Below are 107,523 nucleotides of genomic sequence, written 5' to 3'. Positions count from 1 at the left end.
TTTTTATTCAAGTAGATTTTCTCCCTTTTTGCTTTGGTTAAGTAATTGGAGACACTCGAGTTATCAAACTCCTTGTGATTGATGATTGTTATCTTTGCTAGTTGATTTGTATTCCAATAACTCTAGTCTTTTCTTAGGAATTGACTAGGACCTGAGGAATCAAATTGATTCATCCACTTAAATTACCTTCATAGTTAGAGGTTAATAAGGTGGGAGCAAAAATCCAATTCTCATCACATCTGATAAGGATAACTATGATAGGACTTCAATTTCTCATACCTTGCCAAGAGATTTTATTAATTATTAATTTATTTTTCTTGTCATTTAAATTACTTGTTTCCTATTTTCAAAAACCCAAAAATATATCTCTTTACACAACCAATAATAAATTATACCTCCCTGCAATTCCTTGAGAAGACGACCCGAGGTTTCAATACTTCGGTTATCAATTTTATTGGGTTTGCTTAAGTGACAAACAAATTTTTGTATGAAAGGATTATTGCTTGGTTTAGAAACTATACTTGTAACGAGAATTTATTGTGAATTATAAACCATCAATCTTCAGTTCATCAATCACCAGCCCAATCAGCATCGGAGTAAGCCTGAAGAGACAAAGAGAAATGGGCAGAAAAATAAAGGCCATGAAATAGAGTACCTTTGATGTAGCGAAGAATGCGAAGAACTGCCGCATAGTAAGTAGTACGAGGAGCTGACAAAAACTGGCTAAGTACATGAACCGGATAGGCGATATATGGTCGGGTGACAGTCAAGTAGACGAGACCCCAACTAACTGTCGATAGATAGTCGGATTATCCAAACAGTGCCATCCATAGGGTAAATCGAACATTAGGCTCAAGAGGAGTAGACTCAGTGCGACTATCTATAATCCCAGAGCGAGCAAGAAGATCTGAAGCATACTTAGCTTGAGATAGATAGATGCCATCATCGGTGGAGATGACCTCGAGACCAAGAAAATAGTTGAGAGAACCAATATCTTTCATCTCAAAGGTACGGTGAAGTGAGGCCTTAAGATCAGAGATACCATCAACATCATCTCCAATAATGATCATGTCATCAACATACAAAAGTAGAAGAACAACTCAATGGTCGCTTTTACAAATGAAGAGAGCATTCTCATGAGGGCTAGAAGTAAAACCAAGACAGCATATGGTAGTGCTGAACTTGTCAAACCATTCACGAGGAGCTTGCTTAAGTCCATAAAGTGCCTTGCGAAGGAGACAAACCTTACTAGCAGGATAAGGATATCCTGGAGATGGTTTCATATAGACTCTCTTTTTCAAATCCCCATTAAGAAATGCATTCTTCACATCCATCTGACTGAGAGATCATTTTTTAACCGCGGCAATGGTAAGAAGAGCTCTAACAGACGTAAGATGAGCGACAGGAGTAAAAGTCTCTTTATAATCAATACCATACTCTTGCGTACAACCTTGAGCAACCAGGCGAGCCTTATAACGGTCAATAGAGCTATCAGAGCGAGTCTTGATCTTGTATACCCATCTACTGCCCACAATTTTCTGATCAAAAGGAGGATCAACCAAATTCCAAGTGTGTGCTTTTTCAAGTGCCTATATTTCTTTTTGCATTGCTTGTTGCCAATTTGAATTTGTGGAGGCTTTTCTGAATAACTTAGGTTTATATTGATGAAGGATAGTAAAAAAACAATGATAATCAAAAAGATGAGGAAGAGAATTTCTTATCCTAGAAAAAGTAACTTTTACGGGCTCTATTATTGAAAATAACAAAAACATTTTTGAATGCTCAAATTTTTATATCTAACGCGAATTTTCAAAAACTATAGAGTTTAAGTAAAAATTGTCCTTGGAGATCGTCTTCATTATCACCACTCTAATATCAATCTTTTAGCATCATCCAAATACTTTTTCATTTAATTCGTATCCTCAGTTACCACGGTCAATATAACCTTTTCCTTCTGCTCTTTACCATCAACACTATCACACTCTATAGAACCACATCACGTGCACTCACAAAACATTAATTGAACCACGAATCTTAACGCTTTTTAATTTACATATGGCGCTAGAGTACGTGCTGGACTCCATTATGGAAAAGGGGTGTGCTTAACATGTTTGTGGTGTTAGGAGGGAACAACTCGGACCCTGCGAGTTGACACCACTCACACAGACAGTCCGATTTCATTCACCATGTGATTTCAGCTCTCAGTTCACCAAAATAATTTCTATTTGTACTCAAAACGGAGGGTCCGAGTTCTTTTCAAAATCAAAGCATGGAACTCGGACCATGCGACTTGTACTACATTGCATATTAAAAAACCACGTTAAGGTAATACGGAGGGTCCGATTTAGAGCACCCCAAATTTTTATTTCTCATTAGCATACAAATCGGACCGTGCGATTTGATAAGCAAAATTTATAAACAAAGAAAACGCACGGTCCGAGTTCTTCTCTGTGACACTGACAAAAAGCTGTCCCACATATACGTCTAGTCCCCCATGCTTCCATATCCAAGAAAAGCACACGTATAGGTTCCATTTCGATAAAATTGAGCCCGAATCTTAACAAGTCCACTTTAAAACTTGAATTCAAATTTAAGATGAGTAAAAATGGTAGTTTATTTATTAATAATTATATTATTATATAGTATTATAATTAGATTTATGTATTTAATTGTTTTAAATAATAAATTTAAAATTAATTATTTTTCTTTATATAATAATAGAGATAATACATAGTTTGATTCCTAAAATTTGAGTGCAGCTCAAAACAATCCACAACTTTTAAAAATAACCAAATTAATACTTGAATTTATATATAGAGAATATCTTTTAATTTTAATTAAACGGCCGTTAACGTAGTATAAAAATAGAGCGTTAAATCTTAATTATAAAATGACATAGTTAAGACTTTAATATAGTCAAATATGGGTGAGTACGAGTCGGTTTGGTTCGAGTTTATGGTAAAATAAGAATAGAATCGATTAAAATATAATTTGTTCGGTTTGGTTCGGATTTGCATTTTTTTGTACATGTATCCGAACCAAACCAAACCGATTAAGAACGGATTGGTTCGGTTCGGATAATTGGGTACCCAATGACTTTGAAATTTATAAAAAAAACCAAATTTTTATCTTAAAAATCCAACAAGTACAATAAACATGTAATATTAATAGAAATAATCCAAACATGTTAAACACTAAATACATTAAAAACTAAACTCATTAAAATCTAAACATATTAATAATGAATAATCATTGTCTAATAGAAAAGCTATATATATTTTTTTATTTTTTTATTTAATTAATATATGATCGGGTTCGCGGGTTGGTTCGGATTCCACACCCCAAAACCAATACCCAAACCAATCACTAACAAAAGCTATCGATTTGGTTCGGATTAGACCCGATTACCCGTTGATTTCAGAACCAATTTAATTGGTTCAATTCGGATTCGAACGGATAATCGGGTACCCACTACCCATGCTCACCCCTATAGTCAAATAGATGTTCTAAATTAGTTAATTGAACTATTTTGGATTTTGATTAATATTTGTCTTATTAATTAATAGAAATTTGATTAAAATAATCTTATAAAGGCATAGAAATTTCCTAATTAAGATTTTCTTTTGGTTTACAAAATACTCGACTACTAATAAAATAATAGTTTAATTATTATATTAATCTTTATAATTTTATTAAAATTTTAATTAAATTTTTATATTTTTTAATTAGATTTATGTATTATTTTTAATTTTATAATTAGTCTATTTTTATATCAAACCATAAAATTAACAAAAAAAATATTCAAAAAAATATGATCAAATATCTAACTAAATTTTTTATTATGAATACATTTAATTTATAAAAAAATATTTAATTAATTTTAATATTTTTTATACTAAACAAGATTTAATTATAAAATTAAAAATAATATAAAAATTTAATTAAAAAATATAAAAATCTAATTAAAAATTTAATAAAATTATAAGAATTAGCATCTTAGTTAGTCTCTTTCAAATAATAAATAAGAGTAATATATATTCTAAACTACATGATAAATTTATTATTATTAAAAAATTTTAAATTTTTTATTTAATAAACATAAAATAAATACATTAAATATTTAATTTTTTATATTTCTAATAAAAATTTTAATATATGTTTGTAGAGCGAGGAATAGATAAATCAAATAAAAAATTATAAATTATACAACGTATACATCAAAATTAATTATTAAAATTAATTATTAATATAAAATATAGGGCAAGTTACTTAAATAAATAGAATAGAGAAAATATTTACCTAAATGTGCAAAACTGGTTCTTGTTACCTGCATGTGCAAAAAGTCATTTCTATGTAATCCGTGGCAACCCACCACGGTTTCAAAACGTGCATAAACCGTGGCAGGTCCCAGCGGATTATGGCCAAAAGATATAGAGTGTAAACCGTGGTAGGTCACCACGGTTTAGTAAGGAGAGATGGCGTGCATAAACCGTGGAGAGTCACCACGGTTTATGAAGAAACTTATTTGCACATAAAACCTTGTGGGTCACCACGGTTTATGTGTGGTAAATAATGGCCAGAAAACCTTGTTAATTTTATGTCCAATAGAAAATGAATTTATTAGCACAATAAATTTATGAGCAGAATCTTAAATTATGTCTTATCAACAACAGCTTTTTATAATAGAAAGAGTACAATAGAAAAAAAAATCAGATAATACTAAGAAAATGATTTTTATAGTGCTTAAAAAATTGATGTCTATTTACTAAAAAATAAAAAAGTAATATTTAATTTAAAATGATGAAATTTAATAAATTTAAAATATTTAAAATTTTTTATGTAAAATAAATTAGAAAAAAATTAGACTCCAATAATAAATACCATGAAATTTTTGGATTTTTTTCTATTATAAAATAAAAAAATATTTTTAAAAATAAATTACACTAACATTAATGTTTGAAATCTGTGTTTTTATTTTTTATTTTAAATTTTTATGAAGTTTTCAAAATCTTAGGCAAACTTATAAAAACTACTCAAAAGTTCGTTTAAGCTTAAGGTGACCTCTCTCATTATATTCATCTTTATTTTTTCATTTATAAAATAAAGATTCATTACACTATAACATATTAATGAGTACAATAAAATAATTACTTGTTAATATTGGTATATTAATATTCATTAACATGCTTATTGATTAAATCTTTTATATAGATTTAATAAATTCACATATAAGTGTATATTGATACATTAGTATTTGTTAAATTTAAAATAAAAAATATTTATTATATTATAAGAATATTAATGAGTACTCTAAAAATTATTAATAAGTAATTATTTTATTATGTTCATTAATATTTTTTATAGTATAATAAATATTTAAATATAGTGTAAAATGAAAAATAGGGATAAACATAATGAAAAAATAATTGATAATACATGTAAAAATTTTATAGTATATATTAGTCAATAATACATAAAGAAAACGAAAAAATTTTATTATAAATATTCAATAGAAATAGATTATTTTTTTTTTTATAAAATGTACTATATAGTGTGTATTTATTAGGCTGCCTTTGTTTTCAACAACAAAATAGGATAAGACACTGAAAATAGGATAGGACAAGACACTGATGGACAGAGACACAAAATTTTATGTTATTGTAATTCTGCTTGGTGATAAACTAGAACAAATTATGAAAATCTAATTTATTCTCATTTTTTTCATTAAAAAAATTTGAGATGAAAAATATAATAATAAAAAATATAATTATAAAAAATTAACAAGAATAATAAAAAAAATAAAAAATAAGTTGTGTCTCTTGGACATAAAATTAACAAGGTTTTCTGGCCATTATTTACCACACATAAACCGTGGTGACCCACAAGGTTTTATGTGCAAACAAGTTTCTTCATAAACCGTGGTGACTTTCCACGGTTTATGCACGCCATCTCTCCTTAGTAAACCGTGGTGACCTACCACGGTTTACACTCTATATCTTTTGGCCATAATCCGCTGGGACCTGCCACGGTTTATGCACGTTTTGAAACAGTAGTGGGTTGCCACGGATTACATAGAAATGACTTTTTGCACATGCAGGTAACAAGAACCAGTTTTGCACATTTGGATAAATATTTTCTCTATTCTATTTATTTAAGTAACTTGCCCTAATATATATATATATATATATATATATATATAATATAAATATACATTAAAAATAAATTAAATAACATATATACAAATATATTAATAACTGATTTTTTGAATAATTACAAAAGAAATTTACCGGAATAAAATAGTAATTAAAACGATGGGAGGTTGAGGGTACAGAAGAGGAGGAGGCAGCAGCAACGAAGGGAGAGGAAAGAGGGTGGGAGTTTGGTGTAAGAGAAGATGTGAGGTCGGAGCAAGCAGAGAAGAGTGTATCTGTGCCCTCGATCTATGGCTATAAACTTGTTTGATAATGATAACATGAGCAATTTAGCATTTCTTTTGGTCCATCCAATTTCTCTTTTTAGGCCCCACACAGTATGTGAAGTGCGATGCTTTCTCTTGCTCTTGTTCAGTAAGCAGCTCCAACTGCAGGTATGGCGACCCTTTTACCCACCGTGCTTCTGAGACCACCGTCTCTCTCAGTCGCCCCCAGGTCAAACCATCTTCTTGCTCCCAATGGCCTCCAGAAAGGCTCCTTTTCGCACAATACAGTCATCCCCTTCGCCATCAAGGGAAAAGGCCAAGGCCTCCGCCTCCTCCAAAGGCAAATGGGTGCCTCTCATGGTGATGGAATTCGCAAAAGCAGAGAAATTTCAGCAAAATCAGCTGGCACTGAATCTGGCGGCACTTCCTCTTCCACACTTACCCAAAGTGTCAGTCAGCTTCTCATTTTTATTTGAACCACTACAAACAGGAAAGAGGCAATCATTCCTTATTTTGTTGTTGATCAATGATCAGGTAGTTGGGCTCTTCCATTTGATTGTGTCCCTGGGGCTTATTCTTGCAATGGACAAGTATTTGAAGAAAGCGTTCGTAGCTGCTGCCATTAAGTTCCCCAGCGCATTGTTCGGGATGTTCTGTATATTCTCGCTTCTGATTGTTCTTGACTCCACCCTGCCTTCTGCGGCTACTGCCTTGATGAACTTCTTTGAGCCTGCCTTCATGTTCATACAGAGATATCTCCCTTTGTTCTATGTTCCATCTTTGGTTGTCCTGCCTCTTTCTGTCAGAGATATTCCGCCTGCTTCTGGCATCAAAATTTGCCTCATTATAGGTCCCTTTTTTCTCTCAACAACTGCTCATCATTCATATTTCTTTATGCACCTTGTTGACTCTCATTTGCAGTTGGAGGATGGCTAGCTACGGTTTGTGTTGCCGGTTTCACGGCTATAGCAGTGAGAAAAGCAGTGAAGACACAAATGGTAGATGCCGAGCCTATGGGAAAACCCTCCCCATTTTCTACCTTTGAAGTGTGGATATGGTCTGGGGTTCTCCTTGCTTCGTTCCTCGGTGCATTGTTCTACCCAACAGCATTGGGGACAGCTGCCAGAACGTCCCTTCCATTCTTGCTTGCTGCAACTGTCTTAGGCTACATGGTTGGCTCTGGGTAAATAAACGAAAGCTTGCACACTTGCACTTTCTCTTTTCACTACAACTACTCTTATTCTTGTTTATTTATTTTTTACAGGTTACCATCGACTGTGAAGATGGTCTTCCATCCAATAATTTGCTGTGCACTATCAGCTGATCTCGTAGCATATGCTTTTGGCTATCTATCCAAGTCTGGGTTTGAACCTGTTCTTGGTACAACTTCGAGACAGTCTTTTGATTGCTGTAGAACTGTTTAATTACTACTATGTTCTACAAGTCTGTCTATCTTTGGCTTCTAACTTCAATTAGGAAAATAGATTCAGTGCAAAGTTACTAACATGCGTAGGGGGCATAACAAGCCTCAAGTTCATAACAAATCTATGTTCTAGAGTTTTGTAACTCACATCCAAAGAGTTTGCTAATCATTACTAAGCTTTCCAGCAGAGTTGAAATGCTTTTTCATAAATCAAAAGGTACCGGTAAAATTTAGGACATAGTTGGTCTGATAGTAAAATTCTAAGGGTTTGATGATGGAAGGCATTGATTTCGATGAAGTATATGTTTTTGACAGAACAGAAAGAAAATTGGAACCATGGAAATGTTTATACTTCAGAATAATCCCCATACTGGTATCATCACACAAGTATTATATTAGACACTTCATGGACTCCCATTTATGATTTATCCTTCTGATTGCTTTTTTGAAAAAAAATAAAATATTTGCTTTCAAGCTCATAAATCTATTAAAGACTGTTTGCGAGTCCAGTTTGGTTATTGAGGAAGGATCTTACAGTAACTCAGGTGAGAAATTGTTGCTTGGAAAACAATTTTAAATCACCTGTTTTTCTTTGGCTCTCTCATCCACAGCATGATTTTTCTCTCTGTCAATTCCTTAACTTATGCTGTTCTTTTTATTAATGGCATTTCAATATCAATAATTTTTTTTGTGTTTTTTTTTTCTCTCCTTATGTTGTTTACAGGGCATTACCTTACAAAGGCAGCCTCTGATCCTGGTGCTGGTGATATTTTAATGGGATTTTTAGGATCTGTTATTCTCTCGTTTGCTTTCTCTATGTTCAAACAAAGAAAGGTATCCATCTTGGTTTCTTAGTTCATTAGTACTATAATGCCGCAATATAAATTATATAGTAAACCAGATGAATACAATATCTTGTTATTACTGTTACTTCAATGGCTTTCCTATCTAGCGGGACAGGCATAGTTGTTGTTTTAGTGCTCGCAATTGGGTTGGATTTTCTTTCACTGTTGGACAGGTTGTGGTCTACCTTTTATCTGGGCAATATTTCATATGTTGTTATTCAGTTCTGAATAATTAAGAGATGTTAAAGAGCAGTTCAAGAAGTAAAGTATAATTATACTTGTGTAGTAATTCATTGATTTGATTATATACACTTAAAACTGTAGGTTGCGAATCATAAGCAAGATATATGGGCAACTGTATAACATGCTTTGTAACTTTTTCTGAAATCTAATAATGGCTAAACCGTTAAATAATTAACTAATGATTTGTGTACCATATTCAGCTTGTGAAAAGGCATGCAGCTGAGATTTTCACCTCTGTCATAATCTCAACAGTGTTCTCACTGTATTCTACTGCCCTTGTTGGACGTCTCGTTGGATTAGAACAATCTCTAACCGTGTCCATTCTACCCAGATGTATAACAGTGGCACTGGCACTCAGCATTGTATCTTTGTTTGAAGGTAAATGTTATATCTGCACTGCAATAGTTTATCACGTAATTAAATCTTCCTGCACTAGAACACAGTGAAAGTTAATTGAGCAAATCAGAGATTAATGATTATCCAGCAAAACTTGGTTTAGATACTGTCACACGACCTATATGAACGCACAAAGAAGGGGAAGCTCTTAAACAAACATTTGTTTGCATAATTTAACACGAATGTTGGATAACCAACCATTTTTCCTTGCATTTGAGCCAACACCAACTAATTTCTCTTTTTTCTTTCCCTCTTAAAGTATTGGTCCTCTAGTATTTCTTGTAATTCCACCTCTGAAACTTCCTTTTATGCCTGCAGGTACCAATCCATCTCTTACGGCAGCTGTGGTTGTAGTAACTGGTCTGGTTGGAGCAAATTTTGTACAAGCAACACTTGATAAACTTGGTTTTCGTGATCCAATTGCCCGAGGAATAGCAACAGCATCTAGGTACATTTCCTGAACCATTCATTACTTGTTGTCTGTTGACCAAGAATTCATTTGCATTTTTTCAATGCACTCTTCTTTTAATTACTTGAATAGTTTAATGTGAAGTAATTTCGTTTGTAAATCACTGCACTACTCTTTTTTTTCCTTTTGGGTTTGCTTTTGGAAGGGTTCCTCTTATGATTCCCCGTTTTAGTTTACCAATATTAATACTAAATTATGTATATTAATATGCAACCTACAAGCACCCGAACTATTTTCTTCTTCACATGCTCTTGAATCAAATTTCAGTGCCCATGGGCTTGGAACAGCTGCATTGTCAGCAAAGGAACCGGAGGCTCTCCCATTTTGTGCCATTGCTTATGCTCTGAATGGTATATTTGGATCCATACTCTGCTCAATTCCTGCAGTAAGACAAAGCTTGCTTGCACTTGTGGGCTGAACCCGAACATGTCAACTTCCCTTGCACATCTTATGGCTGCACGAAAAGAATTGTATAGAGCAATGAATTATGTAATATTCTCTAATGGCGAGAATCTCTTCTTGGCACGAGGGGAGGGTTGCGCTTTTTGAAGTTGTGCTTATTAGTTATTACAGCAAACGTTATTTATTTATTTTATTTAATTTCTTCCAATATATACAACTTTGAACGTCTGATATGTCGTCACTCATTAGTCACTAGTACGTCGCTTGGGTGAATTGTCATATTGAATTTGTTATGGAGTCCTAGCTTAATGGATCACCTGCCTAATTAAAATGGAATTAGACACAGCAATAATGCAATGTTTTGAACAGGAGATTTTTGTACTTTTTTCTATAATTATAGATTTGGGAAATGAAAAATAAGAAGGAAAAAGAAAACCAACAAAATCGAATGGAACACTAGCATGACTATATTTATCTTGTAAATTTTAAGAAATGGTATGGGAAATTGAAGATTGTATAGATGCTAGGCGGAGAAACAGCATGCATTGGGTCAACTTTTAGAGCATATTTAGGATTGGATGAGAGACGTGTGGTAGTAAGGTGGGGAGGAAAGTTGTGGTGGAAAAATGATGAGATATGTAGTTCCAACACGTGTTTGAATGTCATTTAGTTTAACAGAATGTGGGAGTTTAATGGGAAGGTTGGCATGAGTTGGATGCACAAGAAGGAGGACGCCATCCTGAGTTGTACGTTCCCTTCCTCCTTCATTGCCTCTACGGCAACCCCAATCCCAATCCCAACCCCAATCGTCTTATACCCTCTTCCTTCTTCCTCTCCTCTGCTCCTCCTCATTCATTCATTCCTCTCCCTCTTCCGCCTTCTTCAAGGTTTCATTCTCTTCTTCATTTCCTTCTTTATGCTTTTATTTTCATCGCCATATATTATATATATTGCTCATCTTCCCATCTCTTGATGATCCATCAACGGATTGTCGAATTTATGTGAAAATGACAAACTCCATTTAAAATTTCATGTGTGTGGATACATATGTTTGTGTACCGCCATAAATGTGTGTAAATATGTCTGCTTGACGTGGCACATTATTGCATGTAAACTAACCGCTTTCTGTGTGGAACCAGGTCCTGTGAGAAATTCGGAGGAGTCACCATCTTCAGAGTCTTCCAATAATGGAGCCACATCCAGAATCCCCAAGGGTAAATTGCTTAGCATATTTGATATTACTTGCCAAGAACAATTATATTATTAATGGGTACTAATATTGGTAATGCGTGCTCACTGTGACAATCAGGGTTATGATGAACCTGCCAATAACAAGAATTTCATTGATACGGCATCCCCTTTTGAATCTGTCAAAGATGCTGTATCCAAGTTTGGAGGAAGAGTTGATTGGAAGTCCCGCCGAACCCAGAGTTTGGAGGTAAACATATGTTTTCCTTTCCCGTCTCTGTTTCAGTTTCTCTCTCCCTTGCATGCTTTGGATGGATGTCATTAATTACTATTGGTTTTGTTGTGGCTGAACAGAGAAGCAAACTTGTAGGACAAGAAATTTCAAAGACGGAAACAGTAGAGGAATTGGAGAACACAAAGAAACTTATAGAAGAACTGAAGACTAACTTAGAGAGGATAGAAAAAGAAGAGCTTGAAGCAAAAGAAGAGGCAGATCTCTTGAGTGTTAAGATTGAGGAGATGGAGGAGGATATTGTGAGTGAAGCCAGTGTGGAAGCCAAGGCACAACTCGATGCTGAGAAGGCCAGGCATGCTGCCGCGGTTTCGGACTTGGAATTTGTCAAAAGGGAACTGGACTCACTTAATAAGGAGTACACTTGTATGGTGAGTGAAAGGGATGTGGCAGCCCGAAAGGCAGAAGATGCTGTTGCTGCATCCAAGGAGGCTGAAAAGGCGTTGGAGAATCTGACTAATGAGTTGATTGCAACAAAGGAGTCATTGAGTGCCACCCGAGCTGCACACCTGGAAGCAGAGGAAAAGAGGTCGGGCATCGCTGATGAAGAATTCCACAAGTGTAGGCTGGAACTAGAAGAGGCAGAGGAGGAGCTAGAGAAGCTCAACAAGCAAGTGTTGTCAGCACGGGTACTGAAATCCAAATTGGATGCATCTTCCTCGTTACTACTCGATTTGAAGGCTGAATTAGCAGCATATATGGGATCAAAGCTGAAAGAGCAAGGCAATCTAGAGCTGAAGAAGGAACTCGAGGAAGTCAAACTCAACATTGAGAAGGCAGCTGCTGAGGTTGACAGCTTGAGGGAGGCTTCCATGTCACTAAAATCAGAGCTGGAAGATGAGAAGTCGATCCTCTCCGGCCTCAGGCAGAGCGAGGAAATGGCAGCTACTGCAGTGACAACGCTCCAGGAGGAGCTGGAGAAGACTCGGTCCCTGATAGCTTTCCGGCGGATGAAGGAGCAAGAAGACAGAGAGATGATGATAGAGCTGCCCAAGAAGCTTCAGGAAGTGGAAAAAGAGGCTGAGGAGGCCAGAGCACTTCTTAAGGCCGCTCAGGCAGAGCTTATGGAAGCAGAACAGGAGGCTGAACAGGCCAAGGCCCTGGCAACTACATTGGAGAATAAGCTGCTGTCAACAGAGAAGGAGATCGAATCGGCCAAGGTCTCCGAGAAGTTTGCAAGAGATGCAATCAAGGCACTGGAAAAGACGGAAACAGGCAAAAGCGGGAATGAGAGCGACCCTTCCAAGGTGACCCTGACACTGGACGAATACCAGGAGCTGAGCAAGCGAACCTACAAAGCGGAGGAGCAAGCCAATGCTAGGATTGCAGCTGCTAATGCTCAAATTGAGAAGGCAAAGGAGTTGGAGTTGAGGAGCTTGGAGAAGCTGGAAGAACTTAACGAGGAGTTGTCTGTGAGAAGGGAGTCTCTCAAGATTGCCACCGAGAACGCTGATAGGGCCAAAGAAGGAAAGCTAGCTATCGAATATGAGTTGAGAACATGGATTACTGAACAGGAGGAGCAGCAGAGAAAGGCTGATGAACTTAGTCCCGATACTGATACCGAGGTTGAAGCTATTGTTGATGCTGCAACTCCTCTTCCCGACCAACATTTGTCAAGCTCCAACTGTAACGATGCCTCAGTCCTAACTGAATCAGCGCCAGGCACCGGCCCTGCCTCTGCCCCAGAAGCTCCAGCCCCTGCCCCAGATACAAAGACCAAGAAGAAGAAGAAGCTCAAGTCACTATTCCCAACAAAAGTTGTCATGTTCTTTTCTAAGAGGAAGACGCACCCAGCCAAGTGATGAGTCTCTCATCCTTCCAGTCAAACTAGTGAGCTAAGCCTTAACCTAGTCCTTATTGATGAAGGGATTCTGTATTGCCTGCGATTCATTTCTGATCAATTGTATTCATTCTTTGGTTGCAACAACAAATTAATTATCATCATTTACTGTATTTGTATATAAGGTATCGAAAAAGTTTGCTAACCATGACTGTTTCAGTCAAATAGCAGTTATGATCATAACTCATACTGTAACGAAGCATACATAACCTATACCTGCCTCATGCTAACTAGTAACTACTTCCCATTTCCCATATCCATTTGATTTAAAACTAGATTTAGACTCCTGACGTAGAATTAAAATGAATTAATTTTTATGTATGAAAAAAATCTAATAAAAAATCTTAAAATTAATATTAAATTTGATTTTTTTTTTAAGTTATTTGAAAAAGTTGTATTCAATTAGAATTATTTGTATATATTATTAGTTAACAGACATATTTGGTAAATAATAAAAATAAGCTCAAACTAATTTAAAATGATTTTATTTAATATTTATTAATTATTTTTAAAATAAATACATAATATTAAATATAATAAATATGTAATTTTAGATGTTATATATATATATATATATATTAACTTAAATAAGATAACTTTATATTATTCTTTTTTCTTAGCATTACTGATTAACTAATTGCTTATTGCTTATATTTATAAGTCAAAGGTAATTATTATTTATGCTGTTGGTATTTTGTAGCTTAGTCCCTAACCGTTAAAAAAGTATAATTAGTTAGATCGATATTATTAATATTTGTTATTCATATACAAAAAAATATATTAAAATATAAATACAATTTGAAAAAGAAATAAAATTCTATTTATATTTATAACTATAATTCTAAAATTGAAGCATAAAGCATATCAAATTATCAATTATTGCGTGAAACAACTATTTACGTCAATAGAATATAATGCAACCATTGTATACTGTCACGAAATTGCATAAAGGTTGTGCAATATCCGACAAACTAATTTTCTAGATATAAACACAGTTTTCACACTGCAACCATAGCAGGGGTACACATCACAACTAGGGTATCCGTAGAAATATTTGAAGATAGGAATGGAAATATAAACAAAATTTTTTTCGTGGAGTTGGAAATGAATAAAGATCTCCTAACATGAATTTGGAGTGGGGATGACAATTAATATTTCCTATTTTAAAAATTCTATATACATACGAAAAATTAGTTATTAAATTAGTTATTATATATTAAAAAATATATGTATTATTTAATTTATTTTTAATATGTATTTATATTTTAATATATACTTTAAATCGATAACTAATTTAATGGTTAACATTTAGTGTATACATAATATAATTATTTCTATTTCGTGAGAATTCTTTTCTTAAAGATAATTATACATAAAATAATCAATTTAAATAATATTAGTATTTAATATTAATATATAATTTTCATACAATGTTTGTTTTAATTTTAAAATTTTAATATTTAGATATATATTTATATTGCGTTATTATCTTAGATAATTCGTTTCTTAATTACATAAATTTTTTTTATCGAAAAATCACTATACTCCCCTGCGTTACCATCCCTAGTACATAATGCTCGATCGCGGACCCACAATTAAAATTTGAGACCATGGCCATGGATAGAGATGACAATCTTAATATAGGAGAGCAGGGACGGAGACGATTGTTGTCCATTTCTCATCTCCCTCTCTAAAATTAAGGCATATATCGTGTAATTGTTCAATTTTTTTGTAATTTTTTTCATTTTTCTGTGTAAATAACCTAATAATGGTTCACAATCAATAACATCCTTACCATTTAGAGTAACAATAAGTCGAAGAACACCATGTATTATGGGTAGTGAGGTTTTATATTGACTTCCAGGAGATTTTTTCTTTTAGAGGTCCCACTTTTAAGTTTTTTCTCGATTTATTCTTCCATGAATTTCGAAAGAAAAAAATTAATTCCTCGCCCCTATTCTACAGAGTAATTTTTTGTCCAATCCCCATTACTGTCTTTGATACCCACACTTAACAGAATCCCATTGTCATCCTGTCATCCAAGACACAAGTTGCAGAGTAATAGTCTATGCATATATAAGAGCATGCATATCAACATAGGTCATAGTCTAAAATTAATAATTTTGCTTTTATTTATATAGTCGAAAATTGATGTTTGGTTTAAATCCTAAAATTGATTCTAACATTTAATTGACTATGATTAACATTTCTTCAATTTCCTTTGTTTTAAGAATACATAATAATGCAATCATTATGCTAAATAAGTAAATATGATGGAATAATGATATGTTAGAAGCAAAATGATACATTTAGTTGAGGAGCACGCACCAAAGATGCGTTTCTTGTGGGAAAAGTAGTCGTCTAGGTGTATCCTTGCCTGTATCTGCGGAAGAGTTGGTCAGTTTTTGCGTTCCGAAAGGCAAAGAAGGCAGCGAGGTAGAGTGCAACGAGAGGAAGCAAAGAAATGAGGAGTATGAGATTGGCCGCTCTCCATTCTTTCCTGAGGGCGGCCAAGACACCGGCCTTACAGGAGTCACAGTTGTAGCAGAGCTGCATCTGGTCGTTGCTCCAGCGTGTGCAGTCAGCATCTGCTGCCGTGCTGATGGGGCTTATCCAGTACGTTGGATTCACAAAGGTGTAACCGCATTCTGTTGGTGGCTTACAGCACCCTGACTGCATGGGTGTCAGATGCGCATTAAAGAAGTCCTGAGGCATTCGGTAACTTTGGTTCAAGCGAGCGCACATATTGGTTTTGGAAAGGCAGGTTTTGATACGAGAGCTTCTAATCCTTCGACGAAGCCAAAGCGAGAAGTCATCCAAGTGGTATTCCAAGTATGAGCGGTTGGGTTGAACGTTGCCGTGGCCTCTAAGGGTGACCGTGTACACCAACACCACCAGGCACACCAGCAACACGATTAGCACCAGCATGGCTACCAGGTAGAATATCATCACCCTCACCTGCTGGACTCTCCACAATAATGCTCCCGCCAATCCTGCCAGACCCACCACCATCATCACAATCCCCAACATAAGCACCGCCCATTCTAGAACCTTCACACACGATTCCGCTACCTCTGTGCTCAGCCATATCCCGGCCCCAATTATTGGAATCGACAGCAGCACCGCCCCTAAGGTGATGCCTCCTATCACATTGTTGCTCAGTGCCATATCCGCAACAGCTCAGCGTACTTGATTGCTGATAATGGTCTAATCGACTGCTAATTAAATTAAACCAAAAGGAATAATGAGGCCACGTACAGGTCTCTTTTCTTCAAATTTGTTCCTAACCTTCAATACCCAAAAGCTAGCCAGCTAGTTAGAATAATGAAGAATGAGTTTGTTAAAGTTGGTTTCGAATATATTATATAAGCAATGCTTAGAAGCTAACTCAATTTATTTTTTTTAATTATTTTATTTCTCTTAAATTCTATATTCTAAATTATAATTTTTTAATTCTAGATTGTAAATTATAATTCAAAAAAATAATTAATTAATAAAAATTGATTTTCTGCAGTTTCTCATCCTTTATTTAGGACGCGTTACTTTGAGGCTTATTTTTTTGAAAGCAAAGAATACCTTGGGTTGTATGTGCACGTCATGGACAAATTAAAATCAGAAGGAAGAATCCATGTGTCCATGTGTCTTTCAAACCTCCTTTGAGGCTTTGACGCACTTGTATATTTTTCCTTTTCGAGTTTTGATATAATCATCAGCTTTGAGCTCTATAAAAATTCAAAAGGCAAATTAGAATGAGTTATAGCATTCGCTGTTAAAATGCCTCTCCGTAATAGTTTTCTAGGATACATGGTAACTAGGCCGTAATAAGTTATTTGACAGGTTATATTTTAACTTACGACAATTATTTGTTTAGCTTATTCTAACTTATAAACTCGCATTTATGAATTAGAAATATAAATCATTATAAGGTTCATGGAAAACATTAAAAATAATTAACTAATCACATAATTCATTAAATCAGAAAAGTAGAACAAGAACAAAAATTCAAGAGAACAATTTAAAAGAATTCATTTATTCTGAAAATTAAAAAAAAATTAGCAACTTATAGAGAAGTAAGAAAAAATAATAGATTTTATGGAGTAAAAAATTGCACACTCTCCAGTTATGCTTATCAATTATCATATCTTCCAAATCAATAATATTCTTGTGATGGTATCGTTTTTTAGATCTTAATTTTTAAATCCTTTTTTATTTAGTTTAGAATCTCTACAAAATTTTATAAAAACTTTTATTATCTTCAATATTCTTATAAAAAAATTAATCCAAATCTTTCATTATTTAAAATGAATTGAATTACACCTGAAATTATTAAAAAAAATAGAATCTATATCAATTCATACTTTAATTTTAAATTATATATTAAAGTGAGACTTGCGCGATGTGCAAAGAGGTAAATTAATTGTGCTATATAGTGTATTCTAATGTTAAATTTGAATGGTTTTATATTAAAAATATATTGTAGAATATTTATTTGATAATTTATATATAATTTCATATAATTATTCAACTAAAATATAATATAAATTAAAATATATTTATTATTTTTAAAATTTAAATTTATTTATTTAAAAAAAAACCATAAAATTTTTATATTAGAATTGTATAAAATTACATATTTATTCGTTAATTTTATTTTTATATTTATTTTGGTTGTCATACAAATTCATTATATTATTATGCTTTATTATTCATTAATTAGGACATACTTACCATGAATAACACAATTATTAGGTGTGTATTGTAAAGTGTGGTTGGGTGGTCTTTGATTGCAATGTTGAATGGGTGGACTAATTTAAAGTGTGAACTGTGAAATGTAGTGGTGGTATGATGTTCCTTAATTTGCAATGGTAATGTACTAATAATGTACTATTTTCTTCGTTAAGCCAAGATTATATCTCTCGTTTTCGTTTACCCGGCCATTTTAGATTGAAGTCATTCTTCATCCGGAAAATAAAGTGTAAAAACAAAAAAAAATCCAAATGCACGATAATAATGATAAACAATAATATATATCTAACACATATATACACTACAACAGAATAGAGAAAACCTAGCTAGTATGTTCCTTCTTAAAGTATAGGTAAATTTAAATCAATGAAGAACAAAAGGGGGAGAGAGATAGTAATTGGACAATGATTAAGATGCTAGCTTCAAGAAATTTGGATATGAGCGAGAGAGGTGGAGCAGCTAGATACAGATTCAACAAAGCCACAATTACTACAAGGCCTAGTCGAAGTCGTCATCTGCATCTCTTGAAAACTTGTACAACTCTTAGAATAGTGGTGCCGCCCTCTTATAATGTGTTGCGGCAGCCTCAAGGTATATTTATCATCATTTTCTTCTTCTTCTCCTCTAAAAACTATGGAATGGCCCGTTGAGTGTGACCTTGCAAACTTATGTTCTTGCTGCACCCCATTATTATTATGATAATGTTCATCACTACACGAATGATCCTCTCCTCCTGTACCCTGATGACCCCCACTACCTTGGGTGGCCATGTCTGTTATTATGTCAATGCGTATGTCAGCACCACCACTGCTACCACTGATTTCTCCTTCTCCTGATTTATGCTCCTCGAGGTTTGTGCGGCAAACAGGGCAAGTCTTGTGGGAATAAAGCCAAAGGTCAATGCATTCTTGGTGGAAAACATGGCAGCAAATAGTCAAGAGGCGAATCAAGCTGTCGTCCTCGAATTCGAGCAAGCAAATGGCACATTCTAGGCTGCGGAGGTCCTTTACGGAGGAATACACAAAGGTTGGGAACGTTTGAAGCATGGAAGGATCAAGGCCTATTGAGGAAGACCTATTTGTTGATGAAGGACGAAGCAATGAACCAGAGAAACTCTGGTGGAAGGCCCAAGAGTGGAGGACGCTTACAAGGCAGTACTTGCACAAGTACACAACGCTGAAGGCCATGAAGCATAACACTAGGATGGCTAACGTGAATGCTATTAACGCCGGTGGGGTATTGTATTCTGCTTCGGGCGTCTTGTAGCCCGCCTCCGACGATGACATTGGCAAGATGATGAGACACCAATCAACACGGCAAATGTGGCGGCCGGAGACTCGCTTATTCCGGACCTTCCATTCTTATAAATTCTTCTTTGCATCGATGAGAGGACTTCGATCCCGCGCAAACATACATACAAGGTGATGATTTTTGTTTCTTTCTTAATTTTAATTTATTTTCCAGCCTTCTTTTTATTCTTTGGCTAGAGGTGGGATTGGTGAGAAGAAAGATGTATAGCGAGAATCAAGGAGACATGTCATGGTGTACGTTATATGAGTAATATAGCTAAGCTAGATGGTGGGTTAATATCAGAGAGATGATGCTGTATGTTGAGGGATTGGTTTTTCGTCCTCAATAAGAAGGATTGGTTTCTATGGAGTCCTAATGAGTAGGAGAGGCCGGAGGGATTATATTTGAGTGCACGACAATGTAGCCTTTTGTATGCGCTCGTGTGTACATATCAAAATGTTTGGGAGCCATAATTTGAAAACTAAATACTAAAAGTCATAACTCATAATTTACTCTTTTTTATTTGTTTTTCTTTTATATATATAAAAAAGAATTATATATATATTAAGTTAAATAAAATAAATTTGTATTATTGTCTTCCTATATTATTCGTGTATATGTATAATCGAAAAACGGAAAAAGTGACTATACATAGAATCACTCGCAATTAAAACATAATAATTTAATATTTATAAATATAGTTGCATAAATCGTTTTAGCGTTAAATATGACTTGAACAACTAGAATTACTCCATTCAAGTCAACCAAAAAAAAAAAAAAAAAAACTCCATTCAGTAATCCACAGTATACACTCCTTTGTTGGTTTCAATTGGTTAGTGTAACACAATAACTGGGAATATTTGTCTTAACGCCATCTTTAGTTCTTCATGACTATGCATTACTACGTTTACATACATATACCACGCAAAAACAATCGTAATAAGTCCTAACGCGGAAACTAGAGTAGGCAAGCAATGAACAACAAAATTATACATCACAACTTAGGGAAAGAAGTAGCTTACAATTGTAAATTGACCAGAGTGCTACTACGACCGTTAGAAGTTAATATCATCAAATATATTATCATATTATGGATAGGACAAATGACTAATTTTGTTGCTCATGTAAATGTAGATGTTGTTGTTGAAGGCTAACTAATTTATAATATGCTCCACTCTTGTTCTGTATCAGACTCGAATGAGTCCCTTGCTCAACTATTTTTCCATCGTCGACAACAGAGATTTGATATGCATTTCTTATTGTGGATAGCCTATGAGCCACCACAATTGTTGTTCTGTTGTTCATCAATTTGTCTAGAGCTTGTTGTACTACACGTTCTGACTCCACATCTAGTGCGCTGGTGGCTTCATCCAGCAACAAGATTGCAGGATTCTTCAATATGGCCCTCGCAATAGCTATCCTTTGTCTCTGACCACCAGATAGTTGAGCTCCTCTTTCCCCTACTTTGGTGGAGTATCCCTCAGGAAGACTACTTATGAAGTTATGAGCATTTGCAAGCTTAGCTGCTTCAACTACTTCTGAATTGGACGCTTCTTCCTTTCCATAAAGAATATTGTCATAAATCGATGTTGCAAAAAGAACCGGTTCTTGTTGCACAAAACCAATGTGTTTCCTAACAGATTTTAAATTAAGATTCCTTATGTCTTTTCCTGCAAGATAGATAATGAATCATCATTGTAGGAACTTAGGATAATGATTTCACTAGCAATTATGATAAGTAACCAGCAGAAAGACTACTGATGAGACATTAAATTTTGTATAATTACCATCAATCATCACCCTTCCAGATGTTGGATCATAAAATCTGAGTATAAGAGAGATGACGGAGCTTTTCCCGGAACCACTGTGCCCCACCAAGGCAACAGTCTTCCCTGAAGGAACTCTCATGTTGAAATCATTAAAAACAACCACATCTGGCCTTGAAGGGTATCGGAAATGGATATTTTTTAGCTCAATTGTTCCTTCCACTGTATGCAACTCTTCTCCCACATCTCCCTTTATTCCTGTCCTTCTATCCATCACTTCAAAAACTGATGCAGCCATTTGATTTCCTTTTAGCATGTCTGGTGCCAATGCCAAAGTCTCCCCCATGGCCAGTGCGGTTACAATCAAAACCATGAACGACTTCATAACTGATTTAAAGCTAGAAAGCTCCTTCTGCATCAAAACTGATCCGTACCTGAAAAAGGTATACAATGCAAATGTCAGCATAAAGCCCACTTTTAACATATTACATGTCACATAACATCGAAGATATTTAAATAATGTACCATAAGGCAAGGCCATAAGAAGAGAAAATAAAGAACTGGGATATGCCATAGAATATGCCAGCAATTTGGCCTCGTTTGAATGAACGCTTGGATGGTTCAACAAGCTCTTGAGCATAAAGGTGGATGACTTTTTCTTCACAACAAAATGCTGCAACAGTACGCATATTACTCACAGCCTCCCCCGCCAACATGTTGGCTTTTAGATATGCTTTGCTCAGGTTTCCACCAAAGCCTTTCATAAAAAGTTTCTGAAATCATAGAAGAAATTATGGAGATCCAAGAAATGAACCAAAATCTTAATGTCAAAAAACATGGAACAAGATTAACAAACCTCACTGATGTGACCACTGACGATCAAAGGATATGTAGCCAAGACAACAAGCGTAACCCTCCAGTTCAAAATGAAGGCAATAATAAATGAAGTAACAATCAGACCAACATTCTGAAAGAGAATTGTAGATCGATCAACAACAATAGTTCTTAATAAAGTCGCATCAGCCTCTAAACGTGATGAAAGCATAGAACTTGTGTTGCTAGTATCATCAAACCAGGCAATTTCATTTTTCAAAACAGCTGCAACCAGATGAGTGAGGGAAGTTAAATGAAGTTTTAACCAATGATTGCTAAATAATATGGTTGATCTTTGCATACCTCAAGAGGAAAAATGTGTAGGACTTATATAAAGTAAAGTGATTGCAATGCATGGTTTTAACTTAAAAAATTCAACAGTTAAAGTAAAGTCATAAATCTACGTTTAAGAATTCAATTTTTTACAGATTGGGCATGTATAACAAATTTCAGACCAGTCAGAAGTGTAAAAAGAAACATTTCAGCGATAAACTTGAATGACAAGAAGAAGTTGATCACAAGTACCAGAAAACATTGTTTCTCTGACACGAAGGGTAAGCCGCTCGCCCATGATTCCGAAAGACAGATGTTCGATGGTATAAGCAGTAACGGCTAAAATTGCTGCCCCGCAGAAGAGGAAAGCTATTTTCCTAATTTCACGACGCGTTGCATTCCAGTCCATGTAGTATGCTACAAGTGCATGAGTTATTCCGAGAGCAAAAAGTGGCATCAGGGCACCAGCAATAAATGCACCCAAGGTTCCAAAAACTCCATAATACCAGTCAGGACCAACCATGGAATATAGTCTCCTTATCGAGACATGGCTTGAGTTGTTTCTAATACTACTTTCTGCTTCATTAGAACCAAAATAGCCAACAGATTCTTTATCCGAATGAAAACTACCACCAAAGCTTGTTGTACGGGAAACGCTATAAACAACAAATAATAAACTTTAGTAGGTGACCTGAGGTATTATCCTGGTGGACAGTGGAATATAGAAAAGAGTTGCATTATCTTTTATTACAATGACTTGAGAAATAGATACCCCACTTAATACTATCTGGCGTAGCGGGTTTTTAAGGTTTAATTACCTAAATTCTTATAACTGCTATGAGTTACGTAGGTACCTGGATGTTTGTCCCATGCTAGAATCCACACGAGGGTGGTGTTGCAAAGAGGCCGACTCCTGGATTTCAACAAGAGATGCATATACACCATTTGGGTTAGAAATGAGCTCCTCGTGGTTGCCAGTTTCCACAATCTTTCCTTGCTGAACAACCGCGATAATATCTGCATTCTTAATGGTAGAAAGCCTATGTGCCACTATCACGGTTGTTCTACCAACCATCACTCGATCAAGTGCCTCCTGTACACTCTTCTCTGACTCCGCATCCAGAGCGCTCGTTGCTTCATCTAATAAAAGTATTGATGGATTCTTGACAATAGCTCGAGATATTGCAATCCTTTGCTTCTGTCCACCTGATAGTTGAATCCCTCTTTCACCAACCTGCAAGATTAATTTCATTATTATATTAGAAACATCCTACTCTTAGCTTCCTCCAGCCTCTAGCCAGGTCTACATGCATGCATAGTTACCTTTGTATCTAATCCATCCGGAAGATTGTTAATGAAAGTCTGAGCATCTGATAGCGTCACAGCATGATTTATTTCAGCAAGCGTTGCATCATCTTTTCCATACAGTATGTTGTCCTTGATGCTTGTAGCAAAGAGTGCAGGTTCTTGATTAACTAGCCCAATTTGCTGTCTAAGCCATCTGAGATCAAGTCCCCTAATATCGTTCCCGTCTAGTAGTATTTGACCAGAAAGTGGTTCATAGAAGCGCTCAATCAACGATATTATAGTGCTCTTTCCGGAGCCACTTCCTCCCACAAGGGCTACAATTTTGCCAGAAGGAATCTCAAGACAGAGGTTGTTGAAGATGGGTACATCAGGACGAGAAGGATAACTGAAACATACATCCTTAAATTGGATGTTACCCTCCAATTTGCTCAATCTTTGACCAAACTTGGAGCTGGTCTTGTTCACTGTGTCTCTTTCTATCATCTCAAAGATGGGATAAGCAGCTGCCCTTGCTCGGACAAATGCAGAAATATCTGGTGCTGCCTGCCCAAGTGATCTGAAAGAGCAAAACATACATAAAAATGATCTCGATCTACCAAGGAACAAAACAAAAAGGCTGGACTTAGGCTTACAGGCTAGAGATAACAACGTTGAGCATCGTAGTGAAAGAGACGCCGCCATTGGCAATATTCTTGTGAACAACGATGCTAGTGAACCAAACAAGCAGAGCCCAGGAGAGGAAAAGGACGCAATGCATGGAGCCTAGTCCCAGACCCTTTGCCAAACCTGCTTTATAGCCATTTCTATAGGTGTTGATGAGAGCCGCTCTGTATGATCTCACTGCCCTTTCTTCTCCTGAAAATGCTTGTACTGTTCTCACATTGGCTATCACCTCTTGAGCGATCCCACCAGCCTTTACATAGGCTTTGCGAACTCTGGCAACTAGCCCAAATGTGACATATGCATAAGCACCTCCAGCAAGTGCAATTAAGGGTACAATTGCAAGTGTCACTAAACTGATCTGCCACACTTTCACAAATCCAATGGCAAACCCCGCTGCAAATCTGCTTATGTAATGCATCAAATTTCCTACCTTCTCGGATATTGCATCTTGGACAACAATAATGTCACTTGTAATGGCAGATATAACATCTCCGGTTGATGCATCTGTATCAAATAAAGTAATATCTTGATTCAGCATTGATCTTAAATAAGCCATCCTCATCTTCGCTGCCTGACGTTCTCCGGTGTGCATCCAACAAGCAACCTCTGCATATACTCAGCATCGGCACGCAAAATTAACATAATAAAAGAATTAAGCAAATAAGATCTACGTAACTTTTCAACTTCTACTAGAATTGCACTTTACTTGGGTATCAATGAAGTCATGAAATAAGTTCATACCTGTCCAAGACGCAAACAGTATTACTATACTTAGATACACAAAATCCAATGAGTACTGCAAAACCTCGCAGCAAACAAGTATTATTATTATTTTTATTTTCCATATACATACATTGATACATATAAGAAATAAGCATGTTTAGCACTAGCAAAAGACCAACAGACACTTCTAAGTGAAGTCTAACCGTTGTTTGACAAGGTCTGCAAAGTGATACCAACCAACTAACTAGCTAGCTAACCACTTCAAATGATGAAAAATTAAAGTAGATATTGAATGTAATGATGATGTATGTGATATATTCTGCTTTGGCAATCCAGAATTTGAGCTTCAAGGGGAACTGAGAGAATTGATAGTGAAGTTTGTGAATCTGAAAATGAGCATTGAAATCATGGAAGGCCTCAACTACAGAACCAGTTTTCAGCTGCTTATACCAACTAACTGCACATTAACTATAGCTAACCAACTACCTTCAACTCTGGTTAGCTTAAGTTAACTCAGCTTTTAACAAACTTTACCAGCTGGCATTGCTGAAATAACTAACTATTAATTCTGAAAATGTAACTAACATAACTACCAGCTAACTTCTGACCTTCTATAGTAACTAACATGATGTCCAAAATAGAAAACGTGAATATACACAAGGATATATTATAGTTCAGCACAAACCTTGGCAACTCGATGGGAAGTTTCTTTGGGATAAAGGTAAGCTAAGCCAGCCACATTGATCATCTTTCCAAAGAAAATAAAGAAGACAGGCACAGAGGCACCATGAACACATGCCCCAATGGATCCAATAGCCATCAAGACACAATCATAGAAGTCAGCAAACGAGAAGAGCTTGTGTAAAGGAACCCTCTGTTCCTTTCTACTCTTTCCTGCTTCCTTCTTTATCTCTTCATTTGCTGCCTCATCAATTGCCGAGGCACCAGAGAACGATTCCTCCTGCTCTGACATATAAATTGAGCGCTATAAACTTGTACAATTGCAAGAGGCTGCTGTGACAACAAATGTGACTATATCAGTTGTGCAGAAGAAGAAGATTTTCTTAAATTCATGCTACGAACGTATGTACTGAAAAAACTAACATGAGGATTATAGAAAGAATGGAGAAGAAGAGGCTGTGGTAGTGGGTAATTAGTTCATAATATAAGGTTGAATAAAAGAAGGGATCAGAGTTTAATTTTGCATATTTTGCGTAAATTTTTTCATGATATCGACAACTAAGTATTATATGCATATATACACACACACGCCAATTATGGTCGAAAATATCAACTACTTTTACCATTAGAGATATAAACTAAACATATATATGTTGAGAGTAGATTACAACTTGTGTCCATCTCCACCTATATTTGAGAGGGACACCTACATATAGATTAAAATTAAATGCCATATGTGATTGAGGATATCAATGGTAGTATATAAATGCAAAATAAACTAAGCGAACTCAATCTGAAAAAAGGTTTGATGTTTGAGCGTGGTTACGGTGCCTTCGATCTCTGATCTTCTCTGGCGAACCACAAGACACGAGGCACAAGCTAAGAGGTTATGTTTGTGTATTTGTCTTGAGGATTAGTGATGACGAGCCATTATTATTGTTGTAGCGAGCAGATTTACACCATCTCCCTCTTGCATTGAGAAAAAGGAATGAATGGAATTCGCTTTAGTAGCAGAGCATTTACATATATAAGAGAATGGATTAACCATAGCCGCTTAATTTGTCTGTACGTACGTAGTTATACTTAGTGAAGAAGAAAATCATATGGGTAAGAAAGATCGAAATTAAGTTTAGATGATTCATGCAACACTTAAGTACCATTGTCGTTTTTTGCGCGTTCTTTCTTAAATTTTAAGCAATAATTTATGACCCTGGTTCAACTTATTGCTAACGCATAATAATCACATGTCATACATTATCTGATTATCATATATTGCCTCGAATCGTCTATCATATATTAAACACAGCAGCCACATATACACTACAGAATCGCTCGATCACCATCGGTATAGAGATCATCTGATCAAATGATTTCATCGTATTAAAATTTTTCTTATGAAAATAATATAAATTTTAAAAATAATGTGACTTTTGATTTTGCAAAAACAAGGACATGTAGTGAAAACAGTGATGTGGCATCTTCTCAAAATTCTAACTTGTTTAAAACATTTGTTGGCTTTTCAATAAAAATCATATTCATCTCTCCATGTTTACTTTGAAGAAAAAACACGTAATACTTGTCTTTGTTTTTTCTGGATAGATCGAACAATCTTCAGTCCTAAATATTACATCACAAACTCATCCACACTACCCACTCATACACCCAATATTTTTAAAGATTTCTATTTACTACTTGGTTTTGCCAAAATTCAAACCCAAATGTAGCATTTTAAAAAATATGCTAATATACAGCTGCTTGTCTTGTTCAATTTATAGGTAAAAATGATAGCGATTAAATCAAATCTTTAAACTACATGAAATCGTAGTTAATAAAAAAGATTTGGAGGCCACCTAAATAAAGACACCTAAAACGTCTCTTTTTAAAGATGTTTTTATATTGTATTTTAATTGGTTTTTGTATAATTTATTCGGTGTTCCTCATCACATATTATTAAATTTTTCAAAAGATTTTCTTTCCAAAAACAATAAAAAATATTTAATTTAAACTAAAACAAAAAAGGTAATAGATTAACTATTAGATTTTTTTAAAAGATTATTTATATAAAACAATATATCACATTCATAAAAAAAAAAAAAATATATATATATATATATATATATATATATATATATATAAAACAAGCTCTTAAAATTTTTATAAATAAAAAAATAATTAATTTTTATTCGTATAATATATAAACAATTACTATATTATTATTATATTATAGATTAAAATTTACTAATTTAAATTTTTTTTTAAATATAAGCATTAGAAATAAATAAATTTTTTATAACAAGATATAATGTAACAAAATATATATAATATTAATTAGTTTTTAAAAAATTCTGAAAAGATGATTTTTTTTAATAAAGTGTTATTAAAAAATTAACACTATAAAAACTAATTTCAACCAATATGATATAATAGGTTATTAAATATATTTAATACAAAACACATTGAATATAAATTTTTATTGAGTTTAAATTTTAAATGATTTTTAATTGAATTTCGAATATTTTTATTTTAAAGAGTTAAAATATTTTAACATCATTTTTTCGTATCGTTTTAATTGAGTTTTTTATTTTTTAAATTATAAACCTTATTTATAATTAAGAGTAATGTTTTAACACCACCAATTAGTCACACATAAAAATACAAGAACAATTCTATTGTCATAATTATAATCTAACTTTATAAGCAATACAATACAATAAAACTATATATAAGTAATATAACTAAATTTTATCTACATCTATAGTCATATTTCATAAATAATATAATTAAATTATATTTATGTTTATAATTAAAATATGAATAAAAATATAAAAAATTATCAGGATGGTTAATTTTTTTCGTTCATATTTTTTTTTTGTGAAAAGTTTAATTATTCTAATAATTAATTTTTTTTAAAAAAAGATAATTGAATAACACAAAAAAGTCTTATTAAGAGTAATTTATTTATATATGATTAAAAAATAATTGAATAATTATATACGGTAAAAAATTAATATTATTAAAAAATAAAAATAAAATTTATTTTAAAATTAAAAATAAAGTTTATTTAAAAATAAAATTAAAAATCATGTTTTTTTTTCTTTTTTCCAAAATTTATCTACGAGTAATTCTATAAATATTTTATGATGAATAAAATATTAAATTCGTTCTAAAATTTATTCTAATAAAATTTATTTTTATTCTACTAAACGTTAAATAAACTATTGAAAAGAATTTTGTTTCCTCCATTAGAGAAGAATGATAAACTTCCATACTTCTATTATGTTATGGCAATAATTTGGCCTGTTATTTTTTAATGTACATAATAATAATAATAATAATAATAATAATAATAATAATAATAATAATAATAATAATAATAAAAACAAGTATATCACAATAAAAAAGGAAGCACCTCACCAAATAATTTATCATCCGAATTATATATGAATCAAATTGATAATATGAGGGCTAACACTACGAAAATTGATAACAAGGTTAGGGACTTACAAAACCTTTCTTAAGATCATAGAAAAAAAACGTTTATATTGTGTGATATATAAAACAATTTATCATATTATTATTATTATTACATTCTATATATATATATATATATATATATATATATATATATATATATGAGCAAAAAAAGTCCAACTGTTTTAAAGTAAAATTTTCTTTTAATATTTGATTAAATGTTCTTGTATTTAGTACTTTTTTTTTTGGCACTTCCTCTTAGTTAAAAATATAATCATTATAATTTTTTAGTTATTATTGTTAGGGGTGTTTACAGATGGGATATGGCTAAAATTTTGATCCAATCTGCACTAAACTCATTAGATCAAATTCGATATTCGCACTTTTTATGTTTGGATCAGATATCAAATATATCCATAAAATGAAAAATATTAAAAAAATTTATTTTTATAAAAAAAGTCAATAATTTTTTTTGTTTACTTTTGTAAACATATTTACTTCTATCTGATTAGAGTGTGGATCTGATTCGATCCAATCCGATCATCTTACAGATCAGATCATATCCTCAAGTTACAGATCAGATACGGATAAATACTGTGAATTTATATGGATATGATCTAATCTATGAACACCTCTAACTACTACTATAGGTTCATTGTTGCAAAAGAATGTTTCTTTTATTATAAACCATTATTAGATCTTAATTACCATTAAAACAACTTAATTGTCAACAAAGAGATAATACTTATTGGTCTCTGAAATTATGTTCGTATTTGAATCCATAGTTATAAAAACCGAACTGGATCGGCTGGTTCGATCGGAAAACTAGTGAACCAGACTAAACCGGATTCTAGTCTGGTTCAGTTTACTCCTTGGACCGTTTAAAGAATAAAACCGATGTGAACCAATAAGAACCGATACAAACCGGTCTAACCAAACTGGTCTGCTTGAAAAATTTTTTAAAATGTCTCCACAAGGTCTCGAACCAAGAACCTTGGAGCAAAAACAACCTCTACTTGCTACTTAACCATTGCACTTCTAAGTACTATATTTGATAAATACTAATTATATAGTATACATAAATATCTAATTTAATTTAATTTTTGTTTTTTCTATTTTTAAAATTAATTATATTTTAATTATATACCATTATTAATATAAATATAAATTTCACTAAAAATTTATTAATTTACTTGATCTATTTTATTGCTAGTATTGTGATTAAGGTTATTTGTTTTGATGTTAGTGTTAAAATCTACTGATATTATAGTTAGATGATAGGCTTTGTGAATTAATTATTTTTTTATTGTGTCAAAATAAGATACTATTGTAGAATTAAAATTTTATGATTTTTTTATATTAGTTATTTTTAGAAGTTGAGACTTGATTCTTCATAAAATGTTAGTGAAGATATGTATTTCAAATTTTAATTTTAAGTTTTTAACTATTTTATATTTTATATTTACGTGAGACCGGTTTTATCGGTTCAACCAGTTATTTATCGGTTGAACCAATAAACAGGTGAACCAGTAGCTTGACCGGTTCGATCACTGGTTCGGTTCTAACAACTATGTTTCAATCTAATTTCAAAAATTTTGATTTACTCAATTTAGTCTCCTAGCTTAATAGTTATGACTCACATTGGTTCCTAATCTTATTTTTGTCACTGTCTCACAAAATCGTTAACAACATTCTGAGATAGACTAACGACTGTTACATTATACATTCTAGCAACTGTTTGATGTGACAATTGAAATTTTTTTTACCTTATTTTTTTTTCAACTAAACACTTAAAACCCTAATATGAGTCACAGATACCTAAGTTAAAAAATCAAACTAAGTAAATTGAAACTTTAAAAATCAGATTAAAGCTCGAATATAACTTCAAAACAGAACTTTAACTTATGTAGTGATTAATTTAAATGAGAATCAAATAAATCAAAATTCAACATAATTTTTATCAATATTTTCAAATTCGAAATTTCTAAACCAAAATTAACTAGGATTTTTCTTTAAATTAAAAATTTAATGAAATAGTGATTTTAATTATCTTAACCAATGTCCTAATTAATTACTTTTATGTCTTAAAAAAACTGTATATGAAAAAAAAATAATTAATTTGTCTACTTTAATAAATAGTTATTTTACTAAAATGAAAGAAACTATTTTTTTAGAATTATTTAAGAACTAATTAATATTATATATATTTTGTTACACTACATTTAGTTATAAAAAATTTATTTATTTCTAATGCTTATATTAAAAATAAAAAGAAAATTTAAATTAGTGAATCTTAATCTATAATATAATAATAATATAGTAATTATTTTATATATTGTACGAATATAAATTAATTTTTTTTATTTATTAAAATTTTAAGAGCTTGTTATATATATATATATATATATATATATATATATATTGATGAATGTGATATATTTTTTTATGTAAATAATTTTTAAAAAAATCTAATAGTTAATTTATTACTTTTTTTGTTTTAGTCCAAATTAAATATTTTTTATTATTTTTGAAAAGAAAATCTTTTGAGGAATTTAATAATATGTAATAAGGAACACCGAATAAATTATACAGAAACCAATTAAAACACAACATAAAAACATCTTTAAAAAAAGACGTTTTAGGCGTCTTTATTTGAGTGGCCTCCAAAAAGATTTTGGTAGTCTAAAATATCATAAATCACAACAGCAGCTCATCAATTATTAGATTTTAGTTTATGAGCGCCACTACCGCACTACGTGTACATTTCTCTTTCGAACAACTTATAAAAATGAATTTCAGAAAAATAACAATCAATTTACTCCTTACGTCTCTATCTTATATTCAAATTGATCTCTAAATTTTGAAATAAATTAATTTGGTCATATTGAATGTTTTACCATCCTGCTTTTTTTTTATGAAGGATAATGTGATTTTTGACAAAAAAGAGTCAATTCGATCTTTGTTTTTGATTTTCGTGAGACAATTTAGTTTTTTTGAGTTTCGCCGTCAAACACTAAAAGAAGTTGTTGATTTGGCACGTTAAGATAGTGAGATGAACGTTAAGTATCAACATGGATGGTTAGAAAAAGACAGGAGCCGATTTGTCTCAAAACTTATATCGGTCAGGGCCTATTTGTCCCTATTTATTCGTACAAAACGACGTAGTTTTAACACCAAATTAGTGAGAAGTCTATTTGTCCTAAAAAAATTTGATTCAATATTTTTTCAAAAATTTTTATTGTTGTGATATTTAGAGCATCTCTAATGGAATATTTTTAAAGTATCACTTTTAATACTTTCAAGAAGTGAATTGATTTAGAATTGAAATCTGCATTGGAACTATCACTTTAGTGTACGCCTGTACGGTATCACCTTAACAGAGAACCAATAAAATTTTGCCACTTGTATAATTATGTTAATAAAATAATTAAAAAATATAAAGTTCTAATTGAATTGAAACTAAGCATTAAAGGGACAAATTTCACTTTCAATTTTAAATCACTATTTATGACAAATGATCTCACAAATATTTTAAATAAAATTGAAATTGAAACTGACATTGAAGATACTCTTATTATATTAGTAATTTTTCAATAAATATTTCATTATATGATATAATAAAGATAAACTAATTAATAATATTTAATACATTATTATAGATATTAAAGAAATAAAAAATAATTGAAAGGACTAAATAATAAACCTAATTATCTTTTTTATATTTCATAAATAAGTATTTCTCTCTCTTAATTATTAATTTTTTTTATTTTGACGCACTTATTTGATTTTATATTTTTTTTAATGTACAAATAATATTTTTGAAAAAAAAATTTACAAGGATACAAGGCTTAATGCCAAATAGGAATTGTTCCGAGAGTTACCTGAAACTGGGTTGCCTTAGGTCTTGTAAGTGAGGCCCAAATCTTCAACGGAGTGAGTTCCAACTTGTCCCACGTCCGGTGCCCGTCGTCCGAGTTGTTTGTCAGAAGGTGGGGGGTGGTACCTGCAAAACACTCCGATGCCTAAGTCAACAAGGATTTTAGCAGGTTTAAGTATATTGGAACTTGACTGTACCTGAGTGTGTCAGGGTATTTATAGGAGATGAGCCAATAACTACCGCTGAAATAGTTCCACTTCTTATGGTGGATAACTGCCCCTTTATCCTAGGGTTGTTGAGATCTCTCTTCTAGAAGTGGGTGAGAGATTCGAGGAAGTAATTACTTTCGTGCGTAAGCATGAGCTGTCCGTTTTCGTCGAATCCGCCCTCTATAGGAGGTCGGGTGAGTGTTAGAGGCCATCCTTGTAGTTGGGCCTTTCAACCTTATTGGGCTTGGCTTATGTTTTGGGTCAGGGTATGAACAGTGGTCCTACTTGAGTCCGGCCTCTTCGCTGTGAGTCAGATTCAAGTATAGAGTAAGTCGGAGATGTTCAGGTCGGTATCTTCCTTCAAGTCGGAAAGCGACGTGATTTCGAAGTAAAAACCAATGTGATTTCAAGTTGCCAACCGTCGCGTCCATTGGCTTTTCGCATTAACACGTGGGGGGCAGTTACATTGGTAACGGCACACTCTTTAAATGAGTGGGGCTTTTTACAGTTTTGCCCCTAGTGCCTTAAAAATACTTTCTCCCTTTTTCTCTTTCTTCTTTTTCGTCTTCCTCTGTAAACTTTCTTTCTCTCTTTCGCGCTTTCTTCGTCTTTCTTCAGCATTTGGTGCCTCAAGACGTTCGCTTCTCCTTTGTTGAAAACTCTCCTCCCTTTGTCCTTCCCCAAAGAAAGGTTAGTTTCTTACTGCTATACTTTTTATAGTGTTTCCACTGTTTTCGTGATCTCTGCTTGATGGACTAGGTGTTTGTTAAGAAATTCTATGTAGTTTTTATGTATCTTTGTTGTCGTTTCAGTGTTGTATCTATTAGGGACCTTCGCTTTTTCTTCAAAAGATTATTTCTTTGTGGCTGTGGGTTGCTCTTTTAAAGAAACTGTCTCTGTTTCGAACTTGTTTGTAATGATTCTTTTTCTTTTGTGTAATGTAGGTATGCCATCTATATGTCTCGTCCCTCTGTTTTCAAAATGTCTTCGAGGGTTCCTGAGAATTTGTTGAGATGGGTAGATGCCTCAGTTCTTTGTGAAATTCTTTTAGTAGATAGTGTTTTTGTGGATGAGTTTCGAAAGCACCATAGGCTCTATAGTTCTGGGGAGGACAAGGTGAAGTACGAGTTAGTTGCCCCTGACCCAAAAGACCGAGTCTGCTTTGGCAGAGTTGTAGATTCTGAGTCCCCTTTATTTTTATGTATAATTGTCTTTTCACTTGACTTAGGGTGACGTTTCCTTTTTCTGATTTTGAAACAGAAGTCCTTTCTTACTGTATAGTTGCTCCTTCCCAACTACACCCAAATTCTTGGGGTTTCATGAAAATCTAACAGCTTGCCAGTCGCGAGCTTGATTTTCTGATTTCTTTACGGGTATTTTTCTTTCTGTTTCATCTTACCAAGCCTTTCAGCACTGCTTCTAATAAAAATAACCAACAATGGGTTTCCTTCCGAGCTATTTAAGGTCGGAAAGTCTTTTCTACTTTTGACGAATCCTTCCATGATTTCAAGAATTTCTTTTTCAAAGTCCAAGCCGTAGAGGGTCACCATCCATTTTTTCTAAACGAGAATGATGAGCCTCGCTTCGCACTATACTAGGTAGAGGCAGTCTCTGTTGAAAAATATAATTTGGTGGATTTGGATGAAGTCAAAGAGGTTGTAGCTGAATTCTTCCGAGAGGCTTGGGGATGAGCTCCAAACCTCGACACCAAAAAATTTCTTATCGGGACCCCCGAACTATGTCTGTACCGAGCTAGGTGACCTCCTTTTTTTTTTAATTTTGTAGATAATTATTTGTTTTTTTGACTTGTTTATTGATGTCCTTTCATTTCCTTTTGTAGAAAAAATGAAAAGCAGGTCTAAAAGCATACCAGAAGCCTTACCAAGATGTTGTCAAGATGGTAGATGTAATTATGTAAACATATATTATATTAAATAATTTAGTCAAACTATTTAACGGATCAACTATATTTTTATATAAAAATATTATATTATATGTAAGTAGAGACGGATCTAAAAATTTTAATATGAAGGGGTCGAATTTTAGATTATTTTTTTCATTCTATAAAAATAATTAACATATAATTATTAGAGTTAATTTTTTAAAAGATTTATCAATATATATAATTATAAATTTTTTTCATAATTTTATTTTTAATATTACATAAAAGAAATATAACAATATCAATAGTACATTATAAAATTATAAAATACCAATAAGTTATAGCGTGTTTAGTTAAAAATTACCACATATTTTATTAATTAAAATTAATTCTTTCAAAAATTTTAAAAAATTTAAAATAAATTATAAATTATTAATTGTTTGAAAACCACTATATTTTTTCTTTTAACAACGTAAATTTAAAAGAAAAATGAGTATTTTTTACAAGAAAAAAATATCAAAGTACATAATGTGATTATTAAAATATAACTACGTAAGTCATTATTAATATAATAATATAAATATTAAATATGTTAATATAAAAAGTTAAATGATTTTTTTTTTAATAAATATAGAGATTATTATATAAAAACTAATTTGAAAGGTACAAATTTTTGAAGGTATGATATCAAATTAGTTAAGTAAAAAATATTATTGAATTAAATAATTAAGACATAAATTCATTACATAGTAAAAAATAATACATATAAAATTACTAAATTATTTAATATTTTTTATTTTTTAAACACATATCTTATATAATTTTTTAAAATTTTGGAGGGCCGAGGCCAGGCCACTACTCCCCCCTAAGTCCGTCCCTGTAAGTTAAAATGAGCCACAATCTTTAAAGTATGGATATTTTATTTAGTCATGGTATTTATATATGATACACATTTTGAATACAACACTCAATCAATATTTGTTTGATATATGTTTTTTGCGTGTTTAACTGTGTATTAATAAAAAATAAAAAAATATATTTATTTAGACATATTTAAATATCATCAAATATCAATCTGTTTAATATTATTTTTAATATGTATTCTTGAAATAAATTTAAAAATAATATATTTTATATAATTTTAAAAAATAATAAATTATTTAAAATATTAATTTATATTTTAATATTAATAATATGATATTATTATAATTTATTTAAAAATTATCTTATATATAATACCTTAAAAAAAATTAAAATTCATGTATCTATGACCCTACGATATAAGTCATAATATATTCATGTATAAATATATGTATTATTTTATATTTTTTAATATATTATATTTTATATATATTACATAAATAATTAATTTAATAATTGATTTTTGATATGCAATAAATTGGTTTTTAATTTTTTATAATAGTGTTCATCTTCTTGCTAAATCCAATTGTCAATTATTTAAGTTCGGTACAAATTTATACCAAACAAAAATTGATAAGTACGAATTTTGACGCGATAGATGGTAAAATCATGTGTAAAGTGTTTGTTTGGAAGATTCAAACAATACCTACAGATCCGACATTTGGGTCAAACATACCTGGGAGTTCGGAGACGCCGTCGGAGAAGGATATGGCCGGGGAGGGAAGAGAGAGAACAACCACATCCCATCACATCACCTCGCATTGCATCTAAGCACTTGCTTTGATCTCCGATCCCATCCCGTCCTTGCCTGTTGGAATTGGATGATTTGATCTAGTCATGGCTAATTAGTTTTAATTTGCATCCTCAAACTAATTAATAATAAAGTAGACAGAGAGAAAAGAAAGACCATTAATTTATCATTGATTTGATTGATTGATTGATTGATAGATAGATAGAAAGGCACAGGTGGAAATCAATCGCAGAATGAGCGGCAACAAGAAGCATCAAGGAACGAGTTTGGACGAGGAGCATATCGCAGAGTTGAGGGAGATATTCCGTTCGTTCGATAGGAACAACGACGGAAGCCTGACACAGCTGGAGCTGAGCTCCCTTCTGAGGTCGCTGGGGCTAAAGCCCAGCGGGGACCAGCTGGAGGCCTTCATCAACAAGGCCGACACCAACAACAACGGGCTCATCGAGTTCTCTGAGTTCGTCGCCCTCGTAGCCCCTGAAATCCTCCCGGCTAAGTCCCCCTACACAGAAGAGCAGTTGCGCCAGCTCTTCAAGATGTTCGACCGCGATGGCAATGGTTTCATCACCGCGGCCGAGCTTGCGCACTCCATGGCCCGCCTCGGCCATGCCCTCACCGCCGACGAGCTCACTGGCATGATCCGGGAGGCTGACACCGATGGTGATGGCCGCATCAATTTTCAGGAGTTCTCTCACGCTATCACTTCTGCTGCTTTTGATAATTCATGGGCCTAGCCACTCACGTTAATTTCTCCCTAGGTGTGTAAATGATTCCATCGTACCTCAGTTTATTCTTTCTAACTTCGTTCTCCCCAACTACGTACTCATTCATAAATGAATCAGCTGCTCATGACAAATGGTATTAATTAAGGGAGCTACTCAAATGAAGATGCAAAAAACATCTTTTTATGAAGATGCTTTGTATAAAAGTGTGATTTATTGATTTGGCCACACTTCAAATAAAAACAACACTTTTATAACATATCAAAATCTAACCCTACACTCCATCATCTAAGGGTCAAAAAAAAAAATCATCACATGAAGACAATTATAATATCTTCATGGGAGTACCCACCATTAATTAATTGCTCTTTTTAATAATCTACTGTATATAATCTATTTGTACGAAGCAAGCCACTCATACGGTGGCTTAAAAGGTCCTCTTTAGTCTTTATCGGACAATTATGTGGATAGAGTAGATGATCTCATGATCTGTCTGTGTTTAGGGATGGGCGTTAATTAATTAATGTATTTATTATGAGAATGGTAACGTAGAGCTATCATTGATCAAGAATTTTGATTTTTGGGAAGGGTCATCCAATAAGAAGGATTTCAATTTTTTTAAATGAACGATTTGAAAATTTATTAATTCTAATAACTGATTAATTACAAAGTGGATCATTCGGATCTTTCAATTCATAGATTTGGATATTGGACCTATGAATGGGGATATTTTCGAAACTCACAAAGAAAAAAGGAAGTGAGTTAGACAAAAAGAGAAGAGACTTGGACAAAAAAAGAAGTAACTTGGACAAAAAGAAACAAAGTAACTTAGACAAATCTTTTTTTTTTTCCATAACCTCAACCTCAGACCAATCAATCGAATATTGATTAATACGTAATCGATTGAACACTACTTGAAAACGGCTATTCTAAATGTTCCTGGAAATTCTTGCTCTCATTGGACCATTTGTATCTACATGCATTAAGATCCCAATTCATGTATCTCTCGGTTCGAGAAATCAAAATAAGAGGATCGAACCATTTCTTCTGACTCTTTTTCAAATTTGATAACTGGTGGTTGATCGTATATTTCATTATAGTTCTATGATTCATAGTATCATTTTCTATTTGATACCTTTGAATTTCATATTCGAAGGTGCGATCGAATCGATTATTTTTAATGAATGGATTCAATACATTTCTTATGTACCATAGGTGCTATATTGGATTTGAATCAGATTTCGGATCAATCTATATTGATTGACTGCCTCCATCATGTTGTTGCTAGCAAATACCACTATTTTTTGTTTTAGATCTTTCAAATCATTCCCGCAAGAGGTCCGGACCCATTTTTTTATGAGCCTTTGATAAAAAGATTCATTCTCTTCATAAAAAAAAGGAGGTAGAAACAATAAAGATTTATTTTTCGACTCATCCCTGGAGTTGAATACCCCCCTCAAGAATTGTTTTTGATCCAATCCGGAGGAATCAATAGAAAAAGCAAATCCCTTATGATACACCAGATTCGGCTCGGTTATTGATAGAGTGAATAGATCTGCCATTTTTTGAGATCTCTCTTCTGATTTAAAATCGTGGTGTAACGTATATCCCCCTGTTCCGTTCATGGAATAGATGAAATAAACCAAAAAATGAATTTTTGTTCAAGAATGAAATCTTATTGGAACTGTTTAGTTCAACCTTCGGAACCATATCTCATCCCGAATCTGATGAAATAGGATGAATTGAGACAGTATTTTGATACTGACACGGACACGGGACACGAAAAAACATAGGACACGCCGTTACGTGAATTTTAAAATCTTACATGACACGGGAACACGCATATATATAAAATATAAAGTATTTTTTAGATAAATTGTAATGATATTTTGATATTTTATTGATATTAAAATATAAATAAAAATTTTAACTATTTTTAATATCTTATTTTAATTATATCAAGTATTTAAAATATTTTTATTTTAATAAATAATAATATATACTATATCTAAATTTATTTTAAAAATATATGTTAAGAATAAGAATGGACACGCGGACACGTAACGGTATTTAGGTGTGTCCAAGCGTGTCCGGAGAAGAATTTTTTATTTTTTATTAAGACACGGTTGGACACAGCAGACACGCGTGTCGGACGAGTATCGGTGAGTATCGTGTCCAAAATGTGTCCGACTCACGGACATGATAACTCAGCGAAGTGTCCGTACTTCATAGCAGTAGACTGACAAAAATTCAAAAATATTTTATCTATCTTAGTATTTTTAATTTTATGTATGTAATATTATATTTATTATCTTTAATATTACTTAATTTTTTCAGAAATAATAAAAGAATATAAAATAAAATAATTAGTTTATTTGAATAGTTTTGACTTTTGAATGAATTAAGTTTTGGAAAATATTAGAGAATCAATCGTTTTAGTGGAAAAAAAAATAAAGTATTAATTATCTAGCATTTTTATTAAATTTTTGGACACATAAAATTAATGTTTTTTTTAGGTGAATTGTAGGTTTTATATTAGCCAAACAGTAACATGCAAATTTGACATGGACTGGACTAATATATTAGACTCTTATGATTTGAGTTCTTTTAATTTATTGCTTTGGAATGCCTTTTAAAAATATAATTATAATATTTTTTTAAATCACACCTTAAAAAAACATAAATGAACTAATTAAGAAACATAAATTAGTAATAAAATGAAAGTAAAAATTTAATTAATTCAGCAAAAAAATTGTTAAACTTATAATTTTTTTAAGTAACAAATGAAATAATAATTGTAAATGGATTGAATTAATATATAACTATAGATTATCATTAATAGTCTTATATAATTATGGCAGAAAGTGAACTGAATTGAGTTAAGTTTTGTCAAATTTAAGTTTGACTAATAAAAATTAAATTTAATTTATAATTTAACTCATTAATAATCGAGTTTATTTATTTGTAAAGTTCAAATTTGAGTCACCAAAACTTCATAAATGAACTCAAATAATATTAATATAATCAATAAATTTATATAAATAAATTATAAATCATATATATAAAAAATATCCATAGGTATATTATCTATCTATTAATTATTAATTTATGTTATCTGTCAACATTATATATAAAAAGAGTAAAGTATTATTTTTGTTTCCAACGTTTGGAGTAAGTTTTAAAGTTGTTCCTAGCATTTCAATCGTCCTATTTAAGTCCCTAACGTTTTAAAATTGGCTCAATATTATTCTGCGGTTAGGGATCCGTTAACAGAATTGACGGCAGGACAAAATTGAGATGATTTTAAAACGTTAGGAATGGGACGAAAACAATACATAGAAATAAATTTTAATTTTATTCTTCAATAATATCAATTTTTTACTGTATATAATATATAATTATTTTTTAATCACATATAAATAAATTACACTTAATCATACTACCTTCATTCTAAACAATTTTTTTTATATATTTTTATATTAACTTATAACTTTAAGTGTAAAATTATATAAAAAAAATTATTTGGAATGAAAGTAATGTGATTAAGTGTAATTTACTTAAATGTGAATATGTGATTAAAAAATAATTGAATACTATGTACGGTAAAAAATTAATATTATTGAAGGATAAAACAAAAATTTATTTCTATATATCATTTTTGTCCCTAACGTTTTCGTCCTATTTAAGTCCCTAACATTTTAAAATTGTCTTAATTTTGTCCCGCCGTCAATTCTGTTAACGGATCCCTAACGGCAGGACAACATTTAGTTAATTTTGAAATGTTAGGGATTTAAATAGGACGATTGAAACGTTAGGAACAACTTTGGGACTTACCCTAAATGTTGGAGACAAAAACGATATTTTACTCTATAAAAAAATACTATGAAATTTTATATTAAAATATTAATATATAAGTATATTGTTCTCTTCTATCGTACATAATTTAATTAAATTTGTTATATTTTAATATGTCAATTATTTAACTTTTAATAAAATAAACAAAGATATTACTATTTGAGAAAGAAATTTAAATCATGTATTTATTTTTTGCAGAAACAGTTTATGGAGATAATATTTAAAATAAATAAATACGTAATTACGAATGAATTTATAGTGATTATTTTTATATTTATAAAAAACTTAATTATGCGACGGTGGAAAAACTTAATTATTTTGTTATGAATAGTTTGATTATTCCAATCTAGAAAGTTTGATTGCCTCCGGGTGGGTGGTTGGAAAAATGATGAAAATAAGTAAATTGTTGAGATAAATGATGTGGATGTCTATTTAGGATTTATTTAGGATTTGTTTGGGTGAATTTTTTAAAAAAGATTTTTTTTAATTATTTTTTTATAAAAAATTTTATAAAAAGGTAAAAGTAATTTTATGTTTGGGTATCTCATATTCTCATGTAAAAAGATCTTTTTATCTGTTAATTATGTTTGGATATAACAATATAAAAGTATTTTTTTGTCTATTTATTACATGAAAAATATCTTTTATTTAAAGAAAAAATATCTTTTAAAAAAAGATGTAAATTACAATTTCTCAAAAAAGATATTTTTTATTTTTCTAATGTTTTTATTTTTATTACTAGAAATTTGCCAAATACGTTAAAAAGATATTTTTTCATTGAAAAAAAATCTCTTTTTATTAAAATAATGACGCACAAACAAGCGCTTAATGAACGGTTTATTCTTTTTAAGATGAGAATTCATTTTTCTCAAAATAGATTGAAATTAATAAAATTAAAAGGCAATATTCTTGTACGCCTATAAATAGGCATGAACCGATGCAAAAGAAACATACACATATAAGCAATAAAAACACTCTTTTCTCCTTTTACACTATTAATAATTTCTCTCGCTCTGTCTTTACTGCATATAAATATATAAATAATTTTATTGAGTTAATTATATTAATACTAGAGTCTTCTATTTACACATCTTATTTTATATTTAGTACATCTTCCTTATTTATTTTACAACACGTTATTAGCACGAGACTCTGATCAAATTTTAGAAAGACTCAGGTAATAAATTTTCATTATGTCGAAATTCTCTCATCGTGAATTTAATGCTCTTGATATATATCTGGAAACAACTATTTATCATGGATACTAGATGTTGAAATCCATTTTGATTCAATGGATCTTGGAGATATCATTAAGGCTGAAAATAATGCATCGCAAAAGGATAAAGTCAAAGTCATGATCTTCTTTCGTCGTCATCTTGACAAAGGATTGAAAAATAAATATCTCACATTAAAAGATCATGCAGATCTGTGGAAAAACCTTGAAGAAAGGTATAATCATCAAATGACAGTGATACTTCCTCAAGCCTGATATGAATGGACGCACTTGCGTTCACAGGATTTTAAATCCATAAATGAATATAATTCAGCAATGTTTCAAATCACCTCACGAATGAAATTATGTGGGGAAAAGATAACTGATAATGATATGTTAGAGAAAACTTTCTCAACCTTCAATGCCTCGAATGTGCTCCTGCAGCAGTATCGAGAAAAAGGATTTAAAAAATATTCTGAGTTAATTTCTTACCGTCTTGTTGCTAAACGCAACAATAAGTTGCTCTTAAAAAATCATGAAGCACGCCTAGTTGGCGCCGCCCCATTTTCTGAAGCAAATGCAGCAAATCATTACTCTAGAAGAGATAAATGACAAGGTTTTGGTAACAAAAAAAATTATGGAAGGAAGAAAAATTATATTCACAAGAAAGGATCTCACTAGAAGTGGGATAAAGAAAGAAACACTGGGTAAAATAAATCAATAGATGATAAATGTTTCCGTTGTGTTAGAAAGGGCTATTGGTCGCGTACCTGTCGTACCCCAAGACACCTAGTCTATCTTTATCAAGCATCTTTGAAAAAGGACGACAAAGGAAAGGAGACAAATTTCGTTTCAAATGATGCTAAAAATTCCACTACTCATTATGATGTATCTGATTTCTTTGAGAATCTCGAAGGAAATATTGGTAATTTGATCAATGGTGGAATAGTCTAATATGTGAGTATTCATGTAAACAAATAATTGTTAAGCATATGAATTTCAAGTATGATTTATAATAAAATATTTATGAATTTTAAAATTATTGAATGTGCCAAGATAATAATAATAATAATAAAATTTTTAGTATATATTATACTTCTTAAAAAAACAATTTCAATCAAGAATTCAATTTGAATGTGCATGTACTACTACTCATTTTATTATTATTATTATTATTTATCTTTGAAGAAAATGGCAATGATATATAATGAAGATGTATGCCTTGCGGATAGTGCAAGTTCGCAGACCATTATCAAAAGTAATATATATTTTACCCATCTTGTGCCAAAAGAAGAATATGTTAATACTATTATTGGCTTAGACAATGTGATAGAAGGCTCTGGAAGAGCTATAATTTTGTTTCTTGGAGGAAAAAAAATCATAATAACTAATGTACTATTGTCTACTAAGTCTCTAAGGAACTTATTGAGTTTTAAAAATATTCGCCAAAATGGATATCATATTAAAATTATGAATGAGGGAAACCATGAGTACTTATATATCACAACTCATGATTCAAATAAAAAGATTATATTAAAAAAGTTATCCTCATTTTCATATGGGTTATATTATACCAAAATTAGTGCAATTGAATCACATGCCATTGTAAACCAGAAGTTTACTAGCCCAAATGAATTCATAACTTAGCATGATGGATTGGATCATCCGGGAACAACAATGTGCGGAGAATTATTGAAAACTCCCATGGACATTCACTAAAGAACTAGAAGATTCTTAAATCTAGTAAATTTTGTTGTGCTGCATGCTCTCAGGGAAAATTAATTTTAAGGTCATCACCAGTAAAGATTGGATTTGTGTCCCCTGAACTCCTAAAAAGGATTCAAAACGATATATGTGGACCTATTCATCCACCATGTGGATCTTTTAGATATTTTATGGTTCTAATAGCCGCATCTTCGAGATGGTCACATGTGTGCTTATTGTCTTCTCGCAACCTGGCGTTTGCGAGATTACTTGCTCAAATTATTCAATTAAAAGCACAATTTCCAGGAAATCCAATCAAAGCAATTTGTCTTGATAATGCTAGTGAATTTACTTCCCAAACTTTTAATGCTTATTGTATGGCTAATGGAATAAGAGTTGAACATCCAATAGCTCATATTCACACACAAGGTGGGTTAGTAGAAACTTATTAAACGCCTTCAATTAATTTCTAGACCCTTGCTTATGAGAACAAATCTCCTAACCTCGACTTGGGGATAGGGCTGGCAATGGGTAGGGTAGGGTAGGGTTTGGACCTTACCCTAACCCTACCCGCGGGTTAAAAATTCTATTAAAACTCTACCCTACCCTACCCGCGGGTTGAGAATCTCTTAACCCTAACCCTACCCGCACCCTAAAGTTCTAAACCCTACCATACCCTACCCTACCCTACCCGCAGATATATCAAATTTTTTCAAAGTAAATATAAAATTCAATCATTTCAAATTTTATACATATTAATAACATAAAAAATAACAAACTAATACTCTAAATTACTAAATTAACTAACTAGTTTAGTGGTTATTCATTTATTGCAAGTCATTACATAAGAGAGGTTGTAGGTTCAACTCTCACTTCTTTCACTATATACCTAATTTTTATAAAATATGTGTTATATATTTGAGGTGCGGGTAGGGTAGGGTAGGGTACACCCGTACCCTACCCTACCCGCAGGCATACCCGGACCATACCCTACCATACCCGCTGCGGGTAGGGTAGCCTACCCTACCAGAACGGATTGGACCGGGTTGGGTACCCGCGGGTAGGGTATGAATTGCCAGCCCTACTTGGGGACATGCTATTTTACATGCTGTAACACTTATTCATTTGAGGCTAACAAGTTACCATCAGTTCCCTCCTGTGCAATTAGCTTTTGGCCAGCAGCCAAATGTTTTGCTTTTAAGAATATTCGGGTGTGCGATATGTTCTCATTGCACCACCTTCTCGCACCAAAATGGGACCCCAAAGAAAATTGGGAATATATGTTGGATATGATTCTCCTTCTATAGTGAGGTATCTTGAAACACAAACTAAAATCCTAGATAACCCTAGAAAACCCTAGATAACCCTAAAAAATCCTAGATAACCCTAAAAAGCCCTAGAAATTTCTAAAAACCCTAGAAAACCCTAAAGAAACCTAGATAGCCCTAGAAAACCCTAGAAAACTTAGAAAACCCTAGAAAACCCTAGATAACCCTAGAAAACCCTAGATAACCCTAGATAACCCTAGAAAACCCTAGAAAACCCTAAAAAATCCTATAAAACCTTAGCTAACCCAAGAAAATTCTAGATAACCCTAGAAATCCCTAGAAAATCTTAGATAACCCTAGAAAACCCTTGAAAACCCTAGAAAACCCTAGAAAGCCCTAGAAAACTATAGAAAACCCTAGATAACCCTAGAAAATTCGAGAAAATCCTTGAAAATTCTAGAAAACCCTATATAACCCTAGAAAATCCTAAATAACCCTAGAAAACCCTAGATATCCCTAGAAATTCCTAGAAAACCTTAGATAACCCTAGAAAATCCTAAAAAATCTAGAAAACCCTTAAAAACCCTAGAAAACCCTAGAAAGCCCTAGAAAACCATAGAAAACCCTAGATAACCCTAGAAAACCTAGAAACCCTTGAAAAACCTAGAAAACTCTAGATAACCCTAGAAAATCCTAGATAACCCTAGAAAACCCTAGATAACCCTAAAATTCCTAGATAAACCTAAAAAGCCTTAGAAATTTCTAAAAACCCTAGAAAACCCTAAGGAACCCTAGATACTCCTAGAAAACCCTAGAAAACTTAGAAAACACTAGAAAACCCTAGATAACCCTAGAAAACCCTAGATAACCCTAGATAATGCTAGAAAACCCTAGATAACCCTAGATAACCCTAGAAAACCCTAGAAAATACTAGATAACCCTAGAAAACCCTAGAAAACCCTAGATAACCCTAGATAACCCAAGAAAATCCTAAAAAACCCTATAAAACCTTAGCTAACCCTAGAAAATACTAGATAACCCTAGAAAATCCTAGATAACCCTAGAAAATCCTAGATAATGCTAGAAAACCCTTGAAAATCCTAGAAAACCCTAGAAAATCCTAGAAAGCCCTAGAAAACTATAGAAAACCCTAGATAACCCTAGAAAACCCTAGAAAATCCTTGATAATTCTAGAAAACCCTAGAAAATTATAGATAACCCTAGAAAACCCTAGATAACCCTAGAAATTCCTAGAAAACCTTAGATAACCCTAGAAAACCCTAAAAAACCTAAAAAACCCTTGAAAACCCTAGAAAACCCTAGAAAATCCTAGATAACCCTAGAAAACCCTAGATAACCCTAGAAATTCATAAATAACCCTAGAAAACCCTAGATAACCCTAGAAAACCCTTGATAACCCTAAAAACACTACAAAACCTTAGATAACCCGAGAAAACCCTAGATAACCCTAGAAAAACCTAGATGACGCTAGAAAGTCCTAGATAACCCTAAAAAACCCTAGAAAATCCTAGATAACCCTAGAAAACTCTAGATAACCCTAGAAATTCCTAGAAAACCTTAGATAACCCTAGAAAACCCTAAAAAACCTAGAAAACCCTTGAAAACTTTAGAAAATTCTAGAAAACTCTAGAAAGCCCTAGAAAATCATAGAAAACCCTAGATAACCCTAGAAAACCTAGATACCCTTGAAAAACCTAGAAAACCATAGATAACCCTAGAAAGTCCTAGATAATCCTAGAAATCCCTAGATAACCCTAAAAAATCCTAGATAAGCCTAAAAAGACCTAGAAATTTCTAAAAACCCTAGAAAACCCTAAAGAACCCTAGATACCCCTAGAAAACCCTAGAAAACTTAAAAAATACTAGATAACCCTAGATAATTCTAGAAAACCCTAGATAACCTTAGATAACCCTAGATAACCCTAGAAAATCCTAGATAACCCTAGAAAACCCTAGAAAACCCTAGATAACCATAAAAAACATAAGAAAACCCTATACAACCTTAGCTAACCCTAGAAAATCCTAGATAACCCTAGAAAATTCTAGATAACCCTAGAAAATCCTAGATAACCCTCGAAAACCCTTGAAAACCCTAGAAAACCCTAGAAAATCCTAGAAAGCCTGAGAAAACTATAGAAAACCCTAGCTAACCCTAGAAAACCCAAGAAAATCTTTAAAAATTCTAGAAAACCCTATATAACCCTAGAAAATCCTAGATAACCCTAGAAAACCCTAGATAACCGTAGAAATTCCTAGAAAACCTTAGATAACCCTAGAAAACCCTAAAAAACCTAGGAAACCCTTGTTAACCTTAGAAAACCCTAGAAAATCCTAGATAACACTAGAAAATCCTAGATAACCCTAAAAAATCCTGAATAACCCTAGAAAACCCTAGATAACCCTAGAAAACCCTAGATAACCCTAGAAAACCCTTGATAACCCTTAAAACACTATAAAACCTTAGATAACCCTAGAAAATCCTAGATAACCCTAGAAAAACCTAGATAACGCTAGAAAATCCTAGATAACCCTAGAAAACCCTAGATAACTCTAGAAAATTCTAGATAACCATAGAAAATCCTAGATAACACTAGAAAATCCTACATAACCCTAGAAAGCCCTAAAAATTCTTAAAAACCCGTGAAAATCCTAGAAAACCCTAAAGAACCCTAGATAACATTAGAAAACCCTAGATAACCCTAGAAAACCCTAGATAACCCTAAAGAACCATAGTTAACCCTAGAAAACCCTAGAAAACCTAGAAAGCTCTAGAAAACCCTAGATAACCCTAGAAAACCCTAGAAAACTCTAGATAACCCTAGAAAACCCTAGATAACCCTAGAAAAACCTAGATAACCCTAAAAAATCATAGAAAATCCTAGATAACCCCAAAAAACCCTAGAAAACCCTATAAAACTTTAGATAACCCTAAAAAACCCTAGATAACCCTAGAAACCCTACATAACCCTAAAAAATTCTAGATAACCCTAGAAAACCCTAAAAACCCTAGAAAACCCTAGAAAACCCTAGAAAATCCTAGAAAGACCTAGAAAACCATAGAAAATACTAGATAATCCTAGATAACATTAGAAAACCTAGAAACCCTTGAAAAACCTAGAAAACCCTAGATAACCCTAGAAAATCCTAGATAACCCTAAAAAATCCTAGATAACCCTAAAAAAATCCTAGTTAATCCTAAAAATCCTATAAAATGCCAAAGAACCCTAGATAGCCCTAGAAAACCCTAAAAAACTTAGAAAACCCTAGAAAATCCTAGATAATCCTAGAAAACTCTAGATAACCCTAGATAATGCTAGAAAACCCTAGATAACCCTAGATAACCCTAGAAAACCCTAGAAAACACTAGATAACCTTAGAGAACCCTAGAAAACCCTAGATAACCCTAGAAAATCCAAGAAATCCCTAAAAAACCCTATCAAACCTTAGCTAACCCTAGAAAACCCTAGATAACCCTAGAAATCTCTAGATAACCCTAGAAAATCCTAGATAACCCTAAAAAACCCTTGAAAACCCTAGAAACCTCTAGAGAACCCTAGAAAGCCCTAGAAAACTATAGAAAACCCTAGATAACCCTAGAAAACCTTAGAAAATCCTTGAAAATTCTAGAAAACCCTATATAACCCTAGAAAATCCTAAGTATCCCTAAAAATTTGTAGAAAGCCTTAGATAACCCTAGAAAACCCTAAAAAACCTAGAAAACCCTTGAAAACCCTAGAAAACCCTAGAAAATCCTAGAAAGCCCTGGAAAACTATAGAAAACCCTAGATAACCCTAGAAAACACTAGAAACCCTTGAAAAATCTAGAAAACCCTAGATAATCCTAGAAAATCCTAAATAAACTTAGAAAACCCTAGATAACCCTAAAAAATCCTAGAAAACCCTAAAAAGTCCGAGAAATTTCTAAAAACCATAGAAAATCCTAAAGAACCCTAGATACCCCTAGAAAACCCTAGAAAACTTAGAAAACTCTAGAAAATCCTAGATAACCCTAGAAAACCCTAGATAACCCTAGATAATCCTAGAAAATCCTAGATAACCCTAGACAACCCTAGAAAACCCTAGAAAATACTAGATAACCCTAGAAAATCCTAGAAAACCCTAGAAAATCCTAGAAAACCCTAGATAACCCTAGATAACCCAAAAAAAAATCCTAAAAAACCCTATAAAACCTTAGCTAACCCTAGAAAATCCTAGATAATCCTAGAAAATCCTAGATAACGCTAGAAAACCCTTGAAAACCCTAGAAAATCCTAGAAAATCCTAGAAAGCCCTAGAAAACTATAGAAAACCCTAGATAACCCTGGAAAATCCTAGAAAATCTTTGAAAATTTTAGAAAATCCTATATAACCCTAGAAAATCCTAGAAAAGCCTAGAAAACCCTAGAAAATCCTAGAAAGCCCTAGAAAATACTAGAAAACCCTAAAAAATCCTAGATAATCCTAGAAAGCCCTAGAAAACTATAGAAAACCCTAGATAACCCTAGAAAACCCTGGAAAATCCTAAATAACCCTAGAAAATCCTAGATAACCCTAGAAAACCCTAGATAACCCTAGAAAACCCTTGATAACCCTAAAAACACTATAAAACCTTAGATAACCCTAGAAAATCCTATATAACCCAAGAAAAACCTAGATAACGCTAGAAAATCCTAGATAACCCTAGAAAACCCTAGATAACCCTAGAAAATCCTAGATAACCCTAGAAATTCCTAGAAAACCTTAGATAACCCTAGAAAATCCTAAAATACCAAGAAAACCCTTGAAAACCCTAGAAAACCCTAGAAAGCCCTAGAAAACCATAGAAAACCCTAGATAACCCTAGATAACCCTAGAAAACCTAGAAACCCTTGAAAAACCTAAAAAACCCTAGATAACCCTAGAAAATCCTAGATAACCCTAGAAAACCCTAGATAACCCTAAAAATCCTAGATAACCCTAAAAAGCCCTAGAAATTTCTAAAAACCCTAAAGAACCCTAGATACCCCTAAAAAACTCTAGAAAACTTAGAAAACACTAGAAAACCATAGATAACCATAGAAAATCCTAGATAATCCTAGATAATCTTAGAAAATCCTAGATAACCCTAGAAAACCCTAGAAAATCCTAGAAAACACTAGATAACCCTAGAAAACCCTAGAAAACCCTAGATAACCCTAGAAAACCCAAGAAAATCCTAAAAAACCCTATAAAACCTTAGCTAACCCTAGAAAACCCTAGTTAACCCTAGAAAACGCTAGATAACTATAGAAAATCCTAGATAACCCTAGAAAACCCTTGAAAATCCTAGAAAATCCTAGAAAATCCTAAAAAGCCCTAGAAAACTATAGAAAACCCTAGCAAACCCTAGAAAACCCTAGAAAATCCTTGAAACTTTTAGAAAATCTTATATAACCCTAGAAAATCCTAGATAACCCTAGAAAACCCTAGATAACCCTAGAAATTCCTAAAAAAACCTTAGATAACCCTAGAAAACCCTAGAATCCCTTGATAACCCTAGAAAACCCTAGATAACTCTAGAAAACCCTTGATAACTCTAAAAACACTATAAAACCTTAGATAACCCTAGAAAACCCTAGATAACCCTAGAAAAACCTAGATAACGCTAGAAAACCTAGATAACCCTAGAAAATCCTAGAAAATCCTAATAACCCTAGAAAACCCTAAAAAATTCTAGAAAACCTAGAAAACCCTTGAAAACCCTAGAAAACCCTAGAAAACTTTAGAAAGCTCTAGAAAACCCTAGAAAACCTTAGAAAACTCTAGAAATCCCTAGAAAATCCTAGAAAACCCTAGATAACCCTAAAAAACCCAAGAAAACCTAAAAAACCCTTGAAAATCCTAGAAAACCCTAAATAATTCTAGAAAATCCTAGATAACCCTAGAAAACCATAGAAATTTCCAAAATACCCTAGAAAACCCTAAAAAACCCTATATAATCTTAGATAACCCTAGAAAATCCTAGATAACCCAAGAAAACCCAAGATAACCCTAGAAAATCCTAGATAACCGTAGAAAACCCTAGATAACACTAGAACATCCTAGATAACCCTAGAAAGCCCTAGAAATTTTTAAAAACCCTAGAAAATCCTAGAAAATCCTAAAGAATCCTAAATAACCCTAGAAAACCCTAGATAACCCTAGAAAACCCTAGAAAACCCTAGAAAACTCTAGATAACCCTAGATAATCCTAGAAAACCCTAGATAACCCTAGACTAGATAACCCTAAATAACCCTAGAAAAACTTAGATAACCTTAGAAAATGCTAGAAAGCCCTAAAAAATCCTAGAAAATCCTAGATAATCCTAGAAAATCCTAGATAACCCTAGAAAACCTAGATAATCCGAGAAAATCCTAAAAAACCCTAGAAAGCCCTAGAAATTTCTAAAGAACCTAGATAACCCTAGAAAACACTAGAAAACCTAGAAAACCCTAGATAACCCTAGATAACCCTAGAAAACCCTATATAATCCTAGAAAATCCTAGAAAATCCTAGATAACCCTAGAAAATCCTAGAGAATCCTAAAAATCCTATAAAACCTTAGATAACCCTAGAAAATCCTAGATAAACCTAGAAAATCATAGATAACCCTAGAAAACCCTAGAAAACCCTAAAGGATCTAAGATCACTCTAGAAAACTCTAAAAAACCTAAAAAACCCTAGAAAATCCTAGATAACCCTAGATAACACTAGAAAACCCTAGATAACCCTAGAAAACCCTAGATAACCCTATATAACCCTAGAAAACCCTATATAACACTAGAAAGCCCTAGAAAATATTAAGAAATCCTAAAAAATCCTAGATAATCCTAGAAAGGCCTTGAAAACCCTAAAAAACCCTTTAAAACCATAGATAACCCTAAAAAACCCTAGATAACCCTAGAAAAACCTAGAAAACCCTAGATAACCCTAGAAAATCCTAGATAACCCTAGAAACCTTAGATAACCCGAGAAAATCCAAAAAAAACCCTAGAAAGCCCTAGAAATTACTAAAAACTCTAGAAAACCCTAAAACACGCTAAAGAACCCTAGATAACCCTAGAAAACACTAGAAAACCTAGAAAACCCTAGATAACCCTAGATAACCCTAGATAACCCTAGAAAACCCTATATAATCCTAAAAAATCCTAAAAAATCATAAATAACCCTAGAAAACCCTAGAGAATCCTAAAAATCCTAGAAAACCTTAGATAACCCTAGAAAACCCTAGATAACCCTAGAAAAACTTAGAAAACCCTAGAAAATCCTAGAAAACCCTAATGAACCCAAGATAACCCTAGAAAACTCTAGAAAACCTAAAAAACCCTAGAAAATCCTAGAAAACACTAGAAAACTCTAGATAACACTAGAAAACCCTAGATAACCCTAGAAAATCTTAGATAACCCTATATAACCCTAGAAAACCGTAGATAACACTAGAAAGCCCTAGAAAACCTTAAAAAATCCTAAAAAACCCTAGATAATCCTAGAAAACCCTAGATAACCCTAGAAAACCCTAGATAACCCTTGAAAACCCTTGAAAACCATAAAAAACCCTTTAAAACCTTAGATAACCCTAGAAAAACCTAGATAACCCTAGAAAATCCTAGATAATCCTAGAAAACCTTAGGAAACCCTAATAAACCTAGAAAATCCAAGAAAACCCAAATAACCCTAGAAAACCCTAGAAAACCAAGAAAACCCTTGAAAACCCTAGTAAACTCTAGAAAACCCTAGAAAGTCCTAGAAAACCCTAGAAAACCCTAGATAACCCTAGAAAATTCTAAAAAACCTAGAAAATCCTAGATAATCCTAGAAAATCCTAAATAACCCTAGAAAGCCCTAGAAATTTCTAAAAACCCTAGAAAATCCTAAAGAAACCTAGATAACCCTAGAAAATCCTAGAAAACCTAGAAAACCCTAGATAACCCTAGATAACGCTAGACAACCCTAGAAAACCCTAGATAACCCTAGATAACCCTAGAAAACCCTATATAACCCTAGAAAATCCTAGAAAACCCTAGAAAACCCTAGAAAATCCTAAAAATCCTATAAAACCTTAGATAACCCTAGAAAACCATAGATAACCCTAGAAAACCCTAGATAACTCAAGAAAATCCTATATAACCCTAGAAAATCCTAGATAACCCTAGAAAACCATAAAGAACCCAAGATAACGCTAGAAACCCTAGAAAACCTAAAAAACCCTAGATAATCCTAGAAAACCCTAGATAACCCTAGAAAATACTAGATAACCCTAGATAACCCTAGAAAACCCTAGATAACCCTAGATAACCCTAGAAAATCCTAGATAACCCTAGATAACCCTAGAAAACCCTAGATAACCCTAGATAACCCTAGAAAACACTAGATAACCCTAGAAAACCTTAGAAAATCCTAGTTAACACTAGAGAACACTAGAAAACCATTAAAAATACTATGAAACCTTAGATAACCCTAGAAAATCCTACATAACCGTAAAAAATCCTAGATAACCCTAGAAAGCCCTAAAAACCCTAGAAAAATCCTAGAAAACCCAAGATAACCCTAGAAAACCCTAGAAAACCTAGAAAACCCTTGGAAACCCTAGAAAACCTAGAATACCCTAGAAAACCAAGAAAACCCTTGAAAATCCAAGAAGACCCTAGAAAACACTAGAAAATCCTAGATAAGCCTAGAAAATCCTAGATAACCCTTGAAAGCCCTAGAAATTCCTAAAAACCCTAGAAAACCCTAAAGAACCCTAGATACCGCTAGAAAACCCATGAAAACCTAGAAAATCCTATAAAACCCTATATAACCCTAGAAAACCTTAGATAATCCTATAAACACCTAGAAAACCCTAGATAACCTGAGAAAGCCCTAGAAAAATCCTAGAAAACCCTAGAAAATCCTATAAAACCCTAGATAACCCTAGAAAACCCTAGAAAACCCTAAAAATCCTATAAAACCTTAGATAACCCTAGAAAACCCTAGAAAACCCTAGATAACCCTAGAAAACCCTAGATAACCCAAGAAAATCCTACATAACCCTAGAAAACCCTAGATAACCTTAGAAAACCCTAGATAACCCTAGAAAATCCTAGATAACCCTAGAAAATCCTAGAAATTCCTATATACCCTAGAAAACCTTAAAGAACCGAAGATAACGCTAGAAAACCCTAGAAAACCTAAAAAATCCTAAATAACCCTAGAAAATCCTAAAAAACTCTAGATAACCCTAGAAAATCCTAGATAACCCTAGATAACCCTAGAAAACCTAAGATAACCCTTTAAAACCTTAGATAAACCTAAAAAACCCTAGATAACCCTAGAAAAATCTAGACAACCCTAGATAACCCTAGGAAATCTTAGATAACCCTAGAAACCCTAGATAACCCGAGAAAATCCTAAAAAACCCTAGAAAGCCCTAGAAATTCCTAAAAACTCTAGAAAACCTAGAAAACCCTAGATAACCCTAGATAACCCTAGAAAACCCTATATAATCCTAGAAAATCCTAAAAAATCCTACATAACTCTAGAAAATCCTAGAGAATCCTAAAAATCCTATAAAACCTTAGATAACCCTAGAAAACCCTAGATAACCCTAGAAAAACTTAGATAACCCTAGAAAATTCTAGAAAACCCTAAAGAACCCAAGATAACCCTAGAAAACTCTAGAAAAACTAAAAAACCCTAGAAAACCCTAGAAAACCCTAGAAAACTCTAGATAACACTAGGAAATACTAGATAACCCTAGAAAATCCTAGATAACCCTATATAACCCAAGAAAACCCTAGATAACACTAGAAAGTCCTAGAAAACCTTAAAAAATCCTAAAAAACCCTAGATAATCCTAGATAACCCTAGAAAACCCTAGATAACTCTTGAAAACCCTTGAAAACCCTAAAAAACCCTTTAAAACCTTAGATAACCCTAAAAACCCTAGATAACTCTAGAAAAACCTAGATAACCCTAGAAATCCTAGATAACCCTAGAAAATCCTAGAAAACCCCAATAAACCTAGAAAACCCAAGAAAACCCTAGATAACCCTAGAAAATCCTAGAAAACCAAGAAAACCCTTGAAAACCCTAGAAAACCCTAGAAAACCCTAGAAAGTCCGAGAAAACCCTAGATAACCCTAGAAAATCCTAAAAAACCTAGAAAACCCTAGATAATCCTAGAAAATCCTAAATAACCCTAGAAAGTCCTAGAAATTCCAAAAAACCGTAGAAAATCCTAAAGAACCCTCGATAACCCTAGAAAACCCTAGAAAACCTAGAAAACCCTAGATAACCCTAGATAACCCTAGAAAACCCTAAATAAACCTAGATAACCCTAGATAACCCTAAATAACTCTAGAATCCCTAGATAACACTAGAGAATCCTAGATAAACCTAGAAAATCCTAGAAAACCCTAAAAATCCTATAAAACCTTAGATAACCCTAGAAAACCCTTGATAACCCAAGAAAATCCTACATAACCCTAGAAAATCGTAGATAACCATAGAAAACCCTAGATAACCCTAGAAAATCCTAGATAACCCTAGAAATTCCTATATACCCTAGAAAACCCTAAAGAACCCAAGATAACGCTAGAAAACCCTAGAAAACCTAAAAAACCCTAGATAACCATAGAAAATCCTAAAAAACCCTAGATAACCCTAGAAAATCCTAGATAACCCTAGATAACCCGAGAAAACCCTAGATAACCCTAGATAACCCTAGAAAACCCTAGATAACCCTAGATAACCCTAGAAAACACTAGATAACCCTAGAAAACCCTAGTTAACACTAGAGAACACAAGAAAACCCTTAAAAATACTATAAAACCTTAGATAACCCTAGAAAAATCTAGATAACCCTAGAAAATCCTACATAACCGTAGAAAATTTTAGATAACCCTAGAAAGCCCTAAAAACCCTAGAAAACCCAAGATAAGAAAACCCTAGAAAACCTAGAAAACCCTTGGAAACTCTAGAAAACCTAGAATACCCTAGAAAACCTAGAAAACCCTTGAAAATCCTTGAAAATCCTAGATAACCCTAGATAAGCCTAGATAAGCCTAGAAAATCCTAGATAACCCTAGAAAGCCCTAGAAATTCCTAAAAATCCTAGAAAACCCTAAAGAACCCTAGATACCGCTAGAAAACCCATGAAAACCTAGAAAATCCTATAAAACCCTATATAACCCTAGAAAACCTTAGATAATCCTATAAACACCTAGAAAACCCTAGATAACCCGAGAAAGCCCTAGAAAATCCTAGAAAACCCTAAAAACCCTAAAGAACCCTAGATACCGCTAGAAAACCCATGAAAACCTAGAAAATCCTATAAAATCCTATATAACCCTAGAAAACCTTAGATAATCCTATAAACACCTAGAAAATCCTAGATAACCCTAGAAAGCCCTAGAAAATCCTAGAAAACCCTAGAAAACCCTAAATAATCCTAAAAAACTCTAGATTACCCTAGAAAACCCTAGATAACCCTAGAAAACCCTTAAAAATCCTAAAAAATCCTTTAAAACCTTAGATAACCCTAAAAAATCTTAGATAACCCTAGAAAAACCTAGATAACCCTAGAAAATCCTAGATAACCCTAATAACCCTAGAAAACTGTAGAAAATCCTAGAAAACCTAGAAAACCCTTGAAAACCCTAGAAAATCCTAGAAAGCCCTAAAAAACCCTAGAAAACCTTAGATAACCCTAGAAAATCCTAAAAAACCTAGAAACCCTTGAAAACCTTAGAAAACCCTAGATAACGCTAGAAAATCCTAGATAACCCTAGAAACCCTAGATAACCCGAGAAAATCCTAAAAAATCATAGAAAGCCCTAGAAATTCCTAAAAACCATAGAAAAACCTAGAAAACCCTAAAGAACCTAGATAACCCTAAAAAACACTAGAAAACCTAAAAAACCCTAGATAACCCTAGAAAATTTTATAAAATCCTAGAAAATCCTAGAAAACCCTAGATAACCCAAGAAAACCCTAGAGAATCCTAAAAATTCTATAAAACCTTAGATAACCCTATAAAACCCTAGATAACCCAAGAAAATCCTAGATAACCCTAGAAAATCCTAGAAATTCCTATATACCCTAAAAAGCCCTAAAGAACCCAAGATAACCCTAGAAAACTCTAGAAAACCTAAAAAACCCTATAAAACCCTAGATAACCCTAGAAAATCCTAAAAAACCCTAGATAAACCTAGATAACCCTAGAAAACCCTAGATAACCCTAGATAATCCTAGAAAATCCTAGATAAACCAAGATAACCCTAGAAAATCCCAAATAACCCTAGATAACCCTAGATAACCCTAGAAATCCTAGATAATCCTAGAAAATCCTAGAAAACCCTAGTTAACCTTAGAGAACCTAGATAACCCTTGAAAATCCTATAAAACCTTAGATAACCATTGAAAAATCTAGATAACCCAAGAAAACCCTACATAACCATAGAAAATCCTAGATAACCCTAGAAAATCCAAGAAAACCCTAAAAACCCTAGAAAACCCTAGATAACACTAGAAAACCCTAGAAAATCTAGAAAACCCTAGAAAACCTAGAAAACTAAAGAAAACCCTAGAAAATCCTAGAAAACCTAGAAAACCCTTGAAAATCGTAGAAAACCCTAGATAACCCTAGAAAACCCTAGATAACCCTAGAAAATCCTAGATAACCCTAGAAAGCCCTAGAAATTCCTAAAAACTCTAGAAAACCCTAAAGAACCCTAGATACTGCCAGAAAATCCTAGAAAACCTAGAAAATCCTAGATAACCCTAGAAAACCCTAGAAAATCCAAGATAACCCTAGAAACCCCTAAAAAACCCTAGATAACCCTAGAAAGCCCTAGATAGCCCTAGAAAACCCTAGATAATCCTAGAAAACCCTAGATAATCCATAAAAGCCCTAGAAAACCTAAAAAAACCTAGAAAATCCTAGATAAACCTAGAAAACCCTAGAAAACCCTAGATAAACCTAGATAACCCTAGAAAACCCTAGATAACCCTAGAAAACCCTAGATAACCCTAGATAACCCTAGAAAACCCTAGATAACCCTAGATAACCCTAGAAAACTCCAGAAAATCCTATATAATCCTTGAAAATCCTAGAAAATTCTAGATAACCCTAGAAAATCCTAGAGAATCCTAAAAATCTATAAAACCTTAGATAACCCTAGAAAATCCTAGATAACCCTAAGAAAACTTAGATAACCCTAGAAAACCCTAGAAAACCGTAAAGAACCCAAGATAACACTAGAAAACTCTAGAAAAAACCCTAGAAAACTCTAGATAACACTAGAAAACCCTAGATAATCCTAGAAAATCCTAGATAAACCTATATAACCCTAGAAAACCCTAGATAACACTAGAAAGCCCTAGAAAACCTTAAAAAATCCTAAAAAACCCTAGATAATCCTAGAAAACTTTAGATAACCCTAGAAAACCCTAGATAACCCTTGAAAAACTTTGAAAACCCTAAAAAACCTTTAAAACCTTAGATAACCCTAAAAATCCTAGATAACCCTAGAAAAACCTAGATATCCCTAGAAAATCCTAGATAACCCTAGAAAACCCTAATAAACCCTAATAAACCTAGAAAACCCAAGAAAACCCTAGATAACCCTAGAAAACCCTAGAAAACCAAGAAAATCCTTGAAAACCCTAGAAAACTCTAGAAATCCCTAGAAAGTCCTAGAAAAACCTAGAAAATCCTAGATAATCCTAGAAAATCCTAAATAACCCTAGAAAACCCTAGAAATTCCTAAAAACTCTAGAAATTCCTAAATAACCATAGATAACCCTAGAAAACCCTAGAAAACCTAGAAAACACTAGATAACCCTAGATAACCCTAGAAAACCCTAGATAACCCTAAATAACTCTAGAAAACCCTAGATAACCCTAGAAAATCCTAGAAAACCCTCGATAACCCTAGAAAACATTAGAAAACCCTAAAAATCCTATAAAACCTTATATAACCCTAGAAAACCCTAGATAACCAAAGAAAATCCTACATAACCCTAGAAAATCGTAGATAACCCTAGAAAATCCTAGTTAACCCTAGAAATTCCTATATACCCTAGAAAACCCTAGATAACACAAGAAAATCTTACATAACCCTAGAAAATACTAGATAATCTTAGAAAACCCTAGATAACCCAAGAAAATCCTAGATAACTCTAGAAAACCCTAGAAATTCTTATATACCCTGGAAAACCCTAGAAAATCCTAAATAACCCAAGATAATGCTAGAAAACCCTAGAAAACCTAAAAAACCCTAGATAACCAAAGAAAACCCTAAAAAACCCTAGATAACACTAGAAAATCCTAGATAACCCTAAAAAACCCTAGATAACCCTAGAAAACCCTAGATAACCATAGATAACCCTAGAAAACCCTAGATAACCCTAGAAAATACTAGATAACCCTAGAAAACCCTAGAAAGCCCTGGTTAACACTAGAGAATACTAGAAAACCCCTAAAAACACTATAAAATATTAGATAACCCTAGAAAGCCCTAAAAACCCTAGAAAACCCAAGATAACCCTAAAAAATCCTAGAAAACCTAGAAAACCCTTGAAAATCCTTGAAAACCCTAGATAAGCCTAGAAAATCCTAGATAAGCTTGGAAAATCCAAGATAACCCTAGAAAGCCCTAGAAATTCCTAAAAACCCTAGAAAACCCTAAAGAACCCTAGATACCGCTAGAAAACCCATGAAAATCTAGAAAATCCTATAAAATCCTATATAACCCTAGAAAACCTTAGATAATCCTAGAAACACCTAGAAAACCCTAGATAACCCTAGAAAGCCCTAGAAAATCCTAGAAAATCCTAGAAAACCCTAAAAACCCTAGAAAATTCTAAACAACCCGAGATAACCCTAGAAAAACCTAGATAACCCTAAAAAATCCTAGATAACCCTAGAAAACCCTAATAAATCTAGAAAACCCAAGAAAACCCTAGATAACCCTAGAAAACCAAGAAAACCCTTGAAAATCCTAGAAAACCCTAGAAAATCCTAGAAAGTCCTAGAAAACTCTAGAAAACTCTAGATAACCCTAGAAAAATCCTAAAAACCCCTAGATAATCCTAGAAAATCCTAAATAATCCTAGAAATCCCTAGAAATTCCTAAAAACCCTAGAAAATCCTAAAGAACCCTAGATAACCCTAGAAAACCCTAGAAAAACTAGATAACCATAGATAACCCTAGATAACCCTAGAAAATCCTAGATAACCCTAGAAAATCCTAGAAAATCCTAGAAAACCCTAGAAAACCCTAAAAATCCAATAAAACCTTAGATAATCCTAGAAAACCCTAGATAACACTAGAAACCCTAGATAACCCTAGAAAATCCTACATAACCCTAGAAAACCCTAGATAACCCTAGAAAACCCTAGATAACCCTAGAAAATCCTAGATAACCCTAGAAAACCCTAGAAAACCTAAAAAATCCTAGATAACCCTAGAAAATCCTAAAAATCTAGATAACCCTATAAAATCCTAGATAGCCTTAGATAACCCTAAAAAACCTTAGATAACCCTTTAAAACCTTAGATAACCCTAAAAAACCCTAGATAACCCTAGAAAAACCTAGATAACCCTAGATAACCCTAGAAAATCTTAGATAACCCTAGAAACCCTAGATAACCCGAGAAAATCCTAAAAAAACCTAGAAAGCCCTAAAAATTCCTAAAAACTCTAGAAAACCTAGAAAACCCTAGATAACCCTAGATAACCCTAGATAATCCTATATAATCCTAGAAAATCCTAGAAAATCCTAGATAACCCTAGAAAATCCTAGAGAATCCTAAAAATCCTATAAAACGTTAGATAACCCTAGAAAACCCTAGATAACCCTAGAAAAACTTAGATAACCCTAGAAAACTCTAGAAAACCCTAAAGAACCCAAGATAACCCTAGAAAACTCTAGAAAACCTAAAAAATCCTAGAAAACCCTAGAAAACCCTAGAAAACTCTAGATAACACTAGAAAACACTAGATAACCCTAGAAAATCCTAGATAACCCTATATAATCCTAGAAAACCCTAGATAACACTAGAAAGCCCTAGAAAACCTTAAAAAATCCTAAAAACCCTAGATAATTCTAGAAAACCCTAGATAACCCTAGAAAACCCTAGATAACCCTTGAAAATCCTTGAAAACCCTAAAAAATCCTTTAAAACCTTAGATAACCCTAAAAAACCCTAGATAATCCTAGAAAAACCTAGATAACCCTAGAAAATCCTAGATAACTCTAGAAAACCCTAGAAAACCCTAATAAACCTAGAAAACCCAAGAAAACCCTAGATAACCCTAAAAAATCTTAGAAAACCAAGAAAATCCTTGAAAACCCTAGAAAACCCTAGAAAGTCCTAGAAAACCCTAGATAACCCTAGAAAACCCTAAAAACCTAGAAAACCCTAGAAAATCCTAAAGAAACCTAGATAATCCTAGAAAACCCTAGAAAACCCTAGAAAACCCTAAATAACCCTAGATAACCCTAAATAACCCTAGAAAATCCTAGATAACCCTAGAAAATCCTAGAAAATCCTAGATAACCCTAGAAAACCCTAAAAATCCTATAAAACCGTAGATAACCCTAGAAAACCCTAGATAACCCAAGAAAATCCTACATAATCCTAGAAAATCGTAGATAACACTAGAAAACCCTAGTTAACCCTAGAAAATCCTAGATAACCCTAGAAAATCATAGAAATTCCTATATACCCTAGAAAACCCTAAAGAACCCAAGATAATGCTACAAAACCCTAGAAAACCTAAAAAACCCTAGATAACCCTAGAAAATCCTAAAAAACCCTAGATAACCCTAGAAAATCCTAGATAACCCCAGATAACCCTAGAAAATACTAGATAACCCTAGAAAACCCTAGATAACCCTAGATAACCTTAGAAAATACTAGATAACCCTAGAAAATCCTACATAACCGTAGAAAATCCTAGATAACACTAGAAAGCCTTAAAAACCCTAGAAAAAACCCTAGAAAACCCAAGATAACCCTAGAAAACACTAGAAAACCTAGAAAATCCTTGGAAACCCTAGAAAACCTAGAATACCCTAGGAAACCTAGAAAACCCATGAAAATCCTTAAAAACGCTAGATAAGCCTAGAAAATCCTAGATAAGCCTAGAAAATCCTAGATAACCCTAGAAAGCCCTAGAAATTCCTAAAAACCCTAGAAAATCATAAAGAACTCTAGATACCGCTAGAAAACGTATGAAAACCTAGAAAATCCTATAAAACCCTATATAACCCTAGAAAACCTTAGATAATTCTATAAACACCTAGAAAACCCTAGATAACCCTAGAAAGCCTTAGAAAATCCTAGAAAACCCTAGAAAACCCAAAAAACCCTAGAAAACCCTAATGAACCCTAGATACCGCTAGAAAACCCATGAAAACCTAGAAAATCCTATAAAATACTATACAACCCTAGAAAACCCTAGATAATCCTAGAAACCCCTAGAAAACCCTAGAAAATCCTAGAAAACCTTAGATAACCCTAGAAAACCCTAGATAACCCTAGAAAATCCTAAATAACCCTAGAAAGCCCTAGAAAACCTAAAAAATCCTAGAAAACCCTAGATAACCCTAGAAAACCCTAGATAATCCTTGAAAACCCTAGAAAACCATATATAACGCTAGAAAACCCTAGATAACCCTAGATAACCCTAGAAAACCCTAGCTAACCCTAGAAAACTCTAGAAAACCTTAAAAAACCCTAGATAACCTTAGATAACCCTAGAAAACCCTAGATAACCCGAGAAAACCCTAGATAACCCTATATAACCCAAGAAAACCCTATAAAACCCTAGAAAGCCCTAGAAAACCCTAAAAAATCCTAAAAAACCTAGATTACCCTAGAAAACCCTAGATAACCCTAGAAAACCCTAGATAACTCTAGAAAATCCTTGAAAATCCTAAAAAGCCTTTTAAAACCTTAGATAATCCTAAAAAATCTTAGATAACCCTAGAAAAATCTAGATAACCCTAGAAAATCCTAAATAACCCTAGAAAACCCTAAAAAACCCTAATAACCCTAGAAAATCGTAGAAAACCCTAGACAGCCCTAGAAAACCTAGAAAACCCTTGAAAACCCTAGAAAGCCCTAAAAAATCCTAGAAAACCCTAGATAACCCTAGAAAACCCTAAAAAACCTAGAAACCCTTGAAAACCCTAGATAACCCTAGAAAATCCTAGATAACCCTAGAAACCCTAGATAACCCGAGAAAATCCTAAAAAACCATAGAAAGCCCTAGAAATTCCTAAAAACCCTAGAAAAACCTAGAAAATCCTAAAGAACCCTAGATAACCCTAGAAAACACTAGAAAACCTAAAAAACCCTAGATAACCCTAGATAACCTTAGAAAACCCTATAAAATCCTAGAAAATCCTAGAAAACCCTAGATAACCCTAGAAAATCCTAGAGAATCCTAAAAATCCTATAAAACCTTAGATAACCCTGACAAACCCTAGATAATCCTAGAAAATCCTAGATAATCCTAGAAAACCCTAGAAATTCCTATATACCCTAGAAAACCCTAAAGAACCCAAGATAACCCTAGAAAACTCTAGAAAACCTAAAAAACCCTATAAAACCTTAGATAACCCTAGAAAATCCTAAAAAATCCTAGATAACCCTAGATAACCCTAGAAAATCCTAGATAAACCTAGATAACCCTAGAAAACCCCAAATAACCTTAGATAACCCTAGATAACCCTAGATAACCCTAGAAAATCCTATAAAACCCTAGTTAACCCTAGAGAACCCTAGAAAACCCTTGAAAACCCTATAAAACCTTAGATAACCATTGAAAAACTTAGATAACCCTAGAAAACCCTACATAACCGTGAAAAATCCTAGATAACCCTAGAAAATCCAAGAAAACCCTAAAAACCCTAGAAAACCCTAGAAAACCCTAGATAACCCTAGAAAACCCTAAAAAACCCTAGAAAACCTAGAAAACTAAAGAAAACCCTAGATAACCCTAGAAAATCCTAGAAAACCCTTGAAAATCGTAGAAAACCTTAGATAACCCTAGAAAATCCTAGATAACCCTAGAAAGCCCTAGAAATTCCTAAAAACTCTAGAAAACCCTAAAGAACCCAAGATAACACTAGAAAACTCTAGAAAACCTAGAAAATCCTAGAAAATCCTAGAAAACTCTAAAGAACCCAAGATAACACTAGAAAACTCTAGAAAACCTAAAAAACCCTAGAAAACCCTAGAAAACCCTAGAAAACTCTAGATAACACTAGAAAACCATAGATAACCCTAGAAAATCCTAGATAACCCTATATAACCCTAGAAAACCCTAGATAACACTAGAAAGCCCTAGAAAACCTTAAAAAATCCTAAAAACCCTAGATAATCTTAGAAAACCCTAGATAACCCTAGAAAACCCTAGATAACCCTTGAAAACCCTTGAAAACCCTACAAAGAGGATAACCAAATCTTATATACCAACAAAAAATATCCTAATTTGAATTGATGTCCCAGTTGGACAAGTGGACACTGAAACAAATTCACGCCAGAAGCGTGGTAGACCTATCGGTTCCAAAGACGAAAATCCTCGAAAAAGAAAAGAGGTAAATACTATTCCTGTTGAAAACGACAAAGCAAAGACACATGCAGTTGTCCAAAATTCTGATATAATTTTAACGCCCGAAGACGTTCAGGTACCTGAAAATTGTGAAAATGACGAGATCTTGATAAATTATGTCTTTACGGAAGAGAAACGGGAGCGAAATAAGACAATTGTCGATGAAATATTTGCTTATAATGTGACATTAAATATCATGCATGAAAGTAAGGATTTTGAGCAAAGAACAGTAAAAAAATATTGACAAAGAAATGATTGGCCAAAATAGAAAGAAGCCATGAAAACTGAGTTAGACTCACTTACAAAACGTGAAGTCTTTAGACCTGTAGTCCGTACACCAGAAGATGTAAAATCTGTTGGATACAGATGTGTGTTTGTGAGAAAACGAAATAAGAAAAATGATGTACGCTACAAAGCTCGACTTGTGGCACAAGGTTTTTCACAAAGGCCCGGTATAGATTATGAAGAAACATATTCTCCTGTAGTAGATGCAATAACATTGCGTTATTTGGTCAGTTTATTCGCATATCATAAACTACATATGCATTTAATGGATTTGGTAACAGCCTACTTATACGGATCATTAGATTGTGATATCTATATGAATGTTCTTGAAGGACTAAAGATATCTAAACCATCCAATGAATATTCGCAAGGGTTATACTTAGTCAAATTGCAAAGATCTTTATATAGTCTAAAGCAATTTGGATGAATGTGATATAATCGTCTTACTGAGTATCTGGCAAAAAACGGATTCAAGAATAATGATATCTGCCCATGTGTTTTCATAAAGAAATCTGCATTTGGATTCATTATAATTGTTGTGTACGTTGATGATTTAAATATCATTAGAACTATTAAAGAGATTCCAACAACTATAAAAGCTTTAAAAGAAGAGTTTGAGATGAAAGATCTTGGAAAGACTAAATTTTATCTCGACCTGTAGGTCGAGCATAAAAAAAGGGAGAAAATGAAGAAAATGAAGATATTCTTGATCTTGAAGTACCATATCTTAGTGCCATTTGAGCGCTAATGTATCTTACTAATAATACATGACCCGATATATCATTTGTTGTGAATTTACTAGTAATGTATAATTCCTCTCCAACCAGAAGACATTGGAATGGAATAAAACAAATCTTTAGATATCTTCATGGAACTGTTGATATGGGATTGTTTTATCCCTATGGATCCAAGTCACAACTAGTTGGATATGCAGATGCAGGATACTTGTCTGATCCACATAAAGGGAGATTTCAAACAGGATACATGTTCACATATGGTAGTACAACTATATCATGGAGGTCCACAAAACAGGCGATTGCAGCAACCTCCTCTAATCATGCTGAAATACTAGTGATACATTAAGCAAGTCGCGAGTGTTTTTGGCTCAAGAGTTCGATCCAATATATTCTGTCATCATGTGGACTGATTAATTATAAGATAGCTCCAACTGTCCTGTTTGAAGATAACACAACATGCATTGCTCAACTTAAGGGTGGATACATCAAAGGTGACAGAACAAAGTATATTTCTCCTAAATTCTTCTTCACTCATGATCTTCAAAATCAAGGAACAATTGATATCCAACAGATCCGCTCAAGTGATAATCTGGCAGATTCATTTACAAAGTCATTTCCAAAATTCTCCTTTAAAAAATTGGTACATCAGATTGTGATGCACCAATTTTGAAACATTAAATGATGTCGACAAGAGTGGGAGACTATACTCTTTTTTCCTTGGTCAGGTTTTTTCCCATTGAGTTTTTCTTGACAAGGTTTTTAATGAGGCAGTCCCCATCGAAGGATATTGTACTCTTTTTTCTTCACTAATGTTTTTTTTCCATTGAATTTTTTTAGTAAGGTTTTAACGAGGCATAATCCTAAATGGTCATTGAAGGGAGAGTGTTGAGATTAGTATGATGATGTGGATGCTCATTTAGTGGGCGGTTCACTCTTTACAAAATGAGAATTTATTTTCTTAAAACAGATTGAAATTAATAAGACTAAAAGGCAATGCTCTTGTATGCCTATAAATAGGCATGAACTGATGCAAAAGGAACATACACATAGAAATAATAAAAACACTCTTCTCTCTTTATACACTACTAATAATTTCCTTTTCTCTCTTTTTACTGCATATAAATATATGAATAATTTTATTGAATTAATTATATTAATACTAGAATCTTCTATTTACACATCTTTATTTTATATTTTGTACATTTTCTTTATTTATTTTACAACATAAATAACATATGCATATACACGATTATCTAGTTGTTATTTTTTGTGTTCATCATGCCATATTTTTAAAAGAAAAACTAACAACAGTTATTCACATCAATATTATTTTATTTTCAATTAAAAACTAATATTTTAGTTGTAATTAAGAGTAAAATATTATTTTTATCTTTAATATTTAGAATAAATTTTAAAGTTATTCCTAACATCTAAATCATTTTGTTTAAGTTTATAATGTTTTAAAATCGTCTCAATATTATTCTTGCGTTAGTGATATGCTAACAGAAATAACAGTACAACATAATTAAAATGATTTTGAAGTGTTAGAGACTTAAATATAATAAAAATATTAGAAATGAATATGATACATTATTTTTAGAAAAATTCTCAAATCAAATTAAATTAAAAATAAATTTTAATAGAATAAATTTTTTACTAATTCAAAATTTTACTTATCATACAATATTTATAGAATAATTAATAGATAAATTTTTAAAAAAATAAAAAATGAACATATATATACAATAAAGTGTATTAATACCTTTTTATTTCTAATGTATTAAATTTTTTTAATATTTAACTTAAATAAAATTTATTTTTAACATTAATTAAAATTAATTTTATCCTTTAATATATTAATTATTTTATAGTACATAATTATTTAATTATTTTTAATAAATTTTAATGACGTTATTTTTTATTCTAAAAATATATTTTTTTAATTTTATCCTTAAAGAGAGAAAGATTTTTAGTCATGGTAAAAATGCTCGCAGAATGATGTTTACAGTTTACTACATCTTATGTTAACATAACTTTACCTATCAACAACTACCTCACTGAATTGTTTGGGCATTCCAAACCTTCAATACCATCAAGCATCGTTATTCACTTTCTCTCTCCTCAAATTCTCGCCGGGTTCCGGCGCCCCCTCTCTGTTTTCTTTTTCTTATGTTTTTTCACATTCCCTAATATCCCCTAGCTCCTTCAGCTGGTCTTCTATTTCCAGATTCCGGTATACAACAACGAACTTTTCTCTCTGGGTGAAACTCGTCCCGAGCAACTTAGGGTTACCTGCTATTGGAAGACAATAATCACCATGAGCTTTCAGGACATAGAATCTGGCCGTCCCTTCGGTGGTTCGAGGCGTGGCCTCATCAATGGGAAGCAATATCCTACACAAGCGGTGGCAGCCGGCATATTCCAGATCAACACCGCCGTCTCCACCTTCCAGAGGCTCGTCAACACCCTTGGAACCCCCAAAGACACCCCCGAGCTCCGTGAGAAGCTGTGAGTTTCTTTATCTTCCTTAATCTTTGTCGCTGATTTCTTTCTTTCTTTCTTTCTTCCCGTTTCCGTTGTTGATCGAGCTCAATTATCCGTACAATAACCTATCTCTCTGTGAAAGAGTTTAATTATGATAATCCGGCGTCTATTTTTTTCTGGAGTCATTCCTTTGTTAATCGAGATATTTTTCTTTCTGTGCTAATTCTCTTCTACTTTTACTTTTTGGTTTCTTCCGAAAACAAAATGGAGCTTGTGATTGTGACTTGTCTGGAGCCGTTTATCGTGCATTTAATTTACCTGGGGTGTTAGTGTAAGTGTAACTAGTGCTTGAGGAATGGGGTTCCTCTTTTTCTGAACTACTTCCACATTTCATAGTAAGTTACTAATATTATGAGAATGGTAAAATTGCTGATTGACGTGGCTAAATATCTTCCTTACTTGAAATCCAACACAAAATCTATTGAACAGTCCTGATGATGACAGAGTGCTTTGGTTTATAATGCTTTTTCCCGTTGACTTCTGAGTTGACCTTGGGGGGGGGGGGTTGATAGTTGATACGAGATGAGATGACCTTCACTGATTTCCAAGTTGCCTTTTTTGTGCGTCTTCCTGTAAATGCTCCATTGGCTGTAGGATCGACAATTCCACATTCTTCTTTTGAACCCCATTGTATGCCTTTTGTCTCTGTAAATAATAATAACAATAAAAAGTCATTGCTTATGTTACTAAGTTTGCAATGAGTACCCTGAAAGAGTCACCCCTTTCCTTCCCTTCAAAACCTAACTCACAAATATGAAACAACCCCTTATAGTGTACATCGAATGTTCCCCTTTATGTGCAATTAATGCAGGAATAGTATTGTTAAATATAACTTATTTCAAGCCAGACCCATGATTTAAAAGTAGATAATGGTGTCGATTCCTGTTGGGAAACTTAATCTTTTCTTCCTAGCAAACTATATCCCAGTCCATGTTGTTAATCATGTTTAAATAATGAATGACTTATAAGAACTTTGTAAACCTCTTACTCTGTTACCCTGTTATACATACTAACTTGCAGCCACAAGACAAGGCTGCATATTGGGCAGTTGGTGAAGGACACATCAGTCAAGCTAAAGCAAGCTAGTGATATGGATCACCAAGTTGAAGTTAATGTAAGTTCGGACCTTGTTCTTATATTCTGCTCCATTTGAATAGGCAAAACAGTTTAGTGACCTCCAATACTTGTTATGATCAAATTTTGCATGACTTCCACAAAAAATTATTATTCTTAACTGAGATTCTTGTAGCCATTTTATACGTTAATGTCACAATAGTTTTGGTCTGATTTTTTAATAAATACACTACAAAAATTTGTTATGGTTTGGTAGTTTATTATACTCCTTCCATTTGAAAATAAGTATCTCTGAAAAATTGAAAGAGACACTTATTTTGAAATAGAGGGAATAATATATTTAGGGTGACATGAACTTCAATGCTTTTAATTTCAAAATTTTTGTCTGCAGCCAAGCAAGAAGATAGCAGATGCCAAACTCGCAAAAGATTTTCAGGCTGTGCTGAAAGAATTTCAGAAGGCACAACGTCTTGCAGCTGAGAGAGAAACAGCGTATACTCCTTTTGTTCCACAAGCAGTTCTTCCTTCTAGGTGAGTTATCAACTTTGTACAAGTGGAAATGGCAAAAGTTGATCCTTATTTGCTTTATGTGTGTGGCTTATTTAGAATTTTAGTGATTATGTACAGTGACGGAAGAATAAGTTAATCTTGAAATAATACAACTTAATTTGTTTGCACTTGGTTCTTTGGTTATCAATCGTGTCCTGAATGCATTGTTGTTAATTCTTATTACCTATGTGTATGTGGTTATGATGTGGGCTTCTCTCACTTGCTTGCAGCTATACAGCTAGTGAAGTAGATACTAGTTCTGATACGACTCCAGAACAGCGTGCCCTTCTTGTGGAATCCAGGAGGTGATTTTTATTTTTTTTGATGGGATGATTTATTGTTTCTTATTTGTTTCCTATTGATAGTAAAATAAGTGATTTGTAGATTTGTTTTCCTTGGGTTACTACTTACTACATTGTTTTTGTCTTTCTGATAAGAACGTCTGGTATTCCTATTATATTTGGTTATATTGTGAAATTAATATGATAGTTGGTGTTACAGTGTGCACTTCGGAATGTACTGTTGGTGAAAAATGGAACTCAAATATATTGATCATAAATGGATATTTGACCAAATCAATCTGTTCCATTCCCCCATGCATGTTCAAATGCAAAATATTATTATGCTGAAAAGAATGCTATAAGCTGTCATTTTCTTTGTTCCATTCCCCCATGCATGTTCAAATGCAAAATATTATTATGCTGAAAAGAATGCTGTAAGCTGTCATTTTCTTTCCTTTTATGTTTTCTCTGGTGCAAAGGAGTTGCTGACAGTCGATGGCAGGATCCTATTGTCATTACAACAACCATACGTGCACTTGTTTTAACAGAAAAATGCTACTCAGATTCAACCTGTTGTCATTATTTAGTACCTTAGCTCTTGCGTTGTTCATACTGCAGGCAGGAGGTTTTATTCTTAGATAATGAGATTGCCTTCAATGAGGCTATCATTGAGGAAAGGGAGCAAGGCATTCAAGAAATACAGCAGCAAATCGGCGAGGTTAATGAGATTTTCAAAGATCTTGCTGTGCTCGTCCATGAGCAAGGAGCCATGATTGGTAGGTTTTTTCCTCCTTTACTTTTATGGATTATATGTGCCTTTAATTACTTTGTTCGTTTATTTTTATGTACTTGCTCATATTATCTGGTGTTATGGATTTTGCTTTTGTAGATGACATTGGCTCCAACATTGAGAACTCTCATGCTGCAACCGCACAAGCAAAATCTCAACTTGCCAAAGCTTCAAAAACCCAAAGATCAAATTCGTCTTTGGTAATGCATTTATGATTTTCCTTTCCCTCCTACTTTGATAACATGAATCTGTGACATTATGAGTAGATAGATTTCTAAGACCAAATTAAGGCTTGGTTTGATAAAGTTTTTCGAAGAGGTGCTTGTGCACTTTAAAAGCTCAAGCTCCTCATTTTGTGTTTGGTAAATAAAAAAGACCATGTGTTTGTGCTTGCAGCTTTTAAAAGATCGGGGTGCTTTTGAAAGCATCTAAGGTGGAGCTTTTCAAAATTGGCTTGTGCTTTTCAAAATTTAAAAGTCTAATATAACCTCATATGTTAACTAATTTTCAAATTTAACACTTACATTTATGTCTATTATAGTATTTTTAAATTTTAAAAGTTATTTTACTAAACGCAATTGTTGTTGCTTTTGTTTATTGAAAGCTATTTTTAATTTGATTTACTAAACATAAATTACTACAATTTTTGAAAGGCATCTTTTAAAAATTAGCTTTTATAAGCTACTTTTAAAAAGTAAAAGCTTTACCAAACTAAGCCTAAGGATAACTATACGTTTGTTTTCATTTTTGCTTTTTACTGCTTATGCTCTTGTGTGTGTGTGTGTGATCATAAATATTCTTTTTGGAAAAGGGGGAATCAGAAAAATATTTTCTGTTCTTTTAGTAGGGTTGGAGTTGCTTATCATGAAACCGAAGTACTAGTTTCAGAAGTTTGTTCAAAAGTACTCTTATATGTTCTTTCTATGTTGAAGACTTCTTTACGTTATGACATTGAGCTTATCAGTAGGATTGGAGTTGATGGTTATTTTACGAATGGTATAGATCCATCAGCTTACATCAATATAGGCGTCCCCCATTTCATCTTGTATTCTACCGTTTTGCATATAGTATACTATTTTGCTTTTCTATTAAGACAGTTTATTTTTGTTGGTCTGAGCTGTGTGTGGTTGGTGGTTTATGTATGTGGAATATACAACAATTCCTACTTTACGATTTATTGTAGATTGTTCACCATCTTCCTTTGTTAATGCTGTCTTCTGTTTCTCTCCCCATTTCTAGACATGTTTGCTTTTGGTGATATTTGGGATTGTGCTTCTCATCGTCATCATAGTTCTGGCCGCCTAGTCAAAGATTGTCGATATTCTATCGTGTATCAAATGCAACATAGGAACAGCAGCAGTTTGCCATCTCCCTTGCTAATGATTTCACTTGACTGGTGTTTTACCCGGTCTCATGATTGACTGGTGCTTGTCGCATCGGGCTTCAGTATATAATGCGGGGATGCACACAAATATATCATGATTTTGTCGTGTCATTATGTTTCTGTATCTATGTTACTATGTTAGTGTTTGAGGCTTTAAGGATGTGACACGGTGTAAGTTCTCTTCTTACTTCTTTAATGAAAGGGAAAATTCATTCTTTATTTTTTCCTTTACCTGTGAACGCAAACCCAAATTTATGTGTGAACTTTAATACAAAAATTGAAGCTTCTGCCCTTAAGGGCCGTGTGGGGAGGATACAACGTACAAGTATATAATGTTAAACAACTATGCTAAGTGTATATATTAACCACTAAAATTAGTACCCTAACAAGACGGACACACGACGTTATATCTTGGAACTGATTTTTGAATATTTAACTTGATTTCATCAAGAAACTGTTGGGGGATATCTATAGTTTCTGTGCGAATCTCGGCCATTAAACATATAGGTCGGTTATCACCCAGCAACAATAATTAGGAGCTAATCAGAGCTACATATAACACAACGCGAACTACACAAGAGAGCAACTTTGATTCAGTCTTGATTAGATATTCCATGAGTTAATATTGACTTAAGCGTCATCCAGGAATACGCAGCACTGTCAAGTTTCCGAGGATTACACAGCACTGTCATCCAGTAGATAGAACAAAAGAGCATTTCCCAGTGTTGGCGAGCTATCCTTTTTCCTGACTGGAATATAAATATATATTAAAAATAATTGTAAATATCCTTTTCGGCCCCTAAGCATTTTAAATTGGGACATGTCGCACTTTTATCATCCAAAAACCTCAACCAGGTCCTCAACCATCAACATTAATGAACGTATCGACCTCTGTGACCGGTTGCCAACAAGTTGCCTGGATGACGTGTCAGGTTGAGGCTGAGTTGTCAACTGCAGGTGCCACTTGTAAGTAGAAGTTGTTGCAGGGACTCAAAATCTCCTCCCTGCAACTGAAACGGCGTCGTTGCGTTGGGTTCATATTCCCTCTCACCTTCGAGGTACATTTACTGTAATCTCCTTCTTGTTTTTACTCATTCACTAAAAAGCCCTAACACTTCATCTCCCACCATTGTTTTCCTCCAAAACCTTTGCATGACGCTAGAACGGAAGTCTGGTATAATCAAATCTGCGACGAACGTGTGGAGGAGTTAGATGTTGACTGTGTGAGACGGCAGTGAAAGGTTAGTTCTTTTTTTCGATTTTCACATTGTGTTAGTTGAGAATGTAATTGTTTTCCATGCGTGTCTATGAGGGGTGTGAACTGCTTTACGTTCGTATTGATCATTATGATTAATGGATAAAGTGGTTAACAATAAACACTGTTTTTAATTAGGGTTTGGTAATGCTAGGGTTGATAAACGTAGTGAGTATTCCGGGCAATGAAATTTGTATGTAGTGCTTTTAGTGATGATAATGTTGGTGGCATTGTTGTGCATTATGGTAAAACTTTAATGATCCGGGTTATAAATGTTGCAGATGTCTGTGTTTGTGATTCCTGTATTTAACCATGGCGAAAAGCTTGTAAGAGCTAATGGTAAGCTACATTACTTAGGCGGAAAGGTAGAGAAGTTTCCTCCAATGGATATTGATTTCGTAAACAAGAAGGACCTGGAGGAACTATTCAAAGGTTTGGGGTACTTGACATACAAACAAATCTACTGGCATGACCCAACTGTTATTGAGTTCGACGATGGTCTGCATGTGCTCTACGGTGACAAGGAGATCAACAATATGTGCGACTTCACTATGAGGAATAATCTGAAGGAGTTCCACCTTTACTTTGAGCATGGAGTGGATATTCCTGTTGTAACTGACGATGAGCCTGTGGTGGAGGAAGTGGTTTCTGAAGATGACGATGTGTTGGTGATGACAGATTCTTCAAAAATCTTCTTCCTCCTCCTATGATTCATACGAGAGTGCTGAAGATGAAGCTTACAAGCCCCCTCCTTCTGGGTATGAGACTGAGAATTCTGAGGAGTCTGTTGATGTACAAAGAAAAAATAAGAAAAATAGAAAGTCTGGCTCACCTAAGACTATGACAAAGAGAAGGGCCTCCAGGAGATATACTGGTAAGAGGAGGATGAAACATGTTCTGAATAGGGAAATGGAAAGTGGGCCTAGCAGTGGAGATTCAGGGTTAGGCCAAGGCCCAGGTAGTGGAGGCTGTGTTGGGTCGGATCTGGGTAATATGGAAGGTCCAGCTAGTGTTGGAAATGTGGGGCAAAAGGGGGTTGCAACTGAGGCTGGTGAGAAATTTGTTGATGGTGCTGACATTGTATATGAATATGAGTCTGAGGGTTTTGTGACTCCCGTTTCATCAGATGATGAGAGGGGCCCTACTGGTCCAGATTTTAATGAGGGAAAAACATTTGGAGAGGTGCAGTTTAGGCTAGGTATGCAGTTTGCAACTATGGAGCAATTTAAAAGAGCACTTAAGGATGTGTTTGTGCAAGATGGAAGGGATTGCATGTATCTGAAAAATGAGCCGGGAAGAGTTAGAGCAGCTTGTGCAGAGGAAGATTGTCCTTGGCTGATTTTTGTGTCGAAGAACTCGGTTACCAAGTCTTTTGAGGTCAAGACATTTCACAGTAAGCACACATGTGGCCGGGATTATGGAAGCAACCTTGCTGATAAAAATTGGGTTGCTGAGAAATTGGGATTGCAACTAAAAACGCAACCAAAGTTGACACCTAAGGAAGCAATGCAACATATGAAAGAAGACTATAATGTTCAACTGAATCGAAAGATGTTTACACGGACTGTGTTGGACAGTGAAGGGGCATAAGTTGGGAAGCTGAGGGACTATCTGAATGAGATACACAAGAGCAATCCAGGGAGCACAACACATATGAACACCTTACCCTAGCCACAAGGGCCAAACTTGTTTCAGAGATTGTATATCAGTTTTGATGCTTGCAAAAGAGGCTTCAGGAATGGGTGCAGGCCACTCATCGGGCTGGATGGGTGTTTCTTGAAGGGTTACTATGGAGGCCAACTTCTTTCTGCAGTGACACAAGATGCAAATAATCATGTATTTGTCATCGCATTTGGTGTAACCAGCGTTGAGAACACTGATAATTGAAAATACGTTCTGACTTGCCTTCAAAAGGACTTCGGGGCAAGCATGCTCTTTGGATGGCATTTGATGTCTGATCAACAGAAAGTAAGTTACATAGTTACTAGCTAGCCTCCAATATTGTTAGTTTGTGATAACTTAACTATGTGATATAATATTCTGCAGGGTCTTGTAAGGGCAGTCCAAGAGGTGATACCAAATGCATTTCATAGGAATTGTGTGCTGCATATGTGAAAAAATTGTGAAAAGAGGTTTAGGGACAAACAGGTTAAGGGTTGTGTTTGGAAAGCTGCTAGGAGCACAACTCCAGTTCATTTCAAGGCTGCTATGGATAGGTTGAAAACTGTGAGTAATGGAGCTTGGGAATACATGAGTAAGTTTGACCCTAAGGTATGGTGTAGGGCATTTTTCAGTCACTATCCTAAGAATGCTGCTATGACAAACAACATATGTGAGTCTTGGAACGCAGTCATTGTGGAGGCTAGGAAGAAACCAATTCTAACACTGTGTGAGGAGCTACGGGTTCATGTTATGAACAAAATGGCTAGACACAAGAAGATCCTAGGGGCATATAAAGGAAGGCTGGCACTAGTGCAGCAAATAAAATTGGACAAATGGATTAAACCACAAAGTCACAAGTGGAATGCTCAATGGTGTGGTGACAATGACAGGGTTGTATTTGAGGTATCCAGGAATACACAGAAGCTTGGGGTTAACTTGAAAAATCAAACCTGCACATGTAATTTATGGCAGCTTACAGGTTAGGTGTATGCATGTCAAATCACTCAAATTTTTTGGTATTGTTGTTGAGCTATGGATGATGTTATATTTGATAAATTATGTTCTGTAGGTGTACCTTGTGTTCATACTGTTGCAGCAATATCCAGAGTGAGGGTAAAATCAGCTGAAGACTTCGTGTCTCCATTTTTCACTATGGAAGCCAAAAGGAAGACATATGACATTTGTATCAACTCTGTACCCAATGAAGAGTATTGGAAACCAACTGACCAACTGAAGGCTGATCCACCAAAAATTGTGAGACCTGTTGGTAGACCAACTAAGAGGAGAAAGGAATCAGCTACACCTCCAACTCCAACTGATGGCAACAAGGTCAGAAGGACCTTCCAGGTTACCTATAGCAAATGCAGAGAAAGTGGCCACTATTTTAAAGCATATAAGGAAGCACCTAAAAATCCTAACTGGCAACCAAAAAGCAGGAGAAATAACAAGGTATAGAAAAATTTTCTAGAAAATTTACTTTTCTTTCTGCATCCATGGAATACTATAAGTTAATTAAAATCTTACATCATTGTTCAGGGTGGAACATCTGGCCACACTCACAACAAACCTATGCATCAGAGGCCAAACCCTACTTTAGAGGAAATTAGGGTTAGAACTGTGAATTTTACTTTGCTATGCTTTTTGTTCTTTAGGTTTAGTGTTGTGTTTGGCTGTGTGTCTTTTTAGACCTGATTGGTTTGCCATATTATTGTTTGAAACTGGAATAGGCTAAAATTAAGAAGCATAAGAAAAAGATGTCAAAGAGGCCACATACTCCACAAGAGAAAATCCCAATCACTCAATCTGCCCCTCCAGTGATAAATGTTATTCACTATACTATGTAGTCTAACTTGTTAACTCATTTTTTTTTTGTGAAGTAACTGACTAATTTTGGATGTTGTTGCATAGTAAGCTTAAAGTGAACCTGCAACACCAGGCCAGCCAACACCTTCACCACCAGGCCAGCCAAGTCCTGCACCACCAGTCCAGCCAAGTGCCACATTCAGGCCCAAGCTGAAGACTTTTAGGCCACTAGGTCCTCTGAATCCACAAATAAGCCACTAGCCAGCAGCTACACCAGAAAATCTTGAGGCCATCTCCAAGGAAACAGGAACCTCTTCAAACTTATTTAAGTTCATTCCAAAACCAAATTTCAGGCCACCAAAGCAGACTTAGTTAACTAGGATTTTTAGACCATAAGACTTATCTGTTTGTAATGCTGTTTATGTTTTTTGGTTGCTAGTCCAGAATTTGAAAAATTACTACCAAGTAAGGACATGTTTTTTTGGAAAACTACTTGGCCTCACATAGTTTGTGAGTTTTATTTTGTAAACTTTGTCTGGTGTACCTTGTGTATTACTTTATGGAAACTTTGCCTCACATGGTTTGTGAGCTACATATTCCAAATCTTGGATTTGTGAAATGACAATATATAATCCTTGTGTAAATGTGCATTGTTACTATGTTTTCAGTTTCTTTCAACCATGATTCTGTCAATCAATTACACACAAATCATGAAATGCAGAAAATACTCATAACTGACTAAACAATGTCTATTAATCCAGAACCATAGTTTATTACAATTTCATAGTCTTTTCTTTCACTACATCCAGAAATTGTACCCATTACAAAACACTGAATTTAAAAGTTCAAAGGCATATTAACATTATACAGCTGTAACTATATTACATCCCTTTCCTATTACAATGCCTAACAAAATCAACCCAAACACTTTTCATCTGCTAAGAGCATCACTGTTCTTTTCATCGTTTTTGACCTCATCCATCTTCTTCTCTATCTCTGCAATTCTTTCTTCCATCTTTTTCGTTGGGTCTGCTACTCCATCTTGTAGCACTTCATCAATACAAAAAGAGGCAACATACTCATCTAGCCAGGCAAAGTATTTGCAATGTCCTGTGTTGTTCTACATCAAACATGCCTACTATTAAACTCCAACAAGTTACTAAAATAATGCAGCAACCCAAATAAAAACGATTTCAAAAATTTACCTTAAAATAAGAACAACCAAAGAAAAGCCTCCTCGAATTTTTTGAAGTGCCAGATTCGAACAAAATGGCGTATGATCCGCAATTACACACTGGATGAACAAATTTCTTCTTCATCCTTCTCACACTCCTTCCAGAATGCTTCCATCGGCACTCATTCCACTGCCCCAACTCTCCTCACCTCCACTGCATTTTTTTTCGCGACTGAATGAAGCACCAGAATTTGCAATAGCCATGCCCACTGTTGCAGGTCCTCTCACATAGTCAGAAGATGCAAACCCTAAACCCTTTCAATAATTCAAGAAGGGGGAAATATGAACCCAACGCAATGACGCCGTTTCAGTTGTAGGGAGGAGGTTTTGGGTCTCTGCAATAACTTTTACTTACACGTGGCACCTGCAGTTGACAATTCAGCCTTTACCTGACACGTCATCCAGACAACTTGTTGGCAACCGATCACAGGAATCGATACATTCACTAATGTTAATGGTTGAGGACCTGATTAAAATTTTTGGATGATAAAAATGTGACATGTTCCAATTTAAAATGCTCAAGAGCCAAAAAAATATTTACCCTAAAAATAAATTAAATTATATATATATATTTAAATACAAATATATTGATAAATAATTTTAATGGCTTTGCTCTACAGGATTTTTGAATGTTAAAATGCTCGAGTTCCCAGCTACTACGGTGCCATTATTTGGTACTGTGGTCCATCACCAAATCCCCACCTACTCTTTCTTTGGTCAAACAAATCATTCACTACCTACTTATGCCACCAACCGTAGAGAGAGAGAAAAAAAATAATAATAAAAATAATAAGCTACCAACCACTGTTAGTCTGTTACCTCTAAATTTCGGAGAATTTACTAAAGTATCCCTATTTTTTAAACTTATTATTAGAATGTTATTATTTTCGAATTATTTACCTATATCTCCCTTTTTTTTAATTTAGTTATTAATTATAAAATAGAATAATTGATTGTTAAAAAAGAATATTAAAAAATTAATAACTTAATTAAAAATTAGTATAATAATTCATAAAATAAATAATATCATTAAAAAGGATGGTACATAGAAATAGTTTAAAAATAATAACATTTTTGAAATAAGTTCGAAAAACATTGAAACATTTATATATCAACTCTAAATTTTAAACCTGAAATTAGGTCATTTAAAATTTAAAATTATATATTTACACAAAAATCTAAAATTTTTTATACCTGCAAAGATATTTGCCAGTTTAATATTTATTACCATTGTAAATAGACTGTTTTATAATTGTCATTTTTGTCAATCTAATAATATTTTTTTTGAAGTCTTTTCATTAGAATTTTAAAATAATTTTTTTAATAATATGATTTTTTTAGTTACTATTTAATAATTTATCCAATTTTAACCATTTGTTTTCTATGATCATTAGAATATAAACCTATAATATAAAGTTAATAAATCAAAATATTTGTGTCTATACGTTAATTAAAAAATGGGGTTAATAAAAAAATAAAAAATGATTTTAAGTATTATTATTAACAAAGTCCTTCATAAATATAAAATACCAGTTATCAAAAATTTGTTATTATGTATTTGTGTATATTTTATATATATTATTTTACATATTTCTGTAAAAAATAATTAGCTATCAGAAATTCTAGAATCATAAAATGTTTCACAACAAAATAATAAAATTTTTTATAGCAGTATAATCAATTTTTTTTTATAAATATCAAATATACACTTTTATATAGTGACTATTTTTTGTATTTATATAACATAATGTTATTATTAAATGCTAAAATGGTAACTTAAAAATGATTTTTCTCTAATACTATATACTATATAAATCCTAGCTGGGTGTTAAACTGTTAACATATTCAGACACTAACAAAGTTGAATTTTCACAAGCACATTTACATCACATTTTCTTTATCTTACTCTTCGCATAACCTGTCAATTATAAAAACAACAATTTATATGAAAAATAAACTATGAAAAGTCTAAATGATAACTGAAAGATTCTGATACCAACAAAAATAATTAAAAAAAAAACGAACAATAAATTAGTTTTTAAAAGATAGTTAAATTTGATCAAAGTGATTACTTGTGGTAAGAAAAATAATAGCGCAAACAAATAGATGAAAAATAATGGCGTAAACAAAAAAGGTGGAAAAAATAATTATTAGACCTCTAAGAAATTTATTATTAATAATTTAAGTTATTGGAAAATATTTTCTACTAGATTTTAAAAGAATTTTTCTTTGACAACCTAAATTAAAGTGCTAAAAATTTAAAGAACTAATACTAAAAATTATTTTAGGTTGAATTCTTTAAATTTTTTCATGTAACAAATAAAGTAAATCACTCACCTCACTTGATCACATAGGTAAATATGTGCATAAAACAATTCAGAAATTTTATTCATAAAAAATTAATCAGAATGAGTCACAAAGATATTTAAATAGGTTCACTAACAGACAACCTAAAAGTGAGTCAAATCTTTCTAGATATGACTCTAAAATCTGCGCTTTGAATTATTTAAATGATATATAATTTAAACTAAAACTCTTTAAATATGTTATAACTAATTTAAATTAGATTTGATCCTATTGAATTAAATCAAATTTAATTTCAATTTAAAACTATTAAAAATACTATTAAACAAATCAAACCAAATCGTGTTTTGATAAAATGTTAAACGACAAACTAAACTAAAAAAGAGACAAAATAATTTCAAAAATTAATACTAAATTTATAATATTAGTGAAGGAGATGGTAAAGTCCAAAACAAAGGAAGGGTTGAGATTCAAGGGAGGAGGGTTGAGATTAGGGTTAAGAGAAGAGCGATTCAAATGATTTTTTAGTGTTTGAATAATTTTATTGTACATAACTCATTTTTCATGAATATAATTTTAATTATTTTTTATAGGTAAATTTATCAACGTTTAAAACTTTCGTGGATAGAAATAGAAATTTATTCAATTTTACATTTATCTTTATCACTAATAAAGTAGTTGATGTGAAGGGAAATTATTTTTTCAGTGAAAATATTAAAATACCTTATTTATAATTTACATATAAAATTTGTTATAAGATTGAAAATAAATTGCAATTAGAAAAATTAAAATTTTTAAATATTAAAAATTAGTCATTATATATTTTTTTATATTTATGCGTGATATTTCATTTTTTTAAAAAATAAAGTGATCAAATACTAACAAAACACACTTTTTTTTTTACAACAATATAGTTAAAACTTTCATGAATATAAGATATTAGTCACCACTGTAGTTTGTATTTTTGTTCATTTTTTACTATAAATATAAACCTAGTTCGATATATTATTTATAAAATTTGCTTATATTATTTATAAAGTTTATTGTTTATTGTAAATTTGAATATATAGCTATTTTGTATGTGTATAATATATATATATATATATATAGATAACCTTTTTTTGGTATATGTAAATTTATATAAAAAAAAAAACTTTTGAATAAACAAAAACTGACCTTTTTTAAAAAATCGTTTTAACTTTTAGTAAAGTATAAATGAAGTTGATTTATATACTTATTTTGTGAAAATTAAAGGGTAATTTTAATAACTATACACTACCCATTAAAATGAAGTTGATTTATATACTTACTTTGATAATTTTAATAACTATACACTACCCACATTTGTGGATTTGTTTTTTAAAATAAAATAAAAAAATTATTATTTTTCAAAATGCTATATTTTAACTTTAATTTTTCAAATACATTTTTTTCGGATTCAAAGCAAGTTCGTGGCACTTGGCCTAACTCTCCGCTAACTTTATAATTTTTATAGAAGAGCTCGCCCGACAAACTTCACTTTAAATTTTTATATTTGAAAAAAAATTGAAATACAGATTTTTGGAATTAGGCGAGCTTTCTAAAAAATTAAAGTTAACAAATAAGATTTTAAAAAATAATAAATTTTTTTATTTTATTTCAGTGAAAAATTTCATATTTGCAGCTGCATTATTTACATGTTCATTTCTTAACACGATCTGATATGAGCAAGCAAAAGTCGATTACGAGTTATAGCTCGGCAACGTATGATTTACAGTTATAATCGAATATTCTGATTAAATCAGCAATTATGTTTTTCTTATAACGTCGGATATATGAATTAATGCTCGGACGTTACATAAAAATGATCACCTACAATCAAGCAGATATAAGACAGACAGCAAAGGTAAAAAAGATAATCTATCTTTTCCAAAAAGCTCATATTCATATACTCTCTTATTGACTTGAGCATCGAAAAACCTTTGCAGGTACTCACCACCTCGATTCCAACAGCCGTGCTTTCCCTCTCCACCACAAGAAGTTTGCCGATCTTTTCCGGAGAACGAACCATACCTCGGTGTCACCAGGTCAGAACACGATCCAATTCTATAAGCACAAAGATCACTCAATGTATGTCCTCTTCCTCAGATACACCGTCTTTGAACAATTATTTGCTGATAGAAATTATTCGGCAAAATCAATTGAGGTTCGTTGGACTACATGGAATGTAGAATCAAGCTGCCAAACTCCGGGTATTTGCATTGAAGGAAAATATGTCGAAGAGTAACCGCCTCTTGATGCATATGATTTTGATTATATTCCGGTGCGGATTTAGATTTGGGATTCACTAACTTCCTGAAAATAATTTTAATGAGTCAAAGATTACTTGTAAAGAAATTAGACAAGTGTTTAATTGTGGAATTCAACATAGTTTCTGTAGCTAGATTTTTTTTTTATTTTCTATTTTTCTATTTTTTCTTTAGATAAATTTTAATAATTTTTTATTAATTTTGGTGAGATATTCTATCTTAGTCTTTTTTTGTGTGTGTGTGACTATTCCATCTTAATCTTTATAGTCCAATTTATATTTCTTTTCAGTAAATGAAAATTATATTTAGATAAAAGGAATATTTATTTTATTTTGATCATAAAATAGTACCAATTTTTTAAATTAAAAGATGTTTAAACTAATAAAGTAAATAGATAAGGACTCTCAGCTTATTTTGATAAAAATTACTTATGATATATAAATATATGATGATCGTTTTATTATGTGCATGATTTGAATATTTATTAATATATCATAATTATCAAATTAATACTAAAATGATATTTGGTTAAATTTATTAAAAATTAATTAGACTCACTCAAATCGATCAAAATCTAATTAGATTAAAAATTGAATAGAATTGAACAATAGTCACTATCACACTAATTTATTCTTTTTATATTTGATATTTTTTGTCAAATATATTATATATAATGAATTAACTTCTACTTCTATATAATTATGAATTATGAAATACTAATATACATAAAGGGATTTTTTAAGTAAATTAAATATTTAATATTATTTAGTTTTTTTTTTTAATTTTCTACATAAAGTCAGGGCCCAAATCATAGTTATAAAAATTGAACCAGTAAATCCGACCAAAAAATCGATAAACCAAACTCCAAATCAATTCAGTTTATTTTTTAGATCGATTAAGGATAAAAATCAATATGAAGTATGAACCAATAAAAATTTGTTAAAACCAGTTCAACCCAATCAGTCTATTATTTTGAAATTTTTTCCGAAAGGATGATATTAAGATTCAAATTAGGAATAGCATGGTTGATGCATTCTCTGTTTGCCACTCAATTATTATATTTTTTATCATTATATATGATAAAAACTAATTATATAGTAAATATTTAATTAAATAATTTTATAAATATCTAAATTTAATTTAATTTTTTATTTTTTAAATTAATTATATTTTTGTTATATATAATTATTAATATTGTTTCGTCCTGGCACAGGGGTAGCCGAGCTTTAGTGACTCCGAGCAAGTGACTGTTGGAGAGGAAGAGCTATACGTCGGCTTGAATCGAACACCGCGGCGAAAATACCTGTAAAAAATACTCCGACGCTCAAGTCAATAAGGATCTTTAATAAATCAGTTAAGTAGAGAATAGAAGACTGAGAATGGAACCTGATCTTTAGCCGAGAATATTAGTTCGGCTTTATAGGAGTTGTTTTTCCCATTTACTGGGGATAAGTCCTAGTTTGTAGGTTGGTTATCATATTCTGTTTTGGTGATTAAGTTTGTTGAGCACGTTTCCTATTTTCAAATGGGTGAGGCCGAGCTTATCTGCTCACGTGCCGAGCTTTTCGGGCGGCCGAGGATAAAGATGACAAATCATAGCCCCCAAGCTTGCCTTGGTTTGGATAGGACTAAGGCGAGCTTTCGAACCAGGGATACCGCAATCCTCGGTCGCTGAGTTGTTGTCGTGTATGCTCCTTACAGCCCCCAAGCTCGGCTTGGTTCTGTGCAGAATTCAAAACGTTTTTTTGTAGTGGTGGCTTCGTTCTGCGCGCCATCATGACATGATTGATGTGAAACTATCCCGCTTTTCTAGGCACCCCTGTCCGTTGGTTTTAGTAGTGGTTTTAATGCTTCCTTCTTTTTTGTCAATCTGGAGTAAATGCAAAGGGTTGGTAACCGTTTTCTTTATAGAAGTTATCTTTTGCTTATACTTCTTTTTTCTTTTCAAACTGCTGAGTAAAGTTTATTTTCTCTTCCTATCTGAAAATGAGTAAGCAAGGTCAGTTTTGATTCTCCCTGCCTTTCTTCTTTGTTTTCTTGTTTTTTCTTTTCTTGTTCTTGATGGAGAACTGTAATGTGGGTGATCCTTATGACTGGGTTGATGCTAGGGTAAGAGAGCGCGTGTCTCAATTTGATGATGAGGAGTCGGTGAGGCTGTTGGGGTTGAATATTTGAGTCAGGGATGGTAGTAATATTAGGATAGAGTTGTTACCTTTTGGGAGGGAAGACCGGGTCTGTGACCGATTAGATGATTGGTCTTTCTTCTATATGTATAGCTGTCTGTTCACTGAGCTGGATGTGAAACTTTCCTTTACCGAGTTTGAGTGTGGGGTTTTGTATTGGTTGAACTGCGCCTCAACTCAACTTCACCCTAACTCCTGGGGTTTTGTTCGGGCGTTCGAGATATTGATGGAACTGCTAGACCATCCGCCGTCTCTTAGGCTGTTTTTCTCATTATTTCAGGCGAAAGGGGTGAATAGGGGCTTGTGGGTAAACCTTAGTAGCTATCCCGTCGGGCTATATTTGGCCTATATAAGTCATCATTTAAGGACTTCAAATCTATGTTTGTAAAGGTTAGGAGTGTACCCGAGAATTTTCCCTTTTATTTGAACGAACATTTATTGGAAAGGTTCCCTTTATTCTGGTGTGCCGAGCCGTATCAAGCACTGGATGTAGATGATAGGCTTCTTGATGATGATATTGTGATGGATTTTTTGTTTAAGTCTTTGGGTCCGAAAGGTTTGTTGTCGATTGCTGAAATGTTGAAATGAGATACCGATAGGCAGGCTGTGTATGATCACATAGGTAAATTGTTTTACTATGTTTGTTTCCTTTTCTGTTTGATGCTCCATCCACATGTATACTCCAATTGGCTGTTGTGTGTTGTGTCTCATTAGTCATTTCTGACACGAAGTCGGCAAGTACTTGTGACTTCAGAGTCTTTCTCGACTCGTACTGAATGTCGAACTTGGATAGTTTGATTGACCACTTTATTAGTCGTCCGGCGAGCTCGGGTCTGGTTAATATCTGCCTTAGTGGTTGGTCTATTCGTACTATGATTGTGTGGCTTTGAAAGTAATGTCGCAGCCTTCTTGCTGTGGTGACCAGTGCCAGTGCTAGCTGTTCTATCTTCGGATACCTTGTTTCTGTTGGTTGTAATACCTTACTGATGAAGTATACTGGGTTTTGCTTTTTTCCTGTTTCCATCACTAGGACCGAGCTTATGGCGTGGTTAGATACTGATAAATACAGATACAACGGCTTACCTGCCTCTGGTCTCTGGAGTATTGGAGGTGATGTTAAGAGCTGTTTGAGTTCCGTAAAGGAATTTCGCATTCGTCTGTCCATGTGAATTTCCTGCCCTTAGAGAATGTCTGAAAAAAATGGTAAGATCGGTTTGCCACTGCGGGTAGGAAACGTGATAGGGCGGCTATTCTGCCTGCTAATTGCTGGACTTCTTTTACTGTTTTTGGGCTTGTCATGGTCAGCACTGCATTGCATTTTTTTGGGTTGGCTTCTATACCTCGTGAGGTTAGTATGAAGCCAAGAAATTTCCCTCCTTTGACTCCAAAAGCACATTTGTCTGGGTTGAGCCTCATGTTATATGCTTGGAGTTAGTTGAAAACTTCTACCAAGTCATCACAGTGTGACCCCGCAGGCGTTTTTGCTACCATATCATCTATATAGACTTCCATATTCCGGCCTATCTGTTGTTAGAATACTTTGTCCATTAATCTTTGATATGTCGCACCTGCATTCTTTAAGCCAAAAGGCATTACCTTGTAACAAAAATTTCCATGTTCTGTTATGAAAGCTGTTTTGCTTTGGTCTTCTTGGTGCATCAAAATTTGGTTATAACCAGAGTATGCATCCATAAAACTCAAGGCCTATGATGCACGGACACTGACACGGACACGGGACACGACACGACACGGGACACGCCGACACGCGAATTTTAAAATCTAATAAGATACGGGGACACGCATATATATAAAATATAAAGTATTTTTTAAATAAATCGTAATGATATTTTGATATTTTATTGATATTAAATTATAATTAATTTTTTTAATTATTTTTAATGTCTTATTTTAATTATATCAAATATTTAAAATATTTTTTATTTTAGTAAATAATAATATATACTATATCTAAATTTATTTCAAGAATATATGTTAAGAATAAGATTGGACACGCTGATACGTAATGGTATTTAGGTGTGTCCAAGCGTGTTCGGAGAAGAATTTTTTTGCTTTTTATTAAGACACAGTTGGACACAGTAGACACACGTGTCCGACGAGTGTCAGTGAGTGTCGTATCTAAAATGTGTCCGACACACGGACACGACAATTCAGCGAAGTGTCCGTGCTTCATAGCTCAAGGCTTTGAAACCAGAAGCGTTATCAACTAACTTATCAATGCAAGGTAATGGATATGCATCTTTAAGGCAAGCTTTGTTTAGATTTGTAAAATCGACGCACATGCGCCATTTACCTGAACTTTTCCTTACCATTACCACGTTTGATAGCCATGTGGTGAAGCGGATTTCTCTGATGAAACCTGCATTGAGGAGCTTCTTGGTCTCTTCAAGTGCTGCTTGTTTTTTCTCTTCTCCGAGATTTCTTTTCTTTTGTGCCACTGGTCAGACTGTTTTGTCGATTGCTAATTTGTGGCAGATGACTTCTGGGCTTATTCCCGGCATGTCGTCTGGTGTCCACGCGAATAGGTCGGCATTCTAGCGCAGTATGTGTATAAGTCTTGCTCGTTCCTTCCCTTCCAGTACTTCTCCGATGTATGTGTTTGCTTTTCATCTGCTGTTAGTGTTAATTGGTGAAGGTTGTCCATTAGCTGAGGTCTTTTGCCGAGGTCTTCTCTCGGGTCGAGATCAGCTAACATCGTGGCTTCGGCCGAGCTGTCTCCCTCGTCTGGGCTTGCTTTAGACAGGCATTGTAGCACTGCCAAGCTTCCTGGTGATCGGCGTATACTGTAGCTATCTTGTTTTCCAGCACTGGGAACTTGACACACAGGTGTAATGTGGACACTACCGCTTTGAATATATTCAAGGCGGGTCTCCCAATTATAATATTATAAGGGATATAACAGTCTACTATTAGGTATTGAATATCAATGGACTTCGACATAGGGATCTCTCCCATTGTGGTCCTCAGCCATATATGTCCCATGATGGGGACTCTTTCTCCGGAGAACTCAATTAGCTCTCCCGAGGAGAGCTGTATCAGTTTTTTTGATAACTTCATCTTTTTAAAGGTAGAATAAAACAAAACATCAGTGCTACTACCTGGGTCCAGTAGTGTTTTCCTTACCAACAGCTCTCCGACCTGGATGGAAATCACCACTGGGTCGTCGAGTTTAGGGCTTGCCGATCTGAAGTCCGCTTGGTTGAAGGATATCGTGACGTCTGGGTCCTTGTCCTTCCTTGGCTGTAGTGTTCCCTCGATTGCCAGCATCGCCCTGTAGCTTCGCTTTCTGGCCGAGCTCGTTTCACCTCCGCCTGCGAACCCTCCTGATATGTGGCTAATGATTCCTCTTGGTGGATCAGGAGTTGTCTGTTCTTTTTTGTCTGTCACTGTTTGTTTGCTCTCCTCCCTATTCGAGTTTGCTCTTCTGGCTTTCCGGCTCTCGACATATTTGTCCAGAAGCCCTTGGCGCGCTAGTCTCTCTAGGAGGTCTTTCACGACAATGCAGTCGTCCGTGGTGTGGCCGAACTTCTGATGGAAGGTGCAATGCTTGCTCCTATCCACGAACCTTTGGTCCTGGTAGTTCCCTGCTCGAGCTGGCGGCTTTACGATTTTGGCGTTGAGAATTTCTTTGATGATGTTTTCTCTCTTTGTATTGAATCTGGTGTACGTGTTGTATTTTGGTGTGAGCTTGAAAGGCTTCTTTGTATCCTTGTTTCCTGGTGATCTAAAAGCTTTTTCTTCATCTCTCCGATGTGGTTGTTTGTCCGATTTTTGGGCCTCACGGAGTTCTTCAATCTCCATTTGGCCTGTAGCCCTTTCTCGAAACTCTTCTAGTGTTTTTGGTTTTGTTATCGCAATAGTCTCCCGGAACTTGCCAGGTCTGAGGCCAGCTTTGAGGGCATGTAAGTGGACAGCCGTATCCAAGTCTTGGATCTCCATAGTAGCCTCGGCAAACCTGGTCATGTAGTCTTTTAAGCTCTTGTGTTGGCCTTGCTTGATGGTGCCGAGGTAATCTGATCCGTGCACATATATTCTTGACGCAGCAAAGTAATCAATGAACGACCTTGCCAGGTCCTCAAAGGAAGAGATTGAACCTGCAGACAACTTAGAGAACCAGAGTAACGCAGCACCATCGAGGTAAGTGGGAAACGCTCGGTAGAGGACGGGCTCATTGTTAGCACCGTTGAAGAACATCATGGATTGGAACTTCTTTACATGAGCTCGGGGATCTCCGAACCCCTTGTAGGGTTCAAGCGCGGAGGGCAGTGCAAAGTTTTTTGGCATCTGGTACTTTGTGATCTCCTCGAAGAAGGAGTTGTCGAGGGTGAGCTTCTCCTTTGGAGGAGTAACGCTCAAGGGGTCTGTGTTGCCCTGAGCCAAGCTTTTGGAGCTTTCTCCATTGTTCTGCGTGGATAGCTCGGCTATTCTCCGTACTTCCGCCTGAAGTTCAGCGATTTGGGCCAGGAGCTCAGCTTGTGTGAGTTGTGGATTTTCCTTGTCAGCCATATTCGAGGACTGGAAATCCTGCAAAATAGAATAAAAGACTAGACAGAGGAAAAAATGGGGTTAGATGTATTCCGGACCCACTGTGGGCGCCAAGTGTTTCGTCCTGGCACAGGGGTGGTCGAGCTTTAGTGACTCCGAGCAAGCGACTATCGGAGAGGAAGAGCTATACGTCGGCCTGAATCGAACACCGTGGTGGGAATACCTGCAAAAGATACTCCGACGCTCAAGTCAATAAGGATCTTTAATAAATCAGTTAAGTAAAGAATAGAAGACTGAGAATGGAACCTGATCTCGAGAATATTAGTTCAGTTTTATAGGAGTTGTTTTTTCCATTTACTGTGGATAAGTCCTAGTTTGTAGGTTGGTTATCATATTCTGTTTTGGTGATTAGGTTTGTTGAGCACGTTTCCTATTTTCAAATGGGTGAGGCCACGTGCCGTGCTTTTCGGACGGCCAAAGATAAAGGTAACGTATCAAATATAAATATAAATTTTGCTAAAATTTATTAATATATTTTATATTTGATCTATTTTAATATTAGTGTTGTATTAAAATTATTTGTTTTGATATTAATATTAAAATTTATTAATATTATGATTAGATGATAACTTTTATAAATTAATTATTACTGTTATTGTATTGAATTAAAATATTATTATAATAATATTCATAAATTTTATATTTATTTTTTCTAAAATTTAGATATATATATTTTAAATTTTAATTTTAAAATTTTAATTATTTTATATTTTTATTTATATAAAAATAATTTTAACAATTTAACTAATAATTTTTTAATTAAATTAATAAATCAATAATTTAATCGATTTAATCACGACTTCGATTCTCAAATCGTACTTCTCAAAGAATTAAAATCTATACCGACAGAATTTGAAGAAATGAGGCACTTAGCCAGTAACTGTAGCCACCATTACCAACCAACTATATCATCCCCATCTCAGATCTATGCTGCCACCTCTAATCTAAGTCTATAAATAGCCAGAGTAGCTCCCCTGCCATTGCGCGCTTTTGCCATCTGCCTCTGCCTCATTGTCTCCCTTCCTCATAAGTTTCATCCTAGAGGTACGACTCTCTCTCTCTCTCTCTCTCTCTCTCTCTCCGCGATCCGGTACACTTTCCTTTCACTTCCAACTGTTTTTTCATGTGCACTAAATTCCGCCAGAAAAAGAACACTGTAGAACCACGTATTGCGAGGGATGAAATAAATCGAATTTCAGTTGAAAATTTACAGCTGTATCTACTACTGCTGTGGAATCAGTTATTCCTCTGCTTGTTCTTTGTTGTAGATTGAACGGAATGATGCGAAATATATGTATGTTTTTATCTCGGGAAAACTTATTTGTGGTACTAAGTTTTGCATCTAAAGGACTTCCGTTAATTAGGCTTCTTAAACTCTCGTGTTCTTCAATTTGAAGATATTATACGTTTGAAATTGAAGGGCAATTGTTATTGAAAAGTTTTTTGCTGCATTTTGGGCTCTGTATATGGATCTAGTTTGGTGCGAGGATCACTGTTGTGCATCCCTGCTTTAGTGATAGTGGAATGACGCGATGCGGTAATGAGCGGAGGACCAAAAGAAATAGTGAAGACAACAACTACTGGATCTCGTTTCATTCTTATTTATCTCCTTCTGATTTATTATTATTATTATTATTATTATTATTATTATTATTATTGATCTACAATCAGGAAGGCAAATTTATGTTAGCTTCTGTGTTTCTGTTCTTGTATCACTAACATGGTTATATGTGTGGTGTCGGTGGTGTTCTTGCAATCATTTGGTAGGAAGGTATATTAATTGTTGGATCTAGCCTAGCTGATCTAATATACTTTGTTGCTTTGGTTGGTTGTTGGCCTCATCAGGATAAAATTTGAAGAGACAAAAAGAAGCAAATGAAGGTGATAGAGAAAATACGAGCAGCTGCGGCAGCTGATCCAGACAGGGTGGTCTTCTCATTCGAGTTCTTTCCACCCAAGACCGAAGATGGGGTAGATAATTTGTTTGAGAGGATGGACCGGATGGTGGCACATAATCCTTCGTTTTGCGATATCACTTGGGGCGCAGGAGGATCCACAGCTGATCTAACACTTGAAATTGCAAACAAGATGCAAAACATGGTATGCGTGGAGACCATGATGCACCTCACCTGTACCAACATGCCTGTAGAGAAGATCGACCATGCTCTCCAGACCATCAAGTCCAATGGTCTCCAGAATGTTCTTGCTCTTCGTGGTGATCCCCCTCACGGTCAGGACAAATTTGTCCAGATTGAAGGTGGCTTTGCCTGCGCTCGGGACTTGGTACACCAAACCCCATTCTTACCCTCTATATATAAATTGGAATCTATCAATGATTGCGCTGTCAAGTAACTCTTTCATATGCACATTTTAAACAAATATGTTACATTGATTTCAAGTGTATAGAAAATATATCAAACGTTTTGATTAACATGAGATTTTATTCATAATACCTTACCAGCAACCTAAAATTACTGGACCAAAATTATTCATCTTGTTTTCTTCTCTAAATTTCAAGATATAAACAAATAATATGTTTAAAGAGCGAGTTTCTAGCATGACGAATCTATCTTATTTGCTTTTTGCCATGGCCTAATGGCATTCATATGTGTTGCTAGGGTTTTTGCCAACTATTTACTTTTCTATTTACCGACAAAAAATTGGGAGAGCATATCTTCAATATTTAGACTTCATCTGATTCTGTAGACTGGCATGATTTTGATAATTTTTTTTTCTTCAAAACTATTTTCATGAAAATCTTTTTCTAGAAGAGCTTTTAAGTCATTTAATGACATACTGTTCTCAAAATTTCCTTTGTCTGATTTGTTGCGCAAACTGAGTTCTGCTAAAATGGGAAACAGATGTAAATAATTGTTGAACTGCTTTGTGGAGATGCTTTCAAATAATTGTTGCGCATAACATGGGAAAACAATAAAAAAAACTTTATATGAGAAAGAATGATGTGCCCTTTTTAACCAAACTTTTAAATATGTGGACATGATGTTCCAGCAATTTATGAAATACCAAATTACATTCTTGCTGATGTCACAACCTGAAACTTAATTTCATAAAGTAATTTGGTATTTGCTACCAGAGCTAGTTGTTAAACTCCTTGGGCCATTTGCCTAGTCTTGCATGTTAACTATGATATTGCTGTTAATTTTTTCAGGTTAAACATATAAGAGCCAAATATGGTGACTACTTTGGCATCACAGTTGCTGGTTATCCAGGTTTCTAGCTATAGTTATCATTATTTTCAACATCATTATTACATCATGAGCTTTTCTGTTGCTTTTACCACTTTCATTGTTCTTATATTCCTGTCTTCTTCTTCTCAGAGGCACATCCAGATGTTATAGGAAGTGATGGCTTGGCTACTCCAGAAGGTTATCAAAATGATCTTGCTTACCTCAAGAGCAAGGTGTTTTTACCAAAAATTTGACTTCGCCCATCTTGTGTTACATTAGGTTTTATCCATGATCACTTCTGGATGTACAGTCTACAACATGCTTATGATTTGTGAGTAGCATGCTTAATAAGTATGTGAAGCGAGAAAAATGCATAAGAAATGATATGTTCATTGAAATTCTGTGTAGCATGCCTTTTTTTTGGGGGTCGTGCTGTGTAGCATGCTTAAACATGTATTAAGAGAAAAAGATGTTTGAGAACTTTTTTGTTCATTGTTTACTGTTATTATTAATACTGGTTTACAGAATACTTACAATTTCTGAGTAGCATGCTAAAAGAAGTATGAAGAGAGAAATATGGCTGTTTGTTTTACATAATGCTTTCAACTCACCTGTTGTGTGTTCATCCTTCTGCCTTTTTCCCGCTAATCTAACTATTTATTTATTTTATAGGTTGATGCTGGAGCGGATCTGATCGTTACCCAATTATTTTATGATACAGATATATTCCTTAAATTTGTGAATGACTGTCGCCAAATTGGAATAACTTGTCCTATTGTGCCTGGAATTATGCCGATTAATAATTATAAAGGTTTTCTCCGCATGACTGGCTTTTGTAAAACGAAGGTATCCAAATGTTGTTGTATAGACTATAGACCTTTTAGTTAGATATACTAAATATTTTACTAATCTTGAGGACATGGGACTTAAAAATGCTCTGGAGTGTTGTGTTCAATGTGTTGAATACTGGTATAAATGTCATGTTATGTGTTCAATGTGTTGCTAAATGTTTGTTATGTTTATTAAACCTCTTTTTTAATTTTATATTATTATTTTTCTTTTTGAATTTCTGGGGTTGCATCTTTTCCTCTGGCTTGCTTGGTTGCTAAGAATAAGTCTCTGATCACCCTATTTAAGTTGTATGAATAGATTTAATGGTGCTCTCTAGTGCGTTCCTTCTGATTTAAACGCCTTTTATTCAGCATTTTTGCCTTCATGTGCAGAAAATTTAGATATTCAGTTCAGATAGCATTTTGCTGTTGCAATTGTTGTAAGTGACATCAATTGTATTTAATGAATGGGTAAAATTGAACATTCCTTTGCTAAAAAATCTTTCTGAAAACTGAAATAATTAAAATTGTATTAAACTAGTTGGACTATACACTACTATTTTCCTTGTGAAAGTATAAATGTTAACAGTACTTTTAATAGAAACTTTGTAAGCTTCTTCGGGTCAAATTAATTTTCAAGACAGCTATGTCTTAGTTATATCCTTGATGAGTATTTGTTTCAGCTATGCTTTAATTTGGTTGAGCACAAAAGCAAAGAGCACATATTACAGAGTGAATATACTTGGTTCCCATAAAGTATATATATCCGCAGAAAATGCTAGATCATATATTTTCACCTTTTAGTTGGTTGTTAGTTATTATTTTTATGCTGGCATTAATGGATTAACATTTTTTCTTTTTGTCTTATTAAGATGTTATATCTTTTAATTCTCTACTATTATACTACTCTTTTCATAAACTTTTTAGAGGAATGGTTCTGGCTCTTATCCTTCCCCTCCTTCTAAGATGTATTTTGCTCCACCCTCAGCCCTTGCTATATTTCATGATTAATTGAACTTGATTTTTACTGAAGAAGTTCCACTGATTTGTCATGAATGTCACAGTCTTCATGATATTTTGTTATTAATGGTGAAAGTGAAAAGTTGTGCAATTTTCAGCAAGGATTTCTGCATTTTGTTTTCAGATGATAGAATAGACTGCAACTTGGAAGACTATGAGCTACATGAATAGTAACTACTGATAAATCATAAGTGCTACATTTGAAAATATTATATTTGTATGCATTACTATTTTCTTTGGGAACTGAATTCCAATTCCAGTCAGTACATGAAATTAGGCATGTTTGAACAGAAGCGTACAGACTAATGTCTCTTAGTTGCTTACACTTTACTATTTTTTTTATACTTCAGTCTTGGCTCTAGTATAATTTTTCATCTTTGATGAAATATTCCAGATACCAGCTGACATTTTTGCTGCTTTAGAGCCTATCAAGGACAATGAAGAAGCTGTCAAATCTTATGGAATTCACCTGGGAACTGAAATGTGCAAAAAAATTTTAGCTCATGGAATTAAGACACTACATATGTATACTCTAAATATGGAGAAATCAGCATTAGCAATACTAATGGTTGTTTCTCCTGTTCCATGCGAGATTCCTGTTTTACGCATATTTTCATTGTTATATTGCAAGAATTGAATTGAACGTAAGTCTCTATGCATATTATTATTGGCAGAATCTCGGCTTAATTGAAGAGACCAAAATTAATAGGTCATTACCTTGGCGACGCCCTGCAAATGTGTTTCGTGTTAGAGAAGATGTTCGTCCAATATTTTGGTATTACACCTTTGTAAATGCTATGTTTTTTTCCTTAAAATATTTGGGGGTGTTTAGTTTATTTGAAGGATATCTTACTTTATATCCATATATTAATGCAATAGGGCAAATCGTCCAAAAAGCTACATATCAAGGACAATAGGATGGGATCAATACCCACATGGGCGTTGGGGTGATTCTCGTAATCCATCATATGGTGCACTAACTGATTACCAGGTTCTTACTATCACAAAGTGATTTTAATTTGTGGATTCTATTTTTTTGTAAAGTTCAGTTTGATACTTTTGTCCATGACTCAATTCATGTATTTTGTGGATTTTAATACGTATATATACATTTTCTCGGTTTTTTTCCTTCACAGTATGGTATTTAGTAGTTTTTTCTTGCCCTTTTATATCAAAGTAATGTCATATACTGAAACGTTTCCTAGCAAGTTCTTGGTAGATTCTTGCTTGCATAAGCAAAATTTAATCTTTCCAGCCAGTTGTCATATACTCATGACTCTGATCTGCAGATGAGCTAGCAATTCTCTCTGATTTTGTTTAGCACAGGTCAGCAAAAAGTTGGCAACTATAGTTTGCAATTTAGTGAGAATGTTTTTGTGTTTGTGTGTATATGTGTGAAGGAGATAGAGGGAGAGGGAATAGATAGATGATCACTTTGATTCTGCAGAGACATAAGTAGGTTTAGTTATTCGATGCATAATTAGTTAATTACAATGTCTTTTAATTTGGGACACTGTCAATGAGAAACCACTAAATGATGACAGGGAAGAAGAATGAAACACCGTAGAAAGCATTTAGAAATTGAGAGTCTCTTAATATTATGCTGCTTATTTGAATGATCATGTCCTACTCAATTCTTTTCTTTCTTGCAGTTCATGAGGCCACGTGCACGGGACAAAAAGCTTGTTGAAGAATGGGTGGTTCCCCTGAGGAGCATTGAGGATATTTATGAGGTATAATTCCTATCTGGAATATGGCTATGCTCACCATCACTTCAACAGGAGCTAAAGTTGTGTTCATTGTTGCATAACAGAGGTTTAAACAGTATTGCCTTGGAAAGTTGAGAAGCAATCCTTGGTCAGAACTAGATGGTCTTCAGCCAGAGACGAAGATTATAAATGAGCAGCTGGAAAAGATTAACTTGAAGGGATTTCTCACCATCAATAGCCAGCCAGCAGTCAATGGGGAGAAATCTGATTCTGCTACTGTAGGTGAGTCTAAAAGACGTAGACGTGTATACATGAATAATTTTCTAATTTGTACACACTATAGATCATAATTGCCTAGATTGATGCATTTCCAAGTGTCTTGAACGATGACTATTTGTCATAAGTATCCCATATTCCCATGATATTGGAAGCCTTCTTTCGCCTTTCCTGACTATGCATGCATAGGGAACATCCATGACCATCAAGTATTGCAGCATGATCTAGTTTCGGAGAGGAGACAACTTAGACAATTATACTTTGGCATGATCTTCCAATACATTTAGTTTGAAACAACATCAATAGTTAGCTGACATTAGCAGTGAGTGTTTTCTCACTTTTCCTGCCTCTGATTACCTGAATATAAAAATATGTAGTGTTTCCCAGCTGGTAGCAAGCCTGCTAAGGTAGATGGTCTGTGCTGATGAATAAATAGAGTTATGTCCTACAATTCGGTCAACAACCATAAGTGGGCAATTTCTATATAGTTCTTTTCTCCCCGGTTTATTGCCATTTTCTTTTTCATTGTTTTTTGTTGGTAAAAAAAACTTGAATTACTTAACTACAAGAAAAGCAATATTTGGTGGTCAATTGATAGCTCCCTTTATGAGTTGTTTTTTTGTTTCAATTGGATCAGAGTTGTAACTCAGATGTGGCTGTACCCCTCCTCTTTTGGTTTCTCGCTTCTTTTGCATTGGTTTTACTACCATGTAGGGGGGAAAAAACTGAAAACAACAGATATTCTAAATCCTATGTTTTGATTTTTTACCTAGGCTGGGGTGGACCTGGTGGATATGTATATCAGAAGGCATATGTGGAGTTCTTTTGCTCTAAGGAAAAGCTGGATGCACTTGTTGAGAAATGCAAGAATAGATCATCTCTAACTTTCATGGCTGTGAATAAAGAAGGAAGTTGGAGATCTAATGTAGGCCAAACCGATGTGAATGCTGTGACATGGGGGGTCTTCCCAGCCAAGGAAATAATCCAACCAACCATTGTAGATCCTGTTAGCTTCATGGTATGGAAGGATGAGGCATTTGAAATTTGGTCAAGAGGATGGGCATGCTTGTACCCTGAGGGTGATGCTTCCAGGAAATTGGTTGAAGAGGTTGGTTTTCAAACTTCCATACCCTAAACCTTGCACTTTGCCTTATTATCAGCAGAAATACCTTGTATTAATAGCAATACTGAAATTGTCTTCTTTCGCCTTGGATACTAGAGTTCTGATAATTCTGTTTTAATTGTGTTACAGGTGGGCAACAGCTACTTCTTAGTCAGCTTAGTAGACAATGATTATGTCAATGGCGATCTTTTTGCTGTTTTTGCAGATTTCTGAGATGAACTTCATATATTAGGTCTTTTAAGTATTGTTCGGTTGTTTGTCAAGCTTTTTCCTTTTATTTTTCTTCATGAAGATTTGAATTATTTAGATGGCTCTAAAGTTCGTATGGCACATCATCGTTTGTAGTAAACATATATTATAGACGTGTTATTCTTCAGAATTGCACCGGTAACGTGTCATTTAATGAAATTGGTTGTAAGATAATTTGTAGACAATAATTACTCTTTGAATTTGATGGTTGTTTTTTTTTTTTTTTTTTTTTTTTTGGACAATGGCCATTAAGGCCCGAGCTACCCAAAAGAACAACACAGCCCAATCCCAACCCAACCTAAATATCCTAATACATTCAATCTATTTTGAAGCGCGCACACATCTTCCTATCTTTTTCCCCTCAAATGATGCAGCACCAACTATGTGAGGAGCTCTTGCAAAATCTCGAAGTCCCGCGCCTCAAATTGGATCCCTCCTATGTCTATGAAGTTATGCAGAGTTGTGATTCCTCCTTGATGATTTTGATTATAGCCTGAGGAGGGTTGGAGACTTGGAGCTCCAATTAGTTTGTAGGTTGCTTGTGTAAGTCATTTTTGCTACTTCATGAGTCAGTGAATTTCTTTCGTCTTGGGATCCATGTAAAACCATTGCCTGTGTATCAATGTTGCATTTTATCCAATCCTTGGGTGGTGAATGCCATGCTACATTGAATTTGAGCTCCAAACCATACAGCTCTCATCCATGGACATAATAACAAGGCATGCTCTGTAGTTTCCTGTTCCTTTCTCCCTGGATCTTGTGCCTGAGACCAGAATCGATGCCCTCCATTGTAGCGGCTTTCCATCAGCAAATGTGCCTAAATGACCGGAAGAGCTCTGGTTAGGTGGACTGCAACCTCTTCGAACTCGACTCCCCTGAATCAATGGACACAGTGCTCGACCGTCACCTTCTACGCTTGACGGCCACCTAAGCTGCTTGATCGATCATCTACATGGCTCCTGCATCTTCCAAGGGATCCTTGCTGCTCGGCGATACCCGAGTCACTTCTGAAATCCTGTTTTCACGCCAAAACGTGGGCCATCCTCTTTTTGGACTGAGTCACTCTGGGTAACACTTAGAGCTTTTGCCTCAGATCACAAATGATCTGGCTAAGAGACGTTTCTTTTTTTGTATTATCGATGAAATATGAGAACAGGTGATGTTTTCAATATATCTCGTCTCTTCACATATCTTGCTCATTCTATTGATTCTTACTTTCATTGTGCATAATACGCAGAATTTCTAATGGTGGTTGCATGCTCCAATTTGAATGAAGGTTCCCTAATTCTGCTTCTTTGGCCACTTTATGTGCAAGAAGATTTCCTTCTCTGGGAGTCCAAGTTAGGCCCCTACCAGGTAATTGATCCAATAACAACTGAATATCCTGAATAATTGCCCATGCTTCACCAATTGGACTCTTGGATTTAATTGCTTGTATGATTTTTAGATTATCTGATTCAATGAGAACTTTTTCCATGAACAAATTATTTGCAATGATTAGAGCTTGTCTAATTGCTAAAGCTTCTGCTACTGTGACTGAGTTTGCTTGAATTAATCCTGTGAAACCTAATAAAATCTTTCCTCTACTATCTCTGTACACCACTGCTATAGCTCCTTTGCCTGTATTCTTTTTGAAAGAAGCATCCACATTTGCCTTGATCCAATCCGCAGGGGGTGGCCTCCAACGAACCTCTCTCGTTCCTTTTTGAACCTGTCTTTCTTTTAAATTTATCTTCTTTTCCGCTATTATCCAAAATAGATTTTCCATTAGTTTTGCCCTCTTTATAGTCCAGCTTGGATTAATTTCTTGCTGCTGGTACACTTTCCGATTTCTAGTCTTCCATATCTCCCACACCAGAAATCCTATTTTACTAATTCTTCTATTTTCCTCCTCCCCGCCTACTGATTTGATTTTTTGTATGATAGTCATAAACCAGTCTCCAAACTCAGTAACTGTTTCTGTTGTTGGAATACACTGACAATCAGCTCCGAACCATGTAGCCCTTGTCCACTCACATAGCAATAATGCATGTTCTGTTGTCTCCACCTCTTTAGTACAAATCTGGCATATAGGACTCCCAGCAATTCTCTTCTTGAACAAATTTGAATTTACCGGCACGATGTCATGGGCTGCCTTCCACAAAAATGATTTAATTTTAGAGGGAACTTCCATTTTCCAAATTTCTTTCCATAACTCCCTCCTAGCATCACTTGTGGATGGGTTCCCATGATCTCGAGATTGAAATTCTCCTTTTGCTGCGAAATAACCTGTCTTTATAGTATATATACCATCATCTCTTGCAGGCCAGTATAAATTATCCTCCTTATTCACAAAACTAATTGGGGTTCTAATAATAGCATCACAAATTTCTGGCGAAAACATGTTTCTGATTTTGCTCTCATTCCAACCCCTTCCCTTTTCAATGAGCTCTTCAACTTTCTGATTATCTTGTCTACCATTCCCCAGCACCTTACCTACTTCAGCTATCCAATTATCCCTCCATATATTAATTTTTGACCCATTTCCAACACTCCACTTTCCTTTCCTCCTTAGCAATTCTCGTCCATGCAGAATGCTTTTCCATATCCACGAAGAATTCTTCCCAACCTGCGCCTCCCAGAAATTGCCCTTTGGATAATAGATAGCTTGTAGAATTTTTACCCAAATTGCATCTGGATTCTTCAAAGCTCTCCATGCTTGTTTTGCAAGATGCGCTATATTCTGCATTTCAAAGTCCTTGAAGCCCAATCCTCCTTCGATCTTGCTCTTTGTTATTATATTCCAATTCTTCCAATGAATACCTCTCTCCTTTCCGGATGTCGCCCACCAAAATCGCGCTACTCTTGAATTGATTCTCTTGCAAAACTGCTTGGGAAATTTTATCACATTCATAGCGTAAGCTGGTATGGCTTGTACAACTGCTTTAATCAGAATTTCCTTGCCAGCTTGGTTCAGTAACCTCTCTTTCCATCCTTCAAGCTTGTTCAAAATTCTCTCTTCTATCCACGACAAAGCCCGATTTAGAGATCTTCCCCAAATTGCAGGTAGTCCTAAATATTTTCCTGGGGATTCCCATGATGACATATTTAGTATTTCTTCAATGCATACTCTTGTTTGTATTGAGACTTGATGTCCAAAGGTAATACCAGATTTATCTAAATTTATTCTTTGCCCCGAGGCCTCTGTATATTCATTAAGGACTGTTATTATCTGATAAGCCTCTTCTTCTTTTGCTTTGGCAAAAATAATGCAATCATCTGCAAATAAAAGATGCGTAATTGTTGGGGCTGTTGGGGCAATTCTTAGGCCTGAAATTCTATCTTCTTTTTGTGCTTCCTCCATTAATATAGTACACACTTCCGCTGCAAGAATAAAAAGATAGGGCGAAAGCGGATCTCCCTGTCGTAATCCTCTTTGTGGTTTCACTTTCCTTGACAGGTCCCCATTGATTTTGAACTGGTAGTTGGCACTTTTAACACACTGCATCACTAATCTTACCCACCGTTCATGAAACCCGAAAGCTGTGATGACCCGTTCCAAGAAGTCCCACTCCACCCTATCATATGCTTTGTTCATATCTAATTTAACCGCCATATCTTGTGATCCATTTCTACCTTTTTTGTTGAGGCTATGATATATTTCCTGCACAATGACTAAATTATCTTGAATGAGACGCCCTCCCACGAATGCACTCTGTATCGGTGATATTATTTTCTCCATTATTCCCTTAAGTCTTAACACTATGACCCTTGCCAATATTTTGTAAATAAAATTACAACAGCTAATGGGTCTTAGTTGGTTAAGACTTTCAGGGTTCTTGGTTTTGGGTATTAATACAACTGTAGTTTCCCCAATACACTCCGGTATGTATCCATTTTTGAAGAAACTTCTCACTGCTTCACACACTTCCTTGCTAATGATATCCCAATACTTATGATAAAACAATCCATTCAAACCATCAGGTCCAGGTGCTTTGAGACTTCCCATACTGAATACTGCCTTTTTAACTTCTTCATCTGAAACTTCCATCAGCAGCTCGTTATTCATCTCTTCTGTAACCCTCTTAGGGATTTTCCGAATGGTGCTATCAAAATTTTGTCTTCTTGTTGAAGTGAACAAATTCGTGAAATGATTAACAATGTGTTCCATTATTTCTTCCTTGCTATTCAACCATTGTCCTGAGGCATCCTTCAATTTTTGAATACTATTTCTATCTCTTCTCTGAATGGTGGTTGCATGGAAAAAAGAAGTGTTTTTGTCCCCTAGCCTCAGCCATTTTACCCTTGCTCTTTGTCCCCAATACTTCTCCTCTTGGCTCCACAAATTAACCAATTTCTCCTTTATATTCTGCATCTGCTCTTGTTTTTCTTCTGAAAAATCAGAGGCTTGTAATTTTTTAAGTTCCTCCTTCAAACAATGAATCTCTTTGTCTGCCCGTTTGAAGGTAGTTTTACTCCATTTTCTTAACTCATCCTTACAACTCTTGATTTTATTAGTTAATCTCCCCCATTCGTTGCCATTAGATTCTCGTTTACTCCATCCCCTTCTCACTACATTCTCACAATCTTCGTGGTCTGCCCAAAAAGCTTCGAACTTAAAACTCCTTCTCACATTATGCACAGGGTTCAAATCTAAAATTAGAGGACTATGATCTGAACTAATAGCAGGCATTGACGAAAGATAGGCATGTGGATACATCATCCTCCACTCCCAATTGCCCAAAGCCCTATCTATTCTTTCCCTTGTCACAAATCCATTTCTTGGATTGCTAAACCATGTGAACCCTCCTCCTTTCAATTCCAAATCTATGAGAGCATTTGAATCTACAAAATTTCTGAAGTCTCTGACCTGGTTTTGCGGCTTCGGATGCAGTCCCACCTTCTCCTCTTGACTCAAAACGTCGTTAAAGTCTCCTATGAAGAGCTGAGGTTCACTTTCACTTCTACAACTAACCGTGATCTCCCTCCATTGCTCTTGTCTTTTTTTAAAATTAGGATTACCATATACAAAATTGCATAACCACATATTTCCTTCTTTATCCACAATTCGAGCTTTAATATAGTTATCACACCAAAAATAAATATCAACCTTATATATTGCATTCCAAAACAAACATAGACCGCCGGACAGACCCCGGGGTTCTACACAAAAGGCATTTTCAAAATGAAGTCTCTTCTTAATTCTACTTACAGTCTTTTCTTTTGCTCTTGTTTCAATTAAAAAGATTATTGTCGGCTTAATCTGTTTACATAGACTATGTAGTTCCGAAACTGTCGCGGAAGCCGCTAACCCGCGACAGTTCCAACTTATGATGCTCATGGTTGAGTTGGGGGCATGATTAGGCCCGCCTCCTCGGCCTTCGTATCTTCTGTTGCTTCTTCATTGCCAAGCTCTTCTCGCATTCGTTGTCCTTTCCATGAAATTGTTTGGACCATTTTGCTCTTCTTACTTGTTCCCCGAACCTGTGTCAGGTATTTCGCTTCTTCAGTAATGTCCTCTAATTGTACCTGTGCCTCTTCCTCTCTTTTTCTCTTCAGTCTTAAGCTATGAACAATCTTCTGAACCAAATCAATCTCATACTCATATGTTATTGTCGTTGCATGGTTGCTGTACTTTTCTTCCTCCTCTTCTTCATCTGCAAGCTCAACAATGTAACTCTGTCCATCTTCAGTCCTGTGAATTTGCTTTTCCTTTCTTTCTGGCATTTTTTCTTGGCTCCATTGTGCTCGGATCTTCTCAAATTTGTGTCCCTCCTGATTGCCTCCAATTTCTCTTCTGTCTAAATCCAATTCCTGCTCATTCCCGCTCTTTTTTGTTCTCCTGATTGCCCTTTTCTCATTATCTAGTTGAAAATTATTCTTGGTTGGATTTTGGTGCACATCAGCCCTCTTGAATACTAATGCTTCATCATTTCTCCCAGGCCCATCTGTACTTTCTTGATTCCTGTGAAAGATCTCCTCAACTCGTTCGTTTCTGTCCATGTGATCCGCCTCCTGCATTATTGAAGTCTTTTGCTTATGGATCCATTGTATGGGCTCTACTCCATCCCTTTTCTGTTGCAAAGTGTTAAGTGGGCCATTCAAAGCTGGCCCAATTTCTATTTCACTAGGCCCTTTCTCCACATTTAAAAGATTCCTACTCCCATCCATCTCTTCTCCTGCAATCCCATCATGTCTATCATTATCTTTTTTCATTTCTTCTCCCAAGTGCTGAGTATCACCATTTTCGAGAAATTGGGTATCTTTTTTCCCACTCATTCCTTCTACTTCCATCTGCTGCTCCTGCTGATAAAATGGGGCCTCCTCCACTTGTACAAATCCTGTTTGTTGTGAGAACCTTCTAGTAGCATGTAGTCCTATCCCTATACCCTTAGCTCTGGCTCTATCTACCTTCTCCTGACTTGCCTCTCTTTCTCTTCTATCTCTTTCCCATACCCACTCGCTATTCCCTGTGTCTTCACCACGCGCCACCGATGAACTCCCTTCTGGACTGTTATTACCACCACCCTTTTTTCTGATTCCCACCTTTTCAGCCTCTGCAATGATAGATCTAAGCCCTGGAACTGAAAGGTCTGGCCCATATTTTGGTAAACCTGAATTCTCACTATCCATTGCTATCACCTCTCTGCATCCTCTTTTATCATGCCCAATCCTTCCACAATTATAACAATAATCACATAACCTTTCATATTTAAAGGACGCCTTTGAATAGCTACCATCACTTCTCCTAAACCAAAATCCTGTCTTCAATGGCTCCAAAGCATTCACCTCTACTCTAACCCTCAAAAACTTCCTAAGCAAATTTCCATCAACATATGGATCTTCTACTTCCAACACTCTGCCCAATGAAGCCCCAATCTTCTCTGCAATATTCTTGTTTAGCTTCTCCAAAGGCAAAGCATGAACTTGAATCCAAATAGCAAGGAAATTATAACTTATCTCTTCAAAGGAAAGCTCTGGCCTCCACCACTGCAAGCTGAGCATATGCCCGTCCACCCTCCATGGACCTTCTTCATAACACTTCATAGCATCTTCTTCATTTTTAAAATTGAACAAATATGAGTTTGTACCCATATTTGAGATGATCAATCCTTGAGGCTCACCCCACATCTTATTTATTGTTTTTTCAACAGTAGTCTTGTTTACATTTTTCTCTGTCAAAAGTCTTCCAACTAGCTTCTTTGTTATTTGAAACTCACCGACATGATGGTCTTCATCTAGGTGAAGAACTTCTCCTCTTAAAATAGCCATGAGCTTGAAGTACTCTCTAGCAAAGAGGAGACCTGGCCTCGGACACTTCTGATAGTTTTGGTTACTATTTCTATTTTTTCTTTGCGAAAGCTCCGCTGCCGGAGATGAACCAGCTTCCTGTCGAAGTAGTCGCTCTAGCTATCTAGAGAAATATGCTCTCCTTGCGAGAGAAAGAGACTTTTTGGTGGTTCTGATGGTTGTTTGTAATATTGTATGAAACTGTTTTTTTTTTTTTTTTTTGGTCGTGAGACTGAATGCTTCTACTTTCTACTTTCCGATATATGTGACTAAAGGAGTGTCCCAGGTTCATTGTTCCTATCAATAGACCACTGTGCCTTATTCAACAGTATCTGTTGCACAGAGACTCGACTACATCATCCCCTAGGGCACTACTGATGATTGTTGTACTTTTTTAGTTTTTAGTTTAAAATTTATTATATTTATCCTTCTTGTACTATGACGATAGTTTATTGTATTTTAAAGTGGTTTTTATTTTTTATTGACTATGTTAAGTGTATATCAAAATCAGTTACTAAAATTAATTATTAATATAAAATATATGTTAAAATATAAATATATATTTAAAATAAATTAAACTACATATATATAAATATATTAGTTACTAATTTTGGTATACGAATAGTATTTTTTATATTTTTATTCCTTTAATGTATTAGTATTATGAACATTATGAAAATTCAATCAATTGCACTATCATATTTTGTCGTAAATTTATACACGACATAAAAGAAACAAACTTAGATGATACAGCAACCCAAAAAATTAAAAAAAAAAAAAAGAAAGCAAAAAGCTATACATTAAATTGAACCGGGTAAGAGTTGTATTTGGTGAAAGGCTGTACTCATGGTGGCCATGGAATGAGCTTCTCGATGCCAACATTCATCACCGTGAGGAAGAAGATCAATTTGGGGTTGAGTTTGGGCGGGTTGGGTGGGGGTTTGGATAGGGTTTTTGGGCTTAGCCCATGACCAAAATAAAATAAAATAAAATAAAGAATATGTGCAATGCACATGATAAAATTTTTTTGATATATTTTTTAAAAGAAGCAATCTATACTCTCTACTAACATATCACTCTTTACTATAATATTGGCTCTTTAGTCTCTAAAAAAAATAAAGAGATAAATATTAAATTAGTATTTAAAAGATTATAATATTGATAAAATAATACCAATAGATGTTATTTATGAAATAATTCTTAAAAAAAATTAAAATTTGACAAACATGTTTGTAAGTTTGTTGGAATACTTCTCATATGAGAACGATGCTAAGTGACTTGTGTTTTGATATCGCAACATTTAAACCTAATTACTAAACTATCTTTTTTAATTAGTTAAAAATAAAACCTAATTGAAAATTTCATTCTCTAATTCAATTTAATCTTGCCATAAACCTTAATTTTTAGATTTGTGCTCTTATTCCCTTCAAACTGGTAGCAGTTATGTTGTAGGCCCTAGCTTTCTCTGTGGTGTTGAAGGTTTCGAACCAAAGACAAACACTTTGTTTGGGATCGTAAATATTCACGCCAATTTTTTTTATGAACGCTGCCTAATCTTTCTGTAAAACTTCTTCCTCTGTCT

The 107,523-nt window shown here is 34.0% G+C and overlaps 9 protein-coding genes and 1 pseudogene across 13 annotated transcripts; 6 read left to right on the top strand and 4 right to left on the bottom strand.

Annotated features, from left to right (window-relative positions):
- The first annotated feature begins 6,301 nt into the window (after window positions 1-6,301).
- Window positions 6,302-10,564, top strand: LOC107622605 (plastidal glycolate/glycerate translocator 1, chloroplastic). Its single transcript, XM_016324568.3, has 8 exons — window positions 6,302-6,867; window positions 6,953-7,268; window positions 7,340-7,601; window positions 7,683-7,798; window positions 8,566-8,675; window positions 9,130-9,307; window positions 9,644-9,773; window positions 10,062-10,564. Exons 1-8 carry the CDS (start codon window positions 6,589-6,591, stop codon window positions 10,210-10,212), a joined length of 1,542 nt encoding a protein of 513 aa, XP_016180054.1. The 5' UTR covers window positions 6,302-6,588; the 3' UTR covers window positions 10,213-10,564.
- A 52-nt stretch (window positions 10,565-10,616) lies between these two features.
- On the top strand, window positions 10,617-13,620 carry LOC107622604 (protein WEAK CHLOROPLAST MOVEMENT UNDER BLUE LIGHT 1). Of its 2 annotated transcripts, none has more exons than XM_016324566.3 (4): window positions 10,617-11,083; window positions 11,336-11,410; window positions 11,506-11,634; window positions 11,739-13,620. In XM_016324566.3, the coding sequence occupies exons 2-4, from the start codon at window positions 11,384-11,386 to the stop codon at window positions 13,476-13,478; spliced, it is 1,896 nt and encodes a 631-aa protein (XP_016180052.1). In that variant the 5' UTR covers window positions 10,617-11,083; window positions 11,336-11,383; the 3' UTR covers window positions 13,479-13,620. The 2 variants fall into 2 exon arrangements, with proteins under 2 accessions (XP_016180052.1, XP_016180053.1); XM_016324567.3 differs by having other exon boundaries at window positions 10,906-10,942.
- Window positions 13,621-15,675: 2,055 nt separating this feature from the next.
- On the bottom strand, window positions 15,676-16,822 carry LOC107621973 (protein TORNADO 2 pseudogene; annotated as a pseudogene). The gene has a single exon (XR_015904806.1). The product of XR_015904806.1 is annotated as a protein TORNADO 2 pseudogene (transcript).
- A 1,862-nt stretch (window positions 16,823-18,684) lies between these two features.
- On the bottom strand, window positions 18,685-19,549 carry LOC107619858 (RING-H2 finger protein ATL29-like). The gene has a single exon (XM_016322097.3). The coding sequence runs from the start codon at window positions 19,546-19,548 to the stop codon at window positions 18,685-18,687; it is 864 nt and encodes a 287-aa protein (XP_016177583.1). The 5' UTR covers window position 19,549.
- Window positions 19,550-20,265: 716 nt separating this feature from the next.
- LOC107624011 (ABC transporter B family member 2-like) lies at window positions 20,266-26,840 on the bottom strand. 3 transcript variants are annotated; one of them, XR_015902648.1, is made up of 12 exons: window positions 26,463-26,840; window positions 25,844-26,169; window positions 25,177-25,231; window positions 24,405-25,041; window positions 23,788-24,328; window positions 23,319-23,698; window positions 22,717-23,120; window positions 22,175-22,416; window positions 21,844-22,091; window positions 21,340-21,752; window positions 20,546-21,222; window positions 20,266-20,301 (listed from the first exon to the last, which is right to left on the bottom strand). XR_015902648.1 is itself a non-coding variant. In XM_088502332.1 (11 exons), exons 2-11 carry the CDS (start codon window positions 26,129-26,131, stop codon window positions 20,660-20,662), a joined length of 3,771 nt encoding a protein of 1,256 aa, XP_088358458.1. In that variant the 5' UTR covers window positions 26,132-26,169; window positions 26,463-26,840; the 3' UTR covers window positions 20,266-20,659. The 3 variants fall into 3 exon arrangements, 1 of the variants encoding a protein (XP_088358458.1); XR_015902649.1 differs by having other exon boundaries at window positions 26,671-26,840; XM_088502332.1 differs by having other exon boundaries at window positions 20,266-21,222.
- A 10,196-nt stretch (window positions 26,841-37,036) lies between these two features.
- Window positions 37,037-37,801, top strand: LOC107622044 (putative calcium-binding protein CML11). Its single transcript, XM_016323974.3, has one exon. The coding sequence runs from the start codon at window positions 37,184-37,186 to the stop codon at window positions 37,682-37,684; it is 501 nt and encodes a 166-aa protein (XP_016179460.1). The 5' UTR covers window positions 37,037-37,183; the 3' UTR covers window positions 37,685-37,801.
- A 30,548-nt stretch (window positions 37,802-68,349) lies between these two features.
- On the top strand, window positions 68,350-73,209 carry LOC107623424 (syntaxin-22). The gene is made up of 7 exons (XM_016325673.3): window positions 68,350-68,871; window positions 69,928-70,021; window positions 70,373-70,512; window positions 70,761-70,835; window positions 71,430-71,587; window positions 71,701-71,801; window positions 72,841-73,209. The coding sequence occupies exons 1-7, from the start codon at window positions 68,681-68,683 to the stop codon at window positions 72,904-72,906; spliced, it is 825 nt and encodes a 274-aa protein (XP_016181159.1). The 5' UTR covers window positions 68,350-68,680; the 3' UTR covers window positions 72,907-73,209.
- Window positions 73,210-76,448: 3,239 nt separating this feature from the next.
- LOC148578902 (uncharacterized) lies at window positions 76,449-77,746 on the top strand. The gene is made up of 4 exons (XM_088501631.1): window positions 76,449-76,881; window positions 76,972-77,351; window positions 77,439-77,510; window positions 77,630-77,746. Exons 1-4 carry the CDS (start codon window positions 76,449-76,451, stop codon window positions 77,744-77,746), a joined length of 1,002 nt encoding a protein of 333 aa, XP_088357757.1.
- A 10,674-nt stretch (window positions 77,747-88,420) lies between these two features.
- LOC107619857 (uncharacterized) lies at window positions 88,421-89,929 on the bottom strand. Its single transcript, XM_016322095.2, has one exon. It carries the CDS (start codon window positions 89,927-89,929, stop codon window positions 88,421-88,423), a length of 1,509 nt encoding a protein of 502 aa, XP_016177581.2.
- Window positions 89,930-91,086: 1,157 nt separating this feature from the next.
- On the top strand, window positions 91,087-98,893 carry LOC107622119 (putative methylenetetrahydrofolate reductase (NADH)). The gene is made up of 12 exons (XM_016324031.3): window positions 91,087-91,321; window positions 92,123-92,560; window positions 93,447-93,507; window positions 93,616-93,698; window positions 94,138-94,311; window positions 95,710-95,883; window positions 95,990-96,090; window positions 96,195-96,306; window positions 96,968-97,048; window positions 97,129-97,306; window positions 98,074-98,408; window positions 98,553-98,893. Exons 2-12 carry the CDS (start codon window positions 92,153-92,155, stop codon window positions 98,634-98,636), a joined length of 1,791 nt encoding a protein of 596 aa, XP_016179517.1. The 5' UTR covers window positions 91,087-91,321; window positions 92,123-92,152; the 3' UTR covers window positions 98,637-98,893.
- The last annotated feature ends 8,630 nt before the right edge of the window (window positions 98,894-107,523 follow it).

The sequence above is a fragment of the Arachis ipaensis genome, chromosome B10 (genome assembly GCF_059453495.1).
Source record: "Arachis ipaensis isolate K30076 ecotype BB chromosome B10, ASM5945349v1, whole genome shotgun sequence".
Classification (NCBI taxonomy): Eukaryota; Viridiplantae; Streptophyta; class Magnoliopsida; order Fabales; family Fabaceae; genus Arachis; species Arachis ipaensis.
This window is presented reverse-complemented; position numbering and strand designations above follow the sequence as displayed.

Excerpts from the sequence above, each read along its gene's own strand:
- LOC107622605 (XM_016324568.3), top strand. The coding sequence starts at position 6,589 with ATGGCGACCCTTTTACCCACCGTGCTTCTGAGACCACCGTCTCTCTCA. Across the intron at positions 7,602-7,682 it reads GGCTACATGGTTGGCTCTGG|GTTACCATCGACTGTGAAGA; the intron begins GTAAATAAACGA and ends TATTTTTTACAG. Across the intron at positions 7,799-8,565 it reads TGGGTTTGAACCTGTTCTTG|GGCATTACCTTACAAAGGCA; the intron begins GTACAACTTCGA and ends TGTTGTTTACAG.
- LOC107622604 (XM_016324566.3), top strand. The coding sequence starts at position 11,384 with ATGGAGCCACATCCAGAATCCCCAAGG. Across the intron at positions 11,411-11,505 it reads CACATCCAGAATCCCCAAGG|GGTTATGATGAACCTGCCAA; the intron begins GTAAATTGCTTA and ends TGTGACAATCAG. Across the intron at positions 11,635-11,738 it reads GCCGAACCCAGAGTTTGGAG|AGAAGCAAACTTGTAGGACA; the intron begins GTAAACATATGT and ends GTGGCTGAACAG.
- LOC107622119 (XM_016324031.3), top strand. The coding sequence starts at position 92,153 with ATGAAGGTGATAGAGAAAATACGAGCAGCTGCGGCAGCTGATCCAGAC. Across the intron at positions 94,312-95,709 it reads CTGGCTTTTGTAAAACGAAG|ATACCAGCTGACATTTTTGC; the intron begins GTATCCAAATGT and ends GAAATATTCCAG. Across the intron at positions 96,091-96,194 it reads GATGTTCGTCCAATATTTTG|GGCAAATCGTCCAAAAAGCT; the intron begins GTATTACACCTT and ends TTAATGCAATAG.
- LOC107619857 (XM_016322095.2), bottom strand. The coding sequence starts at position 89,929 with ATGATGTTCTTCAACGGTGCTAACAATGAGCCCGTCCTCTACCGAGCG.
- LOC107622044 (XM_016323974.3), top strand. The coding sequence starts at position 37,184 with ATGAGCGGCAACAAGAAGCATCAAGGAACGAGTTTGGACGAGGAGCAT.
- LOC107619858 (XM_016322097.3), bottom strand. The coding sequence starts at position 19,548 with ATGTCATCGTCGGAGGCGGGCTACAAGACGCCCGAAGCAGAATACAAT.
- LOC148578902 (XM_088501631.1), top strand. The coding sequence starts at position 76,449 with ATGGATAGGTTGAAAACTGTGAGTAATGGAGCTTGGGAATACATGAGT. Across the intron at positions 76,882-76,971 it reads TAATTTATGGCAGCTTACAG|GTGTACCTTGTGTTCATACT; the intron begins GTTAGGTGTATG and ends TATGTTCTGTAG. Across the intron at positions 77,511-77,629 it reads CTACTTTAGAGGAAATTAGG|GCTAAAATTAAGAAGCATAA; the intron begins GTTAGAACTGTG and ends AAACTGGAATAG.
- LOC107624011 (XM_088502332.1), bottom strand. The coding sequence starts at position 26,131 with ATGTCAGAGCAGGAGGAATCGTTCTCTGGTGCCTCGGCAATTGATGAG. Across the intron at positions 25,232-25,843 it reads CTTCCCATCGAGTTGCCAAG|TACTCATTGGATTTTGTGTA; the intron begins GTTTGTGCTGAA and ends GAGGTTTTGCAG. Across the intron at positions 22,092-22,174 it reads TCAGTGGTCACATCAGTGAG|AAACTTTTTATGAAAGGCTT; the intron begins GTTTGTTAATCT and ends CTATGATTTCAG.
- LOC107623424 (XM_016325673.3), top strand. The coding sequence starts at position 68,681 with ATGAGCTTTCAGGACATAGAATCTGGCCGTCCCTTCGGTGGTTCGAGG. Across the intron at positions 70,836-71,429 it reads CTTCTTGTGGAATCCAGGAG|GCAGGAGGTTTTATTCTTAG; the intron begins GTGATTTTTATT and ends TTCATACTGCAG. Across the intron at positions 71,588-71,700 it reads TGAGCAAGGAGCCATGATTG|ATGACATTGGCTCCAACATT; the intron begins GTAGGTTTTTTC and ends TTGCTTTTGTAG.